Below are 144,179 nucleotides of genomic sequence, written 5' to 3' on the forward strand. Positions count from 1 at the left end.
ATCCTTCTGTTTAAACAGATGTTGTAGACTCCGATGATCGGTGTAGACCTCATAATGGACACCGTACAAATAATGCCGCCAAATCTTCATGGCATGAATAATAGTTGCTAACTTAAGGTCATGGACCGGATTATTCTTCACATGTACCTTTAACTGTCTAGATGCGTAGGCAATCACCCTACCATCTTGCATTAACACTACGCCAAGACCAATACGCTATGCGTCACAATATACAGTATAAGACTATGAACCTGTAGGTAATACCAATACTGGGGCTGTAGTTAAAGCCGTCTTGAGCTTTTGGAAGCTCTCCTCACATTCCTCGGTCCACCTAAACGGAGCACCCTTCTGGGTTAATTTGGTTATAGATGCAGCAATAGAAGAGAAACCCTCTACAAATCGGCGATAATACCCTGCCAAACCAAGGAAACTCCGAATCTCCGTAGCTGAGGACGGTCTGGACCAACTCTACACTGTTTCAATCTTCTTTGGATCTACCTTGATCCCCTCGCACGAAACTATATGGCCCAAAAATCCCATTGAATCAAGCCAGAATTCACACTTTGAAAATTTTGCATATAAATTCTTTTCTCTCAAAGTCTGAAGCACAGTCCCCAGGTGTTGTTCATGATCTTCCCAACTCCAGGAATACACTAGAATGTCGTCAAAAAACACAATGACGAAAGAATCAAGATAGGGCTGAAATACACTATTCATTAAGTGCATAAATGTTGTTGGGGCATTGGTCAGCCCAAAAGACATCACAAGGAACTCGTAATGACCGTACCGAGTCCTGAAAGCAGTCTTCGGGATATTTGGCTCCCAAATCTTCAACTGATGATAGCTTGAACGCAAATCAATATTAGAAAACACTCTGGCACCCTGAAGTTGATCAAATAGGTCATCAATATGTGGCAATGGATACATGTTCTTCACTGTAACCTTGTTCAGCTGGCGGTAATCAATACACATCCGCATAGAACCATCCTTCTTCTTTACAAATAAGACAGGAGCACCCCAAGGCGATACACTGGGCCGAATGAAGCCCTTATCCAGTAATTCCTGTAATTGTTCTTTTAATTCTTTCAAATCTACTGGGGCCATACGATATGGTGGAATAGAAATGGGTTGAGTACCCGATAACAAATCAATACTAAAATCAATATCCCTGTCGGGTGGCATACCCGGGAGATCCGCTGGAAATACATCAGGAAAATCCCTTACTATAGGAATTGACTCCACGGTAGGAGTATCAATACTAACATCTCTCACATAGGCCAGATACGCATCACACCCCTTCTCAACCATTCGTTGAGATTTAAGAAATGAAACAACCCTGCTAGAAACATGATCTGAGGTACCTCTCCACTCTAGCCGCGGTAGACCTGGCATAGCCAACGTCACCGTCTTGGCGTAACAATCAATAATAGCATGATAGGGCGACAACCAGTCCATGCCCAAAATAATAGCGAAATCCACCATACTGAGCAATAATAAATCAACTTTGGTCTCAAAACCACTGATAATAATTAAACACGACCGATACACACGGTCCACAATAATAGATTCACCCACGGGTGTAGATATATAAACAGAAGAACTCAAGGAATCACGTGATATGCCTAAATACGGGGCAAAATAAGATGACACATAAGAATAAGTGGAGCCTGGATCAAATAAGACTGATTGCATCTCTATGATAGACCGGAATAATACCTGTGATAACAGAATCAGATGCAACGGCATCTTTCCTAGCAGGAAGGGCATAATATCTGACCTTGCCTCCCCATCTAGCTCTCGGGCCATACTAAATCTGGTACTAGGGTGAAGACCCTCAATAAATCTGTGAACCCGCTCTCGAACTGTAGCAACTAAGGCTGGTGCATGCCTAGCCAAATCACTGAATCAGACCGCATATTCTGACACGGTCATAGAACCCTGGCGCAACTGCTCAAACTATGCGCGCCATGCATCTCTAAGACTTTGAGGAACATACTCCCTTAAGAACATATCTGAAAATTGAATCCAAGTGAGTGAAGATGCCTCAGCGAGACTATCCAACTCAAATGCCCGCCACCACTGGTAGGCTGCTCCTCTAAACTGGAATGTCATGAAAGAAACCCCACTGGAATCCACAATACCCATAGTACAAAGGATACGGTGACATTCCTCCAGAAAACCCTGAGCATCCTCTGAAGCTAAACCGCTGAAAGTGGGAGGGTGGTACTTCTAGTACCTCTCGAGCTTGAGCTGCTCCCCCTCTGAAACTACTGTCCTAATCTTAGGCCGAACTAGGACAACTGGCTGCACTGGTATAACCTCTGGGGCATGGTCAACTTAGGCCCGTGGCTCTGGAGTACGGGCGGCGGGAGTCTGTGCTCCTCCCCAGGCTTGAGATGTGGCAGGAGCAAGTGGAATTTACCCTGCCTGAGCTACAGTGCCAAACATGCTCAAAACCTGGGCAAGAGTCTCCTGAAGTGCAGGAGTAGTATTAGGCGTCTCAGGTGCCTGCTCTCCAACTGGAGCTACTGGTGGCTCTGGTGCAGCAGCTCGTGCAGGTGCTCTGGCTGCACCACGTGGTCTTCCTCGGCCTCTGCCCCGACCCCGGCCCCTTGAGGCTCCAACAGGAGGCATGGGTGTCTGATCATCGGATCCAGTTATGCGTGTCCTCACCATCTGTGAGAGAATAGAAAGATAATGGTTTAGAACTTTGAATTCAACAATTGCGCATGATTAGGAATCAAAGAAGTAAATATTTTCCTAACATTTCCATAGCCTCTTGAAGATAAGTACAAACGTCTCAGTACCGATCCGCAAGACTCTACTAAACCTACTTGTGACTCATAACACCTATGAACCTAGTGCTCTGATACCAACTTATCACGACCCCAAATTCCCTCTGTAGGAGGTCGTGATGGCACCTAGTCTCTAAGACTAGGTAAGCCTATCAATGTGGAATAATAATAGATATCTGAAATAAATAAACTACAATTCAAATAATTACAACTCCCAAAACCCGGTAGAAATAAGTCACAAGCTTTTAAGAATTTATTCTCTGTCTCTATACATCATAGTCTAAAGCAAATAGGAAGACAACATAATAAGATAGAAGGGGACTCCGGAGTCTGCGGACGTTGGCAGATATACCTAGAAGTCTCCTCGTACAGCTAGTTTACTGATGCCTGGTCTGATAAGAGGTACCTGGATCTGCACAAAAAGATGTGCAGAAGTGTAGTATGAGTACACATCAGCGGTACCCAGTAAGTGTCAAGCCTAACCTCGGTAGAGTAGTGACAAGGTCGGGTCAGGCCCTACTGAAAAATAATTAATGGCATGGTAAAATGTTTAACAATATAATAAAATAATATGACAATGGAAATGAGTAAAATAGCATGTCATCATTTAATTACAACAAATAATGAAAATTAATACCTCGTGGAAACAAAATAGAATTCTTTTCAACTTTAAGAAAATCACAACAATAATCAAAGGCGACTACGACCATAAATCAATATCAACAAGGGCACTCCCGAGGTACCGCCTCGTAGTCCCAAATCATAAATAAATTCACAATATCTCATTTCCTTATATCACCGCGAGAGCCTTTACAATTTATTTTAAAGAAAATATTTTCCCGAAATAACATCCCACGTTTTAGTCATCCTTATCACACCGCATAACTTCTAGTAGTTTTTCCTACTAGCCACGCGTATCAAGCCATCCTTATCTCACCGCATGCGTTTCAACACCCAAACCTTATACCATGGCATGCATATCAATATCACAATATATCACAATTTGCACCTCAAGTGCCCAAATATTTTAATTTGCCAAAATAAATCAACAACAATATTTTTCCATAATAAAGGACTCACGGCTCCATCACAATGAGTACGAAAATGTCACTAAGAATATTCGGGAATAAATAACTCAACAAAATAATATTTCACAATTTTAATACGTTGCTTCAATTCCGAATTTAAAATGTCAAATAATTCATATTAATAATATTTAATTTAAATAAAATCAACATTCAAATAATGCACCGAATAAAAAAAACTAAGTTTCAATTAAACAGGTAAAACAATTAGCAGAAAAAGGTCAAGCAAATTTAAAGTATAAACATTTAATCAATGATAAAGAATATAACAATGTAAAATTATTTAATTGATATGCAACAGCGATCTACACAATTTAAAGACATAATCTTTCATATTCAGCCCGTGTATACACTCGTCACCTCGTGTACACGACTTTCAACATATTAAAATTTATCACTTCAATACCAATCCTAGGGGAAATTTTCCCCACAAAAGGTTAGATAAGTCACTTCCCTCGACTTGCTCCAATTTAACCAAGTAGTATGCATTTTCCTCTATTTTTCGACTCTGATCGACTCATATCTAGTCATAATTAATTCGATACAGTCAACAAAAATTATAGAATCAATTCCATAAGAAAATACTACATTTTTCAATAAAATCCGAAATTAGTTCAAAAATTGCCCGTGAAGCCCACGTCTCGGAATCCGGCGAACTTACAAAATCCGATAACTCATTCAATTACGAGTCCAACCATACTAGTTTCACTCAAATCCAACTCTGAATCGACACCGAAATCTCAAAAATTTATTTTTATGATATTTCTAAACTTTTTGTTAGAATCACTTACCCAAATGTTTTTCCTTGAAAATCTGTCAAAAATCGCTTCTGCTCAAGCTCAAGTTCGTCAAAAATGGAAAATGGGACGAAATCACCAGTTTTATAAACTGTCGAGGCAGCCATCGATCCTGGGTATCGATCATGGCTTTGATCTTTTTGGCCCTCGATCCTGGCCTCGGTTATAGCCCTCGATCATGGGCCTTCGATCACTGGCCTTCGAGCTTGCCTTAGATCATGGCCCTCGAGCCTTGGCCTTCGATCATGGACCTCGAGCCTGAGCCTCGATCATGGCTTCGATCCTGAGCCTCGTCCCAGGCCGTCGATTTCTGGGCTTCGATTTCTGCATTTCCGGCAGAAGAAAATTGCAGCAGCTTTTGCAGTAGCTGTTTAAGTCCAACTTTTAATCTGTTAACCATCCGAAACTCACCCGAGCCCCTCGGGACCTCAACCAATTATACCAACAAGTCATACATCATACGAACTTAGTCGAGTCCGCAAATCACATTCAACAACACTAAAAACACAAATCACACATAGATTCAAGCCTAAAGAACTTTGAAACTTTCAATTTCTACAAACGACGCTGGAACCTATCAGATCAAGTCCGATTGACCTCAAATTTTGCACGCAAGTCATAAATGACATAACGGAGCTATGAAAATTTTTGGAATTGGATTGCCACCCCGATATCAAAAAGTTAACTCCCCGGTCAAACTTCCAAGCTTAAATTCTTATTTTGGCCATTTCAAGCCTAATTTAATTACGGACTTCCAAATACAATTCCGAAAATGCTCCTAAGTCCAAATTCACCATACGGAGTTTTTGGAATCATCAAAATTCCATTCTAGGGTCATTTTCTCAAAATGTTGACCGAAGTCAAACTTAGCATTTTAAGGCTAACTTAAGGAACCAAGTGTTCCGATTTCAACCCGAACACTTCCTAATCCCGAACCAACCATCCCCGCAAGTCATAAATTTATAAAAGCATATACGGGGAGTTTTATTTAGGGGAACGGGGTTCTAAAAGTCAAAATGACTGGTTGGGTCATTACATAGAACCTAATTTCCAACATCCGAAATTTCTTAAAAGACCTAAATCTCGCACCTACACAATGTATAAGTCTGAACCAATTGTATCAAGTCATATCCATAACCCAAGATGTAATTACATAATATACCACACAACTCGCATACTCGTAACAATAATTCTCGATCACAGTAGCTGCTCAAAACAAACCTAATACAGGTAATAAACCTCATATCAAATAAAACCTCATTCAAAACCTTCGTACACTGCCAATGATGAAAGAAACACGTAGAAACTCATAACCACTCATCATATCAACAAGTCATGGAGCTCTCTTACTCGTCAAAGAAGAACTAAAGCCAAATTCATAGCCCACTTCCGATATTATTCTTCCTAATATACTGTAATCAAATCTGATAGTATCCATTCTAGGTCCAATGACCTTACCGCATCAAACACAACTATTCCATTGACACGCCACACCAATACAACCTAAAGTGATAACTGTGCAATCTATGCACCAGCAAGCAACAATTCAAATGTACTCAAACATGGAAAATGACTCAAATGAGAGAACTATCTCGCAACCCTAACAAGTACCACCACAGTCACAATGCTATGAACCCATCATACATAGTAGAACCAAGACATACGGATCTGACACAAAGGATCATATCCCAACATAACGCCGTTTCAATGTGTGACCCCATCCAACACTGGTCCAATGAAATACCTCAAGCCACAATGCTCAAAATCAAAAACCACACAAAATTTGACATCAAGCACACGAAGTGCATGACCATAACCATGGAAAAGTGAATAACACAACATACCACAGCCCGGAAAGACCATAGCCAAGGTGTAATCAACCATTTAACACTCCAATAACCATTTTGCTCGAATTCCGCTACAAGGCCCAAAGAGAACCGCATCATATGTGCATATAACCAATAAATCACAACCCCTCGTAGCATATAAGAGTAGCACATAGAATATATCAGAACACGAACAAGCTCAACTCTAACTGAATGACTCACTCCTCAACACTAACCGTGCTGAGTCAACAAATTCGACCCGGTGTAAAATACACATCCTCATTGGGCCTACCGATGGGACCCCAAATCAACTTCAATCATCTCCAAGTTGATAAATAGCCCTCCAAAAGTCCACAATGACTTAACCATATCATGTACTACCATCCAGCTAACTTTGGCGACATCTTCACAGTTCGCAACCCCGAAACGATCTACGTCTGAGAACTCCCAGTCACCAAATTCATAGAACACATGAATCACCATAGCCGATCCTAACTCCACCACCCGAATGTATAACACATCTCTCATACACGATCATCCCACAAGGAATACTTCTATAATTCGTCCGTGCCACATAGCAAAATTTGAACTTCAACAACCGATCAACCAGGCGAGTACCCCAATATCAATGAAGAATCCGTAAGTCAAAACACAGTGCGCCTTCTAAAATATGCACCCTTCTTAAGAAATACCAAGTGGTAATATCATTCATCTAATCATCTGAAACCGTCCATGTTGTCTAAGAATTCAAGACCTTCCCTTCGAACTGAATTGTGACCTTGTACATGCAAATCTCTATCCCACACAATACACCACATCTATCATGCCATCATATGAAAAGTACGAGAATCTCATTATAAACTTTGAATCACAAGCAGAATACATCCTCAAATAGCTAGAAATCTTCCACTTGATCTCATCCAGAAGAAAATCATAACATGCAACATACTCCTCGTGCCGGTAGAAAATATCCATCTCAAACCGAAGTAGAAATCATCGAGAACTCTTTGAAACCCATTTGCACATAATCAAGCCGTCAGAACTGAATCTCTCTAACTCAACCAAGCCACGCAGGTTGCCAACCCCAAGAGTATTGCCACAAAACACCTGTAGAGACTCACACCATCATAAGTACCTAAAGAATCGATCATATCCATTAACGTGTTGATCCCACCTACTACCAAGTTGTCCTATTTCTCTGAGTTCTTTTCGAATTACCCTCAAGTTGACACTTCTCCTTGCCAGAACACCACGATTCTTACCCAAAGCTCACCACAAGATATCCTAGCATAAAACCATACCTCCCTATGGCCCATAAGTTGTTGTATTCCCTCTTAAGCACCCCCAAAGTACCACAACTGAGACACCCACTCTAAAGAGACCTTCTGCGGATCTAAAATCATTTCCTTCACCTTCGTGATACTAAAATGTAAAATCCATAATGATATAGAAATACCATGAATCCCGACACCATTAATTGCAAATCACATATTCTAGCCATATACAAATCTGGAAAAAATAATTCTCAAATGCCATCAAGAAAAGCAACCCTAAACCATTCCCAAGACTTCCATATGTCCATAAGGTGTAATACATCATGCATCCAGAAATTCCTTACTCAATTCATCTTCGAAATCAGCCTCTGTAAGTCATAACCGATCCACAAGTATGCCTCAAACTGAAACTAGTACAACACTCAACCATGCAATCAAATCGTCGATAGAAGACCCCCATTTGGCTCAAAGCCATAGATCCAAACATTCGATAACTCACCATACTCTATTACTGTCATAATCCCGCATCGAAATTCAACTCAATCCTTCATAAGCTCATGCAACACAAACCACCTAATACCTCAAATCATCTGCTAATCTCGCATTCATCCTCGTGACGGTCAAGTTGACTATCTCAACCGATCCAAACTTAAATTGCAACATATAAAAACCACTGATAGAAATAAACACTGCACACAACATTATAAGGATCACATATTCGTAGACTACCCACAAGAGATAACCCACCTGCTTAGCCTCAACTGGCTTCCCTTTATACCCCTTCATGGCCACGACCACTATGCAATCACTACATCCTCTCAAGTCTGAACTCGTCAACAAGACATGAGAATCTACTTCGTCTCACAAATGAAATAACATGAAAGAATCCCTCAAAATATCCGTAACTCCAGACCGTATAACACATCCACAGAAATAGAGCACTTAATAGTCGTTTTTACATCTCAAGAAAACTCTTCTTTACATATTTCAACCATCTGAACGCTTCCAGCAGTCACATCCTACTTATCATATAGCCATTCAAACACTCACTGAGCCATCAGTCCCACTCATAGCAACACCTCTGGACATAGAAGTCCAAAAGAATATGCCCACACAACTGAAACTACCGAGCCTAAGTTGCGGTCCAACCCCGGCCTCAAGTCCTTTAGACTGGCCCATCACTAAAACACAGAAGACACATCTCGCACCTCATCCATGGAATTCCACAAGCCATCGATGTACAGCTGATACCAAGCGCTCACATGCGTATAAGAGTAAGTGGAAGGAATTTAAAGAGCTACGCTTCAAGCTGTATCAATGTCGCACAATAAGGAAAGAAAGATGGAACGTTTATCCTAAATGCCCTGTATCCTCTCAAATATAGGTATGCACGTCATTATAACGATTCGCAAGACTATACTAGACACTTGCTCATGACTCATAGAACCTATGAACCTAGAGCTCTGATGCCAACTTGTCCCGACCCAAAATCCAACTAGTCATGATGGCACCTAACCCAACCCGCTAGGTAAGCTAATTAGCAATAATCCAATTCAATTAGAGATTCACTTAGAGAAATAATTATAATATAACTGAACTTTTATACAAATAATTCCTAAAGGACTCGTAGTACATATCATGAGCTTCTAAGACTTAGAGTTTACAAAGCTAGTGTAAAATAAATACATCATATGTTCAAAATGTACATAAACAGATTTTGTTTATAAATCTAAAACTACCATGAACAAGAGGAAGCTACAATCGGAACGCAAGTTCATGTTAAAAGCCATCTCCCACCATACACAGCGATATCAGCTCCAAAATTTGCACGCAAGGTGCAGAAGTATAGTATGATTACAACCAACCCCATGTACTCAATAAGTAACAAACCTAACCTTAGGTTAAAAGCAGTGACGAGCTTGGACAACGGTCAGAGTCCAACACCAATAGCCAATAACAACTCATAATAATATAATAAAAGTAGTACATGAAATAACTCAAATATATGATGCTCAGCTCGTTCACAGTTACGGAAATTAGGCATACTTTTCAAGTATAATAGTAAAACCCAAATCTTTCGCTAAAATCACCAAAATATGAGTAAGGAATGTGTGATTTTCCCCCCAAAACATTCAACAACAAATAAGATGTTTCAATCTCAGATAGTATGAGAAAAGTATGTCTCTATGCCTACATGTCAGTGTGCATGTGAAGTCCTAAATGTCACAAAATCGTGTAGCATGAGGAAATGCATATCTATGCATGTATGTCAAGTATACATATCATATGCAATGCATCACAGTGATGAGCTCATGTACTCACACTCTTGGAGTATTCAATCTCACTGTCTCGCACTCCCACTCATCACGCTCAATCACTCAACACACTCAGTCACTCAGGATTGTACAGTACTTGCGCTCACTGCTGATATGTCAGACTCCGGAGGGGCAGATCCTGTCCAAATGCTAATATAAGCCAACATGGCCTGCTTCGGCGTGCAGCCCAATCCATATAATAATAATATATATAAAGCCAATATGGCCTGCTGCAGCGTGCAGCCCGATCCCATCATGAATCAATAAAACTTGTTGCGGCGTTCCGCCCGATCCCATCAATATCACTCACAATCAGGTCCTCGGCCTCAGCTCAGTCATCAATCTCTCCAGTCTCTCAGGATCACAAATCTCATGCCAATCAGCCCAAACAATGATAACATGATGTGACAACAATGACAACAGAAACTGAGATATGATATGCAAATAAATAAATATGACTGAGCATGTAATTGCAATTTAAGCAAATAACTCAACAGCAACAATGACCTCAGTGGGTCCTAAAAGAATAAATATATAGCCTAAACATGATTTCTAACATGGATCACAACTACATTACTCTAGCGCGTAGGAATTTCATGGATAGAAGCAAGATTAGGTAACTACACACTACCACATAATCAACCGAGTCATAATTCACACGGTGCACACCAACACGCCCATCACCTAGGATGTGTGTCACCTCAACACCAACACATAACATGTATATTCAGGGATTCATACCCTCAACATCAAGTTTAGAAGTGTTACTTACCTCGAACAAGCCGAATCCAATCCCTAGCAAGCTAAACAATACTCTAGAAATGCCATCCCGCGCGTACCGACCTTTGAACTGCTCGAAACCTAATCTGTGTGGTGAAAATTGCCTTAAAATTGCTTCAATCCGAGCTCCATAGCTCCAAATATGTTAAAATGGCCGAACCCCCAAAAATAGAGTACTTATAATCATTAGACGAGTCAATGAATCACGATCGTTGAAATATCATTGCGATCGCGAAGAAGAAAAATGCACTGCCCCTGAAATACTCTACGCGATTGCGGAACCAGCTTCGCAATCGCAAAGCACAAAATGTTAACCCTCGAAGAATCTTTACGCGAACGCGGCCCCAAGCACGCGAACGCTATGAATAAGTCATGAAGACCTTCCCATCCTAGCTCTACACAGTGCGACCGCGTAATCACTTGCACTAACGCAATGCTCAAAATCCAGCAACCTATATGAACGCGGACGAATATTCGCGAACACGAAGAAGAAGATACCTAGCGCTAGATTTTCCTCTACACGATCGCACCTCCATCTTCGCGATCGCGAAAAACAGTTGGGGCACTAGACACCAGCAAAAACCAGCAATGCAAATATGAAGAAAAATGGGAAACTCATAACCACTCATCCAACAAGAACTAAAGCCAAATTCTTAGCCCACTTCCGATATTATTCTTCCTAATATACCGTAATCAAATCCGATAGTATCCATTCTAGGTCCAATGACCTTACCACATCAAACATAGCTATTCCATTGACACGCCACACGAATACAAACTAAAGTCACAACCGTGCAATCTATGCACCAGCAAGCAACAATTCAAATGTACTCAAACATGGAAAATGACTCAAATGAGAGAACCGTCTCGCAAGCCTAACAAGTACCACCACAGCCGCAATGCTATAAACCTATCATACATAGTATAACCAAGACATATGGATCTAACACAAAGGATCATATCCCAACATAACTCTACTGCAATGTGTGACCCCATCCAACACTGGTCTTATGAAATACCTCAAGCCGCAATGCTCAAAATCAACAACCACATGCAATTCGACATCAAGTACATGAAGTGCATGACCATAACCATAGAGAAGCGAATAACACAACATACCATGCCCGGAAAGATCATAACCAAGGCGTAATCAACCATTCAATACTCCAATAACTATCTTGCTCGAATTCCGCTACAAGGCCCAAACAGAACCGCATCATATGTGCATATAACCAATAAATCACAATCCCTCATAGCATAGAAGAGTAGAACATAGAATGACTCACCCCTGAACACTAACCGTGTTGAATTAACAAATCCGACTCGATGTAGAATGTGCATCCTTATTGGGCCTACCAATGGGCCGCCAAATCAACTCCAGTCATCCCAAATGGATAAATGGCCCTCCAAAAGTCCACAATGACCTAACCATAGCACGTACTACCATCCAGCTAACTTTGGCCACATCTTCACATTCCGCAACCCCGAAAGAATCTAAGTTTGATAACTCTTAGTCTCCAAATCCATAGAACACATGAATCGCCATAGCCAATCCCAACTCCACCACCTGAATGTCTAACACATCTCTCATGCACGATCATCCCACGAGGAAAACATCTATAATTCGTTCGTGCCACATAGCAAAATTTGAACATTAGCAGTCGATCAACCATGCGAGTACCGCAATACCAATGAAGCATCTATAAGTCAAAACACAGTGTGCCTTCTAAAATGTGCACCCTTCTCAGGCAATACCAAGTGGTAATAACATTCATCTAGTCATCTGAAATCATCCATGTTGTTTAAGAATTCATGACCTTCCCTTCGAACTGAATAGTGACCTTGCACATGCAAATCTCAATCCCACACAACACACAACATTTATTATGCCATCATATGAAAAGTACGAGAATCTCAATATCAACTTTGAATCACAAGTAGAATACATACTCAAATAGCTAGAAACCTTCCTCTTAATCCCATCCAAGAGAAAAACATAACACGCAACATACTCCTCGTGCCTGTAGAAAATATCCATGTCAAACCGAGGTAGAAACCATCGAGAACTCTTCGAAACCTATTTGCACATAATCAAGCCGTTATAACTGAATCTCTCTAACTAACCAAGCCACGCAGGTCGCTGATGTTCGGCTATAATTCCATATTTTAGTACATTATTTACCTTACAGTTTAGGTGATTTAATGCCAAACTATACTTTATTTGCGCGTAATGGAGTCTATTTTATGTGTAGGTACATTGGAGATGAAATTAGAGCAAAAGGAAGATTTAAAGTATAAAGCGTGCTCGAAAATAGTTGGAAAGAAGAAAGAAAGAAGTGAGCAGCGGAAAAATGAAGAAGCTAGCGAAGCGAGCTATGGAGCTCGCGTTAGAGCTGGTGAGGCGAGCCTCTGAACTCGCGTGGGAGCAGGCGACGTGGGGGGTAAGGTGAGGATGAGCGCACTGAATGCCTGGTGCCGCATAGTCTGGGGGCCAGATGCATCTCGCGTTTTACCTCACGAGGCACGGTCTGAGACGAGCCTGATCCGGATTTAGAAGGCTTATTTCATCTCTTTGTTTGACTAGGACTTGGGATATGTCTTTTAGGTATTTTTCTACACATATAAATAGACATTAAACACCACTTTTGAAGGAGCTTTGCAACCGGAGGCAAGAATAGCTCGTGGAACACCTGTTGGTGGATAGAATCATCGATTTCTACATTCCTTCATCTTTACCTTGTAATTTATTTATGCAAAATACTTGGGATATTTTTACTATGAGTATGAGTAGCTAAAATTCTAATATAGGATTTTGATGGAATCTATTGGAGGATGATTTTCCTGTTACGTTATTATAGATTTGCCGTAGTGTTTCTCTATTTTTTTCAACTACGTTTATATTATGGTTGGTTGAAGAGCTCTCAATCGACTGTGCCTATTTAATGTGTATTCTCGGAAAAGAGTGCATATTTAGGTAGTTGTTGAACATCATCACTCCTAACGTATATAAGGGATCAATACGGAGGGTTTAAAGGTGGGATTAGGAATAACGAAATCTTGGTACTATCCGAGTGAGCCGTAACTTAGTGCCAGCTAGCGTAATTCGGAAGAATATATCTAGTAAATTGTGGTAGTTACTCAGGAGAGAATTACGACAATCAGAAAGCACATGATCGGTAGAGAAAACTTAGGCAACTTTATAGGAAATGTAGCGGAAAAGATTCTGACAATAGGGGAAATCAGAACCTTAGATCATTCCAAATCTTGTCTACAACCTGTTCGTAGTTAGTTATTAATTACTGCATTTTCATAACTAAATTTTTTAGCAGTAAACATCTAATTTGTTATTTAAATATTTCTGAAGATTGATTGCGTGAATTTGTGCAAGTCTAGTAGATGTGCTTTATAGGTTAATTCCCTGTGTGATTCGACTTTGGGCTTGTTAACCGGAATATATTTGCAACAACCGATTAGTCCTTTTTATAAGGCACAGTTGGGCGTGATCAAATTTTGGCGTCGTTGCCGGGGAATTAATGGTGTTATTAATTGCAGCTAAAAGAAGTGCTAGAATTCTTAGTGTAGTCAATTTTCTTCATTTTAAACTAAATATATTGAAATTCTAACGTTTGTAGTCTTGGGTGTTACAGGGGCATGCCTAGAAACTCCTCAAGAACTGCTGAATTGTTCGAAGCATTATCATATACTGAGAAAGTTTTCAAGGCACTGAATCGTGCAAACAAGAAGGGGAAACAACAATAGAACTCAACAGAACAAATCGAACTAGACATGGATGACGGAATAAAAAATCCAAACAACAAAAACAATGCAAATGAACCGAACAATCAGGGTGTGGTGCCTCTTGTGCCAGAAACAGTATTGTATGATTGGGCACAACCCACCACCGAAAATCTGGCAACCGCAATTGCAGTCCCTCAGATACAAGCGGAATCATTTCAAATCACAAACGGCATGCTACATTTGTTGTAGAACAAGGGACTGTTCTCAGGGTCTTACATTGAAGATCCTCAGCAGCATCTGAAAACTTTCCTGTCAATATGTGTCACGCAAAGGCAACCTAATGTGACACCGGGAGCAATAAAGTTGTTATTGTTTCCATTCTCGGTGATGGGAGAGACTCAGACTTGGCTTAATTCACTCCCCATAAACTCCATCACTACTTAGGAGGAATTAGTCAAGAAGTTTTTGAACAAGTTCTACCCACCCAATAAGACTGCCAAACGAATTGATGAGATATTGAGCTTCAGGCAGAGACCAATAGAAACACTACAAGAAACGAGGGAGAGGTTCAAGGGTATGCTGGTTAAGTGTCCACATCATGGCATTTCAGATCAGATGTTGGGGCAGAGGTTCTACATAGAATTGGCAGACAGCATAAAGGCCAATGTTGATGCTTCAGCAGGTGGAGCATTTTTGAGCAAATCATTCAGAGAATGCAAGATCCTACTTGATAAAATGGCTCAAAACTCAGGATGGATGACAAGAGACTCTACGATCACTCCTGTCGTTCACTCAGTAGCTTTGGACCCAAATAACTCCATAGCCGAAAATATGGCCACTCTGATGATACAAATGAGTATCCTCACCAAAAAGATCGATGAATCAGGACAGAAGTAGCAAGTACACATAGTTTATGCGACTAATGGGGGCTTATGTACACCATGCATTAACCAACCATATGTATGCTCTTGGAGTGCAGAAAGTGACAACCAGCACTATCAGGAAGATATGAACTATGTGGCAAACTATGGAGGAAAGAGGCAATGTGGTCAGAATTGGGGGCAACAGAATCAGCAATATAGACCAGCACATCAGCAGTACAATAATAGCAGCAATCCTGGAGCTATGCGACCACAGGGTCAAGTTGTGCTGTACCAAAGGCAACAAAGACATAACCAGCAAAATTAGCAGCTAGCTTATCAACAGCCTCAACAACAGCAAATAGTGAGACAAGATGATGGGTTGTCTGAAATTAAAGGAATGTTGCAACAACTGATTGGGTCCAATGGAAAAATGCAAGAGAGAGTGGACGCACATGAATTAACGATAAAAGGTATTGAGATTCAATTAGGACAGATATCAATGGCTCTGAATAATCGCCCCCAAGGGACGTTACCTGCAGACACACAAGTCAATCTAAAAGAGCAGGGCCCAAAATAGCTTATGGCAGTGAGTCTAAGAAATGGTAGAGACCTAGATCTAGAGCAAGAAATTGCTCGCGAAAGCCGACCAAATAAAACACTTGTGCCAGTACCCATTGAGGTAGATGATTCAACAGGGTTAACTGAGGTGCCGATACAACATGCACAAGAGAGCACAAGCAAAGAAAAAGAGGTTGCAAAGGAGATTGAGGTAGCACAAGAAACGACAGTAGAAGTAGTGCCTGAGCAGGATAAAACTCAAATCACATGAAGGAAGCAAACTCCAGCACCATTCCCACATAGATTGGCCAAATATCAGAAGGGTGAGTAGTATAAGAAATTCATGGAGATGTTGAAACAAATCCAGGTGAACATTCCACTGATTGATGCCTTGAAGGAGATGCCTGGGTATGCCAAACTGATGAAGGATTTGATGACTCGCAAGTTAGACTCTCTAGACTTGGCCACTTTTAAACTAACCCAGACCTGTAGTGCTGTCGTGATGAGACCCATAACTGAAAAGTTGTTAGACCCAGTGAGTTTCATAATCCCATGCACAATAGGCAGCTACGCTTTTGCTAAAGTATTGTGTGATTTGGAGGCAAGCATAAACTTGATGCCTACAAAAGGTTAGGCATTAGAAGAGCAAGAGCCACATCCATGTTACTATAGCTAGCCGACCGGACAGTGAAGAGGCCATCAGGTATCCTTGATGATGTACTAGTGTAGGTTGGAAAGTTTGTTTTTTCAACAGATTTTGTCATTCTGGACTACCGGGTTGACGAGGAGATCCCCATAATTTTGGGAAGACCATTCTTGGCCATTGGGAGAGCTCTAATTGATTGTGAAATTGGAGAGCTAAAAAAGAGACTGAATGATGAAGAGATAACATTCAATGTGCAGAAGTCTATGTGGCGACCAAGTGAATTTGCTAACTGCTCTCTGATAGAAGTTGTGGATGTAATTTTGGAGGAGGAAGATGAGACTCTGAACACTAAAGACCCTCTAGCAGCCTGTCTCATGAACTTAGAGGAAGTTAATTGAGAGGACTTGGCAGAGTGGGTGCTGGCTCTTGAAGGCCAAGGGTTCTGGAAAAGAGAGCTCGAATTTGAGTCTTTGCATTTAGAAGAAAGAAAGACTCCTCCAGCTAGCCATCAATCGAAGAGCCATCACAGTTGGAACTGAAACCGCTACGACCTCACCTCAGGTATATTTTATTAGGACCTAACTCAACTTTACATGTTATTATCTCATCTGTTTTGTTAGATGTGCAGGCAGAACAGCTTTTGCAGGTATTAATAGAGTGCAAAACTGCAATTGGTTAGACCATTGCAGACAGTAAAGGGATCAACCTGGCCTTCTGTATGCATAAGATTTTACTGAAGGATGGCCACAAACCTTCCAGAGAACATCAAAGATAGTTGAACCCAACATGAAAGAAGTTATGAAAAAGGATATGATAAAGTGGTTAGATGCGGGAATCATTTTTCCCATCTCCGACGGCAACTGGATTAGTCCAGTTCAATGTATGCCAAAGAAAGGTGGAATGACTGTTGTGCAAAATGAGAAAAACGAGCTGATCTCAACAAGAATAGTCACGGGATGGCGAATTTGTATGGACTACAGAAGATTGAACAAGGCCACCCGAAAAGACCATTTTCCCTTGTTGTTCATTGATCAGATGTTAGATAGATTGGCTGGGAGGTCCCACTTCTGCTTTCTAGATGGATACTCAGGGTATAATCAGATCTTTATTGACCCGGAAGATAGAGAGAAAACATCATTCACCTATCCATATGGCATCTACGCTTTTCGGGGAATGACGTTAGGCCTATACAATGCACCCGCCATATTTCAAAGGTGCATGATGGCCATCTTCACAGATATGGTATAAGACATAATGGAAGTCTTCATGGATGATTTCTCAGTGGTGGGAGACTCATTCGATGACTGCCTTAAGAATCTGAAAAGAGTGCTGAAAATATGTATGGAGACCAATTTGGTGCTCAACTGGGAAAAGTGTCATTTCATAGTACATGAAGGTATAGTCTTGGGGCACCTAGTGTGATAGAAAACTTACCACCACCCACTTCTGTCAATGCAATAAGAAGTTTCGTTGGCCACGCCGGTTTTTACAGACGGTTTATAAAAGATTTCTCCAAAATTGCTAACCACTTGTGTAAACTGCTTGAAAAAGATCAGCCTTTTGTGTTTTCTGACAACTGTAGGGTAGCGTTTGAGGAGTTGAAGAAGGAACTGGTGACTACACCAATCATAGTGGCCCCCGACTGGGGGCAACCTTTGGAGCTGATGTGTGATGCAAGAGACTGATGTGGGAGCAGTTCTTGGACAACGAAAAGATAAAGTCATGCTTCCGATAAACTACGCAAGTAGAACCTTGAGCGGCGCCCAACTGAATTACACAGTGACAAAAAATGAGATGCTAGTTGTGGTGTTCGCATTTGATAAATTCAAGTCATACCCGATAGGCTCAAAGGTAATTGTTTACACTGACCATGCTGGCCTCAGGTACCTAATTGAGAAAAAGGAGTCAAAGATGCGCCTAATTCGATGGGTGCTACTGCTACAATAGTTCGACTTGGAAATCCGGGACCGAAAAGGAATAAAAAACCAAGTTGTTGATCATTTGTCCCGGCTTGAAGGAGCGGAAAAGAAGGTGGAGGTGGAGGAGATCATGGAGACTTTCCCAGATAAACAACTTTTAGCAACGAGCCTCGAGGCTACACCATGATATGCAGATATTGCAAATTACCTAGCAAGCGGTATTGTTCCCTATGACTTGTCTTCTGTGCAAAATAAAAAAAAATTTCGTGATTGTCGCATGTATTTCTAGGATGAACCATATTTGCTTAGGATTTGTCTTGATAACATGATCCGGAGATGCATTCCCAAGATAGATCAAGCTTCTGTTTTGCAGGCATGTCATGCTTCACCGTATGGAGGACATTTTGGAGGTGTTAGGACAGCTGCTAAAGTGTTTGAGTCAGGTTTTTATTGGCCGATATTGTTTAAAGATGCACACTTATGGGTGAAAAGTTGTGATGAGTGCCAACGGACGGGGAATATTTCCCGTCGGCATGAGATGCCCATGAACCCAATTCAAGAGGTGGAAGTATACGATGTATGGGGAATCGACTTTATGGGACCATTTGCCAGCTCATATAATAAGTATATACTTGTAGCGGTGGACTATGTCTCGAAATGGGTAGAAGCCGTGGCACTTCCAACAAATGATGCGAAGATAGTTATTGGTTTCCTGAGAAAACATATCTTCACCAGATTTGGCACTCCAAGAGCTATCATCAGTGATGGGGGCACCCACTTCTACAACCGATCCTTTGCAAAGTTGTTGGAGAAATATGGAGTTCTCCATAAATTTGCTACTCCGCATCACCCACAAAGCAAGTCGAGGTGTCAAATAGAGAAATCAAGAGTGTTTTGACCAAAACTGTAAATGCTACTTGGACTGATTGGGCGAGAAAATTGGATGATGCGCTATGGGCCTACCGTACTGCATTCAAAACTCCGATTGGTATGTCATCGTATAAATTGGTGTTTGGAAAGGCATGTCACTTGCCGGTGGAGTTAGAGCATAAAGCCTTTTGGGCGTTACGACAATTAAATCTAGACTAGGAGGCCGCTGGAACTAGTAGAGTCACAGAGCTTCATGAACTTGACGAATTTTGTTATCATGCTTTTGAGAGTACAAGGTTACATAAGGAAATAATGAAATCGGTGCACGATAAAAACATTCTTGAGCAAAATTTTAAGCCGGGAGACGTGGTATTATTATTCAATTCGAGATTGAGGCTGTTTCCGGAAAAATTGAAGTCAAGATGGTCAGGACCATTTTGTGTGCTAGAGATTCACCCCACCGGAGCCGTAGAGATTGCTTCAGAAGATGGCTCTCGCAAGTTCAGAGTCAATGGTCACAGGTTGAAACATTATTTGGGCATGGATGAGACGAAAGTAGTATCGGTGACTCATTTGCTAGAGCCAACAATATTGAGCGAGCTTTAAGTTGATTGCATGCGTCGTGCCGCGATGTTAAATCAGGCGCTTCATGGGAGGCAACTCATTGTAATGTTGTATTCTTCATGCCGTGACGTTAACTAAGGCGCTCGTTGGGAGGCAACCCAATTTGTAATTGATTTTTAGTAAAGTGAGAATTTTTTTTCTTCTCGTTTGTAGGAACTAACATGTTTCCAGGGAATTTTGGCGGGTCGTGCACTGAACCTCGCGTCGCCTGGTCCCCAGCGAGCTGGGCTAGATGGAATGCCTCGCGTCGCCAGATAGAATTCTCGCATGGGAGCTCGCCTTGCATGGGCTATAACGAGATATATCTCGCATGGAGCCTCACGCCGTATGCCCTAGAGCTCGCGTTGGAGATCGCCTCGCGAGGGGGAAAGCAAGGCAGAATCCTCGCGTCGCCAGGTAAGTGAATTTTTCGGGTTCTTTTAATTTCTTTTCTTTTGTTATTTTAACTCCCTCCCTTAAAAACCTAACCTAAACGCCGAAAACTTCACTGCTCACAAAAATCTCCAACACTCATGCAAAGAAGAAACTGCCAAACCCTCTCCCTCACAAACCCTCCAATATCAATTCAAGGTAAATCCCTCCTCTTAAACACCCAAGATATGATTTCTACCTCCATTCCTTGGCAATTTTGAATTGGGTGAATGCATGTCATTGGATACAAATTTTGGGGTTGTTCTTTATTGTAACAATGTGTTTGTGTGTCCCAACCCCATGAACCCCATAAGTATGGTGTTGTTATTGTGTGAACAAGTGGTAGCATGGAACTCCCAAGCCAATTTGGGAGGGTGAGGCAATCCCTCATCCCTACAAGCACTCCCATGGCACTAGTGCATGCTAAGTGTTTGTCATAATGCCCCAAAGGCATTCTTTGTCCCCATTGGAGCCCGATCTCCGGGATTGTAAGACTAGTGCTATGTAGTCATGCACCACTTTAAAATTTTAAGTGTGGGGTGGCTCACTAGTAGCCCGATGCTTCGAAATTGGAGGAAGCACCCATGTGTCATTGCTTGATTCTCATACTAAGAAAAGATGAGGTGAAGTCTGAGTAACCTCGGAAATTGTTGAAAATCATGTGTTGAACTCTTAAGTGTGGGGTCGTAAAACCATGTTTTGAATTTTGCAATGCGTCCTAAACTGATTAATACACTTGTGTAGATACAAACATGCCTCCAAGGAAGGACACCGGTAAAGGAAAGGCCACATCCACTGCTCCGTCTAAGGCTAAGGCTCCCTCCGCACCTACACCGAAGAAGAGAAAAGGGGGGAAGCTACTTCCAGTCAGGGTGAAGGACTACAAGCCGTGGCAGCTGTAGCAGCCACTCCCTCACAACCTCAAGGACAGTGGGAGTTTGGACTCAAGAGCATACCTCCACATGTTAAGGATTGGTACAAACGTTGTAGGCCGAGACATATACATCCGGAATCTGCAATTCATGAGCTTCGCCTACAAGCCAAGTACCAAGAAATATGGAGATGTATTAATAAGTTAGGGTTGCGTTATGTGTTCAAAAAATCAGGGATATCAATATTAATCTGGTTCGAGAATTTTATGTCGGGTTTGAACCAAAGGATCCTGAGCAGCTGGTGCCCATTCGGGGAAGGTTGATAGATTTTCCAGCCTCAATAATATGCAATTTCTTAGGTGCTCCAGATGTTCCTCAGGAACCCTTGGATAATTTCATCGCCCGTTCTACATATCAAGAACTGCGACATACTCTTTGTGGTGTCAATTCTGTGGCGGCTTGGGTTCGGTACAAGAAAACCAATCGTCATAGAAAATTCCCTAAGAAGAAAATGAGGGCAGAGGCTCAAGTATGGCTGAAATTACTTAATACACGGCTCCTACCTTGCAATCATGACACTCTTATTATCCGTGAGAGGACGTGTGTGCTATATTTCTTCATGACTGGCTAGCGAGTGAATGTGGGCCACTTGATCCGATACCAGATCCTTAGTGAGAACTAGTAAAAGAATTGATCGAATGCCCTTTGCAAATATGTTAACACAGTATTTGAGACAAGAAGAGGTGGAGGAGGAGAAAGCTTTCGATCACACCATTGATCAGCCCCTACGACTAATGGACATTACAAGCGTCCGGGTTAAGGAGGAGAATGTTATGCCATCAATGACAAGTTTCGAGCACAATGCTCACGATGACAGCTTTATGGCCCATTTATATGGGATGATGGACTTGCATCTTCGGATTGGGAGACGTCCCGCTCAATGCTCATGCTCAGCAGCTGGTTGGGCTTGGTAATGGCTACAGACTCCTAGAGGATGAGGATGTCAACACACCTGAGCAGTCTGAGGCTGAGCCGGAGAAGTCGGATGATGATGATGATGATGCTGATGAGGAGGAAGCAGAAGATGAGGAATGGGCAGCCTTCGAGGAGGAAGGCGATGACGAGGTTTGATCAGGGAGTTTTCATACACCCAACTTGTTATTTTTCTTGTTTTGTCTGTGTGAGTATGCACAGAGGGCATTGCATGAAATAAGTATGGGGTGGTAACTTGTAAATATTAGTCTTGTTGTAGTTATTTTTTTTAGTTAGTGTCGTCTTAGCCTTTTAGAAAAAAACAAAAAAACAAGTAGAAAAATTGGACTCTTTCTGACGATGGATCTCCTAGACAGTTTTCTTGAGGGAATTAAGTCTAAAGAAAAAAAAATATTTCTTTGTAGGTAGTGTAGTAATTTCCCCTCGCTTTTTCTTTGTGTCGCAGTTCTTTTCCAAGGGTTTTAGTTAAACCGGGTGTAGTTAGTTTTAATTTTTAGGAGTAGAAACCACTGTGCTATGAATTGAATTGCAGTGATATCTCTTGACTTTGTTATGCCTTGAGAATAGTGAGCACTCTGGTTGTGAAGCTTAGGCTCAGTGTTTGACTCTAGTATAAGTACCTTTAATCGTAGATTCTTAAATTTGCTTAACTGTTTTGACTAGAGTGTCGTGATAAAACCAATCCTGAGTGAGTTATGTGTCATGTCTGTGTGAGGTTTGTATGTATTCTGTGCATTGCAGTTGATGTCTAGAACTTGCCCCGTGTGTGTGCAAAGCAAAATAGTAGTTTTGTTCAGTCTGGGAAGTGATATAGGCATTTTCTTGTTGAGCCAGATATATATAGTTTACCCGCCTAAATATCATATAACGTAGTTAACCCCTTTGAGCCTATAATCTTGTTTCTTTGGTAACCACAGTACAAGCCTTACCCCTTTGTTTGAATTGACCATATATTTGAACCTTGTCACCTCTCATGAGCACTTGAATTGTGATGAATTATGTAAAAGTTAAAGTGTGGGGTGGTGGTTTGGCTTTTGAGTGAAACAAATGGAATAAGGAGAAAGGTGCACCATTTTGAAAATAAAAAAATATATATCAATAAAAGCCACTTGGATTGAAAAAAAAAAAATATATATATATATATATATATATATATATAGTTGTATTGTATGAAAAATAATTCTTGATGGTGGTGCCTAGTGATGTAATTGTGCTTAAAGAAGTATGGGGTAATATACATTGATATGAAGGTGGAGTTTTGGTTTGACATAAGTATGGGCTCGAGTTTTAAAGTATATGTATTAAAGTGCTTAAGGGAGGTGTAGTCACTCATATCCAAACGTATCCTACCCGACCCACAGCCTACATTACAACCAGTTAAAGTCCTACTTGATCCTAGACTGAATGATCTCGATTAGTAGAGTATTACACTACGGGCAAGCCTATGGTGCATCATTTGTGGCATATGACTGTTATTTCTCAGAGCGAGTGAATTCTTCCTATCTTGAGTTCCTACGGTCTTAAAATTTATTGTGTGGAACTAATTTCGTTTGTCGTGTGAGGGCACGTGATTCATGATGGAGAGGTAATGTCGGTGACCTCCATGTTAGAGTAAGTAAGTGAATTATGAATAATGCATGGTATTTATGAGTCAAATCTTGAGGTGAGGGTGTTACACATTTGTGCTTAGTATATTTTAAAGATTCTTGGTGTGACGAGTTAAGGGAATTGCTTAAAAGGTTGTGTCTATAAGTGTAGTTTGATTGCTCGAGGACGAGCAACGTTTAAGTCGCCAACCCCAAGAGTATTGCCATAAAACACCTATAGAGACTCACCACATCATAAGTACCCAAAGAACCGATCATATCCATTACCGTGTTGATCCCACCTACTACCAAGTTGTCCTATTTCTCCGAGTTCTTTCTGAATTACCCTCAAGTTGACACTTCTCCTTACTAGAACACCACGATTCTTACCCAAAGCTCACCACAAGAGATCCTAGCATAAAATCACACCACCCTAAGGCCAATAAGCCGATGTATTCCCTCTTAAGCACCCCAAAGTACCATAACTAAGACACCCACTCTGAAGAGACCTTCTGCGAATCTAAAGCCATTTCCTTCACCTTCCTAATACTAGAATGTAGAATCCATAATGATATAGAAATACCACGAATCCCGACACCATCCAATGCAAATCCCAGATTCTTGCCATATACAAATCCAGAAAAAAAATTCTCAAATGCCACATATGAATCTTAAACTCCTTATAACTTCCTCGAGAGTCATCCACCCTATTCGAATCTCAAATGAACCGCCCAAACGAGCCGAATGATCTGTGCTCCATTAGCACTTCAGCACCCAAAGAAGTAATCCACACATTTAAGCAACCGAGCGAATTCCTTTTCTTAGTACATTACATCCATCAAGAAAAGAAACCCTAAACTATTCCCAAGACTTCCATATGTCCATAAGGTGTAATACATCATGCATCCAGAAATTCCTTACTCAAGTCATCTTCGAAATTAGCCTCTTCAGTCATAACCGATCCACAAGTATGCCTCAAATCGAAACTAGTACAACACTCAATCATGCAATCAAATTATCGATAGCAGATTCCCCCACTTGGCTCGAAGCCATAGATCTAAACATTCGATAACTCACAATACTCATACTCTATTACTGCCATAATCCCGTATCAAAATTCAACTCAATCCTTCATAAGCTCATGTAAAACAAACCACTCAATACCTCAAATCATCAGCTAATCTTGCATTCATCCTCGTGACGGTCAAGTTGACTTTCTCAACCGATCCAAACTCAAATCACAACATATATAACCCACTAATAGAAAGAAACTCTCCACATAACATCATAAGGATCATATATTCGTAGACTACCCCGCAGGAGATAACCCACATGCTTAGCCTCAACTGGCTTCCCTCTATACCCCTTCATGGCCACGACCACTATGCAATCACTGCATCCTCTCGAGTCTGAACTTGTCAACAAGACATGAGAATCTACTTCGTCCCATAAATAAAATTACATAAAATAACCCCTCAAAATCCCCATAACTCCATACCGTATAACACATGCACAGAAATCGAGCACTCAATAGCCCTTTTCACATCTCAAGCAAACTCTTCTCAACATATTTCAACCATCTGAACGCTTCCCGCAGTCATATCCTACTCATCATATAGCCATCCAACCGCTCATCAAACCACCAGTCCTACTCATAGGGACACCACTGGACATAGAAGTCCAAAAGTACATGCTCACACAACTGAAACTACTGAGCCTAAGCAGTGGTCCAAACCCGGCCTCAAGTCCTTTAGACTGGCCCATCACCAAAACACAGAAGACACATCTCGCACCTCATCCATGGAATTCCACAAGCCGTCGATATACAGCTGATACCGAACGCTCACATACGCATACGAGTAAGTGGATGGAATTCAAAAAGATATGCTTCAAGCTGAATCAATGTCGCACGATAAGGAAAGAAAGATGGGAAGTTTATCCTAAATGCCATGTATCCTCTCTAAGATAGGTATGGACGTCATCATACCGATCCGCAAGACTGTACTAGACACTTGCTCATGACTCATAGAACCTATGAACCTAGAACACTCATACCAACTTGTCACGACCCAAAATCCAACTAGTCATGATGGCACCTAACCCAACCCGCTAGGTAAGCTAATTAGCAACAATCCAATTCAATTAGAGATTTACTGAGAGAAATAATGATAATATAACTGAACTTTTATACAAAGAATTCTCAAATGACTGGTAGTACAAATCATGAGCTTCTAAGACATAGAGTTTACAAAGCTAGTGTGAAATAACTACATCATTTGTTTGAAATGTACATAAATAGATTTTTTTATAAATCTAAAGCTACCATGAACAAGAGGAAGCTACAACCGGAATGCAAGTTCATCTTCAAAGATAGCTCCCGCCATACACAACGATATCAGCTCCAAAATCTACACGCAAGGTGCAAAAGTATAGTATGAGTACAACCGACCCCATGTACTCAATAAGTAACAAACCTAGCCTTAGGTTGAAAGCAGTGACGAGCTTGGACAACGGTCAGAGTCCAACACCAATAGCCAACAACAACTCATAACAATATAATAAAAGTAGTACAAAAAATAACTCAAAGATATGATGCTCAGCTCGTTCACAGTTACGGAAAATAGACATGATTTTCAAGTATAACAGTAAAACCCAGATCTTTCACCGAAATCCCAAAAATATGAGTAAGTCAGGAATCTGTGATTTTTCCCCCAAATACTTTCAACAACAGATAAGATGCTTCAATGTGCATGTGAAGTCCTGAATGTCACAAAATCGTGTAGCATGAGGAAATGCATCTCTATGCATGTATGTCATGTATACATGTCAAATGCAATGCATCACAATGATGAACGCACGTACTCACACTCTCGGAGTACTCAATCTCATTGTATCGCACTCCCACTTATCACGCTTAATCACTAAGAAAATTTAGTCACTCAACACTGTACGGTACCTGCGCTCACTGCTGGTATGTCAGACTTCGGAGGGGCGGATCCTTCCCAAGCACTAATATAAGCCAACATGGTATGCTACGGCGTGCAGCCCAATCCCATCAATAATAATAAAACCTATAAGGCATGTTGCGATGTGCATCCTGATCCATAATAATAATAATAATAATAATAATAATAATAATAATAATAATAATAATAATAATAATAATAATATATAAAGCCAATAATAATAATAATAATAATAATAATAATAATAATAATATATAAAGCCAATATGGCATGCTGCGGCGTGTAGCCCGATCCTATCATGAATCAATAAAACATGTTGTGGCGTGCAGCCCGATCCCATCAATATCACTCACAAGCAAGCCCTCGGCCTCAGCTCAGTCACCAATCTCTCTAGTCTCTCGGGCTCACAAATCTCATGCCAATCAGCCCAAAAAATAATAACATGATGTGACAACAATGACAACAGAGACTAAGATATGATATGCAAATGAATGAATATGACTGAGCATGTAATTGTAATTTAAGCAAATAACTCAACAGCAACAATGACCTCAGTGGGTCCCAAAAAAATAAGTATATAGCCTAAACATGATTTCTAATAAGGATCACAACTCCATTACACTAGCACGTAGGAATTTCATGGATAGAAACAAGATTAGGTAACTATACACTACCCTAGAATCAACCGAGTCATAATTCACACGGTACACGCCCACACGCATGTCACTTAGCATGTGCGTCACCTCAACACCAACACATAATATGTATATTCAGGGATTCATACCCTCAGCATCAAGTTTAGAAGTGTTACTTACCTCGAATAAACCGAATCCAATACCGAGCAAGCCAAATAATACTCTAGAAATGTCATCCCGCACATACCGACCTCCGAACGGCTCGAAACCCAATCCATATGGTAAATATCGCCTCAAAAATCGCTTCAATCCGAGATCCATAGCTCCAATTATGTTAAAATAGCCGAACCCCCCAAAAATATAGTACTTATAATCACTGGACGAATCAATCACAACTGCAGAAATATCATCGCGGTCGCGAAGAAGAAAAATGCACTGCCCCTGAAATACTCTACGCGATCACAAAACCAACTTCTTGATCGCGAAACACAAAATGTTCACCCTCGAAGAATCTCTACACGAACGCGGCCCCAAGCGCGAACGCGATGAAGAAATCATGAAGACCTGCCCAGCCTAGCTTTACACTAAGCGACCGTGTAACTACTTGCACGAACGCGATACGCAAGCTCCAGCAACCTACGCGAACGTGGACGAATATTCGCAAACGCGAAGAAGAAGATACCCAACTCCAAATTTTTCTCTACGCGATCGCACCTCCATCTTCATGATCGCGAAGAACGGTGGGGCACCAGACACAAGCAGAAACCAGCAATGCAAATATGAAGAACAATGGTCTGAAATTGATCTGAAACACGTCTGAGCCCCTCGAAACCCCGTCCGAACATGCCAACAAGTACCATAATATAACACGGACCTACTCGAGGCCTCAAATCACTCGTAACAACATCAAAACCATGAATCGCGCATCAAATCGAACTTAATGAACTTTGAATCTTTCAACTTCTAAAACTCATGTCGAACCTTATCAAACCAACTCGGAATGAACTCAAATTTTGCACATAAGTCCTAAATGATATAACGAAACTATTCCAATTCTCGGAACTACAATCCGACCCCGATATCACCAAAGTCAACTCCCGCTCAAGCTTATGAACATTCTAAATCTTAAAATTGCCAACTTTTGCCAATTAGTGCTGAAACCTTCTAGAAACATCTAAATGCAAATCCGGGCATACGCCCTCAAGTCCAAAATACCATCCGGGCCTAACGGAATCATCAAAACTTCGATCTGAGGTCAAATGCTCAAAAGTCAAACTTGGTCATCTCTTCCAACTAAGGCTTCAAACATGAAATTCATTCTTCCAAACTAATTCTGAAACACGTGAAAACCAAAATCGACGATTCACGCAAGTCATAATACATTATATGAAGCTACTCAAGACTTAAAACGTCTTAACGGAATGTAAATACTCAAAATAAATAGTCGGGTCGTTACAGTAGGCTTGGAGTGGCTCACTAAATTGTTTAATATTATTTTCAGGATGAAGAATGTGCCCGAATAATGGAGGTGGATTACGATGGTTCCATTGTACATGAACAAGGGTGATATCAAAAATTGAAATAGATATAGGGGTATAAAGCTGTTGAGTCACACTATGAGGGTTGGGAGAGGGTGGTGGAGGCCCGAGTGAGGTGGTGCATATCTATTTTCGAGAACCATTTCGAATTCATGTCGGGGCATTCGACTATGGAAGCGATTCATCTAGTGAGGAGATTAGTGGAACAATATAGGGAAAGGAAGAAGGACTTGCATATGGTATTCATTGACCTTGAGAAAGCATATGATAAAGCTCCAAGGGAGGTTCTATGGAGGTGTTTGGAGGCTAGCGGCATTCCGGTAGTGTACACTAAGGTGATTAAGGATATGTATGACTCGGAGCATTTTCCTGTTGTGATGGGGCTGCACCAGGTATCGGCTCTTAATCCATTTTTATTTGCCTTGGCGATGGATGTGCTGACGCGACACATCCAAGGGAGGTGACTTGGTACATGCTATTTGCCGATGATATAGTGTTGATTGACGAAACGCGAGGCAGAGTTAACGCGAGGTTGGAAGTTTGGAGACAGACCTTGGAGTCTAAAGGTTTCAAGTTGGGCAGGTCCAAAATAGAATACTTGGAGTGTAAATTCAGTGACGGGACCCATGAAACAGACGTGGATGTAAAGATTGATGTCTAAGTTATCCCCAAGAGAGATAGTTTCAAGTATCTCGGGTCTATTATCCATGGTAACGTGGAGATTGACGACGATGTCACACATAGCATCGGAGCGGGATGGATGAAATAGAGGCTCGCATCCGATATTTTATGTGATAAGAATATGCCGCCAAGACTTAAGGTTAAATTTTATAGAGTGTGGTTCGACCGACTATACTGTATGCTGCTAAGTGTTGGCTAGTCAAGAACTCTTATGTGCAGAAGATGAAAGTAGCAGAAATGAAGATGTTAAGATGGATGTGTGGGTGTACCAGGAGAGATAAGATTAGGAATGAAGCTATCCGGGACAAAGTGGGTGTGGCCTTCATGAAGGACAAGATACGGGAGTTGAGGCTGAGATAGTTCGGACCCATTAAGAGGTGAAGCATTGATGCTCCCGTTAGGAGGTGTGAGAGGTTGGCCATGACGATTGACGGGTTTGAGAAAAGGTTGTGGTAAGCCTAAGAAGTACTAGGGAGAGGTGATTATACAGGATATGGCACTGCTTCAGCTCACTGAGGACATGACCCTTGATAGGAGGGTGTGGAGGTCGAAGATTAGGGTAGAAAGTTAGTAATTAGTTGGAAGTTTCTTATTTGCTCACTGATAGTCTTAGTAGCATGCATATCGCTTCATATTCTTAGATCTTTATTGTGTTATGTGGTTTTGTTCGCCCCAGGTATTGTATTCTCTGTTGTTATTATTTGGTACTACTTATCCTTTATCTCCTTCTTTCTCTTCTCTCTTTTCTAGCTTCCCCCCTTCTTCTTCTTCTTCTTCTTCTTCTTCTTCTTCTTCTTACCCTTTTCGAGTCAAGGGTCTATTGAAAATAGCCTCTCTACCTTCATTAGGTAGGGGTAAGGTCTGCATACAAACTACCCTCCCTAGACCCCACCTGATGGGAATATACTGGGTCTGTTGTTGTTGTTGTTGTTATTGTTGTTTATATCCAACCCAAGGCTTAAGGTCCAAGATCACTATATTTAATGTTTTGTTATTTATAGTTTAATATATAAAGTATATATTTAAATTTATTCAGTTCGATTTGATAAAGTGCTTTTAAAATATAAAAAAATAAAACATACTCTAATTATTCGGTACGATTATAGAATTACTATCGAAAAGTATAATTTTATTGGAGAAACTTAATATTCAGTTCGGTAGAATCAGTTAGGTCGAGTTACTCCATTTTCAAAGAACCATTAAAACTCGTAAGAACCATCTTGACTTTGAATAAAAGTATTCATCGTTTTTGTTTTCAATTTTGAAATTAAGTTATTTGCTTTCCTGATATCCTTTCTTCCGATTTAGAAAGTTTTTCAAAAGATGAAATATATAGATGGCATCTTTTAAGTTATCCACAACGATCATTGAAGCACTTTAACTTTTCAAGTGATTAGACAGACACCTATAATCGGAAAAATGTGCCTCATAAACACTTGAGTCTAACTAACCCTATGTGTGAGTCACCTTTGCCAATAGCGTGTCAAATAAAATAATTTTAAAACGAGACGTATAATTTAATTTGACACATGTAATTAATAAAAAAGAAATACATATAAAGAGAATCTTTTTTCCTACTTTTTACTAGACCAGTCCTCCCCTCCCCCTTTTCTTCTTTCCTTTCCTTTCCCCCCTAATTTGCTGATGCTTCTTCTATTTCTTGACTAGAGATCGAACTCCTCACCCATATTTTCTTCTTCTTTTTCATTGTGATTTTTTTGATTGATTGTTACCCAAGCATAAAATTTATAAATAGTTGAATTGTGTGTTGAATTCAAGCGGATGGATGGAGGTGTTAAGGGTGTGTTATGAGGAAGAAAGGGTCATTGGGCGGCTTAGGGTGGTGGAATCGTGGAGCCCAAATAAATAAAATAAATTCTTAAAAAAAAAGAAAAACACAATATTAAAGGCTATCACGCACTCAATCTAAAGTGAGACACACCTGATTTGTCATGTTAGTGAGAGATGTGTACAAGACACAACTGCGTGAACGAAAGATGTCTATTTGATCACTTGAAAAGTTTAAATGTTTAAATGATCGTTATGGATAACTTAAATAGGCCATCATTTCAAAATAAAGAGAATATGAAAAGGAAAAATTACCAATTATATTAGCTTATAAGTAAGTTAATACAAAAATTAGCCAATTCATAAAATATTATCAATATTAATCAATTAGCTGTTTGTAGCCAAAAAATATTATTTTTTTGCTTTCTTTTAAGTGGTGTTGTTGGAATAGATTGGATAAATTTTAAAGGAGTTTAAATCTCAGTTTTGAAATAATTTGGTAGAGTTTTGAGGTAGTTTGAATTAAAAATTCGAAGTAGAAGATGAATATGGAAAAAGATGATATGTGTATCACACTTTGTATCATTTGTGTATCACATATGTATCATTTTTGTATCAAATGTGTATCACATGTATATCTATGTATACAGAGGAAGATTCAAGTTTTAAACTTTATGGGTTCAGAGTTGTAATTCTACCACATCTCATCTAATTTAATAGGTTCAAAATTTATTATTAGTATATATTTAATAATTTTTTAGATAAAAATACAGAGTATGAGCGAAAGGCTATGGGTTCAACATGGGTTGAACCCATAGCATCTACACTTGTTCAAAGATAATGGCTTATTTGAATGAAAAATAATTAGTCAACATACTTCATTTAATTGTGTATAGTATTACAAATTCAATGGCCATTGATGTAATATTTGCAATATAGTCCCTTAAATTTTGAATTAATGTGGTTTAAGAGTGGGTTGTTCTAGTGGTGAGCAACCTCCACTTTCAACCAAGAGGTTGTGAGTTCGAGTCACCCCAAGAGCAAGGTGGGAAGTTCTTGGAGGGAGGGAGCCGAGGGTCTATCGGAAACAGACTCTCTATCCCAGGGTAGAGATAAGGTCTGCGTACACACTACCCTCCCCAGACCTCATTAGTGGGATTATACTGGGTTGTGGTTGTGGTTGTGGTTGTAGATTCAATATATATTTTTCAGAAAAAACGTATTACGAATAAACAGTATTATACTTCAAATGAAAGAAAACAAAAAATAAAAATTATGAGATATAGAAAACTAGACCCTAAACCGAGAGCAAGTAGAGACATGACGTTCAATATATATTTTCAGAAAAAAATGTTCAAGTGAATCTCAGTCTCAAGCCCATAATATTCTCAAACGAAATATGTGGTATTATGAGTTGTAATATTCAAACTCCATATTGGAGATAGAAGAAGATGAATTTTAAGGAGTGTTAAGTATTTTGAAGGTGAATAATGCTAATTAAGAAATTGCGCACATGATTTAAATAGAAATTGTTAGGCAAGCCCTGTGTTACTTTTAATGTGCTTAGCATACAATCTAATGTGAAGGCTGCATAGAGTTTCGTTTGACCAAGCAATATGTTGTCCATTCTGACAACTATGTTAGTTATCTAAATCCGGAATGAGAAAATGTCATTCCTAATTGTATTTTAGTAATCGTTTGTTAGCTCTATAAATAAATAGCTTAACAGGAAGGATGATAACATCCTCAAATCAGCGCATTCAGAGAAACATGGCCTTTTACAAATCAAGTATCCTTTCTCTCCTCCTATTATCTGGTAAGGCTTCTTTGATATATATATATTTGAGATACATCAAGCCAAAATGTCATTTTATATCTTTACTTTGTGTGCTTTAATTTATAGGTATATTTCTGTTGGGAATTAATGAGGTGAAATATGTAAATGCCAAGTCATGTCTCCAGTTTTGTGATAATGAAGTGGCATACATGACTTGTCCCTCTTCAGGAGATGAGCAAATTAGTCCAGTATGTGTCAACTGTTGCACAGCAGATGAAGGTTGTAAACTTTTCCGCACTGATGGATCTTTAATTTGTACTGGAACCCAAGATTAACTGTACATACTCATATCATATGTGTGCAATAAGGCCTGAGTTTATGATTACTCAGGTGATTTCTAATGTGCAATTATGTTTGCATCCTTTGTCTAAGCTTGTAAAGATATGAATAAATTATAAGTACTATTGGCTTTTTTCCAGCACAATACTATCATAATATCTAGCAACACAGGATGAAAGAACTCAGACCTCTTCATTTGTTGCTCTATCTGTTTTTACTGTAAAGTTTTCGCACATGCAGGAAGACGACAGTAGTTGTGCTCGTTTTTCTCCTCCTTTTTTGAATAGTATTAGGACTTACAACTTTTCCTCCACCAGCGTGGGCAAAATAGCAGAGTAAGTATTATAACAGACTAGAATCTGCGGCTATACATAAGGAAGGATACTCAAATATATACACGTGATCTGGTCATTCACTATCTACCTACAGGGCTCTAATTCAAACTGGATCAGCTTTCTGGAAAATCTCTTCAAAACAATATAGAAATAAAAAAGAAAAGAATGGGCACAAGGAGATCTACTCCATCACGGGGACAGCCTGCAATCACGGCATCAATACATGCATCAATATATAACCTAAAAACAGAATAATTCCTACGCTAATAGTGTACACCATCCCCCACCCCACTACCAAACAAAAAAAGGAAGAAAAGCGGAGGAGAATTTGCAAAATATTTCATGAAAAGACAGTTGCGTGTGCAGTTCTATATAGTTTGTATCCATAATAGAAACAGAAATCTATTTCAGTTTCTCACTTGATAGGATGCAATTGTCGTCCAATGGCTAAAACTCACTTTTCAAGGGAAATGATAAATGCAATTCCATCTTGCGAAGAAAGCAAAAAATACTACCTAGTATGACGTTTGAAAATAAATGTCATCACAGGAATAAACAAAAGAAGGCTGAAAATGAAAGATACTCACTAGAATTTCCTAATGTCTCTGATGTTGGTAATGCCGGCAACGCCATCTCTGCAAATTCAAGCAATTCATCAAGACATTTATTTGCCGTAAAGATAATTAATATGGAGCTATATGCCAAAAGTAGCTTCAGTTTGGCAGAAAGAGAATTTAATGTGAAGTTAAGTCAATTACCGGGAGCACATAGAGAAAAAGATGTGCCGGTCAATGATGAAGGCCATGGAGCAGCAATATTGTCATTTAAATCGCAAGTAAAGCTGAAACCTGTTGAGTTGTCATACACCAGATCCGCTGGATAACTTCGAAGTAAGCACCCTGCTAATTAATTCAAATGACATAATAAGTGCAACCTACACCAAGCAAACCTAAGATGCATTCCACAAGGCAAAAAGCAACACTGACAAAATACTGGCATTGTTGCACTTATTTTTTCAGTCAAACACAGCTATGAATTTCAGTTTGCTTACCAACAACTGCGGATGCATGCATAAAATTCCAGCTATCCCTAAGCTAGAGGATAATCTTTCAAGTGCTCACTTCTCATGAGTAGTATGCATGCAAATTGTGGAATGAAATAGGTGAATCGGGGTGTAGCGAAATTGCCAAGCTTAAAATCAGTGACAACCTACTAAAAATGGCAGAACTTTATTAGAGCAGATGGCACTGGTGCTGCTTTTGTTAGGATTATTTAACTTTTCTTTGTATTTCTACACCCTAAACAATGTAAGGAATGCAAGACAATTCCTTGCATTCATGCTCTTACAAATCGTCATCGAGCAACTATGTTTGATGGTCCCATCCCATTAAATCAGCAGCTAATCAATTGAAAATAACCCAATGACACCTTTATATATTCGTGAGGGTGCACACCGTTGCAAGACTGCAGTGTTTTGAATAGCGTGCGACGACAAATAGCGACGAGGATCCGCTTTACTAAGGCGAGAGGCGAGCAGCAAAGCGCTCGCCTTTTTTATGTGAAGCGACAATTTATACAAAAAAATAAAATATTATATACATAACTAAAAACTCATTAGTAATAATATATTAATAAATATATCAATTCAAAAATTAAAAACTCAATAGAAGAACTGAAGAAGCTCTTTGACTCTGTTCTGTTGACTGCAGCACCTTTTTGCTCGATAAAAAAAGAGCAAAACAGAAAAAAAAAAAAAAAAAAAAAAGAACAAGAAAAAAAAAGGAAGAAAAAACAGAGCTTTTCTCATAATCTATTATGTTGAGTGCAGCAGCAGTGATCAAAAACAGAGCCAAAAAAAAAAAAGAGAAGAAGAAAAAGGAAGAAAAACAGAGCAAAACAGACTATCTGTTGCAGCGGCGATCAAAAACAGAGCCCAAAAACAAAAGAAAGAAGAAAAAGGAAAAAAGAAAGAAAGGAGAAAGAAGAAAGAAGAAAGAAAAAAATTGGATAGAGTAGAGATGAAACTCGAAGAAAGAAGAAAGGAGAACAAGAAAGAAGAAAAGAGATGAAGTGAAGCATACCTCATGAAGAAACTTGAAGAAGAAAGGAAATCGCGGGACAGCTGTAAGTCTGTTGTCGACTTGAAGGAGAAAAGAGTAAAGAAATCGCGACCCCTAATTTTTTGTTTTAATCGCAGATCGCTACTGCTGCCTTCTTCTTTTCTTTTTTGCAAAAGGCGACGCTACAGGTCGCCACACGCTACAGAGGCAGAGGCGCTCGCCTCTTTGAAAACGCTACGCTATAGAGTAAAATGGCGATGGAAGCTCGTATCGCCTCGCCTCACGCTATTAGCACTGAGGCGAGCGCTATTTACAACCATGTGCAAGAGAGTTAAGTAACTTAATTATCAAAGGCGAATAGTCACTTTATTATGACCAGTAAGCTAGCTGTAGGGAACCTGCTCTAAGGTATCATGATACTTGACCGGGGGGGGTGAGTCTTTTTGATATCGGGGTCAGAATCCGATTCTGAAAATTGAAATACCTCTGTTATATCATTTATGACTTGTGTGCAAAATTTGAGGTCAATCGGACTTGATTTGATAAGTTCCGGTGTCGTTTATAGAAATTTGAAATTTCAAAGTTCATTAGGCTTAAATTGGAGTATGATTCGTAGTTTTAGCGTTGTTTGAGGTGATTTGAAGGCTCGACTAACTTCGTATGATGTTTTGGGACTTGTTGGTGCATTTGGTTAGGGTCTCGTGGGCCCCGAGTGAGTTCCGGGATGATTTCGAATCATTTTTCCTTGTTTTGCAACTGCTAGAACTGGTGTCTGGTATTGTTCTTCGCGAACGCGAAGGGTCTCACGCATTCGCGAAGAAGGATTTTGGGCTGTTGGGATTTGCCCATCGCGAACGCGATGAAGGAGACACGAACACGAAGAAGAGGCCGGGGAAGCCTACGCGAACGCGAAGAGGAAAGGGAGTTGGGGCCTGCCTGGCTTTAAGCCTTCGCGAACGCAGCTCGTGTCTCGCGAACGCGAATGGCAGAGGTCGGAAGGCAACGCGAACGCGATGAGGAGATCGCGAATGCGAAGAAGGAATCTTGGCAGCACATTTATGTGTTTCGAGAGCGCGAAGCTATGGTCGCGAACACGATGAAGGCATTTCTGGGCAGAATTAAAAGTTCCAAAACGGGGATTTTGAGTTCATAACACAAAATCAAATTTGGAGCTCGGTGGAAGGTGATTTTTGGATAGATTCTTGCATGGGTATTTGGGGTAAGTACTTCTTATCCAGTTTTGATTAATTTTCATGATTATGCCTTCGAATCCATCATTTAATGGGTGAATTAAGTTAAAAAATTTAGAAACTCCTCTTGGTTTAATTTGAATATTGAGGGTCGAGTTGAGGTCAGATTCTCGTAAAATTGATATGGTTAGACTCGTGGTTGAATGCGCTTTCGGATTTTGTAACTTTTGTCGAGTTCCGAGACGTGGATCCCACGGGCTATATTTGAGCTAAATTTCGATTTTTTATGAAAAATTAGCATTTTTTTATGGAATTAATTCCAATAAATTTTATTGACTGAATCGAATTATTTGTGGCTAGATTCGAGGCTTTTGGAGGCCAATTCATGAGGCAAAGCTTAGCGGAATAAGAATTACACGGTTTGAGGTAAGTAAGAGTTCTAAATTTGGTACCGAGGGTATGAAACCCCAGATTATGTGTTATGTGACTGGTTTTAAGGTGACGCACATGCTAGGTGACGAGCGTGTGGGCGTGCACCGTAGGAATTGTGAATTGGTCAAATTCCTTGGATCTGTGTAGTTGAATAATCTGTTGATACAAGTACATTCTCTATGTGTTAGAGAAAATTGAGTTGAGATTCGTATTAAAAATCATGCTTAGACATATGTTGTTATTATTGGTACCCACTGGGGTCATTTATGTGGATCAATTATATGTTCAAATTGTAATTTCACACTCGGTCATGTTCATTCATTTCATATCATACCTCAGTCTCTGTTGCTATTTATTAATACATCATATTATCATTTTTGGGCTGATTTTCATGATATCTTGAGCCCGAGAGACTGGAGAGGTTGATGACAGAGTGAGGTTGAGGGCCTAATTGTGAGGATATTTATAGATCGGGCTGCACGCTGCAACATGTTTCATTGATTTATGCCATGATTGGCTTGATATAGCGCTTGGACTGAAAGAGCCCCTCCGGAGTCTGTACACACCCCCATGAGCACAGGTACCTACTGAGTGCGAGTGCCGAGTGCTGAGTGATTGTGAGGAATGAGTGACTGTGAGGAAAGAGTGACTGTGAGGTTGGAGTGAAGGGGAGGACTGAGTGACTGTTACTCTGAGTGGATGCATTGATTCCATTATTGTTGCATTTCAGCTATCATTATCACTGTTTTTGGAAAAACTTTGAAAGACATTATTTATGTTTCAGTCAAATTTGATATGAAATTACTGTGGAGTTTTAAATGTTGAACATGAAAGCATACTTACCTTTTCATGTTGGAAATTACTGTATTTTGACTTAGCTGTGAAGCTCGTCACTACTTTCAGTTCTTTATTTATTATTGTTACCCACTGAGTTGATTGTTACACCCTGCACTTCGTGTGCAGATCTAACTGATCCCGAAAACCGCAGGTGTTGATTCTTTCGCACAGTTGATTTTTCAGAGATTCTGAGGTAGCTGTTGTGTTTCGCAGACCTTGTCTCTCCTTCCCTGTCTCCTTGTTTTCTGTATTTGGTCTCAGACTATTATAGACCATGTTTTTCAGACTTGAAATATATAGATGCTCATGTACTCAGTGACACCAGGTTTTGGGAGTGTATTTATATCAGTATGTATGGGGTTTTCTATTAAATTTAGATATTATGTTTCCAATCTTAAAAGAAATTGTAGTTTTCTTTGAGGTTGTTGGCTTGCCTAGTATTGAGATAGGCGCCATCACGACAGGTTAGGATTTTGGGTCGTGACAAGTTGGTATCAGAGCCTAGGTTACATAGGTCTCACGAGTCATTAGCAGGTTTAGTAGAGTCTTGCGGATCGGTACAGAGACATCTGTACTTATCTTCGAGAGGCTGCTGAACCCTTAGGAAAATTTCACTTTCTTGTATTCTATCGTGCCGAATTGATTCAGCTTGAAATATAATTCTTTGAATTCCTTCCACGCATTCGTGTGCGCATGTGAGCGCTCAGTATCAGCTCTGTATCGCTGGCTTATGATTCCATGAATGAGGTTCGAGATGAGTATTTTATATTTTGTTGTTGGGCCAGTCTGGAGGATTTGAGGCTGGAGTTAGACCGCAGCTTAAGCTCGGTAGTTTCGGTTGTGAGAACCGGTGCAATTGGACTTATGCGTTCGGTAGTATTCCTATTAGTGAAATTTGTGGCTCGATGAGCGGTTGAATGACTATATGATAAGTATGATGTGACTGTGGGATGTGTTCAGATGGGTTAAATGAGACAAATAAATTTCACTTGTGACTCAAGAGTTTGTTATTGGGTACTTGATTCCTATTTTGATGTGACGTACAGTTTTGAGTTGTGAGTGCATTGAGGGATCTGTCATGTTGTTTAATTGTGGAGAGAAGTAGATTTTCATGTCGTGTTGTTGCGTTCAAACTGAGAAATATTAAGTGATTCTGTGGTAATTGTGGCTACGAAAGGGTATAGCAATATGCCAATTTGAGGCTAAGCTGGTGGGTTATCTCCAGCGAAGTAATCTACGTAGGTGTGTTCCTTATAATATTGAGTGGAGAGTTTCTTTTCTACCAGCTAGGCGTATGTGTTGAGATTTGAATTTGAATCCTGTTGAGAAAGTTGACTTGACTGTCACGAGAATAAATGCGAACTTTGCGGATGATTGAGGTATTTTATGGTGAGTGTTGCGTAAGCTTGAGAAGAATTTTCATAGAACTGACTGCAGTATTATGGCAGTAATAAAGTATGATATTGTGAGTTATGGAGTATTGGGGGAGCCTGCTATTGACAATTCAATTTCATGGATATATGTTAAATTTTAGTTTTGTTCTGAGGCATACTTGTGGGTTAGTTATGACTTGCAAAGGTGGAGATCGAGGATGACTCGGGTAAGGAAATTTCTGGATACGGGTTACATTTCACTTTATGAAAATATATAAATTATGGAATGATTAAGTTATTATTTTGAAGGATGTAGTTCGCACGAAGTATGAATTTGATTGGTCGTGTTAAGGCAAGGTTACTTCTTTGACTGTTGATTGTGCTAAAAGAGCATGTGTCTTTCGGCCAGTTTGGGCAGAGCAAATTAGATTTGAGCAGAGTGGATGACTCTCGAGAGGGTTCTAATGGATTCAAAATGTATATGTGGCAATTAAAAAAAAAATTGAATTTATATATCACTAGAATCGGTTACTTACACTGGATGGTATCGGGACGTGCGATAATTCTGTTTGACTATGGATTCTATATTTCAGTATAAGAAAGGAAAGAGGAATAATTTTAAATTCACATTAGGTCCTTAAGAGTGGATGTCTCGGTTGTGGTATTTATAGAGGTGCTTTAGAAGAATACAGTGGCTTATGGGACTTAGTGCGGTGCGGTTTTATGTTGGGATGTCTTGTAGTGAGCTTTGGGTATGGATCGTAGTGTTCTGACAAGGAAAAGTGTCAACTTGAGGGTAATTCAGAAGAAACTCGAAGAAAATAGGACAACTGGGTAGTAGGCTAGACCAGTATGGTAATGGTATGTTCGGTTCTTTTGGGATAATTATGATGTGGTGAGACTTTACAGATGTTTCGGTGGCAATATTCTTGGGTTTGGTGACTTGCGTGGCTTGGTCGAGTTAGAGGAATTCAGTTTTGATAGCTTGGTTATGTGAAAATGGATTTGAAAGTATTCTTGATGGTTTCTACCATGGTTTGAACTAGATATTTTCTACCAGTGTGGGAGACATGTTGTGCACTGTGAATTCCTGATGGACGAGAGAAAATGGAAGGTTTCTAATTGACCGGGTATGTAATATGTTGGTAACTCAGAGTTAATAAGGAGATTCTCATGCTTTTCACATGATGGCATAATAGATGAGGTGTGTTGTACGAGATTAAGACTTACATGTACAAGGTGGCAATTCATCCTGGAAAGCAAGACCACGAATTATGGACAGAATGGTCAATTTCAGATGTTTAGACGGATATTATAACTACTCGGTAATCCCTGAGAAGGGTGTGCATTTCAAAAGGGGCATTGTGTTTTGACTTTCGAATGTCATCGGTATTACGATACCCACCTGGTTAATAGACTGTTGATATTCCAATTATTGCTATATGGCACGGGAGGAAATGTGGAAGTATTCCTCATGGGATGATCGTGCGTGAAAGATGTGTTAGTCATTCGAGTACTGGAGTTGGGACTAGTCACGGTGATTCCTGTGTTCTATGAATGTGGAGATTGGGGGTTCTCATTAGCATATTGTTTCAGGGTTGCGGACTGTTTGAGGTGAGTATTTTATTTTAACTCAGTGGAGGCACTAGTTGCCTTTGTGATGACGACGCACTACGAGTGTGTGTGTGTGTGTGTGTATATATATATATATATATATATATATATATATATATATATATATGTGTGTGTGTGTGTGTGTGTGTGTGTGTGTGTGTGTGTGTGTGTGTGTGAGAGGTTTGAGCCCATGTGCGGGCATCGGGGCAAGTATTGAGACTCGGAAAAATGTTTAGACAATGATATGCCTAGAATTGATGGTTAAGCGTAAAGTTATGACGTTTCTCTTATTCGTACCTTTGTTGAGAACTATCCAGGCTATACTTGAGGTTACAAAGAGGCTAACTCCTTGAATAAACTGGGTAGTTACTATTTTTGCATTCACTTGCCGATTTGAGTTGTGATAACGCACTTTGCACATGTCTACTCTATGGCATGTTATTTATACCAGTCCAGGAGCATGTGAATTTTATTTCATTTATCATAAACATGTGTACTTATTTGATTTATCCTATATGATATGCTTGGACTGGAGGCATGTGACCATGCCAGGCGGATTATGTTATTGGCACGTGAGTTGTCCGTGTGGATCCATATACCAATATTATTGGCACGTGAGTTATCTGTGCGGGTCCGGATATTGATACGATAGCACATGAGTTGTCCGTATGGGTTGATCTTAATGTGAGCTCTAGGAGAGCTGGTTACCGTTATTAGATTCGTGTGTCTTGGTTTTACCATGTATTGTGAGCTCATAGCATGTCGGTTGTAGAAGTGCTTGTTGAACTTGCGAAACGGTTCTCTTCTTTGAAACATTTTCCATTTTTGGGTACATGGATTGCGCAGTTTGCGGTTTGAATTAGATTGGTGTGGCATATTTGTGGGATAGTTGTGTTTAATAATTGTCACGACCCAAACCGATGGGCCGCGACGGGCACCCGGTACCTTACTCAATCGAGTACCAACGTAACGTATCTTTCTTATTACATCATCATATATAAACTCAAAACATAGGCCGACAAGGCCGTACAATCTTTTACGTACACTACATATGTCTATAAGCCTCTAAGAGTACATAATTGTCATAAAGGTTGGGACAGAGCCCCGTCATACCAAATCATACACATCTAAATCATACTGACCAAACAAGCAATTCCGGAGTAAATAGAGTGCACCAATATCTTCTGCTGAGCTGATCACCTACTTTTCGGATCCTCGACCTGTCTATCGAGACCTGCGGGCATGAAACGCAGGGTCCCCAGGCAAAAGGGACGTCAGTATAAATAATGTACCGAGTATGTAAGGAATAAAAATCAATAAATAATAGACATGAGAGAAACATGAAGTAAAAGACTCGACATGTACGTCTGCATAGTTTTGTGAATCATTTCATTTTTATAACGTCATGCATATGCATATAAATGTTATACCATGCACAGGGTTCATAACATCATCAAGCCTCTTAGGGTATCCCATCCTATCATTTCGGCCACTGTAGTCAAATCATCAACGTATACCAGCTGATCAGGTGGTGGTGCGTATATAATGCCATAACCTTTTCCCATATCCCATATACATATAATATACATATATACGCGTATATAACGCCATCTGTTCATGGGTCAATGTATATATATATAAATGCATGAAATGCACAAGAAATACGTTAATAATATTTTCTCAGAATGTCATAAAAATAATATGCCTTAAGAAATACGTTAATAAAATTTTCTCGGAATGTCATAAAAATAATATGCATGTCGGATAAATTTTATCAAATACGTATTTTTTCTGAGACCCATAAACAGAAGATATAATAATAATTCACATGGAAAAATCAAGAATATAGACACCCCTAATAGTTCTATGAATAGAGTCGTTTATGGAAACTGTGCGTTTGCTCGTTTCTTTCAGTATCATTTGGGTCATGCCAAAAGAAAGAAGGGATAGCCTTAACATACCTGAGTCAATTCTCTTGATAATCCTCTAATACATGTTAATTGCGACAAAACACGGAACAAGTCATATGAAAAGCTCGAAGCAATCATGTTGCTATGCAAAGAAAATCTTAACTAAAACCTTTCCTTAAGAACTTAGCAACAACGTTGCTATTTGGAAAGTGAATTAACGTTGGTGCTTGAATTATAAAGTTTCTATATAAAGCTTGGATTGTAAAGTTTCTGTGTAAAGCTTGAATTGTAAAGTTTCTATGTAACGTTGGTGCTTGAATTGTAAAGAACTTAGAATGGATCTCTTTCCTTAAATGAGTAAGGTGACTCACGTTCAAGACTTTCCCACCTCTCTTACTCTTTCCACCTCTTTTAATGACTTAAGAGTCATTTGGTTAAAGAGTGGCTTGCTGCCACGTTGGTCTTTCCCATCATTATCCAAACAATTCATTAATTAAGTGGGTAATATCTCATTACCCAATAATTAACCAATTACCCGCATAATTAAGAATTGTCTCAATTTACTTAAAATACTACTTACTTTTAACACACCTTATATACCTTATTATCATGGCCATGTGGTACCTTGTATGGTATTAGTCCATAAATACCGGGTATTTTAGCTCGGGTCGTACTTTATCCAAAATGTCAAACTTCGACGAAATTTATTTTCTCCGATTTGCTTACCCTCTCACCTTCACGAATTTACTCGTTACTTGTTTGAAATAGCATAATGCTTATAATTTCAAAATAATCACATTCCCGAACTTACGTCGATTAATTTACGACGAAGCTTTAACGTACGAAAATGCCAGATGTAATATCTCATTTTCGAGCTTTTAAAAATTTATTTATGGTGTACTTTCACGTATGAAAATATGGGGTATAACAATAATATATGGTCATTGGGCATAGAATGGGTACTATTAGGTTTGATTATGGTATATTTGGGAGGATAACAATGAAAGTCGGCTTAGAAGGTGACTATGGTTCTGGTTGGGACAAGATAACTCCATGACTTGTTGATCTGATAAGGGGTTATGAGATTCCACGTGTTTCTTTTATTATCAGCAGTGTACAAAAGTTTTGGAATGAGGTTTTGTGGGATGTGGGGTTTAATATAGTACTTGGTTAGTTTGGAGTAGTTACCGAGATTGGAAATGGTGCTGTGAGTAGGCGAGTTGTGTGATATATCATGTGATTACATCGTGAGTTATGGCTATGTCTTGATATAATTTGTTCGGACTTATACAGTGTGTGGATGTGAGATTCGGGTCTTGAAAAGAATTATAGATATTAGAAATGAGGCTCCAAGGTTTTTGGGCTAAGGTTAAATTGATTCAGGAGCGGCTTCGCACGGCACAGTCTAGACAGAAGAGTTATGCCGACCAAAAGGTCCGTGATGTTGCTTACATGGTTGGTGAAGAGTTTCTGCTCAAGATTTCACCCATGAAGGGTGTGTTGAGGTTCGGAAAGAAGGGCAAGTTCAGCCCTCGATATATTGGGCTTTTTGAGATACTTAAGAAGATTGGAGAGGTGGCTTATGAACTTGCTTTGCCACTTAGTCTATTAGGTGTTCATCCAGTGTTCCATGTGTCCATGCTCCGAAAGTATGTCGGGGATCCGTCTCATATTTTGGATTTCAGTACAGTGCACCTGGACGGTAATTTGACTTATGATGTGGAGCCGGTGGCTATTTTAGACCGGCAGGTTTGAAAGCTGAGGTCAAAGAATATAGCATCAGTGAAGGTACAATGGAGAGGCCAGCCAGCCAAAGAATCTACTTGGGAGATTTAGCGGGAGATGCAGAGCAAATATCCACACCTATTTGAGGCTCCAGGTATAATTCTAAACTCGTTCGAGGACGAACGTTTGTTTAAGATGGGGAGAATGTAACGACTCAGCTGGTCGTTTTGAGTCTTATTACCTTGTTTACCCATTTACTACTCAAGTTATGCTTTACGGTTATTTTATGAATTATCGGGCTAGTTGGTTCGGGTCCGGAAGGATTTCGGAGTGAAATGAGATACTTAGTCTCATAATTAAAAACTTAAGTTAAAAAAGTTGACCGGATATTGAATTATATATAAATGACCTCAAAATTAAATTTTAATTATTCGAATAGCTCTGTATGGTGATTTTTGGACTTAGGAGCGTGTCCGAAAAATTATTTGGAGGTCCGTAGTGGAATTAGGCTTCAAATGGCGAAAGTCAAATTTTTTTGGGAAGTTTGACTGGGGGTTGACTTTTTGATATCGGGGTCAGAATCTGATTCTGAAAATTAAAATACCTTTGTTATATTATTTATGACTTGTGTGCAAAATTTGAGGTCAATCGGAGTTCCAGGACGGTTTCGGATCATTTTTCCTTGTTTTGCAACTGCTAGAACTGGTGTCTGGTATTGTTCTTCGCGAACGCGTCGCGTTCGCGAAGAAGTATTTTGGGCTGCTGGGATTTGCCCATCGCAAACACGATGAAGGAGACGCGAACGCGAAGAAGAGGCTGGGGAAGCCTACGCGAACGCGAGTGGGCGGACGCAAACGCGAAAAGGAAAGGGAGTTGGGGCCTTCCTGGCATTAAGCCTTCGCGAACGCGCCTCGTGTCTCGCGAACGCGAAGGGCAGAGGTCGGAAGGCATCGCGAACGCGATGAGGAGAACGTGAACGCGAAAAAGGAATCTTGGCAGCACATTTTTGTGCATCGCGAACGCGATGAAGGCATTTTTGGGCAGAATTAAAAGTTCGAAAATGGGGGTTTTGAGTTCATAACACAAAATCAAATTGGGAGCTCGGTGGAAGGCAATTTTTGGAGAGATTCTTGCGTGGGTGTTTGGGGTAAGTGATTCTTATCCAGTTTTGATTAATTTCCATGATTATGCCTTCGAATCCATCATTTAATGGGTGAATTAATTTGAAAATTTTAGAAAACCCTCTTGATTTAATTTGAAGATTTGAGGGTCGAGTTGAGGTTGGATTCTGGTAAAAACTGGTATGGTTAGACTCATGGTTGAATGGGCTTTCGAATTTTGTAACTTTTGTCGAGTTCCGAGACGTGGGCCTAATGGGAGATTTTTGAGCTAAATTTCGGATTTTTATGGAAAATTAGCATTTTCTTATAAAATTAATTTCAATAAATTTTATTGACTGAATTGAATTATTTGTGGCTAGATTCGAGACGTTTGGAGGTCATTTCACGGGGCAAAATCTTAGCGTAATAAGAATTACACGATTTGAGGTAAGTAGCAGTTCTAAATTTGGTCCTGAAGATATGAAACCCCGGATTATGTGTTATGTGATTGGTTTTGAGGTAACGCACATGCTAGGTGACGAGCGTGTGGGCGTGCACCGTAAGAATTGTGACTTGTTCAAATTCCATGGATCTGTGTAGTTGAATAATCTGTTGATACCAGTACATTCTCTATGTGTTAGAGAAATTGGGCTGAGACTCGTATTAAAAAGCATGCTTAGACATATGTTGTTATTATTGGTACCCACTGGGGTCATTTCTATGGATGAATTATATGTTCAAATTGTAATTTCACACTCAGTCATATTCATTCATTTCATATCATACCTCAGAGTCTGTTGCTATTTATTAATACATCATATTATTATTTTTGGGCTGATTTTCATGATATCTTGAGCCCGAGAGACTGGCGAGGTTGATGACAGAGTGAGGCCGAGGGCCTAATTGTGAGGATATTTATGGATCGGGTTGCACGCCGTAGCATGTTTCATTGATTTATGCCATGATTGGCTTGATATAGAGCTCGGGCTGAAAGAGCCCCTCCGGAGTCAGTACATACCCCCATGAGCGTAGGTACCTACTGAGTGCGAGTGCTGAGTGATTGTGAGGAATGAGTGATTGTGAGGAAAGAGTGACGGTGAGGTTGGAGTGAATGGGAGGACTGAGTGACTGTTACTCTGAGAGGATGCATTGATTCCATTATTGCTGCATTTCAGCTGTCATTATCATTGTTTTTGGAAAAACTTTGAAAGACATTATTTATGTTTCAGTCAAATCTGATATGAAATTACTGTGGAGTTTTAAATATTGAACTTGAAAGCATGTTTACCTTTTCATGTTGGAAATTACTATATTTGGACTTAGCTGTGAAGCTCGTCACTACTTTCAGTTCTTTATTTATTATTGTTACTTACTGAGTTGGTTGTACTCATACTACACCCTGCACTTCGTGTGCAGATCCAGGTGATCCCGAACACCACGGGTATTGATTCTTTCGCACAGTTGATTTTTCGGAGATTCAGAGGTAGCTGTCGTGTTTCGCAGACCTTGTCTCTCCTTCCTTGTCTCTTTGTTTACTGTATTTGGTATCAGACTATTATAGATCGTGTTTTCCAGACTTGAAATGTATAGATGCTCGTGTACTCAGTGACTCCAGGTTTTGAGAGTGTATTTATATTAGTATGAATGGGGTTTTCTATTAAGTTTATATATTATGTTTCCAATCTTAAAAGAAATTATAGTTTTCTTTGAGGTTGTTGGCTTGCCTAGTATTGAGATAGGCGCCATCACGACAGGTTAGAATTTTGGGTCGTGACAAAAGAAAATCGTTGGACTGTTGTAGGTCTACTTTCGACTTGAAGGAAAAAGAATAAAGAAATCGCGAGCCCTAATTTTTTGTTTTAATCGCAGATCGCTGTTGTTGCCTTCTTCTTTTCTTTTTTGCAAAAGGCAACGCCACAGGTCGCCACACGCTACAGAGGCAGAGGTGTTCGCCTTTTTGAAAACACTATGCTATAGAGTAAAATGGTGATGGAAGCTTGCATCGTCTCGCCTCACGCAATTAGTGCTGAGGCGAGCGCTATTTACAACCCTGTGCAAGAGAGTTAAGTAGCTTAGTTATCAAAGGCAAATACTCACTTTATTATGACCAGTAAGCTAGCTGTAGGGAACCTGCTCTAAGGTATCATGATACTTGTACGGTACCATAGAGCAATTATTCATATTCTCGTCACTAAGGGTTGAAAGTTTAGATTCAGTTTATCGAGAAAATGGAAAAAGAAACTCATTTCAACTGACGGTCCAACAGTATTAAATGTATACTAATGTTAGATAATATTAAATGTATACTAAAATGAATTTCTTTTTCGTCTTGTATCTAATATTGTTGATCACGCTTAAAACTGTGGAAGGAAATCTTTGCGTGTAATTCTTGGAGAAAGAATCCTTATTTATTTGAGTTTTCAATTTTTGTATGTGCTTGGCTAGTTTTGGTAAATCTATATTTAATGGCTAGAAGTTGGTAAGTTATGAGTCCTTATTTGGGACATTTCCGTAAGATTCTCAAAATTAACACCAACGAAACTAAAGTTTAGAGAGATGTAAAAGTCTTAAAAATCTATTAATAAGTCTATCTATCCAACCGGACATGTTGTGATAAGGTTAACTTGGTTTCTATTATACCTTTGGTCAAAGTTAGGAAAACTACCCCGCTATGAGTCTTGACTTTTTATGTGTCAACATGGTTATCACTTATTCAAAGATAATGGCTTATTTGAATGAAAAATAATTAGTCAACATACTTCATTTAATTGTGTATAGTATTACAAATTCAATGGCCATTGATGTAATATTTGCAATATAGTCCCTTAAATTTTGAATTAATGTGGTTTAAGAGTTGGTTGTTCTACTGGTGAGCACCCTCCACTTCCAACCAAGAGGTTGTGAGTTCGAGTCACTCCAAGAGCAAGGTGGGAAGTTCTTGGAGGGAGGGAGCCGAGGGTCTATCGGAAACAGCCTCTCTACCCCAGGGTAGGGATAAGGTCTGCGTACACACTACCCTCCCCAGACCCCATTAGTGGGATTATACTGGGTTGTGGTTGTGGTTGTGGTTGGTTGTGGTTGTGGTTGTGGTAATATTCAATATATATTTTTCAGAAAAAACGTATTACGAATAAACAGTATAATACTTCAAATGAAAGAAAACAAAAAATAAAAATTATGAGATATAGAAAACTAGACCCTAAACCGATAGCAAGTAAAGACATGACGTTCAATATATATTTTCAGAAAAAAAATGTTCAAGTGAATCTCAGTCTCAAGCCCACAATGTTCTCAAACGAAATATGTGATATTATGGCTCAAAATGTGAGTTGTAATATTCAAACTCCATATTGGAGATAGAAGAAGAGGAATTTTAAGGAGTGTTAAGTATTTTAAAGGTGAATAATGCTAATTAAGAAATTGCGCACATGATTTAAATAGAAATTGTTAGGCAAGCCCTGTGTTACTTTTAATGTGCTTAGCATACAATCTAATGTGAAGGCTGCATAGAGTTTCGTTTGACCAAGCAATATGTTGTCCATTCTGACAACTATGTTAGTTATCTAAATCCGGAATGAGAAAATGTCATTCCTAATTGTATTTTAGTAATCGTTTGTTAGCTCTATAAATAAATAGCTTAACAGGAAGGATGATAACATCCTCAAATCAGCGCATTCAGAGAAACATGGCCTTTTACAAATCAAGTATCCTTTCTCTCCTCCTATTATCTGGTAAGGCTTCTTTGATATATATATATTTGAGATACATCAAGCCAAAATGTCATTTTATATCTTTACTTTGTGTGCTTTAATTTATAGGTATATTTCTGTTGGGAATTAATGAGGTGAAATATGTAAATGCCAAGTCATGTCTCCAGTTTTGTGATAATGAAGTGGCATACATGACTTGTCCCTCTTCAGGAGATGAGCAAATTAGTCCAGTATGTGTCAACTGTTGCACAGCAGATGAAGGTTGTAAACTTTTCCGCACTGATGGATCTTTAATTTGTACTGGAACCCAAGATTAACTGTACATACTCATATCATATGTGTGCAATAAGGCCTGAGTTTATGATTACTCAGGTGATTTCTAATGTGCAATTATGTTTGCATCCTTTGTCTAAGATTGTAAAGATATGAATAAATTATAAGTACTATTGGCTTTTTTCCAGCACAATACTATCATAATATCTAGCAACACAGGATGAAAGAACTCAGACCTCTTCATTTGTTGCTCTATCTGTTTTTACTGTAAAGTTTTCGCACATGCAGGAAGACGACAGTAGTTGTGCTCGTTTTTCTCCTCCTTTTTTGAATAGTATTAGGACTTACAACTTTTCCTCCACCAGCGTGGGCAAAATAGCAGAGTAAGTATTATAACAGACTAGAATCTGCGGCTATACATAAGGAAGGATACTCAAATATATACACGTGATCTGGTCATTCACTATCTACCTACAGGGCTCTAATTCAAACTGGATCAGCTTTCTGGAAAATCTCTTCAAAACAATATAGAAATAAAAAAGAAAAGAATGGGCACAAGGAGATCTACTCCATCACGGGGACAGCCTGCAATCACGGCATCAATACATGCATCAATATATAACCTAAAAACAGAATAATTCCTACGCTAATAGTGTACACCATCCCCCACCCCACTACCAAACAAAAAAAGGAAGAAAAGCGGAGGAGAATTTGCAAAATATTTCATGAAAAGACAGTTGCGTGTGCAGTTCTATATAGTTTGTATCCATAATAGAAACAGAAATCTATTTCAGTTTCTCACTTGATAGGATGCAATTGTCGTCCAATGGCTAAAACTCACTTTTCAAGGGAAATGATAAATGCAATTCCATCTTGCGAAGAAAGCAAAAAATACTACCTAGTATGACGTTTGAAAATAAATGTCATCACAGGAATAAACAAAAGAAGGCTGAAAATGAAAGATACTCACTAGAATTTCCTAATGTCTCTGATGTTGGTAATGCCGGCAACGCCATCTCTGCAAATTCAAGCAATTCATCAAGACATTTATTTGCCGTAAAGATAATTAATATGGAGCTATATGCCAAAAGTAGCTTCAGTTTGGCAGAAAGAGAATTTAATGTGAAGTTAAGTCAATTACCGGGAGCACATAGAGAAAAAGATGTGCCGGTCAATGATGAAGGCCATGGAGCAGCAATATTGTCATTTAAATCGCAAGTAAAGCTGAAACCTGTTGAGTTGTCATACACCAGATCCGCTGGATAACTTCGAAGTAAGCACCCTGCTAATTAATTCAAATGACATAATAAGTGCAACCTACACCAAGCAAACCTAAGATGCATTCCACAAGGCAAAAAGCAACACTGACAAAATACTGGCATTGTTGCACTTATTTTTTCAGTCAAACACAGCTATGAATTTCAGTTTGCTTACCAACAACTGCGGATGCATGCATAAAATTCCAGCTATCCCTAAGCTAGAGGATAATCTTTCAAGTGCTCACTTCTCATGAGTAGTATGCATGCAAATTGTGGAATGAAATAGGTGAATCGGGGTGTAGCGAAATTGCCAAGCTTAAAATCAGTGACAACCTACTAAAAATGGCAGAACTTTATTAGAGCAGATGGCACTGGTGCTGCTTTTGTTAGGATTATTTAACTTTTCTTTGTATTTCTACACCCTAAACAATGTAAGGAATGCAAGACAATTCCTTGCATTCATGCTCTTACAAATCGTCATCGAGCAACTATGTTTGATGGTCCCATCCCATTAAATCAGCAGCTAATCAATTGAAAATAACCCAATGACACCTTTATATATTCGTGAGGGTGCACACCGTTGCAAGACTGCAGTGTTTTGAATAGCGTGCGACGACAAATAGCGACGAGGATCCGCTTTACTAAGGCGAGAGGCGAGCAGCAAAGCGCTCGCCTTTTTTATGTGAAGCGACAATTTATACAAAAAAATAAAATATTATATACATAACTAAAAACTCATTAGTAATAATATATTAATAAATATATCAATTCAAAAATTAAAAACTCAATAGAAGAACTGAAGAAGCTCTTTGACTCTGTTCTGTTGACTGCAGCACCTTTTTGCTCGATAAAAAAAGAGCAAAACAGAAAGGAAAAAAAAAAAAAAAAAAAAAGAACAAGAAAAAAAAAGGAAGAAAAAACAGAGCTTTTCTCATAATCTATTATGTTGAGTGCAGCAGCAGTGATCAAAAACAGAGCCAAAAAAAAAAAAGAGAAGAAGAAAAAGGAAGAAAAACAGAGCAAAACAGACTATCTGTTGCAGCGGCGATCAAAAACAGAGCCCAAAAACAAAAGAAAGAAGAAAAAGGAAAAAAGAAAGAAAGGAGAAAGAAGAAAGAAGAAAGAAAAAAATTGGATAGAGTAGAGATGAAACTCGAAGAAAGAAGAAAGGAGAACAAGAAAGAAGAAAAGAGATGAAGTGAAGCATACCTCATGAAGAAACTTGAAGAAGAAAGGAAATCGCGGGACAGCTGTAAGTCTGTTGTCGACTTGAAGGAGAAAAGAGTAAAGAAATCACGACCCCTAATTTTTTGTTTTAATCGCAGATCGCTACTGCTGCCTTCTTCTTTTCTTTGTTGCAAAAGGCGACGCTACAGGTCGCCACACGCTACAGAGGCAGAGGCGCTCGCCTCTTTGAAAACGCTACGCTATAGAGTAAAATGGCGATGGAAGCTCGTATCGCCTCGCCTCACGCTATCAGCACTGAGGCGAGCGCTATTTACAACCATGTGCAAGAGAGTTAAGTAACTTAATTATCAAAGGCGAATAGTCACTTTATTATGACCAGTAAGCTAGCTGTAGGGAACCTGCTCTAAGGTATCATGATACTTGACCGGGGGGGTGAGTCTTTTTGATATCGGGGTCAGAATCCGATTCTGAAAATTGGAATACCTCTGTTATATCATTTATGACTTGTGTGCAAAATTTGAGGTCAATCGGACTTGATTTGATAAGTTCCGGTGTCGTTTATAGAAATTTGAAATTTCAAAGTTCATTAGGCTTAAATTGGAGTATGATTCGTAGTTTTAGCGTTGTTTGAGGTGATTTGAAGGCTCGACTAACTTCGTATGATGTTTTGGGACTTGTTGGTGCATTTGGTTAGGGTCTCGTGGGCCCCGAGTGAGTTCCGGGATGATTTCGAATCATTTTTCCTTGTTTTGCAACTGCTAGAACTGGTGTCTGGTATTGTTCTTCGCGAACGCGAAGGGTCTCACGCATTCGCGAAGAAGGATTTTGGGCTGTTGGGATTTGCCCATCGCGAACGCGATGAAGGAGACGCGAACACGAAGAAGAGGCCGGGGAAGCCTACGCGAACGCGAAGAGGAAAGGGAGTTGGGGCCTGCCTGGCTTTAAGCCTTCGCGAACGCAGCTCGTGTCTCGCGAACGCGAATGGCAGAGGTCGGAAGGTAACGCGAACGCGATGAGGAGATCGCGAATGCGAAGAAGGAATCTTGGCAGCACATTTATGTGTTTCGAGAGCGCGAAGCTATGGTCGCGAACACGATGAAGGCATTTCTGGGCAGAATTAAAAGTTCCAAAACGGGGATTTTGAGTTCATAACACAAAATCAAATTTGGAGCTCGGTGGAAGGTGATTTTTGGATAGATTCTTGCATGGGTATTTGGGGTAAGTACTTCTTATCCAGTTTTGATTAATTTTCATGATTATGCCTTCGAATCCATCATTTAATGGGTGAATTAAGTTGAAAAATTTAGAAACTCCTCTTGGTTTAATTTGAATATTGAGGGTCGAGTTGAGGTCAGATTCTCGTAAAATTGATATGGTTAGACTCGTGGTTGAATGCGCTTTCGGATTTTGTAACTTTTGTCGAGTTCCGAGACGTGGATCCCACGGGCTATATTTGAGCTAAATTTCGATTTTTTATGAAAAATTAGCATTTTTTTATGGAATTAATTCCAATAAATTTTATTGACTGAATCGAATTATTTGTGGCTAGATTCGAGGCTTTTGGAGGCCAATTCATGAGGCAAAGGCTTAGCGGAATAAGAATTACACGGTTTGAGGTAAGTAAGAGTTCTAAATTTGGTACCGAGGGTATGAAACCCCAGATTATGTGTTATGTGACTGGTTTTAAGGTGACGCACATGCTAGGTGATGAGCGTGTGGGCGTGCACCGTAGGAATTGTGAATTGGTCAAATTCCTTGGATCTGTGTAGTTGAATAATCTGTTGATACAAGTACATTCTCTATGTGTTAGAGAAAATTGAGTTGAGATTCGTATTAAAAATCATGCTTAGACATATGTTGTTATTATTGGTACCCACTGGGGTCATTTATGTGGATCAATTATATGTTCAAATTGTAATTTCACACTCGGTCATGTTCATTCATTTCATATCATACCTCAGTCTCTGTTGCTATTTATTAATACATCATATTATCATTTTTGGGCTGATTTTCATGATATCTTGAGCCCGAGAGACTGGAGAGGTTGATGACAGAGTGAGGTTGAGGGCCTAATTGTGAGGATATTTATAGATCGGGCTGCACGCTGCAACATGTTTCATTGATTTATGCCATGATTGGCTTGATATAGCGCTTGGGCTGAAAGAGCCCCTCCGGAGTCTGTACACACCCCCATGAGCACAGGTACCTACTGAGTGCGAGTGCCGAGTGCTGAGTGATTGTGAGGAATGAGTGACTGTGAGGAAAGAGTGACTGTGAGGTTGGAGTGAAGGGGAGGACTGAGTGACTGTTACTCTGAGTGGATGCATTGATTCCATTATTGTTGCATTTCAGCTGTCATTATCACTGTTTTTGGAAAAACTTTGAAAGACATTATTTATGTTTCAGTCAAATTTGATATGAAATTACTGTGGAGTTTTAAATGTTGAACATGAAAGCATACTTACCTTTTCATGTTGGAAATTACTGTATTTTGACTTAGCTGTGAAGCTCGTCACTACTTTCAGTTCTTTATTTATTATTGTTACCCACTGAGTTGATTGTTACACCCTGCACTTCGTGTGCAGATCTAACTGATCCCGAAAACCGCAGGTGTTGATTCTTTCGCACAGTTGATTTTTCAGAGATTCTGAGGTAGCTGTCGTGTTTCGCAGACCTTGTCTCTCCTTCCCTGTCTCCTTGTTTTCTGTATTTGGTCTCAGACTATTATAGACCATGTTTTCCAGACTTGAAATATATAGATGCTCATGTACTCAGTGACACCAGGTTTTGGGAGTGTATTTATATCAGTATGTATGGGGTTTTCTATTAAATTTAGATATTATGTTTCCAATCTTAAAAGAAATTGTAGTTTTCTTTGAGGTTGTTGGCTTGCCTAGTATTGAGATAGGCGCCATCACGACAGGTTAGGATTTTGGGTCGTGACAAGTTGGTATCAGAGCCTAGGTTACATAGGTCTCACGAGTCATTAGCAGGTTTAGTAGAGTCTTGCGGATCGGTACAGAGACATCTGTACTTATCTTCGAGAGGCTGCCGAACCCTTAGGAAAATTTCACTTTCTTGTATTCTATCGTGCCGAATTGATTCAGCTTGAAATATAATTCTTTGAATTCCTTCCACGCATTCGTGTGCGCATGTGAGCGCTCAGTATCAGCTCTGTATCGCTGGCTTATGATTCCATGAATGAGGTTCGAGATGAGTATTTTATATTTTGTTGTTGGGCCAGTCTGGAGGATTTGAGGCTGGAGTTAGACCGCAGCTTAAGCTCGGTAGTTTCGGTTGTGAGAACCGGTGCAATTGGACTTATGTGTTCGGTAGTATTCCTATTAGTGAAATTTGTGGCTCGATGAGCGGTTGAATGACTATATGATAAGTATGATATGACTGTGGGATGTGTTCAGATGGGTTAAATGAGACAAATAAATTTCACTTGTGACTCAAGAGTTTGTTATTGGGTACTTGATTCCTATTTTGATGTGACGTACAGTTTTGAGTTGTGAGTGCATTGAGGGATCTGTCATGTTGTTTAATTGTGGAGAGAAGTAGATTTTCATGTCGTGTTGTTGCGTTCAAACTGAGAAATATTAAGTGATTCTGTGGTAATTGTGGCTACGAAAGGGTATAGCAATATGCCAATTTGAGGCTAAGCTGGTGGGTTATCTCCAGCGAAGTAATCTACGTAGGTGTGTTCCTTATAATGTTGAGTGGAGAGTTTCTTTTCTACCAGCTAGGCGTATGTGTTGAGATTTGAATTTGAATCCTGTTGAGAAAGTTGACTTGACTGTCACGAGAATAAATGCGAACTTTGCGGATGATTGAGGTATTTTATGGTGAGTGTTGCGTAAGCTTGAGAAGAATTTTCATAGAACTGACTGCAGTATTATGGCAGTAATAAAGTATGATATTGTGAGTTATGGAGTATTGGGGGAGCCTGCTATTGAAAATCAATTTCATGGATATATGTTAAATTTTAGTTTTGTTCTGAGGCATACTTGTGGGTTAGTTATGACTTGCAAAGGTGGAGATCGAGGATGACTCGGGTAAGGAAATTTCTGGATACGGGTTACATTTCACTTTATGAAAATATATAAATTATGGAATGATTAAGTTATTATTTTGAAGGATGTAGTTCGCACGAAGTATGAATTTGATTGGTCGTGTTAAGGCAAGGTTACTTCTTTGAGTGTTGATTGTGCTAAAAGAGCACGTGTCTTTCGGCCAGTTTGGGCAGAGCAAATTAGATTTGAGCAGAGTGGATGACTCTCGAGAGGGTTCTAATGGATTCAAAATGTATATGTGGCAATTAAAAAAAAATTGAATTTATATATCACTAGAATCGGTTACTTACACTGGATGGTATCGGGACGTGCGATAATTCTGTTTGACTATGGATTCTATATTTCAGTATAAGAAAGGAAAGAGGAACAATTTTAAATTCACATTAGGTCCTTAAGAGTGGATGTCTCGGTTGTGGTATTTATGGAGGTGCTTTAGAAGAATACAGTGGCTTATGGGACTTAGTGCGGTGCGGTTTTATGTTGGGATGTCTTGTAGTGAGCTTTGGGTATGGATCGTAGTGTTCTGACAAGGAAAAGTGTCAACTTGAGGGTAATTCAGAAGAAACTCGAAGAAAATAGGACAACTGGGTAGTAGGCTAGACCAGTATGGTAATGGTATGTTCGGTTCTTTTGGGATAATTATGATGTGGTGAGACTTTACAGATGTTTCGGTGGCAATATTCTTGGGTTTGGTGACTTGCGTGGCTTGGTCGAGTTAGAGGAATTCAGTTTTGATAGCTTGGTTATGTGGAAATGGATTTGAAAGTATTCTTGATGGTTTCTACCATGGTTTGAACTAGATATTTTCTACCAGTGTGGGAGACATGTTGTGCACTGTGAATTCCTGATGGACGAGAGAAAATGGAAGGTTTCTAATTGACCGGGTATGTAATATGTTGGTAACTCAGAGTTAATAAGGAGATTCTCATGCTTTTCACATGATGGCATAATAGATGAGGTGTGTTGTACGAGATTAAGACTTACATGTACAAGGTGGCAATTCATCCTGGAAAGCAAGACCACGAATTATGGACAGAATGGTCAATTTCAGATGTTTAGACGGATATTATAACTACTCGGTAATCCCTGAGAAGGGTGTGCATTTCAAAAGGGGCATTGTGTTTTGACTTTCGAATGTCATCGGTATTACGATACCCACCTGGTTAATAGACTGTTGATATTCCAATTATTGCTATATGGCACGGGAGGAAATGTGGAAGTATTCCTCATGGGATGATCGTGCGTGAAAGATGTGTTAGTCATTCGAGTACTGGAGTTGGGACTAGTCACGGTGATTCCTGTGTTCTATGAATGTGGAGATTGGGGGTTCTCATTAGCATATTGTTTCAGGGTTGCGGACTGTTTGAGGTGAGTATTTTATTTTAACTCAGTGGAGGCACTAGTTGCCTTTGTGATGACGACGCACTACGAGTGTGTGTGTGTGTGTTTATATATATATATATATATGTGTGTGTGTGTGTGTGTGTGTGTGTGTGTGTGTGTGTGTGTGTGTGTGTGTGTGTGTGAGAGGTTTGAGCCCATGTGCGGGCATCGGGGCAAGTATTGAGACTCGGAAAAATGTTTAGACTATGATATGCCTAGAGTTGATGGTTAAGCGTAAAGTTATGACGTTTCTCTTATTCGTACCTTTGTTGAGAACTATCCAGGCTATACTTGAGGTTACAAAGAGGCTAACTCCTTGAATAAACTGGGTAGTTACTATTTTTGCATTCACTTGCCGATTTGAGTTGTGATAACGCACTTTGCACATGTCTACTCTATGGCATGTTATTTATACCAGTCCAGGAGCATGTGAATTTTATTTCATTTATCATAAACATGTGTACTTATTTGATTTATCCTATATGATATGCTTGGACTGGAGGCATGTGACCATGCCAGGCGGATTATGTTATTGGCACGTGAGTTGTCCGTGTGGATCCATATACCAATATTATTGGCACGTGAGTTATCTGTGCGGGTCCGGATATTGATACGATAGCACATGAGTTGTCCGTACGGGTTGATCTTAATGTGAGCTCTAGGAGAGCTGGTTACCGTTATTAGATTCGTGTGTCTTGGTTTTACCATGTATTGTGAGCTCATAGCATGTCGGTTGTAGAAGTGCTTGTTGAACTTGCGAAACGGTTCTCTTCTTTGAAACATTTTCCATTTTTGGGTACATGGATTGCGCAGTTTGCGGTTTGAATTAGATTGGTGTGGCATATTTGTGGGATAGTTGTGTTTAATAATTGTCACGACCCAAACCGATGGGCCGCGACGGGCACCCGGTACCTTACTCAATCGAGTACCAACGTAACGTATCTTTCTTATTACATCATCATATATAAACTCAAAACATAGGCCGACAAGGCCGTACAATCTTTTACGTACACTACATATGTCTATAAGCCTCTAAGAGTACATAATTGTCATAAAGGTTGGGACAGAGCCCCGTCATACCAAATCATACACATCTAAATCATACTGACCAAACAAGCAATTCCGGAGTAAATAGAGTGCACCAATATCTTCTGCTGAGCTGATCACCTACTTGGAGGATTCTCGACCTGTCTATCGAGACCTGCGGGCATGAAACGCAGGGTCCCCAGGCAAAAGGGACGTCAGTATAAATAATGTACCGAGTATGTAAGGAATAAAAATCAATAAATAATAGACATGAGAGAAACATGAAGTAAAAGACTCGACATGTACGTCTGCATAGTTCTGTGAATCATTTCATTTTTATAACGTCATGCATATGCATATAAATGTTATACCATGCACAGGGTTCATAACATCATCAAGCCTCTTAGGGTATCCCATCCTATCATTTCGGCCACTGTAGTCAAATCATCAACGTATACCAGCTGATCAGGTGGTGGTGCGTATATAATGCCATAACCTTTTCCCATATCCCATATACATATAATATACATATATACGCGTATATAACGCCATCTGTTCATGGGTCAATGTATATATATATAAATGCATGAAATGCACAAGAAATACGTTAATAATATTTTCTCAGAATGTCATAAAAATAATATGCCTTAAGAAATACGTTAATAAAATTTTCTCGGAATGTCATAAAAATAATATGCATGTCGGATAAATTTTATCAAATACGTATTTTTTCTGAGACCCATAAACAGAAGATATAATAATAATTCACATGGAAAAATCAAGAATATAGACACCCCTAATAGTTCTATGAATAGAGTCGTTTATGGAAACTGTGCGTTTGCTCGTTTCTTTCAGTATCATTTGGGTCATGCCAAAAGAAAGAAGGGATAGCCTTAACATACCTGAGTCAATTCTCTTGATAATCCTCTAATACATGTTAATTGCGACAAAACACGGAACAAGTCATATGAAAAGCTCGAAGCAATCATGTTGCTATGCAAAGAAAATCTTAACTAAAACCTTTCCTTAAGAACTTAGCAACAACGTTGCTATTTGGAAAGTGAATTAACGTTGGTGCTTGAATTATAAAGTTTCTATATAAAGCTTGGATTGTAAAGTTTCTGTGTAAAGCTTGAATTGTAAAGTTTCTATGTAACGTTGGTGCTTGAATTGTAAAGAACTTAGAATGGATCTCTTTCCTTAAATGAGTAAGGTGACTCACGTTCAAGACTTTCCCACCTCTCTTACTCTTTCCGCCTCTTTTAATGACTTAAGAGTCATTTGGTTAAAGAGTGGCTTGCTGCCACGTTGGTCTTTCCCATCATTATCCAAATAATTCATTAATTAAGTGGGTTATATCTCATTACCCAATAATTAACCAATTACCCGCATAATTAAGAATTGTCTCAATTTACTTAAAATACTACTTACTTTTAACACACCTTATATACCTTATTATCATGGCCATGTGGTACCTTGTATGGTATTAGTCCATAAATACCGGGTATTTTAGCTCGGGTCGTACTTTATCCAAAATGTCAAACTTCGACGAAATTTATTTTCTCCGATTTGCTTACCCTCTCACCTTCACGAATTTACTCGTTACTTGTTTGAAATAGCATAATGCTTATAATTTCAAAATAATCACATTTCCGAACTTACGTCGATTAATTTACGACGAAGCTTTAACGTACGAAAATGCGAGATGTAATATCTCATTTTCGAGCTTTTAAAAATTTATTTATGGTGTACTTTCACGTATGAAAATATGGGGTATAACAATAATATATGGTCATTGGGCATAGAATGGGTACTATTAGGTTTGATTATGGTATATTTGGGAGGATAACAATGAAAGTCGGCTTAGAAGGTGACTATGGTTCTGGTTGGGACAAGATAACTCCATGACTTGTTGATCTGATAAGGGGTTATGAGATTCCACGTGTTTCTTTTATTATCAGCAGTGTACAAAAGTTTTGGAATGAGGTTTTGTGGGATGTGGGGTTTAATATAGTACTTGGTTAGTTTGGAGTAGTTACCGAGATTGGAAATGGTGCTGTGAGTAGGCGAGTTGTGTGATATATCATGTGATTACATCGTGAGTTATGGCTATGTCTTGATATAATTTGTTCGGACTTATACAGTGTGTGGATGTGAGATTCGGGTCTTGAAAAGAATTATAGATATTAGAAATGAGGCTCCAAGGTTTTTGGGCTAAGGTTAAATTGATTCAGGAGCGGCTTCGCACGGCACAGTCTAGACAGAAGAGTTATGCCGACCAAAAGGTCCGTGATGTTGCTTACATGGTTGGTGAAAAGTTTCTGCTCAAGATTTCACACATGAAGGGTGTGTTGAGGTTCGGAAAGAAGGGCAAGTTGAGCCCTCGATATATTGGGCTTTTTGAGATACTTAAGAAGATTGGAGAGGTGGCTTATGAACTTGCTTTGCCACTTAGTCTATTAGGTGTTCATCCAGTGTTCCATGTGTCCATGCTCCGAAAGTATGTCGGGGATCCGTCTCATATTTTGGATTTCAGTACAGTGCACCTGGACGGTAATTTGACTTATGATGTGGAGCCGGTGGCTATTTTAGACCGGCAGGTTTGAAAGCTGAGGTCAAAGAATATAGCATCAGTGAAGGTACAATGGAGAGGCCAGCCAGCCAAAGAATCTACTTGGGAGATTTAGCGGGAGATGCAGAGCAAATATCCACACCTATTTGAGGCTCCAGGTATAATTCTAAACTCGTTCGAGGACGAACGTTTGTTTAAGATGGGGAGAATGTAACGACTCAGCTGGTCGTTTTGAGTCTTATTACCTTGTTTACCCATTTACTACTCAAGTTATGCTTTACGGTTATTTTATGAATTATCGGGCTAGTTGGTTCGGGTCCGGAAGGATTTCGGAGTGAAATGAGATACTTAGTCTCATAATTAAAAACTTAAGTTAAAAAAGTTGACCGGATATTGAATTATATATAAATGACCTCAAAATTAAATTTTAATTATTCGAATAGCTCTGTATGGTGATTTTTGGACTTAGGAGCGTGTCCGAAAAATTATTTGGAGGTCCGTAGTGGAATTAGGCTTCAAATGGCGAAAGTCAAATTTTTTTGGGAAGTTTGACTGGGGGTTGACTTTTTGATATCGGGGTCAGAATCTGATTTTGAAAATTGGAATACCTTTGTTATGTCATTTATGACTTGTTTGAGGTGATTTGAAGGCTCAACTAAGTTCGTATGATGTTTTAGGACTTGTTGGTGTATTTGGTTGGGGTCCCGGGGGCCCCGGGTGAGTTCCGGGAGGATTTCGGATCATTTTTCCTTGTTTTGCAACTGTTAGAACTGGTGTCTGGTATTGTTCTTCGCGAACGTGAAGGGTCTCACGCGTTCGCGAAGAAGGATTTTGGGTTGTTGGGATTTGCCATCGCGAACGCGAAGAAGAGGCTGGGGAAGCCTATGCGAACGCGAGTGAGCGGACGTGAAGAGGAAAGGGAGTTGGGGCCTGCCTGGCATTAAGCCTTCGCGAATGCGGCTCGTGTCTCGCGAACGCGAAGGGTAGAGGTCGGAAGGGTAGAGGTCGGAACGTGCTGCTTTTGTTAGGATTATTTAACTTTTCTTTGTATTTCTACACCCTAAACAATGTAAGGAATGCAAGACAATTCCTTGCATTCATGCTCTTACAAATCGTCATCGAGCAACTATGTTTGATGGTCCCATCCCATTAAATCAGCAGCTAATCAATTGAAAATAACCCAATGACACCTTTATATATTCGTGAGGGTGCACACCGTTGCAAGACTGCAGTGTTTTGAATAGCGTGCAGCGACAAATAGCGACGAGGGTCCGCTTCACTGAGGCTACGCGCTCGCCTCTTTGATGTGAAGCGACAATTTATACAAAAAAATAAAATATTATATATATAACTAAAAACTCAATAGCAATAATATATTAATAAATATATCAATTCAAAAATTAAAAACTCAATAGATAGTCATAGTAGATTCATAAACTAAAAGTCTAAAACAAGTAACATCTATTCTCAGACTGAAGAATGAAGAAGAGAAGAAGAACTGAAGAAGCTCTCTGACTCTGTTCTGTTGACTGCAGCACCTTTTTGCTCGATAAAAAACAGAGCCAAAAAAAAAAAAAAAAAGAGAACAAGAAAAAAAAGGAAGAAAAAACAGAGCTTTTCTCAGACTCTATTCTGTTGAGTGCAGCAGCAGTGATCAAAAGCAGAGCCAAAAAAAAAAAAAAAAGAGAAGAAGAAAAAGGAAGAAAAAACAGAGCAAAACAGACTGTCTGTTGCAGCAGCAGCGATCAAAAACAGAGCCCAAAAACAAAAGAAAGAAGAAAAAGGAAGAAAGAAAGAAAGGAGAAAGAAGAAAGAAAGAAAAAAATTGGATAGAGCAGAGCAGAAACTCGAAGAAAGAAGAAAGGAGAACAAGAAAGAAGAAAAGAGATGAAGAGAAAGCATACCTGATGAAGAAACTTGAAGAAGAAAGGAAATCGCGGGACTGTTGTAGGTCTGCTGTCGACTTGAAGGAGAAAGAGTAAAGAAATCGCGAGCCCTAATTTTTTGTTTTAATCGCAGATCGCTGCTGCTGCTGCCTTCTTTTCTTTTTTGCAAAAGGCGACGCCGCTACAGGTCGCCACAAGCTACAGAGGCAGAGGCGCTTGCCTCTTTGAAAACGCTACGCTATAGAGTAAAATGGCGATGGAAGCTCGCATCGCCTCATGCTATTAGCGCTGAGGCGAGCGCTATTTACAACCCTGTGCAAGAGAGTTAAGTAGCTTAATTATCAAAGGCGAATGCTCACTTTATTATGACCAGTAAGCTAGCTGTAGGGAACCTGCTCTAAGGTATCATGATACTTGTACAATACCATAGAGCAATTATTCATATTCTCGTCACTAAGAGTAAGGGCTGAAAGTTTAGATTCGGTTTATCGAGAAAATGGAAAAAGAAACTCATTTCAACTGACAGTCCAACAGTACTAAACGTATGCTAATGTTAGATAAAACAATAGTTGCAGGGCTGTGGGAAGAGGTAATAACTATCGTCGGCATGAGATACAGAAGGCCCATAATATCTTTATTTTAAAAAAGAAAAATATTATGATGGTGGTACCCAGGCCAGCTTGCGCGCACCTCAACTATTCCACCGAGTACCTGCTACTTCCCACCAACACAAGTACTGGGTAATTAGCCCATACAATCTTTATTACACCATTATGGCAGATGGAAAGACGGAGTCCTACAACAGTAACAAAACTGCAATTTCTCAATCTATCTAAAAGTTCCAAGTTCTTTAGGAGCTTATATTGGTTGAAATCACTGATATGTATAATAGCATAACTAGTTCAGAGTTTCTAAAAGAAATAACAACTTATATCCAAATATCTTCGTATGAAAATTTATAAAATTGAGTGTTTTATGCTAAAGAAAGAAAAACGGGCAAATATTTATTAACAGCAAATCAGAGAATGAAAAAGCATACAAAATAATAGAGTTAGTACCTTCTTGCCCATATGCTGCTCCATTGCAATCAGACGCCAATCACAAAGAAAGCGAACATCAGATAAAAACAATAGAAATCAACAAGCGATTAAAAAACAAAATTAAAAAATGAACAATCACCTTGAAGACTAAAGTCTTTCAAGTCAACATCACAAAGCTCATAAACATTTGTCATGACCCCTGCCTTCTGTAACATAGAACCAAATGCCGCAGCACACATAATTGCTTGCTGATTTGTAATCAACATCTGCTTCTGCATCCCAGCAATATAGGCATTTAATGAGCTACAACATGAAGGACTAGGAGCGGCTAAATTTCTGCAGGCATTGATCACTTCTAACGGTTGCTTGAATTCCAGGGGACACGCTGCAAACCAAAAGAAAACTGATTAAAAATATGCCCCTAACCACACCTGATATATGCTAGAATGAATGGTACAATTCTACTGGTGTGAGCCAACCCGAACTAGATTTGGTTTGAGGCATGTTTGTTATGGTTGTTGTTGTAGAAGGTATGGTACACAGGTACAAATTGATTTAAGAAAATATTCGAGTTTAGACTTTTGATAAACGTGGATAATCCACAAACTGTTTATTCTCATTTGGTGTAAGAAAGACATGAATATACAACAAGTGGATGACTTCTTAGCTCTGATCTCAAGCATAATCCCATTTTTTTTGATAAGGTAACAATTTGTATATTAATATAAAGACTACACTGAAATTGTGAAGTCACCCAATATTACAGTGTGAGTGTCCATACAAAACTAAACAAAAAGGACATTGTTTACCCTTGTTCTTCTTACAATGAATCTAGGGCATCTAAAATGGATTCATGATCCTCCAAAATTTTCCCTTTACACCAAAAATAAAAAAGAGCTACACATTTCATCTTTATCTTCTGAATGTTGTTGAACTTTTCTTCAAAGCATCTTTGGTTTCTCTCTTCCCATACTGTCCACCATATACAAGTTGGGACAATTCTCCATCTCTCTTTGTCTCTCGGAAGTGCTCCCTCTTTATTCCAGCTAGCTAGAATATCAAGGATTCTTCCCGGCATTGCCCATGGGATTCCCCTTAGACTAATGAAAATCCTCCATATCTGAATAGTGAACTTGCAATGCAAAAAAAAGATGGTTGATTGTCTTTGCCTGATCCCCACATAAGTAGCCCCTAGAGCACAATTGGAATCCTCTTTTTGTTAGGTTGTCTTGTGTTAGGACTGCATTTTTTGCCAATAACCATGTGAAGCAAGCGACCTTGTATGGAATTTTGACTTTCCATATCATCTTCCATGGCCAACATCCGATTTGATTGTTAGAAATGTTGTATTCTTTGTATGCACTCCTAACTGAGAACTTTTCCTGCCCATTCCCTTGCCACATGATAAGGTCTTGGCTTGCATTGGTTCCATTGAACTGCTCCAATACCCTATAGAACTCAGTGAATTTGTCAATCTCCTAATCGTTTAACATTCTCCTGAAGGTGAGGTTCCATCCCTGGGCTGTCCAAACCTCTGCTAAAGCTGCTTCTTGTTGCTGATTCAGTTCATGAATGTCAGGGAAGAGACTCTTCAAGGTTCTTTGTCCTAGCCAGTTATCATTCCACAAGGATACTTTACTTCCACTTCCTACTTTGAACTTTGATTTGTTGATCACTTTTGGCCAAAGGTTTCTAATTGATCTCCATAAGCTGACACCATATGGACTTCTCACTGGCTTGGTTGTCCAGTTACCTTCTCTTCCATACTTCTCCCTAATGACCTCTATCCACAATGTTTGGTCTTCTACCGCAAGTTTCCATAGCCATTTCATTAATAGACATTGGTTCTGCACTTTCAAATTTTTGATTCCTAGGACCCCAGTCCTTTTGCTGGTAGTCAGATCATTCCACTTCACCAGATGAAACTTCTTTTTCTCACTGTTGCCTTCCCACAGAAAGTTCCTTCTCATAGCATCAATTCTTTTCACTACATATACTGGAGCTGGAAATAAGGACATCATGTATGTAGGCATGGCATCAAGCACTGAGTTGATCAGAGTCCATCTTCCCCCCATGGACAGGTATTGATTTTTCCAGTTTGCTAGTTTCTTCTCACATTTCTCCAGCACATTATTCCATATGCCTTTTGCCTTACTTTTTGCACCCAAAGGCATCCCCAGATATATAGTTGGCAGCTCCCCTACTTTCCCACCCAGCATGTTGGCCAAGCTTTGGATTTCTGGCACCTCATTAACTCTCATTAACTAGGTAGATGAAACTTTTCTGCTAGTTAATGTGTAGCCCAGATATTGCTTCAAATAGAATGAAAATCACCCTCAGTATCTTTACCTGTTCTCTTCTTCAGTGTATAGATTTTTATAGAAACTGATGATTTCCCTTTTAATATCTCCTGGACTTTGAAAGGTTTCCCCTTCCACCATCAACTGGTCAATATGGTTGTATCTCCTATGGGCATTTGTTGTTCTGTGGAAAAATTGTGTTTCTATCTCCCTCTTTCAACCACAGGGCCCTGGATCTCTGCCTCCAAGCTATTTCCTCTCGGTTTGCAATCTCCTCAAGTTCCATGGACAGAGCTGTTTTAGATAGAATTTCCCTATCATTCAAACCCCTTTGTTCATGTACCTTCTCCAAGTCTGCCAGTTGAATGAGAATGCTTGATTTTTGCTTGGCTAGATTACCTTCAACTGATTTACTCCATTCCTTAAGTTTTGCTTTTAAGAATTTGAGTTTAAAGGCCAAAATAAAGTCAGGTCTTCCTAGGCAAGTGAAAGACTTCCACCACTCTTCCATTCTGCTTATGAACCCTTTAGTTTGAAGCCACCAATTCTCAAAATTGAAATATGCCTTGAGTGGTTCCCAGGAGCCTGATTGAAGCATTAAAGGGAGTGATCTGAACTCACTGTCTGCATCAATTGTTGCTTTATATTGGTGAAATTATCATTCCAATCACATGAGAACAAGAATCTGTCCAATCTGGCTGCTGCTATATGTTTATCTCCCTTCCTCCATGTGTACTCTCCACATGCTAGTTGCATATCTACCAGCTCCATGTCTTTTATAAAGCTAGAGAAGTCTATCATTGCTCTTGATATTCTGGAACAATTTCTGTTCTCTGAAGGGTATCTCCCTGTGTTGAAATCTCCACAGACCACCCAAGGCCCCTCAAAGAGACCTCTTATCCCTACCAACTCCCACCAGACTTCCTCTTTTTCCTCTCGTTTGGAGCATACACTACTGATATGTGAAATGAATACTCTTGTGTCTTTCCTGAGAATTTGCAAGTGATAGTATGGGCTCCAATACCAACCACCTCCCCCTCTCATTCTTTACCATCCCACATAACTATAACTCCCCCTCTTGTCCCACTAGCTTCCAATTGAGCATATCTTACCCATCTACTGCCCCATAACTCCCTCACTAATTCCTTGATATCCCCCTCTAATTTTGATTCTTGTAGACACACTATCCCTGCCTTCCAACTGAGTAACAAACTTTTAATCAGTCTCCTTTTCCTCACTCTATTCAACCCTCTCACATTCCATGATAAGATATTTACAATCATTAATTAATTGCCCAAGTTATTTCTGAAGTTACTCCCTAGTTCCAAGGCTTTTAATTCCTTGGCTCCCTTTCTCTTTGGTGTCTGAATGGGTTGTGACACTTATTTCCCTCTGTTGATCTGCCTCATGTTATCTACTTTCATAAATAGCTCCATTGTTTCACGCTCACACCCACTGAAGTCCACCCCAAATTCCTTGCTCAATTTAATAATATTTTGATGTACCCATATGGATACCTCGAAATCCAGGTCATTCTCTTCCTCTAGGGTCTGTTGGTTGAGTGGTTCGACATCTTCAATTGCCCAGCCCATGGTTCTGTCAATTTCTGCTACATGCATGATCATTCTGTTATAACTTTCAGAGTTCTCGTCTTCCTTATCTTCCTCTGTAATGGATGTACTGTTGTTCTCCTGTAGACGGATGCACTGAAATTCTTCTTCACTGTCTTCTTCCTTTTTCTCTTTCTCCTCTTATTCAGAATTTTGTTCGTAGCAGTGTGCGCTTCCTTTAGTATTTTCCGTCAAGGCAGAGTTTTGTTTCTCATTAACTGGGCTAAATTGTAGAGCTTTTAATTCTTCATTAAATGGGTCAGGTCTATAATTTGGGCTTGGCTTGTAGTAATATTTCTCTTCAGAAATAACTTGGGCCAAAGAGTCTGGGCCCAAACTCTTTTTCAACACAGCCTCTTTATTTGTTGTATGCCCCTCACGTGACTGGTCACATGACCTTTTAAAGTCACAGACTTTGGAACTTCCCACGTGCCCCTTTTGAAGTTTAAAACCTCGAGCCCCACCCCCTGAAATTAGGTCAAACTCTTTTACCCACGGGTTAGAGCCCTTCCCTTTTACCCGTTGGTCACACCACTCGTCTTCTTCCTTCTCCCCCTCAGTCGACCTCACCGGTGCCTCACACCATACCGGAATCTCGAAGACATTTCCTTCACTTTCAATTTTCACTGTTTTAGGCGTCGACGACCCATCCCCTCTCACTTTGATTCTCACCCATTTCAGATGGTTCTTGAGCTTTGTTTCCTCCTCTGTCTCTAGCCATCCTCCACAGACTTCCCCCACTTCTTTGAATACTTTAGGAGACCATAGATGTAAGGGAAGCCCTAATAACCTAATCCATGTCTGATTTATTACTTTGCTTTTAGGGATCGTTCACACCATAGGGTTCCACCATTGGAGCTTTATTTTCTCTTTCTTCCAGTACCATTCACTCTTCAGCACATTTTTAGCAGCAATTTTCGAAGGGAATTCGAACAGGAATCTATTCTGGCCCATTTCATAGATGTTAATCCCATTAGCTTGTATCCAGATCTTTGATGTCCATCTTCGAACTTCTGATAGCGTTATCATTTCTGAATCTCCTTCTGATATGACTCCCACCAGACTTCTGCCTAGAACCTCATTGTGTTTTTGGCCTCCTGTTATATGAATTATACCACCATCTTGTTGAATTACTGCTTCATTTATATCTATGTTGGCCCATTTATGGTTCCTGACAGTGCTTGAATACATCAATCCCTCTTCAATCACCCTAAGAGCATTGAATGCATTCCTTCTTTCCCCACCATTAATGAACCTCTCAATCTTTGTTGCTATTTCGGACCATCCTGAATTAAAGTTCACTTCTGGAACAATGATGACTGATCTCCCCCTGCTGTGGACCCTGATTATGGAAATGTAGCGACCATATTTGTTGAAATTTCTTGCACAGAAGGTCTCTGAGTACCGGTCTCTACTTTTCCATATTTTGACAAAATTACCTTTCTCCTTTGACATTTCTTTCAGATTCTCGCATAACCACAGCATTGTCTTTTTACTGAAGACGGTCCTTCTTATAAAGCTTCTTCCTCTTTCAGTCCATTCGAACCATTCATCGGCTTTGGTTGAACGTCTTTCTATTTCATAAGACTTGAATCCCATTGAGAAGTAAATGATATTCTCCTTCATTATTGAACAATGCTCAGAGGATTAACTAAATCTCAAGGAATTAAAGTTATAAAACTCAATGAACACGTAAGGCGATCACTGAAATTTAGGAATTAAGGGAATATGGAAGGAATCCGGTCACGAAGGATGCCGGAGGGGAACTCTGCTAACCTAGAAAGTAGGAGAGAGAGGGAATTTTGGGAGCTGTGCTTGGGAGCATAATTTCCAGTTAGGACCATATACGACTCTAATCCATCGAAGGTAGCTGCTTCTTCATTTCATATTATTTGAGCTTAATTCTAAGGAAAAAACTGGATAATTTCATATGGAGGAGAAAAATTTGGCAAAATAGGGCCAACTTGTGGCAAATAGAAAAAATCCAAAATAAAGCTATGTTCTAAACAGACAAGGAAATATAGCTCCTAACTTCTGAATCTCAGATGTTAACAATTCAAGGAATTGCAATTTTCTTTTCCTTTTTTTTTAATTTCTTTTTTTTGGGGGTTGTTGGGGGGTTTAACTTTAAGGATGCGCAAAGTGTCACGTTTTCTTGTAAGTAGCCGAAAATGGCATATCTCTACAGAGTAAGTGAAACTTGGAAGCCAAGCGCGCAAAAGGAAAACCACTTTTATTCAAAAGTTATAACAGGATCAGATTGTAATTGAGCCTTTTGCAAGACACTGTAATACAAACCATAAGAATTAAGAAGGACAAATATAAGCACTTGCTTATATAAGTTGTACGGCTAACTAGAATTACGTAGGTGAATCTTTTACTTCTCCAGTTACAAGGAATGTACCTTTTTTCAGTGGTAGAAAGGAATCAAGTTGTTTATATACATGGTAAAAAGGAATTTAGTACTTATATTTTAGTCACCAGTAGCTTTTTCTTTCTTTCTTTTTTCTTTGGGGAGAGATGGGGGAGCTGATGTTAATTCAGTCATCTTCACCTCGATGAATTTTGCTAATCTCTATGTCCTTCACAGTTAATATGGAAAATATACATTTGTTTTATCAGTCATTGTTGCGATTTTCAAGCCACAATTTTAGTTCGAATAGGAAAGGATGAAAGCACTGCTCTAACAAGTCACAAGTAAGATACCAGATCTTACTAAACAAAGATCATTCTTGAGCCCTCGAAAGCTAGGTCCTATAGGCTCCTAAAGCAACATCCTAACCAGGATCAGCATGAAAGACTGAAGATTTGATTTTCATCCCAAAAGAAAAAGGGCAGAAGATTTGATCCTCAAACGCTAACATGCAAGGTTAACATTACAATCATCTAATCTGTATAGTAAATCATTTCCAGAAACAAAACTAAAGGCAATTCACATTATTCAATGGTAGGCTAACATGTATGATGATGCAACAATTAAAAATTTCTTTAAAAAAAGAGAGCCATTCAGAAACATTAACCATGCGTCAAAACCATGAATTAAGCCAAAGCTTTAACCTTGCCGTTAAGTGCAATAACATTTGCCGTAACATTCTCATAAAGACCACAAGTTTGAGTTGTTCAAATGCTTTCATGACCACAACTACATCATTCCAGCCTGTGTAATATATTTCAAATCACATATATTCAATTACAACATAAAAGTATTACTTGGTTCAGTTTTGGATACACAATTACATTTAGATGTGTGGCAGGGGCATACAATATACTTGAGGCAAACTTGCTCCACTAACAATTAGAAGTCATGGGCTGTTATTTTAACCCCTATGGCGATAGAAAAATTTCTACTGAATGCGTCTCAGTTGGAGTAGCCAAAAATCAAACATCCTAACCCCGTGTTGACAAAAATATAAATATGAGATTAGAGTCAGGTTCACCATAATAATTTTGGAGGAACTCTAGCATAGTCAAATAGAACAGAACGAGAAACATGAGTTCTTCTAGAAGAACAAAAATCTCACAAACACGTTCAGGGCCAGATGTGTCAAAAACTAACCTTTGTTAACTTTGCAGGAAGATAACAACCGAAATGCAGAATTGGTATCATCAATTCGTAGTTTTCTTGCAATCCATGAATAGACCACTCCTTTACAGTCATTAAGTGTATCAATTTCACTAGGCACTCCAACTATGTTCTTACCACCAAGACTTGTCTTTATTCCTGAGATCTGAAGCGCGGCCTCAGAAATAGCATGCTGGCAAACAGGCCTACAGCATTCTTTAAGAGTATCAACTGTGCTGCAAGCCTCCAACAACTTGCTTGTATTCACTGTTTTCTCGAAAGTGCCAAGGTCCTTCACAGGGCAAGACCCACCAGTTAGATTTGATGACTTCACAGAGCATAGGCCAGGAATTGAGCTGTTTGCTCCTTTACTAGCTAATATACTGATGATATCTCTAAAGCAATCATCAGCTACCGCACTTTGTAAAACTAAAGTATCAGAATGGTTGCTGTAAAATCCCTGGAATATGTGGAGTAAGCTATTGAACTGTGGACAGCATATTACATTTCCTACAACTGTTGACAAAGATCGAGTACAATCAGATGCTGTCTTATCTGTGATGCTTGAAATAACAGAGAAATTTACAGGGCATCTTCCAGTCAAGACAGGGTCATATGTCTTCGGAAACGAAGGGTACATTGGTGGCAATGGCTTCACTGGGAAAGGATAACGAGGTATGACAGCAGGCGGTATCTCAATTGGTTCAAAGATTCCACTTTTGGGAGGGCTAGCCAGTTCAGGTGTGGAAGAAGTTTCGCCTGTTTTATGTGGCACATGTAGAGCCGCTACATTCTGATAGCTGGCCAACCAGATAGCAACGACTAGCAGCAGATGGCTCAACAAACCTGCAATCAGATGTAACAAGTAAGGGCCTGGATAGAATACAAATGCACATGCATAAGCAGGAGTTGGGCAATATTAAGTTGCATCTTGGAAGTGGTCATTTCATGCAATTAATTTAAGTAAAACTACCCTTGAAATTTTACCGATAAAAAAAAAAAACTACCCTTGAAATTTTGACAGAACTTCAGCATTATAAAGATCTTTCAGTGACACAAAGAAACCACAAGGCAAAACCAACTACAACATGGCATCTTGCTCATCTTCATTCAGAAGGAATAATATAATGGCCACTACCAGGAAGAAAATGAGAATAGGCTACCAAAAATCAGTACAACCTCTCAACAACTGCCAGCTAAATTATGTCTGCTAAAATACTTTGTAACAACAGCTTGGATGCCATTCTTTAGGGGACAAAACAGAAAGCCACCAAGAACACGAGTACATTTACAACAGATGGCACATAGTTAAAGTCCAAAATTCTCTTCCCATGTCTCTAATAAGATAAAGTCTAGCATATTAATTTTCACAAGTCCAGTACTGTACCCTTGAGACGAGTGGCGGTCATCGCACAAGCCATGCCTCTGCTAACCCTCCGGCAACATGGAGACACACAATCGATACCTTTATGTTGCTGATGGTACGACAATTGAGCTGGTCACATAAATATTATGACGTACCAGTACCTATGATAGATTCAGCCACCGAGTTAATTGAGAGATTAAGGCAACACCCAAATAATCTGAAATTGCCTTAGATAGTGTATGGCATACATATTTGTAAATAACTTTTATCTTATTTGTAAAGAAAGAGGTACAACAATATAATAGCAGCATTATTTTGATAACACCGGTATTCGGACCAGCTTGTGCACCTCAACTAATTTCACGGGGTACCTACTACCTCCCACCAACACAAATATTGGATAACTCTATCTATCAAGGCTTGGACAAATGAGAAGAAACCATCTAGTGTTTTGCCTCCGCTGAAATTTGAACCAGAGACCTCATGATTCTCAATCTACTTCATTGACCACTAGGTCACACCTTCAGGTGCAATAATTTAATAGGGCTATAATAGTTCCAAATGCCTCTTTTTCTCTTTCAAGAAACATAAGCAAACCAATGTTCTTCAATATCATCACAAATAAGTGCCAAGGAACTTCACTACAAAATAAATGCAGAATCTCATGACCATGTCATAAGTTACACTCGTCTCTAGATGCCATGGGAAAAAAAGCGGACTGAAATCTCTTCAAATATCAAACTATTGTTTTCACCTAATCCCATTATTATGATTTTCCAAATTCGGAGAAATATGGAAGTTTAGGTCCACTATTTCCCCGGACTTTCTATAACCTGAAAGTTCTACCACATAATTGAAACTTTACAACAAAACATATACAGATAAAAGTTACAATCAGAAATTTCATGATTCATCCAACTCTTTCCCCCCAATTTCTAGTATCACTTGATTTCCATCCTAACAGAACTATCCTAGTCCATTGATTACATGACTAGAGTCGGATCCAGAATTTGAACATTATGAGTTCGAGATTGGAATTCTACTACAACTCATTCGCTTTATTGTGTTCGAAATCTATTATTTATACTTATTTCTTGGTATAATTATTATACACTGACGTTCTAAATAATATTTACACATCTAGCCACTTAAAAACCAGCTACTACCTGTGTATACAACTTAAATCCATATTTCTTTTCCTATTTCTTTATTTATTTAAAAAAATATGTTCATTTCTTCTATAGGGAAAGAATACTCCTTTTTAGTAAAAAGAAATGCCAATTAAAAAATTCAAAATTAAAATGATTTAGGAGTTAATTTTCCTATAGAAAAAAATGCCCTCTAAAATAAAGACAAAAAACAATTACAAACTCAAGAACTAAACAAACAGGAAGTTAAAATGCGGCTCAAAATACCTAAGATCCAGAGCTACCAAAAGCTTACAAATACACTAAAAATTTAACTAACTGCATAGTTATATATGGATATATAACAGAAATAGATTTGAAAAAAAAAAACAGAAATAGAAAAAATAATGAACCAATACCTGAAGTTAAAATTTAGTAGAGACCAGAAATTCTCCACATCATTTGTCATTAAATGAATGGTTGGATCCAAAGAATTGTAGACTAAGAGACTCAATAAATCGACAAATGGTTTGATTCAGAGTATCTATCCATTAAAGGGTAAGTAGTAAATGGGTTTGCCAAATAGAAAGAACCCTAGAATCAGAGGAAGAAAGAGTAGTTGCAGCAGGCAGGTGTTCAGGAAGGGGTATGGGGATGTTAACTTTCCTGTTTTCTTTATTTTAGAGGTGCCCTTTTAGGGGAAATCACCTGTTTTCTTTATGTTTCCATTTTCTTGTTTTCCTCGCAGTGCAAAAATTATTACTCACTTTGTTTTAATGACGTATTTTGACTTGTAATAAAGTATTTGTGGTGCTAAAAGTTTAAGAAGCAAAAGCTTAGTAAGGCAATGATATTTGTGTGGTTATAAAAGCATTTCATTAAGGATAAATTGGATAAAATAAAAGGTTTAAAGTTAAATTATTTCTAAATAAAGAAATGTGTCATTCTTTTTTGAAACGGACTAATAAGAAAAATGTGCCATTTGAATTGAAACGGATGAAATACCAATATTAGCCAATTAGCTATTTATAGCCAAAAATAAATAAATTTTTACTTTTTTGAGTGGGTGTTATTGGAATAGATTGGATAAATCTTAAGGAGTTTAAATCTCAGTTTTTGGATGATTTAAAATAGTTTTGAGGTGGTTTGAATTGAAATTTTGAAATAGAAAATGAACATGGAAAATGATGATATGTGTATCACACTGTGTATCATTTGTGTATCGCATATGTATCATATTTGTATCAAATGTATATCACATGCATATCCATGTATACATGTGTGAGAGATACATGTGTGATAGATGATTGATACATGTATCGCAGAAGAATTTTTTGAACTCGATTTTATCTACGAATTTTGATAACAAATCACCCTCAATCTTCCTCAAATTTTGTATATTGACTCATCTATATATTTTTAATGAATTTTAACCATACCCATTGAAAAAAGTCTATTTTTGCTTAAATTTTTTGGAATCTTGCATATATATATTTTTTTGTATTTCATCACCTTGTTTGTTACCTCGTCTATGAAATTTCCTTTCCATCTTGCATCTAATATTGCTGATCACACTTAAAAATATGGAAGGAGATCTTTGTGTGTGATTCTTCGAGAGAACGAATCCTTATTTATTTGAGTTTTTAATTTTTATATGTACTTGGCTAGTTTTGGTAAGTCTATGATTAATGGCTAGAGATTGGTAAGTTAAGACTTATTTGGGACATTTCCGTAAGATTCTTTTTTTTATTCGGAAAAATGCCAAAAAATACTCGTAACGTAATAAAAATGGCCCAAAAACCCTCACATTTTTAGCCCATTTTCAGTATGTTAGAGGTATTTTAGGCTATAAATGTCCCTAACATTTTTTGGGTTCCAATTTAACCTATATATCTAATAGATCTGACTTGGTTGATTTTTGGTCTTTAACTTTACCACCTAGTATTTTTCTTAGCTTGTCATGTGTATTATTTGTGTCAAATCAAAATACATATGCATCTTTATAAAATAATAAAAGATCCTAACTTGTTCTAATAACCTACCACCAAATTCATAAAAATAGTACGGGCTAGCCAGTTTTCAGATTGGTAATTCAAAAATAGCCACCGTTTGCAAAGTCATTAAAAAATAATCATTATTTTGCTGCAACACGGACCGGTCCAGCATAATATACTGGAGATTGGTGCACATGTGTATGAACTTCCAGCATATTATGTTGGAACTCCAACACGTGAAAAGTTCCAGCATAATATACTGGAGATTGGAGCACATGTGTATGAACTTCCAACATATTATGTTGGGCCGGTATATTATACTGTAATTCCAGTATATTATGCTGGAATATTTTTCGAATTTTGAACAGTATTTTCGTTCAGATTTATCTTTACATGAAAAGTGACTAAATTTTGATTATTTTTGAAATTGTGACTATTTTTCAATTACCACTTATAAATCTGACTATTTTTGAATTTCTCCCCCCAAATCCTTACCAGGCCCATTATCCAGTTAATTCAAACCAACAACCCCCTTCTTCTTCCTCAATATAAGTGATACTAGGGTTCTGCAACTCTATTTTTTTATTCTTCAATCAAGCAAATTTTCGTCTTCCTCTTCTTTCTTCGATTTTGTTTATCATACTTACATTTTTATGCAAAAATATATTTACTTAAGTAGATAACACGGAAGAACAATTCACTCACAACCTGATTTTTATGCTTTGCAAATTACCACAAAGCAAGGAAGCAAAAAATTTGAATTGAGCAAATAGAGTCATGTAATGTTTGAGTAAAGACCTATTTTTCCAGCAAATGAATCAAATCCTACAAACTGACCAACTAAAATTTGAATATTTTTCAAAGGCTGCCAACAATCACACTATATATAATTAATACTTTTCTCAAAGATTACCCTTCAAGTGCTCTTTCACTTGTAGAAGCTATAAAAACTCAATTCCATAATATATTTTTCTTTTAAAAGAATTCATACCTTAGAATCTTGTGAACATTGTATTTTTCTGATGTGCATAAGCTAAAAGAGTCATTCATGCCAAAAGAGCACTTAACAGTCGTGCTATAGAATCTTAATAGCCCATTTCCATTGTCTAAGCAACAAGATTTCTCCAAGAGTTAATTAATTTGTTGGCTTTGATTTCTACCAATTCGCGATATTCTTTAAATTGGTCTAGTATTTTCTACATGTTGTGAACCTTCAAAATTCTCTCAATTATATCGGGGTTATTATCAGACTTTGACAAGTGACAAGTTAGTTCTGCATATCATTCCAACTATCTTCCTTACAGAATCTCCTTTAACAAGTTCAGAGACTGCAAAAATAAATAGGATATCATCTTGATGCAGAACAAGTTAGGATCGTTGAATATTTTAAAAGATACACAGTGGGTTTTGATTAATACAAAGAGTACACATGGCAGGCTAAGAAAATACTTTGTGGCGAAGTTAAAGTCTACAAATTGACTAGGTCAAGTGCGTTAGCCATATAGGTAAATTTGAGCCCAAAGAAAACATTAAGAATATTTATAGCCTAAAAGGTTAAAAAAGAATATTTTGAGTCATTCCAATAAGTTAGGATAATTTTGGCCATTTTCTATTTTTCATTTGGGTTTTGATTCTTCAACGGATATATGGATGTATTAATCCCACTTTCTTGTCCAACTTTAGGGGTGTGTTTGGTATGAAGGAAAATATTTTCCAAAAAATATTTTTTATTTTCCCATATTTGGTTGGTTTAAATATTTTGGAAAATATTTTCCTTATGAACTCATTTTCCTCAAATTGGAGGAAAATATTTTCCTTTTCAAGAGAAGGGAAAACATTTTCCAAAACTCCTTCTCAACCTTCCCCACCCTCACCAACCCACCCCACACCCCCACACCCACACCCTCTCTTACCCACCCCATCCCCTCTCTCAGAAAAAGCTTTTATTTTTTCAAATTTCATTTTTTTTCTTACCACCCACCCTACTAACCCCTCCCCTCTGCAAAAAGTAATTTCAAATTTTTATTTTTTCATTTTTCTGCACCACCCACCCCCACTCTGATTTTTCGTTTTTTTGCCCCCGCACAAAAAAAGTTTTTTTTTTACTTTTTTTTTTTTTGTAATTTCAAATTTTTGTTTTTTTATTTTTCTGCACCCCCTCTTCCCTCCCACCCTCCCCTCCCCTAGGTTTTTTTTATATATATTTTCACTTTTAGTTTTTTCATCTTTCGGTTTACATGTTCAAAATTTTACCACGGTTGACTTTACTGTATTGAATATTTTTGGTTTTCTATTAATGATTTAAAAGTCAACTATTCCCGCCATTTTAATTCATGTGTCGTAGTTTGACTGGGTACAGAGGTTAAGAAAAGTATGAAGACTTTTAAAATCTTGTAGTCTTAAACTAAAATATATATAATATACTAAAATATCCTTAAATCTTGTGATCTTAAATATGTCATGTAGTATGTTGGAGTTAAGGAGTTACTTAATATAAAAAGAGGCGTTCTTTTGAAACAAACTAAAATGAAAAATAAGATACATAAAATAAAATGGAGAAAGTAAAAAAGTAAAATTTAATTAAAATAATTTTAAATAGAGTAACACAAATAGTAAGGATCTATATATATAGTTATAGTCCAACTTGTAGCGCCAATCGAGACTAACTGAGCTTAGTCAAGTTCAACTGAACATGCTCTAAGCCAAAGACCGGGCCGAGTCTAGACGAGTTGAGCCGAGTCCAGCAAGCGTTTGTTGCAATTTATCTGAGCCAAGTTGTAACAAACTAATAATAAAGATTAACACAATTCAAACTCAAATATGTGATAGATGTATTTCAATAACTTACAAACTAAAATTACAAAGGATATTAAAAACTAAAAGAAAGATTACTAAGAACGAACGTAAAAAGGACACAATAAGTATAATAGGGATGAGAAGACACAAATTCAAAAATATAGGGAGAGACCAGAAGAAGGGAGGTGAGAAAATATAAGAACATTCAAAGTACTCAAGCCTAACTCTAAAATGCAATAAATAAATTATGTATCTCATGATTCTCTTGGTTCCCTACATACACTGTGCACCTACTCCATTTTCAGCCTCGGTCCCACCCGTAATTTGCTAAAATTTCAAACGTGTCCTCTTGGCTATTTTGGTTCATACCAATACCTGCGACCTTAATAATTATATTGTCCTCGAGGTTAAAGTTGAGAAAGACTGATTCTATCGCAATAAACCTAGTGTCTAACCTCTTTTCTTGAACGTGAATTAAAAATTCTAATCCCTACCTGGGTTGAAAGGAAGCTAAGACAAATCTAGAATAATTCGTAACATATTGTTGTCTACATAGTCTAGTTATTAAGTATGTCCTTCAAAAGCCACATATTCCAACAAAGTTCCATTCTTGATGGTATTCCAAATAACATATTTCTTCTCTACTGACGAGTCAATCCATTTAGCAGAATAACCACCCCAAATATTTGAAACAATCTCGATACTGGCAGCACTAGTGTATCACATATGGAGGGTGAGGAATGGTACCCATTGGGATCAAAGAGTACCTAGACCTCACGTGATTGTTAATACTATTAAGGAGGAATGCAAATGAAAGATACATGAGATACTAGGTAGGAGATCATTAACACAAAATTAAAGAGCATGAATAGAAAGTCTACTTTAAATAGAAGCAATAGTACAATTGGTACAATTGATATGATGTAGTCATAGTAGATCAAATATGTTGTTAAGTGGAGTAAGGAAAAGAGGAGGTATTCAATTGTAAAGTTTTGTGCTAGTGATCAATAAAATTCTTGTTTCCACCAAAATATTTGAAACAACATGCTTACTCTAACATTGTTCATCTGTAATGACCCGAGTGATTATATTTAGTATTTTAGCCCATTTTTCCATATTTGATGCTTTACATATGCGTACTTATGGTTGTGTGACTTGCGAGGATGATTGGTTTCGATTTCAGGGAGGTTTTGGATTGAATTAGGACACTTAGTCCCTTGGTTAGATGCTTAAGTTGTAAGAGTTGACCGAAATTTGACTTTTTGTATAGACAACTCCAAAATGGTATTTGATGGTGTCAATAGCTTTGTATGGTGATTTTGGACTTAGGTTTATGTCTGGATTTGGATTTGGAGGTTCCTAGGTCATTTTGACTTGAATTGGCAAAAGTTAGAAGGTTGATAGGTTTGATTGAGAGTTGACTTTGTTAGTATCGGGTTCGCATTTTGGTTCTGCGAGTTGGTATACGTCCATTGTATCATTTGAGACTTACATGCAAAATTTGAGGTCATTCTGAGTTGATTTGTTATGGTTCGACACGAGAATTGGAAGTTGGAAGTTCATTAGTTTCTTAGGTTTGAATTGAGGTGTAATTCGTGGTTTTGATGTTGGTTTGTGTGATTTGAAGCCTCGAGTAGGTTCGGGTTATATTTTGAGATTGGTTGGTATGTTTGGATGGGGTCCCGAGGGGCTCTAGTGTTATTCGGATCATTTTGGACTATGCTGACTTTGCTGAAGAATTGTTGAATTATACTATTTTCGCATATGCGATGGGTCTCGTCGCAAGTGCGAGACCGCAGAAGTGGTTAGGGTGGTCGCATATGTGGTGCTTGGTTAGGTCCGCAGGTGCGGACTATGGAGCACAGGTGCACAGGCGCAAGTGCGTAGGATCTACCGCAAAAGCGGAGCTACAAATGTGGCTTGGTGTCTGTAGAAGAGGCTGGTCGGGAGGTTAAGTGGCTTCCACATCTGCGATGGATATTCCGTAGATACGGTATAGCAGATTCAACACTGTGGACCGTAAATGCGGTTTAGATGGGGCAGACTTTATAATTCGAAGGGTTTTGTCATTTTCTCTTCTTTTTTTTTTTGGAGTTGTTGAGCTCAGGTGGGAGCAATTTTTGGAAGGCTTTTCATCAGAATTGAAGGAATAAATAATCCTTACTTGATTTTGGTGTTAGATATTAATTACCCATAGACTATTATACCTAATTTGTATGAACTAAAGGTGAAATTTGTGGGTTTTTGGACTATGATTTTGGAGAGTGAGATTTGATGATTTGAGGGTCGATTTGATATTGGAATTAGATAAAACACATATATCTGGACTCGTATCAGAATGGATGTTCGGAATTGGTGAGTTTTATCGGGTTATGGGATGCGGGCCTGGGGTTGACCTTTTGGGTTGACTTTGCATAATTGATTCAAGATCTTAGCTTTATCATTTAGAATTATTTCCTATAGCTTTTATTGATGATATTAAGTTATTTTGGCTAGATTTGAACCGTTCTGAGGTTTATTCATGCGGGAAGGGTTTTTTAGAGTACCGATTTAGCTTGCTTGAGGTAAGTAACGTACCTAAACTTGTTATGGGTGGCACACATGTGTGGGGTTGAGCCCATGTGCGTGCACCAGGGTATTTTTCATGCTCGAAGTAATGTTTAGGCTATGATATGCCTTGGATTGATTGCTAAGCTTTATGCTATGATGATTCTTATATTTGTAACCTTGTTGTGAGCTATTTGAGCCATGTTTGAGTTTACAAAGAGGTTAATCTCCTGATTGAACCTGATAATTTCTACTTTCATGATATATTTGCCTGATTTAAGCTATGATAACATACTTTGCACATACATACACCTTAACATGTCACTTATACCAGTCTAGGAGTATGAAATTTAATGTTCATTGATCATGTACATGTATTTTTATATATGCTTTCTGTGTGATATGGATTGGGCTGGTAGCACGTGACCGCGCCGTGCAAATTGTGATATTGAGCATGTCCCCACGCTAGGTGGATTATGATATTGAGTATGTGACCATGCCAAGCGAGTTGTGATATTGAGCATGTGACCACATCGGTCGAATTGGGATATTGAGCACGTGAGTTGTCCATGCAACATGTGAGTTATCCATGCGGATCCAAGATATTGTTGTTATTGGCACGTGATCAGTGTAGTTGATATTATTAGCACGCGAGTTGTCCGTGCAACATGCAGATATAGATCTATCCCCCTAGGGTCATCCTCTCATGTTCCTTCTTGATAGTGTACACGCGGTTTGTGGAAAGCTGATTAGTGGTTTGGTTTGGTTATTGAGATTCTGAGAAAAAAACTGGCCAGTGTTTGATTTGGTTATTGCATTTCATCTTTACTTGCAATTTCCTTGGTTGTTTACCTGATTTATTTGCATATCTTCTTTATATGCTGGATTGTTGATTGAGCAGAGTATGATAAGTTATTATGTGTGCCAAGATGATTTCTATCTGTAATTCATGACTTGATCATATTATTATTCTGTACTTGTTGGAAATATGAATTGTACAGGTGATTAGCAAGTATCATTTATAATTCTTGCTTCTATTACCTCGCCGAGGATAGTTATGATACTTGCTGAGTACATGGGGTCGGTTGTACTCATACTACACTTTGCATTTAATTGTGAAGATCCGGGTATTGGACCGAGCCACCAGTAGCTGAGTTGCTGAGTATTCTTCAGAGAGACGCGGTAGAGCTGCATCTTGACCGCAGTCTTGGCGTCTCTTTTCATTTTGTACTGTTGTCTTTCATTTAAACAATATTGTTATTTGGCATTTCAGACTTGTCTTTCCATTTTAGAGCTCATGACTCAGTATTTACCAGTTCTAGAGAATTTATTATGTATCGACACTATTATGTTATATCGATGGCTTTAGACTTGTATTATTTTCATTATTTCTATTATTATGATTCGTTATTGTTTTGTTCGGCTTGCCTAGCAAGTGCATTAGATGCTATCATGATCGTTTGGTGGGTTTAGATCGTGACATCATCATCTCCAATTAGGTGCCTATTATGGTCTATAGATTTAATGTAATCTTCTCAGTTCCTGATAACCCAACGATGAGGGATATATCACGTTTTGTTTTTCAATTTGCAATCGGTTTGTTAAAAGGGAATTAGACTTTTAGGGTATGGATAGTGCATTACACTAAACAAGCCATGCTTCATTTATCTTACATACTATGGGCCAATAATGATTATTTTCCTCTTAGTAAGTTTGACGTTTATGCTACTAGACAAAGTTATATAATGAATGTAACGACTACATGAGAACTTCCCAGCATTGTAAATTGTTAAATCGGGAGTACAAAAATTCTCTAACTCTTTACGAGTGGTTCGGAGGCACAATTTGTGCATGAATAAGGAGTGATAGGCTCGAACATTTCAATTTTACAACCATTAATAAGTCTGCAAAATGGCTTCCAAATGCATCTACGATATCATTGAACACAAACTTCACTAATGTATGCATCTCCAATCTTTCATTTCATTTTTCAACAGACAATGCTAACAACAGAGTAAGAGATTTTAATCTCCAAGTCAATAAATTTGCCTTTGTTGCCAACTCTATTAGGTGGGAGGAAAGTCGCATTTATAAATATAAAAGCAAGTACATCTAAAATATTATAATGACTCGGCCGGTTATTTTGTGTATTTGAGCCCTATTCTCCTTTTTGATGTTTCTCAAGTGTTGTTTGTTGTTTTTGTAACTTGAGGAGAGGATTGATTTGGTTTTGGGAAGGTTTAGAAGCACTTTGGAATAATTAGTCTCATTTTGGAAGCTTAAGTTATAAGAGTTGACCAAGGTTTGACTTCTGAATAAATGCCCTCGGACTAGTGATTTGATGGTTTCAATAGTTTCGTATGGTGATTTTCGACTTGGGTGTATGTTCGAATTTGGATTTGGAGGTTCCTAGAAGGTTTTGGCTCTATTTCCCGAAAGTCAGCAATTTGAAGGTTTGGAGAGTTTATAGGTTTGACCGGAGGTATACTTTGATTTTATCGGGATTCGATTGATGTTTTGGGACTTTGAATAGGTTCATTTAGTTTATTATAACTTTCATGCAAAGTTTGGTTGGAATTCGGAATATTTAGGCACGATTTGGATGAGTTTGGCGAAGTTAGAAAGTTTGGAAGTTAAGAATGAATTTTGATCGTCGATTTCTTGATTCTGATATTAGTTATGGTGTTTTGAGCATTTGGATAAGTCTGGATGAGATATATAGACTTGTTGTTATAATTAAATGGGGTCTTGGGGGGCTCGGATGTGTTTCGGAGTGATTTCAGACCATTTCCATTCGATTGAAGTTGACGGTTTTCTAGTGTAGGATGGTGCTTCGCGATCGCGGAGCTGAGTCTCGTGATCGCGGAGAAGAGAGGCTGGAAGGTGAGCTTTTTCTCATTGCATTCGCTATATGGGGTTTGCGTTTACGTAGTGGCCTAGGAAGGAACATCGCAATCGTGTGGGTGCGATCGCGTTCGTCATGTTGTGGAGTCGGGCGGAAAGATTGCCTTCGCGTGGACATTTCCGCATTTGTGTAGAGGTGATGGCTTGGTTGAGGAATATTGGTCATCGTGTTTGCCAAGAGGAGCTCGCATTCATCAGGGGGTGGTAGATTAACTTTCGCGATGGCGGGGATATAGACGCCATCGCGGAGTATTTTTAGGGGCAACCGAATTTTTGTGCTTCACAATCACGAAACTTTGGACCGTAATTGCGAAAGGTATGCTTGGGCAGTCCAGTTAAGTGATTTATTTCGAGATTTTTTCCGTTCTCTCATATTTTGAATCCTAAACTTCGTGAGGTAGAGATCTTGAAGAGCAATTTTACTACTACATTGGAGGTAAGAAATTTTCACTTGGATTTAGTTTTATATCTTGATTCCCCAAATATTTCTACACCTAAAGCTTGGAATTTTAAAGTGAAATTTGGGATTTTTATCCACAATTTAAGAGGGTATATTTTGGGGATTTGAGGGTCGATTTGGACTTAATTTTGAAATTTAATCACATATTTGGACTCGTGGGATTATGGGTTATTGGGATCTACCCCTTAACTCAGGTTTTGACCATGCGATCCCGAGTTGACTTTTGTTGACTTTTGGAGATTTGATTAATGATTGAGGTTTTATTATTTGGAGTTGATTCCTATGGCTTTGTTTGACGTTGTTGAGTTACTTTTTACTAGATTGGGGGTCATTTGGAGGTCGATTTGCGAGGAAAAATTATTTTGAAGGGTTGAGGTCGATACGAGTGGTGGTAAGTCTCTTGCCTATCCTTGTAAGAGAGAATTCTCCCAATAGGTAATCTATTTTCTAAATGTTGCTTGATTTAGGAGCGACGTATATGCAAGGTGACAAAAGTATATACGTAGCTAGATTATGACCGTATCCGGTAGAGTTAGACTTATGATTATGCTTTGTTTGGACTATATGAACTTATTATCCATGTTTTATTGATTATATGACTATGTGATAATTTATAACTATGATTTAGGAGCATGCTTAAGGTTATAACTTGTTGATATGAGTATAAAGGATTATTTTACCATGTTGAGCTTTATTATAAATCCATAGTCATACATTTGTCTTATTTGCTCCATGATTTGGTGGTTATATGACTTAATTGACTCATGTTAAATAATATGAGTAAACTACGCATGCTTAATAGCTTATTGAGCCATTGTGATAAATTGACTTACATGATTATCCATAGTCATCTTCTAGCCATATGAGCTTTTATCCGCATTCTTTGTTGTTATTATCTGGTGCTTTTTTATTATATTGTTTTGCACACATATGCATGAGTGGAGAGTTGATTATCGTGAAAAGTTGAGGATTTTGGCACTACATACACTTTGAGCGGATATTAATTATTGGTTATTGATCATTAATTGTAAAATAATCAACTCTATATGGATCCATCCCTCTAAAATCAGGTGATTATCCATGTTATCTTGGGCCTTGTGAGCGTAGACAGCTAGAATTTTTGGTGCTTGGTTGGGCATGTAGCTTATGTCAAGCTAATGAATTTATGTTGTGAGATGTTGATAAAGAAGTCCTGAGCATGCTTATAAATATTTTGACTCATACAGTAGTGTGATATAAATGTTGTTGATATGTATCATTTCTTGATGTGAGGATCAAGGTGTTGATATCTTAATTGATTTCCTTATCTGGCGTGCCTAAATTTTGTATGAATTGTATTTTTTAAGATTTTGTAATCATTTGATGATACCATGCTTTATTCCGTATATTATTTATGCTTTCACCTAATTGTTGGGCTGTTTGTGAGTGTCAATGTTGATCCCTCGCCACTACTTATTTGAGGCTAGATTTGATACTTATGAGGTATCGTGATTTTGTTACTATACATTTACACATTTTGTGCAAGTTCTGAGGTTGGTATTGGTGGTGTACATCCGACTATGTAGGAGATCTAGAGGAGACTTTGTGGTGAGCTGCTTTACTTGACCGATTCACAGCACATGGAGTCTCCCTCCCTACTTATCCATTCAGTCTATCTATTACTTCCAGACAAGACATTGTTACTTAGTTTACACTTTTATTCTAGTTAGATGCTTGTGATAGTTGTGACACCGGGTTTTGGGCTTTGTAGATAGTCATGATTGTGTTTAGGTCATGTCTAAGATATTTACATTTTTGCTATTGGTTTTGAGACTCCTTCCGCTTTCTTATTATATTATGATTCTGTTAAAGATTTAGCTAATCTGCTTTAATTATGATTGATTGAGTCTTGGCTTGCCTAGCAAGCGGGTTAGGCGCCATCATAACCTTTGGTGGTATTTTGGGTTGTGACATGTTGGTATAAGAGTTATAGGTTCTAAGAGTCTCATAAATCACAAGTATGCCCAGTAGAGTCTTGTAGATCGGTACAAAGACGTCAGTATCTATCTGCGAGAGGCTATTGGGGTTTAGAAAAATTTCCTTTTCTTGATTCGACATTGTGCGTTGATTATTGTCTTAGTCTAGATCTTTATCTTATATTCTCTTACGAATGGTGAGATCACGCGCTTCAACTACGACAGTTGGTGCTGAGGAGGCAGCACCACCGGGGGGGGGGGTCATACCCCTACCACTCGTACTCTAGAGCAACCTAATGCAGCTAGACCTAAGATTTTGTTTGCCGTGTCTGCTGATGAGTAGAGGAGATTATAGAGGTTTCAAAGGTTACATACTCCTCACTTTGATGGTGATACTTTAGAGTATGCCCAGGATTTTCTATATCGGTTCCATCAGATGCTTTGCAATTTGGTCCTGGTAGAGTTCAAAAGAGTGGACTTCACTACATTTCAGCTGAGAGGAGTTGCTAGGAGATGGTGGCAGACTTATGAGCTGGGCATGCCAACTAGTTCGTCTCATCTTACATGGACTCAAATTTTGCATCTATATCTTGCTCACCAGGAGGGATAAGTTGAGAGGCCAGTTTGAGCACCTTCAACAAGATCATATGTTAGTGACTAAGTATGAAGCGAGATTCATAGAGTTGTCTTGCCATGCAGCCTTTTGATCCCTACCAAGGCAGAGAAGGTGAGGCGATTTATTGAGGATTGGCCTATGGCATCAGGGTTACTATGTCTTGAGAGTCAAAGATGGGGACTATTTTCCATCAGGTCATAGAGATAGCTCGGAAGATTAAGTGTATTCGCAACCAGGGATGAAAGGGCATGATGAGGGACAAAAGACCTCGTTGTTCTGGTGGTTTTAGTGGTACCTCATATGGAGGAAGAGGTTATTTTTATAGAGGCCATCATGGTAGGCCAGCCATTTAACACAACATAGATCCCGTGGTGTAGTGGCTCAATCATCTTTCAACACTCCAGTTCTGTCATCCTTTAGTGTTCTTTTAGCAAGCTCATAATGTGTTCCATCTATTCACGGTTCCATCAGTGGGTATTCAAGTCATCAGGGGCAGTATCAGTCTCAACAACCTCATTCAACTATGGGTTATTATGAGTGAGGAGAGTTCGGCAATATGAGAAAGTACTACCCCTTACTTGTTAGAGGCACAACTCATCAGAGTTCTCAATTAATGTTTCTGCATCGGTTACATCACCGCTACCCAGTCAGTTAGAGGGGGAGGGCATGCAGTGAGAGGTCTCCCTAGAGGGGGAGGCCAGGTTGGTGGAGGCTCAGACTAGTGGAGGTCCATGCCTTGGATGATGTGATCATATGTATAGTTTCGGTATGTCATAAAGATTCTTCTGTGTTGCTTGATCCCGGGTCTACTTATTCTTATGTTTTATCATATTTTACTCCATATTTGGATATGCCTCATGATTTTCTTGATATTCTTATTCATATGTCTATACTTGTTGGAGATTCTATTATGATGGACTATGTGTATTGGTCTTGTGTGGTTGCTATTGGAGGTTATGAGATTATGGTTGATCTTCTGTTACTTAATATTGTCAATTTCGAGGTGATTTTGGGTATGGATCGGTTATCTCTGTACCATACTATTATTAATTATCACGCTTAGGCTGTGACGTTGGATATGCGGGGGTTGCCGAGATTAGAATGAAGGGTCTCTCTTGGTCACACTCCTATGAGTGATTTGCTTTCTGAAGTCTCAATAGATGGTTGAGAAGGGGTATTTTGGCGTATTTGGCCTACTTTAAGGATGTTAGTGTTGATACTTCTACTGTTGAGTCAGTTCCAGTAGCAAGGGAGTTTCCAGATGTGTTTCCCGCAGACCTATCAAGCAGGCCATCTGATAGGAATATTGACTTTGGTATTAATTTGGTGTCGAGCACTCAACCCATATCTATTCCACCATACCGTATGGCTTCAACTGAGTTGAAGGAGTTGAAGGAATAGTTTCAAGAGGTGCTGGATAAGGGGTTCATTAGGCTGAGTGTTTCTCGTTGAGGTGCGCCAGTGTTATTTGTGAAGAAGAATGATGGTTCTATAAGGATGTGTATTGATTACAAGCAGTTGAACAAGGTCACTATTAAAGAACAAGTATCCATTGCCTCGCATTGATTATTTGTTTGATTAACTTTAGGGTTCCAAGGTGTTCTCGAAGAATGACTTGATATCAGGTTATCGTTAGTTAGGGCTTCAGACATTTCTAAGACGGCTTTCAGGGCTTGTTATGGGCATTATGAGTTTTTGGTGATGTCTTTTAGTTTGACTAATGCCCTAGCAGTTTTCATGCATTTGATGAAGAGTGTGTTCCAACCATATTTGGATTCTTTTGTTATTGTGTTTATTGATGATATCTTGGATTATTCCTGTGATGCTGAGGAGCACGAGCGACATTTGAGGATTGTGCTTTAGATTCTAAGAGAAAAGAAGTTATATGCTAAGTTCTCCAAGTGTGAGTTTTGTTGGACTCAGTGGCAGTCTTGGACCACATGGTGTCTAGTGATGGGATCAAGATGGATCCGAAAAATATTGAGGCAGTTCAGGGTTAACTCAGACCTTCTACCACTATAGAGATCAGGATTTTCCTAGGTTTGTCTAGCTACTATCGTTGTTTTGTGGAAGGGTTCTCATCTATTGTTGCTCCATTGACAAAGTTGACTTAGAAGGCCCTCCGCTCAGGTAGTTTGACATGTGTGAGGAGAGCTTTCAGAAGCTCAAGACTTCTTTGACTACAACTCCAGTTTTCGTATTTCCCTTAGGATCGAGGATATATACTGTCTATTGTGACACTTTTCATATTGGCCTTAGGTTTGTGTTGGTGAAGGACAGTAAGGTAATTTCCTATGCGTTGCGCCAATTGAAGCCCCATAAGAATAACTATATGGTGCATGATTTGGAGTTAGTTGCTATTGTGTACGCACTCAAGATTTGGAGACATTAGTTATATGTCGTGTCTTGTGAGGTTTACACTGATCATCAGAGTCTTTAACATCTATTCAAGCAAAAGGATTTGAATTTGAGGCAGCAGAGGTGGTTGGAGTAGTTGAAGGATTATGATATTACTATTTTGTATCATCCAAGAAAGGCTAATATGGTAGTAGATGCTTTGAGTAGGACGACATAGAGTATGTGAAGTTTGACATTTATTCTAGCTTTGGAGAGGCCTTTGGCTATGAGAGTTTTTTCTTGTGTTGTTATGCAGTCGTCCTTGATTAAGCGCATTAAGGCTCATTAGTATGATGATCCCTATTTTCTTGTCCTTAAGGACACGATGTTGCGAGGTTATGCTGAGGAGGTGGTTAATGGTGATGATGGTGTATTGTGACTTCAAGGTCGGATTTGTGTTCCTAATGTGGATGGCTTGAGGGAGTTGATTATTTAAGAGGTTCATAGTTCGTTGTATTCTATTCACCCAGGTGCTATGAAGATGTATCATAATTTTAAGTAGCATTATTGGTGGCAGAGGATGAAGAAAGACATTATTGGACATGTTTTGTGGTGTTTGACTTGTCAGTAGGTTAAGGGTGAGCATCAGAAACCAAGTGGTTTGACTCAGAGATTGGTAAATCAGAATGGAAGTGGGAGCACATTAGTATGGACTTTTTGGTAGGATTGCCATGGACCTTGAGGAGATTTGACGTTTTTTGGATTGTTGTGGATAGACTGACCAAGTCTGCGCATTTCATTCCGGCCATGACTTCTTACCCTTTAAAGAAGTTGGCTTATATCTACGTCAGAGAGATTGTCTTCTTGCATAGTGCTTATTTCTATCATCTCGGATTGGGGTGCTCCGTTTACATTGTATTATTTGAGAGATGTTCAACATGAGGTTGGCATGTAAGTGGAGTTGAGCACTGCATTTTACCCTCAGACAAATGGGCATTCCGAGTGGACCATTCAAATCTTGGAGGATATGTTAAGGGCCTGTGTTATTGATTGTAGTGGCCAATGGGATCAGTTTCTACCATCAGCGGAGTTTGCTTACAATAACAACTACCAGTATAATATCAAAATGGCTCTGTATAGGGCAATATATGGGGGTGTTGTCATTCTCTGGTTGGTTGGTTTAAGCATGGTGAGGCTAGGTTGTTGGGCATAGATTTGGTTCGTGATTATTTGGATAAGGTGAAGTTGATTCAGGAGCAGCTTCATATAGCGCAGTCCAGGTAGAAGAGTTATGCTGATAGGAAGGTTCATCATGCGGCTTTCATGGAGTGTGAGAAGGTTCTTCTTAGGATTTCACCTATGAATGGCGTAATGAGATTTGGGAAGAAGGTCAAGTTGAGTCCTCAGTATATTGGTCTATTTGAGATTTTGGAGATAGTTGGTGAGGTGGCTTACAAACTTGCTTTGCCACCCAGCTTGTTGGTAGTTCATCCGGTGTTTCATGGTTCCATGCTTCAGAAGTATTATGAAGACAAGTCACATGTGTTTGATTTCATTTTAGTGCAATTGTATGAGAATATGGCTTATGAAGAAGAGCCGTTGGCTATTTTGGAATGGAGGTTCGGAGGTTGAGGTCAAAAGATATTACATAAGTGAAGGTTCAGTGGAGAGGTCAACTGGTCAAGGAGGCGACTTTGGAAACCGAGCATGATATGTGGAGTAGATATCCTCGTTTTTTGTCATTCCAGGTATGATTCAAATCCCGTTCGAGGATGAATGTTTGTTTAAGAGGGGAAGAATGTAACGAACCAACCGGTCATTTTGTGTATTTGAGCCTCGTTCCCATATTTGATGCTTCGTATATGTGTGTTTGTTGTTTTGTGACTTGTGGGGAGGGCTGATTTTGCTTCAGGAAGGTTTCAGAGCGATTTGAAATAGTTAGTCTCATTTTGGAAGCTTTGTAAGAATTGACCAAGGCCTGACTTTTGAGTAAACGCCCTTAGATTGGTGATGTGATGGTTCCAATAGGTTTGTATGGTGATTTTGGACTTGGGTGTATGTTCGAATTTGGATTTGGAGGTTCTTAGAAGGTTTTTGCTTTATTTGCCAAAAGTCAGCAATCTAAAGGTTTGGAGAGTTTATAGGTTTAATTGGGAGTTGACTTTGACGTTATTGTAACACTCCCTAAATCTGAATTAGTTGTGGATGCATTAAATGAGTATTAATGTGACATTTTAACATGTGAAGTCCTATCGGGATGAGTATGGGTGGAAACCGTTGTTTTGGAATCAAGACCGATAGTGAGGTGCATAAAATTTGATAGAATCAACTAAGTTTATGGGAGGTCCGTCTTATAGCCTTAGACAGTGCAAGGCCATGAAAACCCACGGCCATAGACAATGCAAGTCCATGAAAACTCACGGCCATAGACATTGCAAGGCACTGTCCAGGGCATTAACCTCAGCGCCCCTGACAGTGCAAGGTACTGTAGTTTTGGCGCCTCTGATGGCGCCTTGCATAGTTATTTTGGCGCCTCTGACGATAACCCGTGCCGGCGATTTTTATCCGAGCTACTTTTATTTCCTCCTCAAGTTTTGGGACGCGTACACTTATTTAAACCCTACCTCGTTCCCTACAACCCCAAACACGTAAGTTTTCTCAAGAAAGGGAAGCTCTCAAGAACCCAACTTCCCCAAGGTCCCACCATCATCCAAGTTGAGTTCTAACTATGATTCTAAGTTAATTTCAATTCTCCAACACCTTATTAACATTGGAAAATCCTTCAAATCATTAGATATTCGATCGAGGTATCATTGTTGAGAAAAGAAACCCTAGAACTCGAATGCAAGAGGATTGAACTTCAAAAAGGTAATGCGTCTACTCCCTAATTATTTATAACTATGAATTGATGAGTTTTTGGGAGAATAGTAGATGGGTTTGATAAAGGGAATTAAATGAACTATGCTAGGGTTTTGGGTTGTTGACTTATGATTATTGTAAATATTTGGTTGATGAGAAATGGTGTTAGTTACATCTATTTGGGATTGTAGAATCACCTAGAAGTAGTAGAATGAGAACTTGGTGAAGAAAATACCAATTACTAAGGGTTATGAGGCTTTACGCCCATAAGGTGTTTGATAAAATGCATAAGTGACTAAAACATGAGCATTAGTGTTTATATTGGCTCCTCTAGATATTTATTGACGTAGATTATCGTTGAAAGAAGCGCCGAACATTGTGATATGCTAAAAAGGACCAAAGTCAAGGTATGTGAGGCTAACTCTCTATGTTTGGGAATGTTAATGATTCTCCCTACCCTACGTTTCTTTTACGATGTCACTAATTGCCTCAGAAATATATAGTTAAGCCTAGTTCCTTGAATAGTTTCAGAACTTCTATTCTCTAGCTTCATAACTCATTCATGACTTTCATTATGAATGTTCTGAGCTTAGTGCGTAATAAATATAGACTTGGGTTTGATGCCCATGAGTGTCAGTCTAGATTACTCAGCATGTCATAAACAGTTGAAGTTTCAGTTTTCATAATCAGTTCATGAATACATGTCTCAGTCTAGTCTTATTCAGTAATCCAGTATCATGTAACTCAGTGTGATTCAGTATTTCAGTATCATGTATTGCAGTATGATTCTCAGTTCCCGATTATAAATTCCTGAATGTTGAACACCTGTATTTGGGCCTGAGGCTTCAATTAATGCTTTATGCATCTTTGGGCCTGAGGTCGCAATTAATGCTTTATGCATCTTTGGGCCTGAGGCCGCAGTTTATGGTTTATGCCTCTTTGGGCATGAGGCTGCATTTATGTATACATATACTTGGGCTCGAGGCTGCAGCTTGTGCACATATATATTGGGCCTGAGGCCGCAGTTGTTACACCCTATATTTTCGTACGTAAAAATGCGTCGTAAGAAAACTAATGTAGGACCAAAAATGAGATAATATTTAAAAGTATATAAATTAATTTAATCATGTTACCTCTGAGGTTACAAATATTGAAGATCATGAACAACAAGTACAAAGAGGGTTGGACAGTTCAGAAGCTAAAGCAATTAAATAAAATAATGTTTCGTCGAAAGTCGAAAAGTTGGGAATGTTATAACATGTACCTTTGGGGTAAGACTAGGGTGATTAAGATGATAAGGAGATTATGTTATGATTTATATTAGTCGTATGACATCCGTGTGTTATGTTTTGAAGTCAAGCGAGTTGTGGAACAAAAGTCGATGAAAGTCATCAAAAGTTACATTCATAAGTTTTACTGAAACTTTGGGTCAAATGTAACTACAATTTTCTCCCAATATACTTAGAGTTATGGGGTGTTCCACAAATCAAATTAAAGATCTATGAGTCTATTTTCCAATGCATTAAACCGTTTGTCAATACGACATCGGAGTAGTGAGATATGGGCATTTTTTCGATACTGCACAAGCTGCTAGGTGACAAGTAGGTGTGTCACCTACTTGCTTAAATGAAAGCCCAAAAATGGGCCATTTCGGGTCATCCAAAGAGGCCTTTTAAAGGCCTATTTGCTTCATATATTAGACTTAAAATAGAGCATAATAACCAGACATAAGCTCTGCAAAGAATCCTCCCAAATATTTTCCACAAACCCTAATTGATTTTCTCTCCCTTTCAAGTTCTAATTGGAGGTAAAACCTAGAGTTTGAAGAACCAAGATAGGAGCTGAGTTATCCAACAAATAAGGTGAGTTTACTGCTCTCTTTCATCCAGTTTTTCTTTTATAAATTCATGGTAAGTCATTCTATACTTGTGAGAACTCAAGGGACGGTGATCGAAAGCCGTGAGTTCGAGTTATTCACTTGTAGCGGACTGTTTTGTGTTGCTATTGGGCTGCGTGTTTTACTACTATTTTGTGGAGTTTTGGAGGAGGAAGGGGGTGTAGAAACACCATATAAATGTAGGGTGGTTGGCTGGTCGTTCGTCATAACATTTTCGGGTCGTTTGACACTACTACGGTGGTCGTTTTGTATATGAAGAGATTGGGGTGTGTTGGGCTATTTTGTAGTATTTGATGGTGTATATAGGGCTGGAAAATGATGTATATATGTTGTTATTGTTCTGTTCTTGTATTGTTGGTATTATCTTGAATTTGGAGGAAGTAAGGATTATAGGGGAGATGCTGCCCGTTTTAATACAAAATAAGTTTGTCGTTCGTTGTGCGATAGTTGTACCTTTCGTAACTTAACGATAGTATTATTATCATTCTTGTAGATTAAGGTGTGAAGAGGTGAGTTCAACTTGGTGATTGGAAAGATTGTGATAAGGTATGTTAAGGCTAAGCCCTTCCTTCATTTTGGCATGATCTCGTAGCTACATGTGTTAATAATGAGACATAAAGAGAAGTTCGTATTCATGAATTTATTCACATTATTCTAGTCTCATAAGTTACAATATTATTCCTTATCGAGACTTCATATTCAGTTTAGTTTTGTCTTTATTCAGTCAAGAGAGCAGAGGGTCTATATATATATATATATACAGTATTACACTATTTTCACCACCATCGAGCTATAATCGGTGGGCAGGCCCCTATTGGGCAACCTCTGATCAGATGGTAAGTTATATATACCGAGCCTACTGTGGCCGAGCGCCTATGAGCGAGCCCAGGATGGCCGAGATACAGAGCCCAGTATGGCCGAGCGCCTATGAGCGAGCCTACTACGGCCGAGCATTTACACGTACCGAGCCTTATAGGGCCGGACATTTATTTTACTTACTATATTGAAGGAGTTTAGTCACTATCAGCAGGTAAGTATATCTCCAGATCATCTTTGACTCCCAGTTACTTCCAGTTATTATATTATCAGTTCAGTTTCGATTTTCAGTTATGTTATTGCCTTACATACTCTGGTACATTATTTCGTACTGACGTTCCTTTGCCGGGGACGCTGCATTTCATGCATGCAGGTTCAGATAGACAGACGAGTAGACCTCCTCAGTAGGTGTTTCCAGAGTTTAGCCTGATCGGTAAGCTCCACATCCTTCGGAGTTATCGGGTCTAGGTTTTTGTGTGCATCTTATGTATGTATTTATATATATAATATGGGTAGGTCGGGGCCCTGTTCCGATCACAATATATCTATCAGTAGAGGCTTGTAGACATATCCTGTTGGTTAGTGCAGTATGTTGGGTTTGTAGGCCTGGTATGTATATTTGATGGTTTGTCAGCTGTAGTAGCTATGACGGCCTTGTCGGCATAGCTTTATATTAATGTTTAGTTAGCGCTAGTTTCTATTCAGTTTTATATTTTGCTTCGTAAATTGTCTTGCAAGGTGGCCCTATGGCCAAAGTATGAAATTATATGTTCAGAGTCCCTTAGTCGCAATTTGGTACGCCAGGTTAGGTGAGGCACCGGGTGCTTGTCTCGCTCCTAGGTTCGGGGCGTGACAAACTTTGTATCAGAGCAGTTCTGTCCTAGGGAGTCTACAAGCCGTGTCTAGTAGGGTCTTGTTTATAGATGTGTTGTGCACCACATTATATAAGCAGGGAACTACAGGGCATTTAGGAGTTGGTTACCCTTCTTTGAAATCTAAATCGTGCCATAGAACTGAGTTATAGGAAATTTGAATTAAACTTATGTGTTGGTGTTTGCATGCACAGATGACGGTGACTAGGAAGACTACGGCTAGCCAGAGGAGAGATACAACAGCAGGTGAGGGGACCAGCAGGGTACCCCCAAGTAGATGGGGCCCAGTCTGGTGCTCAAGGTGAGACCCCTACTCAGCCATTACCGGCTCCTCCACCAACTACGGAGATTCCTAGGGAAACCGCACATCCAGTTCCCCCTCCACTTCCATCAGATCAGGACTTGAGGAGTGCGGTGCATTTGTTGACACAGTTGGTAGCTACCCAGCAACAGGCTAGGGCATCAGCTAGTGCAGGAACTTCTGAGGGGTCTGGGAGTTCAAGGGTCCGAGAGTTTATTGCTTTGAGTCCCCCAGAGTTCACGGGGACAGATCAGAGGGAGGACCCGCAGGATTTCATAGATCAGCTTCACAGGATCTTTCGTGTTATGCATGCCACGGAGAAAGAGGCAGTTGAGCTAGCAGCTTTTCGACTCCGAGATATAGCCATCCTTTGGTACGAGGGATGGGAGAGGTCCAGGGGACGTGATGCACCTCCAGCTATTTGGGAGAATTTTTCAGATGCCTTCCTTGACCAGTACTTACCACGGGAGATCCGACAGGCTCGAGTCGATCAGTTTCTAGCCCTCAAGCAGGGTAATATGAGTGTTCGAGAGTATAGTCTCCGTTTTGACTCATTGGCCAGATATGCACCATCCATAGTTGCTACTATGCGGGACAGGATTCACAGGTTTATAGCAGGGTTAGCCCCAGAGTTAACCGAGGCATGTGCCACCGCTGCATTGCAGGATAGTATGGATATCTCCCGGATTCAGGCATTCGCCCAGAATATAGAAAGGGGTAGGCGTCGGCAGCAGGGTACAGAGAGGGCTGAGCAAGGGCAACGTAAGAGGATGAGATTTCCCAGGTCTCAGGAGCAATCTCAGGGTAGTTATAGGACCCAGTACTTCGGACGGCCACCTAGGCCTCCGCCACCTCAGTTATAGGGTTACAGGTATGACCGCTATACTCAGTCAGGACCAGGTGAGAGCTCACGGGCGTCGGGTTTGCAGCGACAGCGAGGATCTGCGCAGACATGGTCATTTCCTCCACGGTGTGACATCTGTGGTAGAGGACACTTGGGCCAATGCGGAGCAGGTTCTGATGCTTGTTATACATGTGGGCGTCCGGGGCATATGATGCGAGATTGCCCAAATAGAGATTCGGGGGGAATGGCACAACCAGCGAGTTCAACAACAGGATCATCTATGTCCGTGCATCCTTCAGGGCGCGAGTCTCAGTATTCGGCTGGTAAAGGTCGGGGCAGAGGTAGAAGTTCTAGTTCAAGTGGTAATCAGAATCGTATCTATGCTTTAGCGGGTCGACAGGACCAGGAGTCTTCACCAGACGTTGTGATAGGTATATTAACCATTTGCTCTCATGATGCTTATGCTTTGATAGACCCAGGATCTACTTTATCGTATATTACCCCATTTGTCGCGAGGAAGTTTGGTATAGTGCCTGAAATACTAAGTGATCCTTTTGCGGTATCTACACCGGTCGGAGAATCGATTATTGCTAGACGGGTTTACCGAGGTTGTACGGTGACAATTTGTAGTCGTCAGACCTCAGCTGACCTAGTTGAGCTAGAGATGATGGATTTTGATGCTATCATGGGCATGGACTGGTTGGCAGCTTGCTATGCCACAGTTGATTGCCGAGCAAAGGCAGCCAGATTTCATTTTCCGGGTGAGCCAGTCCTTGAATGGGTAGGTAATACACCAACACCCAGAGGTAGGTTTATTTCCTATCTGAAGGCGAGGAAAATGATCGCAAAAGGGTGCATTTATCATATTGTGCGAGTTAGAGATGCAGATGCTGAGATACCTATACTTCAGTCTATTCCCGTAGTCAAAGAGTATGCAGATGTGTTTCCAGATGAGCTTCCAGGTATTCCTCCAGAGCGAGAGATTGATTTTAGCATCGATTTGCTTCCAGGAACTCAACCAATATCCGTCCCTCCGTATAGAATGGCACCTGGCGAATTGAAGGAGTTGAAGGAGCAGTTAAAAGATTTGTTGGAGAAAGGTTACATCAGGCCCAGTACCTCACCTTGGGGTGCACCAGTACTATTTGTGCGAAAGAAAGACGGCTCGCTGAGGATGTGTATCGATTATAGGCAGCTGAACAAGGTAACTATTAAGAATAAGTATCCACTTCCAAGGATCGATGACTTGTTTGATCAGTTGCAGGGGGCTAGATGCTTTTCAAAGATAGATTTGAGGTCGGGGTACCACCAGGTCAGAGTTCGGGAAAAAGATATTCCGAAGACAGCCTTCAGGACCCGATATGGCCACTTCGAGTTCCTTGTCATGTCCTTCGGGTTGACTAATGCACCCGCTGTATTTATGGACTTGATGAATAGCCTATTCCGGCCATTTTTAGATCTGTTCGTGATAGTATTTATTGATGATATTCTAGTTTATTCCCGTTCAGAGGATGAGCATGCGGACCACCTGCGAGCGGTACTCCAAACCCTCCGTGATCGTAAGTTGTATGCTAAGTTTTCTAAATGTGAGTTCTGGTTGAAGTCTGTAGCATTCTTGGGGAATATTGTATCAGATGAAGGGATAAAGGTGGACACTCAGAAGATTGAGGCCGTGAAATCTTGGCCTAGACCTACCACTCCGATAGAGGTTCGTAGCTTTCTAGGCTTAGCAGGATACTATCGGAGGTTCGTAGAGGGTTTTTCTTCCCTTTCGGCACCATTGACGAAGTTGACACAGAAAGAAACTAAGTTTCAATGGACAGAGGCTTGTGAGCGGAGTTTCCAAGAGCTTAAGAACAGGTTGACCTCAGCTCCAGTTCTAACACTTCCAGAGGGTCTAGAGGGTTATGCCGTGTATTGTGATGCATCAGGTGTCGGGTTAGGATGTGTCCTGATGCAACATGGGAAGGTAATTGCGTATGCTTCAAGGCAGTTGAGGAAGCACGAGAGGAATTATCCGACCCACGACCTCGAGTTAGCTGCGGTTGTCCATGCACTTAAGATATGGCGGCATTATTTAGATGGTGTTCATGTTGATGTATTTACTGATCATAAAAGCCTACAATATATCTTCAAGCAGAAAGAGTTGAATTTGCGACAGAGGCGATGGCTTGAGTTATTGAAAGATTACGATGTTAACATTCTCTACCATCCAGGGAAAGCTAATGTTGTAGCAGATGCATTAAGTCGCCGATCTATGGGTAGCTTAGCACATGTAGAGCCCGAGAAAAGACAATTAGCTAGAGAGATTCATCAATTGTCTTCGTTGGGGGTTCGGTTAGTAGATTCTGAGGATGGTGGAGTTGTACTCCAAAACACTACAAAATCATCCCTCATAGCGGAAGTCAAGGAAAGGCAGTACGAGGACCCAGAGTTGGTCGAGCTGAGAGAGCGAGTTCCGCAGCAGAAGAAGCCACTGTTAGAGCTAAAGGGAGATGGGGTTCTCAGATATAGGGGTCGTTTGTGTGTTCCAGATGTAGCAGGGCTACGAGACAGGATTATGTCAGAGGCACATTATTCATGGTATTCCATCCATCCTGGGTCGACGAAGATGTATCATGACATTAAGGATGTGTACTGGTGGAACGATATGAAGAAGAACATTGCTGAGTTTGTCGCCCAATGTACTAGTTGCCAGCAAGTGAAGGTACAACACCAGAAGCCTGGAGGGCTAATGCAGTTTATAGAGATCCTGACATGGAAATGGGAGGCGATAAACATGGACTTTATCACGGTTTACCTCGTTCTAATCATAAGTTCGATTCCATATGGGTGATAGTCGATAGGCTCACGAAATCAGCTCACTTCCTACCGGTCAGATCTACATATACAGCAGAAGATTATGCAAAGTTATATATTAAGGAGATAGTGCGGCTACACGGAGTACCGGTTTCTATTATATCTGACCGTGGGGCTCAGTTTACAGCACATTTTTGGAGGTCATTTCAGAGAGGTCTAGGGACTCAGGTGAATCTCAGCACAGCTTTTCATCCACAGACTGATGGACAAGCCGAGCGCATAATTCAGACGCTCGAGGATATGTTACAAGTATGTGTGTTGGATTTTAAAAGAAGTTGGGATGAACATCTACCTCTTATCGAGTTTGCATATAATAACAGTTACCACTCCAGTATCCAGATGGCTCCGTACGAGGCTTTGTATGGGCGTAAGTGCAGATCTCCTATAGGGTGGTTTGATGTTGGAGAATCTAGGTTACATGGGCCAGACCTGGTTCAGCAGGCCATAGAGAAAGTAAAGCTTATCCGGGAGCGACTGTTGACAGCTCAGATTCGTCAGAAATCATATTCTGACGTGCGGCGACGAGACTTAGAGTTCAGGATTAACGACTGGGTATTCTTAAAAGTATCACCTATGAAGGGCGTGATGAGGTTTGGCAAGAAAGGCAAGCTTAGCCCACGGTATATTGGGCCTTATAGGATCATTCGGAGAGTGGGCCAAGTAGCTTATGAGTTAGAGTTGCCCTCAGAATTGGAGTTTGTCCATCCGGTTTTTCACGTATCTATGCTACGGAAGTGCATTGGCGATCCTACCCGAGTGGTGCCCACGGATGATGTACAGATTATAGAGGACTTGTCATACGAGGAAATTCCAGTTGCCATCCTAGACCGACAAACCCGCAATCTACAAAATAAGGAGGTAGCTTCCGTAAAGGTTTTATGGAGGAGCAAGAATGTAGAAGAGATGACATGGGAATCGGAGGAAGAAATGAAGTCTAAATACCCCCACCTATTTCAAACTGAAGATATGGCTCGAGATGGGATGCTACAACACAGCTCTATTCAGGCTAGCAGGTCATCAGGTAAGCTTTTATTTTTCACTTTCAATATTTATGATTTACGGTCGGTGAGGCAAATTGCTGCTATTTATAAAGATTGGCCATGTGTGGCATGCATAGTATGTTTTCTGGCTGCGTGCAAGTTTGGTTTTAACCTAGTGTACGAAGGATACTTTGGCAAAATTTTCCAAAGTCTCTAAGAGTAAACATTCGAGGACGAATGTTCCCAAGGGGGAGTGATGTTACACCCTATATTTTCGTACGTAAAAATGCGTCGTAAGAAAACTAATGTAGGACCAAAAATGAGATAATATTTAAAAGTATATAAAGTAAGTTAATCATATTACCTCTGAGGTTACAAATATTGAAGATCATGAACAACAAGTACAAAGAGGGTTGGACAGTTCAGAAGCTAAAGCAATTAAATAAAACAATGTTTCGTCGAAAGTCGACAAGTTGGGAATGTTATAACATGTACCTTTGGGGTGAGACTAGGGTGATTAACATGATAAGGAGATTATGTTATGATTTATATTAGTCGTATGACATCCGTGTGTTATGTTTTGAAGTCAAGCGAGTTGTGGAACAAAAGTCGATGAAAGTCATCACAAGTTACATTCATAAGTTTTACTGAAACTTTGGGTCAAATGTAACTGCAATTTTCTCCCAATATACTTAGAGTTATGGGGTGTTCCACCCATCAAATTAAAGATCTATGAGTCTATTTTCCAACGCATTAAACCATTTGTCAATACGACATCGGAGTAGTGAGATATGGGCATTTTTTCGATACTGCGCAAGCTGCTAGGTGACAAGTAGGTGTGTCACCTACTTGCTTAAATGAAAGCCCAAAAATGGGCCATTTCGGGTCGTCCAAAGAGGCATTTTAAAGGCCTATTTTCTTCATATATTAGACTTAAAATAGAGCATAATAACCAGACATAAGCTCTGCAAAGAATCCTCCCAAATATTTCCCACAAACCCTAATTGATTTTCTCTCCCTTTCAAGTTCTAATTGGAGGTAAAACCTAGAGTTTGAAGAACCAAGATAGGAGCTGAGTTATCCAACAAATAAGGTGAGTTTACTGCTCTCTTTAATCCAGTTTTTCTTCTATAAATTCATGGTAAGTCGTTCTATACTTGTGAGAACTCACGGGACGGTGATCGGAAGCCGTGAGATCCAGTTTTTCTTCTATAAATTCATGGTAAGTCGTTCTATACTTGTGAGAACTCACGGGACGGTGATCGGAAGCCGTGAGTTCGAGTTATTCACTTGTAGCGGACTGTTTTGTGTTGCTGTTGGGCTGCGTGTTTTACTACTATTTTGTGGGGTTTTGGAGGAGGAAGGGGGTGTAGAAACACCATATAAATGTAGGGTGGTTGGCTGGTCGTTCGTCATAACATTTTCGGGTCGTTTGACACTACTACGGTGGTCGTTTTGTATATGAAGAGATTGGGGTGTGTTGGGCTATTTTGTAGTATTTGATGGTGTATATAGGGCTGGAAAATGATGTATATATGTTGTTATTGTTCTGTTCTTGTATTGTTGGTGTTATCTTGAATTTGGAGGAAGTAAGGATTATAGGGGAGATGTTGCCCGTTTTAATACAAAATAAGTTTGTCGTTCGTTGTGCGATAGTTGTACCTTTCGTAACTTAACGATAGTATTATTATCATTCTTGTAGATTAAGGTGCAAAGAGGTGAGTTCAACATGGTGATTGGAAAGATTGTGATAAGGTATGTTAAGGCTAAGCCCTTCCTTCATTTTGGCATGATCTCGTAGCTACATGTGTTAATAATGAGACATAAAGAGAAGTTCGTATTCATGAATTTATTCACATTATTCTAGTCTCATAGGTTACAATATTATTCCTTATCGAGACTTCATATTCAGTTTAGTTTTGTCTTTATTCAGTCAAGAGAGCAGAGGGTCTATATATATATATACAGTATTACACTATTTTCACCACCATCGAGCTATAATCGGTGGGCAGGCCCCTATTGGGCAACCTCTGATCAGATGGTAAGTTATATATACCGAGCCTACTGTGGCCGAGCGCCTATGAGCGAGCCCAGGATGGCCGAGATACAGAGCCCAGTATGGCCGAGCGCCTATGAGCGAGCCTACTACGGCCGAGCATTTACACGTACCGAGCCTTATAGGGCCGGACATTTATTTTACTTACTATATTGAAGGAGTTTAGTCACTATCAGCAGGTAAGTATATCTCCAGATCATCTTTGACTCCCAGTTACTTCCAGTTATTATATTATCAGTTCAGTTTCGATTTTCAGTTATGTTATTGCCTTACATACTCGGTACATTATTTCGTACTGACGTTCCCTTTTCCGGGGACGCTGCATTTCATGCATGCAGGTTCAGATAGACAGACGAGTAGACCTCCTCAGTAGGTGTTTCCAGAGTTTAGCCTGATCGGTAAGCTCCACATCCTTCGGAGTTATCGGGTCTAGGTTTTTGTGTGCATCTTATGTATGTATTTATATATATAATATGGGTAGGTCGGGGCCCTGTTCCGATCACAATATATCTATCAGTAGAGGCTTGTAGACATATCCTGTTGGTTAGTGCAGTATGTTGGGTTTGTAGGCCTGGTATGTATATTTGATGGTTTGTCAGCTGTAGTAGCTATGACGGCCTTGTCGGCCTAGCTTTATATTAATGTTTAGTTAGCGCTAGTTTCTATTCAGTTTTATATTTTGCTTCGTAAATTGTCTTGCAAGGTGGCCCTATGGCCAAAGTATGACATTATATGTTCAGAGTCCCTTAGTCGCAATTTGGTACGCCAGGTTAGGTGAGGCACCAGGTGCTTGTCTCGCTCCTAGGTTCGGGGCATGGCAAACTTTGTATCAGAGCAGTTCTGTCCTAGGGAGTCTACAAGCCGTGTCTAGTAGGGTTTTGTTTATAGATGTGTTGTGCACCACATTATATAAGCAGGGAACTACAGGGCATTTAGGAGTTGGTTACCCTTCTTTGAAATCTAAATCATGCCATAGAACTGAGTTATAGGAAATTTGAATTAAACTTATGTGTTGGTATTTGCATGCACAGATGACGGTGACTAGGAAGACTACGGCTAGCCAGAGGAGAGATACAACAGCAGGTGAGGGGACCAGCAGGGTACCCCCAGTAGATGGGGCCCAGTCTGGTGCTCAAGGTGAGACCCCTACTCAGCCATTACCGGCTCCTCCACCAACTACGGAGATTCCTAGGGAAACCGCACATCCAGTTCCCCTTCCACTTCCATCAGATCAGGACTTGAGGAGTGCGGTGCATTTGTTGACACAGTTGGTAGCTACCCAGCAACAGGCTAGGGCATCAGCTAGTGCAGGAACCTATGAGGGGTCTGGGAGTTCAAGGGTCCGAGAGTTTATTGCTTTGAGTCCGCCAGAGTTCACGGGGACAGATCAGAGGGAGGACCCGCAGGATTTCATAGATCAGCTTCACAGGATCTTTTGTGTTATGCATGCCACGGAGAAAGAGGCAGTTGAGCTAGCAGCTTTTCGACTCCGAGATATAGCCATCCTTTGGTACGAGGGATGGGAGAGGTCCAGGGGACGGGATGCACCTCCAGCTATTTGGGAGAATTTTTCAGATGCCTTCCTTGACCAGTACTTACCACGGGAGATCCGACATGCTCGAGTCGATCAGTTTCTAGCCCTCAAGCAGGGTAATATGAGTGTTCGAGAGTATAGTCTCCATTTTGACTCATTGGCCAGATATGCACCATCCATAGTTGCTACTATGCGGGACAGGATTCACAGGTTTATAGCAGGGTTAGCCCCAGAGTTAACCGAGGCATGTGCCACCGCTGCATTGCAGGATAGTATGGATATCTCCCGGATTCAGGCATTCGCCCAGAATATAGAAAGGGGTAGGCGTCGGCAGCAGGGTACAGAGAGGGCTGAGCAAGGGCAACGTAAGAGGATGAGATTTCCCAGGTCTCAGGAGCAATCTCAGGGTAGTTATAGGACCCAGTACTTCGGACGGCCACCTAGGCCTCCGCCACCTCAGTTACAGGGTTACAGGTATAACCGCTATACTCAGTCAGGACCAGGTGAGAGCTCACGGGCGTCGGGTTTGCAGCGACAGTGAGGTTCTGCGCAGACATGGCCATTTATATATATATACACACACACACACACACTATACTATATATACATAGTATATAAGTCATATTCGATAGTATACATCTTAAGATATATATAATATATATAGTAAGATATATATATATATTATAGTATAGTATAGTATATACTATATATACAACTTAAGATATATAAGGTATATTCGATATATATATATATACTATACTATATATACATCTTAAGATATACTATATATACATGTATATCTACTATACTATACTATATATATATATCTAGTATATCTAGTATACTATGTATATATAGTATATCTTAAGATGTAATACCATTTAAACAGGATCAAGTGGCGGGCAGTAATCCGCCATGCCTTCTCAATTAAATTAAAACAGAAATCACCGTTTGACCGGAAACTGGACTTGTTTCACACCTCACATCTGGCTTTTATATACCTGGAAGGTTTCCACCAGTTAAAGATTTCTATTTTAACATATTTGAGAATTCTTAATCTAGCTAATTCAGTACCCTTATATTTAAAGACTGGCGGTAATCCGCACAATCAGTAAGGATAAGAATTGAAATATACTTGAATTTTATATATAGTTTAATGACTGTATGGAAGGTTAAAAACCTTTACTCAAGCAAGGGGTCTGTCATAATATAATACATACTTTTATTGAGCCCATGTGTCTAGCAGTTCTAACCGTGAAAGAAGATGCCCTTTTAACTCCTTTATCGGGCTGAGGTTCACGGCTGGCTAGACGGAGCCACTAAGGCAAAGCCAATAAGAGCAGTGTTATATCAGACTGTACCAACCATCTTGACACCAAGTCAAAACTCTATATATAAAACTCATTTATATTTTAATAGATGCTGTCGCTTTCATAGTGTATATAGGAGAGAAGTTAGATACTCAACATAGATATGAAGTCTCTTAGCCGGACATCGTCACGGCCAGAGAGGAGAGACTAGAAGAAAATCTAAACTAAGAAAGACAGAAGTATGTACCTTATGGCCAAGAAGCAAGGCCCTGAAGATGAAGAACTGAAAACTTTTATTTATTTGTTCTTCTATTACAATCTACAAACTTCAAACTAACTCTTTACTTACACTTAGAGAGAGAGAGAGAGAGAGTTCTAGAGAGAGGGAGTCTTAACGTCTGCCTCCTAAGAATGAACGAATGACTTCTATAAATAGAAAAAGAAAAGGAATCTATGAACAGTAAAAGTGGGTCCCCGTGGGTCCCTGTAACAGTGTTTCTACTGTTGAAACAGTGTATTTACTGTTGATGAACAGTGTATCTACTGTTCGAGTGGGTCCGGCGGCTTCACTATGCTGTAGGTCCGGCGGCTTCACTGTTTGAGTGAGGTCCAGCTGTTTCACTGTGCTGGTTTCTTTTTCGCTTTTTTCAATTTGCGGATGAATTCTTCTGTATCACGTAAGTCTTCTTCAGATAATATCCTTTCTGCTTCAATGGGCTGAGAATCTTCAGCAATATCATCGTTGCTTGTTTCACTTTGCATTGACGTGTCTGACTTTTCATATTGATTAATGGAAGACAGTAAATTTCTTTTAACCTCTTCCAAGTAACTGTTAATCATCTCTGTTTTATCTCCTTCTTGAAAGGAGATCCTTCTGGCAATATGCCTTACTGAACTGTCATCAATTACCTCTTTCTGAGGTTTACTGGAATATTCTTGGATCTTTATCTCGATTGAATCCAAGAGCTCTTGACCATATAAGGTCTTTGTTTTGGGATCCTTCTTCATTAACTTGTCCCAAAAATTATTGTAAAAAGTCCTATATAAGCAGGGGACTTGTTCTTCAGTGAATCCGACTTCTGGATTCCATTTGTGTATCCAAGGGATAGAAAATTCCAGAAAGAAATATATTTGGTTAATTTTTTCTGGGTAGCAGATATGATCTGCGTGATATAAATCGTTAATAAAAGGAGAAATTTTTATCCATTCTTTGTATAACATGAGAAATGGATCTGGTAAAATCTTTATTGTTGGACCGTGGTATGACCACCAGTTTAGAAACCAATTAGGAACAGTTGTTGCAAATATCTTTGCACATACTTTTATAAACCAAGTATGTTTGTGTCTATCATTATTGTAGTATAATACTTTATCAAAAGCTTGGATATAATCCCAATAAGTAAAATTCATTTTATTTTTGTTAAGGCTTATCTGCCTTTCCTTCATTGTGGATATACCCCAGTCTTCAACAGATATAATCTGTTTAATTATAATCTTCGAGAAGTTATAAACGTTCTCGTCTGTGCTATACCCAGAAAAGTGCTGAAAATCTGCACTTCCAGTACTGGTCAGTATCGTTTCATAGTAGGAACGGGTTTTGTATGACTCACCCGGATAATATAACCCATTTATCAAATACCTTTGGAATATCTTCCATGGTTCTTCTTTTCTCTGAATGTCAGAATTTTCTAAGAGAAATATCATTTCTCTTTTTGGCACTTTCTCGTATGACTTGATATCATCATTGTCATCTTTAGTAATGGAAGCAAAAGTATTACTTTGCTTAACAGAAGTATCTTTCTGTTTTTGAGCAATCAAATATGCCTGCAAATGTGCGTATAACGGACTATCTTCTGGAATATCTTCCAGATGGACGGATGGTCCAATCGATGATTCTTCTCTGAGAGATATCCTCTCATTGACTAAACTCCTTCTTCCCATTTGTATAACTGGGGAGTTTGATGAGGATCCGTATGACGATCCCGAAGGTGATGACCTTCCTTTGGACTGTGGGGATGATCTTCCCCAACCTCTACCTCTTCCCCTACCCCAGGGGGTTCCATCCTGTAAATATTCACGAGATAAGAAATCTGGCAGAGAATTATCAATTCCCTTTTTATATTGTATTTCAAAATCAAAAGGGGCTAATTGAGCTTGCCATCTTGCAAATATCATTTTTGAGGCATCATGTTTAAAATCTTTATTAAACATATATTTAACAGATTGTGCGTCAGTTTTTATCAAAAACTTTTGATTGTATAAGTCGTCCTGAAATTTTAAAACACATTTTACTATGGTTAACATTTCATGTGCCACAGTAGCGTATTTTCTCTGGGCTTCAGACCATTTACCAGAGTAAAATCTAATCAGATATTCATGTTTATCATTGGGATTTATCTGTTTTAATATCCCTCCATAACCAATATTAGACGCATCAGTCTCTATAATTTTTTGCCATGTAGGATTAGCAAGGGTTAAGCAAGGTAAAGATTTAACACGTTGTTTAATATTTTTTACCAAAGTAGTGTGACTATCAGTCCAAGGGCTTTTATAATTCTTTTTTAACCTATCATATAAGGGGGCTAAATCACGTGACAGATCTTTATAAAAAGGTGAAATATAATTTAAACTTCCCAAAAATCTTTGTAACTGAGTTCTATCAGTAATAACATCGGGAAATTTTGAGGCAAAATCAATCGATCGTTGAATAGGAGTAATCTTCCCCTGACAAATATAATGTCCTAGGAATCGAATGTTAGTTTGAAATAAGCTCATTTTTTGTTTTGAGATTACCAAACCATTTTGTATAACAATTCTTTTGAAAATATCTAAATGCTTAATATGCATTTCAAGTGTTTTGGAAAATACCAAAATGTCATCGATATATACAATGACGAAGTCTAGATAAGGGTTGAAAATATCATTCATAATATTTTGGAATTCTGAAGGGGCATTTTTTAAACTAAAAGGCATAACATTCCATTCATATTGCCCAAATGGAACATTAAAAGCAGTTCTATAAGTATGCTCTTTAAATATTTGAATCTGCCAATAACCAGATTTTAAATCAAATTTTGAAAATATATTGGCGTCATATAATCTAGACAATAAATCTCTTTTATTAGGAATAGGATACCTAACCCATTTCAAATATTTATTCAAGGGCTTATAATTAATGACTAATCTAGGAACACCACGTTCCTTTTCAGCTGCGTTATTAACATAAAAAGCTGTACAAGACCAAGGAGATTTTGAGGGTTTTATCAAACCCTTTGATAGCAGACTATCAATCTCTTTTTTGTAAAATTCTACCAATTCTGCATTCATCTGACAAGGTCGAGATTTAGTAGGAATATCATCCTCAGTGAAATTATCTTCATATGGAAGAGTAACAATATGCTTTTTTCGATTCCAAAAAGCACTAGGATGCTCAGCACAAATATCAATAGCAATCTGCTCGGAAATCAATTTGATTTTTTTCTGTACTTTAGTAGAATTCAGAGTATCAAATATATTCATACTAAACATTTCTAATTGTAAAGAATCAACATGTTTTTGCTTCATATCAATTAAAGCATTAATATCTCTAGTTACTGGATCTGTAACAAAAGTATAACTTATCTCTTTATCCTTATAAGTAGCAGTAAAACCTTTCGAGTCTATGCTAGTAAAAGGATAAACGGCGTTAATAAACGGTGTTCCAAGTATAATTGGAGGGTATAACTGGTTTTTTACCAAGAAAAAGAAGTGAGGAATACAGACTTTATTCTGACAAATACCCGTATTAGGAAGTTTATACTTTATATCTAAAGCATGTCTGGATGCAGATCTAACCATATGAGTAGTTTTTTGAAAATATTTCGTAGGTACTAAACCTTCTTGAATGCAGCTAACATCTGCTCCACTATCAATCATGGCAATGTTTGTAATTGAGAAACTATTATCAATGAGAATAGTACATTTGATGTACCATTTATGAGCAGTAATAATTTGCATCATTCCTAAAAACATATCATGTTTAGGATTAAAATTAATAGGTTTTTCTTCAATATCATTTTCAAAAATACCTTTGTTTTTATCATTAGATTTCTCAGCTGGAGAATTGATTTTCTCAATCTGAGTAATCCTATGATCACAAATCATTTGATTTTGTTTAAGAGATTTGATCTCTCGTTTTAAGTTTTCAACTTCAATTTTTAAATCATCGAAAGAAGAATCTCTTGCTGGAGTTGCATTTTTGTTTAACAAACGGTTATTAACCTCTAGTAAGGAATAAGGCGGGGAATATTCAAATTCTTTTTCAAAAGGTTTTGCAAAACCAGAACTTGAATTAGAACTTGAACTAGCAGCCAAATTAATAATTTTTTCACGAAGTTTTTCATCATTAACTTCTTTTAAAAGTTCTATTACATTTTCAGAAGTAATAGTTTTCATGTTTAGGTCTTGAAACTGTGATTGTAATTTATAAAATTCATCATCACAAGTACATGTATCACCTTTGCAAGTTGTACAAGTATTATCAATATTTTTATCACTATCAGATAAATCAAGCAAATCAATTTCAGCTTCGGATTCTGATTCAGAATAATAATCAGATTCCGATCCAGAAGTGTATAACAAACTATAAACCTTATCACGTAGTTCATCTTCTAGTCCTAAGGTTTTCAGCTTTTGAAGCTTACAATTTGGAGCTATATGGCCAAATTTACCACACTTATAACACTTAATGTCAGCAAGATCTCGCTTAGACCTATTTTTGGTAAATCTAGTAGACTTGCGATGTGCTTTCTTGGCTTCTCGTTCTTCTTTGGATCTATATCTAGATCTCTTTTTCCTATAAGGACTGTCTTGGTTGGGGTATCTATGATACTTATGTTTCTTTTTCCTATGAGTAGAAGTCTCGGGTAAACCGAACTGGGCGCAAAAGTCCCCTAACTGGTTTCTTTCTTTAAGCTTATCCATCTTAAGTTGTCTGGACAATCTTAATTCATTGCACAGGTTTAATCCTTCCTGTGTGCAAATTCCTATTAATTTACCATAGGTATAGTCTGCGTAAGGAATTTCTCCATAACTACCTCTTAAAACCTTTCTAACTCTTTCGGCAAATAAAGAGGGAAGGCCATCTATGAACTTAGCTTTCCAATGTTCAAACTTATTTTCTGGTAGTTCCATCACTCTACTCATAAAGGTGTCTTTATACCACCTAAACTCACTTAAAGTCTTACATCTAAGGCTATTAAGGAGAGTACGAACAGTTTCATTTTGGTTGGTAAATCTACCATTGAAGTGTTCTAATATAGTAAGAATAAGGGTATAAACGGCATCTTCTCTATTTGCCACTAGGGCCATGCCTAAGTTATCAAGTCCTTCGTCAACGGCTTTAGCGTTAATAACCATTGCCCCTTTCGTCGACAGACAAATAATTGTCCCACCAACCACGAAGTTGGCCAGTAAAACCTGCAACAATCATTCTGCAAATATTCCTATCTGTATTTTTTACACTTTTACAGATAGTTGCATACATAAGCATTCTATGTACTAGAATAGTTAACTGCCTATCAGTCAAACCATCAAGATTCCATTCGTAAATTTCGGAACCACTGTAAGACGTATTAGTCTGATTCCAATCACGTTCCTCTATTAAAACATCTTGAGGAGTAGGACGATTGTAATAATAAGTCTGCATTCTAGGTTTATCAGCATATCTGCTATCTGCAAACTTACTATTCTTTTTGGGGTAACTTCTGAGTTTATTAAACTCTGACAAAACATCCTTTTTATAGTCAAAAGTAGAATCTAATTTATCAGCAAAATCATTTGATAAATCAATGGGTTTGATATTCAAACCGGATAACTTTTTATCAAGAAGTTCTTCTAAGTCTCCAAAAGATTTAAATTTAAAATCCTGAATATCAGGAGGTCTTTGAATATGAGTAACAACAATCTGAGGTTCTGATTTGCTTCCTGAAGAAGAGGCAATATCAGTCAAAGTCTTTTTCGTATTCATCTCCTTAATCAAGACTGTTAAATTATCAAGTTTTTTATTAAGAAAACTAACGTTTTCACCCAAAACTTTAACATATAAACTCAAATAATTATTTTGAGAAATTAATTTATTAATTTCTGCGATGCTGACTGCAGCAACATCTTCATCAATAAATTTTTGAAATGCAGTAAAAGTAATACCTGTATTATTAGGTAAAACAAAAGATGATTGAGGAGGGTAAATGGCTTTAGTAATATTGCCACTCCCGTCTTTATAAGATCTTTCCAAAACTTTTATAAAAAGTGGTAAATATGTGGTTATAAACCAAGGAACAAAATACATAATTTGATTATGTAAAGCACAAGTTTCATAAAACTCTTGTGAAATATTGTTTAAATCTTCCTTACTATAAGTATCAAAAAACCAAGTTTTAAACTGGTTCCATTTATCAGTAAAAAATTCTTTTTGAATATAACCTCTAGCTTGTGACCCTGGACTAAAATCAATTTGGTGTGGAATCATTAAGAATCATTGGGGTCAAAATCCATTTCGGACGCAGAAGGAATATCCTTATCAGAAATATTATCACTATCCTGAACAATATTTGTTTTGGGGTTAATCTTAACCCTTTCAACAGGTTTATCACCTACTTTAGTAGAAATTGTGTGTAAAGATGCAGCACGATTTCTAGCTGGTCCATAGACTGGTTCAACAGGAGAAATGTGTTGAATATCAGGCAACAGTCTACGACTAGTAAAGGAATGTCTGTTATAACTAGAACTAATAGTAGGCAACAGTCTATTATTAGAAAATGACTGTCTACTATAAGTGGAACTATTATCGTCAAACTGAATGCAAATCCTACCATCCGGATTTTGAGTAATATGAGAATACTCAGTATTACTAACAGTATCAGTTATCTGACTGGGGGATATAACCGAATCCAAAGTCCATGTGGTTGGAAAATTAATTTCTTCCCACTTAATAGGTCTTCTCATGGTGACCTTAGACTTTTCAAAATTCGTTTCCACTAGAATAGTCTGATCAGATGTATCATATAATTTACATCTGGGGTTTAACGTAGATAGTAATTTAAAATATATTCTATACGATAAACATATCAGTTCAGAACCAGGCGCATAATTATAACCATGCGTTTTCACATTTAATGTTAATGCATCAAGTATATTAACATCAGATAAAGATAATTGCAAATTGGGTTGAGTATTAAAATATACTGGGCCAGAGGCGACAGTAGATTCAATAGAACCCAACAGAGACATTTTTGGCTGCTCTCAGAGATGCCAGAAATTTGAATTTTAGACAGTCTCTGATGGGTTCTATTGAATCTACTGTCGCCTATGGCCCAGTATATTTTAATACTCAACCCAATTTGCAATTATCTTTATCTGATGTTAATATACTTGATGCATTAACATTAAATGTGAAAACGCATGGTTATAATTATGCGCCTGGTTCTGAACTGATATGTTTATCGTATAGAATATATTTTAAATTACTATCTACGTTAAACCCCAGATGTAAATTATATGATACATCTGATCAGACTATTCTAGTGGAAACGAATTTTGCAAAGTCTAAGGTCACCACGAGAAGACCTATTAAGTGGGAAGAAATTAATTTTCCAACCACATGGACTTTGGATTCGGTTATATCCCCCAGTCAGATAACTGATACTGTTAGTAATACTGAGTATTCTCATATTACTCAAAATCCGGATGGTAGGATTTGCATTCAGTTTGACGATAATAGTTCCACTTATAGTAGACAGTCATTTTCTAATAATAGACTGTTGCCTACTATTAGTTCTAGTTATAACAGACATTCCTTTACTAGTCGTAGACTGTTGCCTGATATTCAACACATTTCTCCTGTTGAACCAGTCTATGGACCAGCTAGAAATCGTGCTGCATCTTTACACACAATTTCTACTAAAGTAGGTGATAAACCTGTTGAAAGGGTTAAGATTAACCCCAAAACAAATATTGTTCAGGATAGTGATAATATTTCTGATAAGGATATTCCTTCTGCGTCCGAAATGGATTTTGACCCCAATGATTCTTAATGATTCCACACCAAATTGATTTTAGTCCAGGGTCACAAGCTAGAGGTTATATTCAAAAAGAATTTTTTACTGATAAATGGAACCAGTTTAAAACTTGGTTTTTTGATACTTATAGTAAGGAAGATTTAAACAATATTTCACAAGAGTTTTATGAAACTTGTGCTTTACATAATCAAATTATGTATTTTGTTCCTTGGTTTATAACCACATATTTACCACTTTTTATAAAAGTTTTGGAAAGATCTTATAAAGACGGGAGTGGCAATATTACTAAAGCCATTTACCCTCCTCAATCATCTTTTGTTTTACCTAATAATACAGGTATTACTTTTACTGCATTTCAAAAATTTATTGATGAAGATGTTGCTGCAGTCAGCATCGCAGAAATTAATAAATTAATTTCTCAAAATAATTATTTGAGTTTATATGTTAAAGTTTTGGGTGAAAACGTTAGTTTTCTTAATAAAAAACTTGATAATTTAACAGTCTTGATTAAGGAGATGAATACGAAAAAGACTTTGACTGATATTGCCTCTTCTTCAGGAAGCAAATCAGAACCTCAGATTGTTGTTACTCATATTCAAAGACCTCCTGATATTCAGGATTTTAAATTTAAATCTTTTGGAGACTTAGAAGAACTTCTTGATAAAAAGTTATCCGGTTTGAATATCAAACCCATTGATTTATCAAATGATTTTGCTGATAAATTAGATTCTACTTTTGACTATAAAAAGAATGTTTTGTCAGAGTTTAATAAACTCAGAAGTTACCCCAAAAAGAATAGTAAGTTTGCAGATAGCAGATATGCTGATAAACCTAGAATGCAGACTTATTATTACAATCGTCCTACTCCTCAAGATGTTTTAATAGAGGAACGTGATTGGAATCAGACTAATACGTCTTACAGTGGTTCCGAAATTTACGAATGGAATCTTGATGGTTTGACTGATAGGCAGTTAACTATTCTAGTACATAGAATGCTTATGTATGCAACTATCTGTAAAAGTGTAAAAAATACAGATAGGAATATTTGCAGAATGATTGTTGCAGGTTTTACTGGCCAACTTCATGGCTGGTGGGACAATTATTTGTCTGTCGACGAAAGGGCAATGGTTATTAACGCTAAAGCCGTTGACGAAGGACTTGATAACTTAGGCATGGCCCTAGTGGCAAATAGAGAAGATGCCGTTTATACCCTTATTCTTACTATATTAGAACACTTCAATGGTAGATTTACCAACCAAAATGAAACTGTTCGTACTCTCCTTAATAGCCTTAGATGTAAGACTTTAAGTGAGTTTAGGTGGTATAAAGACACCTTTATGAAATTAAAACAGAAATCACCGTTTGACCGGGAACTGGACTTGTTTCACACCTCACATCTGGCTTTTATATGCCTGGAAGGTTTCCACCAGTTAAAGATTTCTATTTTAACATATTTGAGAATTCTTAATCTAGCTAATTCAGTACCCTTATATTTAAAGACTGGCGGTAATCCGCACAATCAGTAAGGATAAGAATTGAAATATACTTGAATTTTATATATAGTTTAATGACTGTATGGAAGGTTAAAAACCTTTACTCAAGCAAGGGGTCTGTCATAATATAATACATACTTTTATTGAGCCCATGTGTCTAGCAGTTCTAACCGTGAAAGAAGATGCCCTTTTAACTCCTTTATCGGGCTGAGGTTCACGGCTGGCTAGACGGAGCCACTAAGGCAAAGCCAATAAGAGCAGTGTTATATCAGACTGTACCAACCATCTTGACACCAAGTCAAAACTCTATATATAAAACTCATTTATATTTTAATAGATGCCGTCGCTTTCATAGTGTATATAGGAGAGAAGTTAGATACTCAACATAGATATGAAGTCTCTTAGCCGGACATCGTCACGGCCAGAGAGGAGAGACTAGAAGAAAATCTAAACTAAGAAAGACAGAAGTATGTACCTTGTGGCCAAGAAGCAAGGCCCTGAAGATGAAGAACTGAAAACTTTTATTTATTTGTTCTTCTATTACAATCTACAAACTTCAAACTAACTCTTTACTTACACTTAGAGAGAGAGAGAGAGTTCTAGAGAGAGGGAGTCTTAACGTCTGCCTCCTAAGAATGAACGAATGACTTCTATAAATAGAAAAAGAAAAGGAATCTATGAACAGTAAAAGTGGGTCCCCGTGGGTCCCTGTAACAGTGTTTCTACTGTTGAAACAGTGTATTTACTGTTGATGAACAGTGTATCTACTGTTCGAGTGGGTCCGGCGGCTTCACTATGCTGTAGGTCCGGCGGCTTCACTGTTTGAGTGAGGTCCAGCTGTTTCACTGTGCTGGTTTCTTTTTCGCTTTTTTCAATTTGCGGATGAATTCTTCTGTATCACGTAAGTCTTCTTCAGATAATATCCTTTCTGCTTCAATGGGCTGAGAATCTTCAGCAATATCATCGTTGCTTGTTTCACTTTGCATTGACGTGTCTGACTTTTCATATTGATTAATGGAAGACAGTAAATTTCTTTTAACCTCTTCCAAGTAACTGTTAATCATCTCTGTTTTATCTCCTTCTTGAAAGGAGATCCTTCTGGCAATATGCCTCACTGAACTGTCATCAATTACCTCTTTCTGAGGTTTACTGGAATATTCTTGGATCTTCATCTCGATTGAATCCAAGAGCTCTTGACCATATAAGGTCTTTGTTTTGGGATCCTTCTTCATTAACTTGTCCCAAAAATTGTTGTAAAAAGTCCTATATAAGCAGGGGACTTGTTCTTCAGTGAATCCGACTTCTGGATTCCATTTGTGTATCCAAGGGATAGAAAATTCCAGAAAGAAATATATTTGGTTAATTTTTTCTGGGTAGCAGATATGATCTGCGTGATATAAATCGTTAATAAAAGGAGAAATTTTTATCCATTCTTTGTATAACATGAGAAATGGATCTGGTAAAATCTTTATTGTTGGACCGTGGTATGACCACCAGTTTAGAAACCAATTAGGAACAGTTGTTGCAAATATCTTTGCACATACTTTTATAAACCAAGTATGTTTGTGTCTATCATTATTGTAGTATAATACTTTATCAAAAGCTTGGATATAATCCCAATAAGTAAAATTCATTTTATTTTTGTTAAGGCTTATCTGCCTTTCCTTCATTGTGGATATACCCCAGTCTTCAACAGATATAATCTGTTTAATTATAATCTTCGAGAAGTTATAAACGTTCTCGTCTGTGCTATACCCAGAAAAGTGCTGAAAATCTGCACTTCCAGTACTGGTCAGTATCGTTTCATAGTAGGAACGGGTTTTGTATGACTCACCCGGATAATATAACCCATTTATCAAATACCTTTGGAATATCTTCCATGGTTCTTCTTTTCTCTGAATGTCAGAATTTTCTAAGAGAAATATCATTTCTCTTTTTGGCACTTTCTCGTATGACTTGATATCATCATTGTCATCTTTAGTAATGGAAGCAAAAGTATTACTTTGCTTAACAGAAGTATCTTTCTGTTTTTGAGCAGTCAAATATGCCTGCAAATGTGCGTATAACGGACTATCTTCTGGAATATCTTCCAGATGGACGGATGGTCCAATCGATGATTCTTCTCTGAGAGATATCCTCTCATTGACTAAACTCCTTCTTCCCATTTGTATAACTGGGGAGTTTGATGAGGATCCGTATGACGATCCCGAAGGTGATGACCTTCCTTTGGACTGTGGGGATGATCTTCCCCAACCTCTACCTCTTCCCCTACCCCAGGGGGTTCCATCCTGTAAATATTCACGAGATAAGAAATCTGGCAGAGAATTATCAATTCCCTTTTTATATTGTATTTCAAAATCAAAAGGGGCTAATTGAGCTTGCCATCTTGCAAATATCATTTTTGAGGCATCATGTTTAAAATCTTTATTAAACATATATTTAACAGATTGTGCGTCAGTTTTTATCAAAAACTTTTGATTGTATAAGTCGTCCTGAAATTTTAAAACACATTTTACTATGGTTAACATTTCATGTGCCACAGTAGCGTATTTTCTCTGGGCTTCAGACCATTTACCAGAGTAAAATCTAATCAGATATTCATGTTTATCATTGGGATTTATCTGTTTTAATATCCCTCCATAACCAATATTAGACGCATCAGTCTCTATAATTTTTTGCCATGTAGGATTAGCAAGGGTTAAGCAAGGTAAAGATTTAACACGTTGTTTAATATTTTTTACCAAAGTAGTGTGACTATCAGTCCAAGGGCTTTTATAATTCTTTTTTAACCTATCATATAAGGGGGCTAAATCACGTGACAGATCTTTATAAAAAGGTGAAATATAATTTAAACTTCCCAAAAATCTTTGTAACTGAGTTCTATCAGTAATAACATCGGGAAATTTTGAGGCAAAATCAATCGATCGTTGAATAGGAGTAATCTTCCCCTGACAAATATAATGTCCTAGGAATCGAATGTTAGTTTGAAATAAGCTCATTTTTTGTTTTGAGATTACCAAACCATTTTGTATAACAATTCTTTTGAAAATATCTAAATGCTTAATATGCATTTCAAGTGTTTTGGAAAATACCAAAATGTCATCGATATATACAATGACGAAGTCTAGATAAGGGTTGAAAATATCATTCATAATTTTTTGGAATTCTGAAGGGGCATTTTTTAAACCAAAAGGCATAACATTCCATTCATATTGCCCAAATGGAACATTAAAAGCAGTTCTATAAGTATGCTCTTTAAATATTTGAATCTGCCAATAACCAGATTTTAAATCAAATTTTGAAAATATATTGGCGTCATATAATCTAGACAATAAATCTCTTTTATTAGGAATAGGATACCTAACCCATTTCAAATATTTATTCAAGGGCTTATAATTAATGACTAATCTAGGAACACCACGTTCCTTTTCAGCTGCGTTATTAACATAAAAAGCTGTACAAGACCAAGGAGATTTTGAGGGTTTTATCAAACCCTTTGATAGCAGACTATCAATCTCTTTTTTGTAAAATTCTACCAATTCTGCATTCATCTGACAAGGTCGAGATTTAGTAGGAATATCATCCTCAGTGAAATTATCTTCATATGGAAGAGTAACAATATGCTTTTTTCGATTCCAAAAAGCACTAGGATGCTCAGCACAAATATCAATAGCAATCTGCTCGGAAATCAATTTGATTTTTTCCTGTACTTTAGTAGAATTCAGAGTATCAAATATATTCATACTAAACATTTCTAATTGTAAAGAATCAACATGTTTTTGCTTCATATCAATTAAAGCATTAATATCTCTAGTTACTGGATCTGTAACAAAAGTATAACTTATCTCTTTATCCTTATAAGTAGCAGTAAAACCTTTCGAGTCTATGCTAGTAAAAGGATAAACGGCGTTAATAAACGGTGTTCCAAGTATAATTGGAGGGTATAACTGGTTTTTTACCAAGAAAAAGAAGTGAGGAATACAGACTTTATTCTGACAAATACCCGTATTAGGAAGTTTATACTTTATATCTAAAGCATGTCTGGATGCAGATCTAACCATATGAGTAGTTTTTTGAAAATATTTTGTAGGTACTAAACCTTCTTGAATGCAGCTAACATCTGCTCCACTATCAATCATGGCAATGTTTGTAATTGAGAAACTATTATCAATGAGAATAGTACATTTGATGTACCATTTATGAGCAGTAATAATTTGCATCATTCCTAAAAACATATCATGTTTAGGATTAAAATTAATAGGTTTTTCTTCAATATCATTTTCAAAAATACCTTTGTTTTTATCATTAGATTTCTCAGCTGGAGAATTGATTTTCTCAATCTGAGTAATCCTATGATCACAAATCATTTGATTTTGTTTAAGAGATTTGATCTCTCGTTTTAAGTTTTCAACTTCAATTTTTAAATCATCGAAAGAAGAATCTCTTGCTGGAGTTGCATTTTTGTTTAACAAACGGTTATTAACCTCTAGTAAGGAATAAGGCGGGGAATATTCAAATTCTTTTTCAAAAGGTTTTGCAAAACCAGAACTTGAATTAGAACTTGAACTAGCAGCCAAATTAATAATTTTTTCACGAAGTTTTTCATCATTAACTTCTTTTAAAAGTTCTATTACATTATCAGAAGTAATAGTTTTCATGTTTAGGTCTTGAAACTGTGATTGTAATTTATAAAATTCATCATCACAAGTACATGTATCACCTTTGCAAGTTGTACAAGTATTATCAATATTTTTATCACTATCAGATAAATCAAGCAAATCAATTTCAGCTTCGGATTCTGATTCAGAATAATAATCAGATTCCGATCCAGAAGTGTATAACAAACTATAAACCTTATCACGTAGTTCATCTTCTAGTCCTAAGGTTTTCAGCTTTTGAAGCTTACAATTTGGAGCTATATGGCCAAATTTACCACACTTATAACACTTAATGTCAGCAAGATCTCGCTTAGACCTATTTTTGGTAAATCTAGTAGACTTGCGATGTGCTTTCTTGGCTTCTCGTTCTTCTTTGGATCTATATCTAGATCTCTTTTTCCTATAAGGACTGTCTTGGTTGGGGTATCTATGATACTTATGTTTCTTTTTCCTATGAGTAGAAGTCTCGGGTAAACCGAACTGGGCGCAAAAGTCCCCTAACTGGTTTCTTTCTTTAAGCTTATCCATCTTAAGTTGTCTGGACAATCTTAATTCATTGCACAGGTTTAATCCTTCCTGTGTGCAAATTCCTATTAATTTACCATAGGTATAGTCTGCGTAAGGAATTTCTCCATAACTACCTCTTAAAACCTTTCTAACTCTTTCGGCAAATAAAGAGGGAAGGCCATCTATGAACTTAGCTTTCCAATGTTCAAACTTATTTTCTGGTAGTTCCATCACTCTACTCATAAAGGTGTCTTTATACCACCTAAACTCACTTAAAGTCTTACATATATACAACTTAAGATATATAAGGTATATTCGATATATTCGATATATAAGCTATATTCGATTTATATACTATATATACATCTTAAGATATACTATATATACATGTATATCTACTATACTATACTATATATATATCTAGTATATCTAGTATACTATGTATATATAGTATATCTTAAGATGTATATATAGTATAGTATAGTATATATATAAGCTTATATATATATATGTATATCGAATATAGCTTATATATTTTATGAGATGTATATATAGTATAGACTATAGTATAGTATAAATATAAGTATATATATATATATATACATCTTACTATATATAAGCTATATTCGATTTATATACTATATATACATCTTAAGATATACTATATATACATGTATATCTACTATACTATACTATATATATATCTAGTATATCTAGTATACTATGTATATATAGTATATCTTAAGATGTATATATAGTATAGTATAGTATATATATAAGCTTATATATATATGTATATCGAATATAGCTTATATTTTTTATGAGATGTATATATAGTATAGACTAGAGTATAGTATAAATATAAGTATATATATATATATACATGGTATATAAGCCATATTCGATAGTATACATCTTAAGATATACTATATATACATGTATATCTACTATACTATACTATATATATCTAGTATATCTAGTATACTAGACTATAGTATAGTATAAATATAAGTGTATATATATATATATATATATATATATATATATATGTATATGTATATCGAATATAGCTTATATAGTATATATATACTATACTATACTATACTATACTATATATACATAGTATATAAGCCATATTCGATAGTATACATCTTAAGATATACTATATATACATGTATATCTACTATACTATACTATATATATCTAGTATATCTAGTATACTTAGTATATCTTAAGATGTATATATAGTATAGTATAGTATATATATAAGCTTATATATATATGTATATCGAATATAGCTTATATATCTTATGAGATATATATATAGTATAGACTATAGTATAGTATAAATATAAGCTTATATATATATGTATATCGAATATAGCTTATATATCTTATGAGATGTATATATAGTATATACTATAGTATAGTATAAATATAAGCTTTATATATATATATATATATATATATATATATATGTATATCGAATATAGCTTATATATCTTAAGTTGTATATATAGTATATTATATACTATACTATACTATATTATACTATATGTATAGCTTAAGATATATAAAAAGACAAAAATATTGTAAAGAGATATTCAAATCAATGCGTTATATATTTATTATAGCATTAAAAATTATGGCAATATCTTTCTTAGTCTTCCTCCCCCTATGGAATGAGCACAACAAGGTGCTAATACCACCATTGAGAAGAAAAAGAAACTAATCAAGATGTGCCAAAATACAAGTTACATATTAATTTACATGGTATCTCTTACAAATTTCATAAATCCTTCAAGGTCCGGAGGAATTTCCGTTGGTGGTGGCGGAAATGAAGCTTGGTCATCACCGCTTCCAGGCGAAGCATCATCCTCCGCAAGTTCAGCTAGCATTTCTTCGTAAGCTTCGTCTACCTCTGGTTGTGATTCAGCAAGTCCAAAATTTCTTCTTTCTGAATGGATCCAATCTCTAAAATGTACTGATTTTTCCAAGCTCTCCCTCATAGACACTCTATAATCACCGAGTTGAAGTCTTGCTTGACTGAAAGCGCTCTCTGATGCCACTGTTGAAGCTTGAATAGTTAAAATATTTCGGTCCATCCTTGAAAGAATCGGAAAGTGTTTTTCTTTGTCCTTCCACCATTCCAAAATATTAAAGGAGCCGTCGGGATTCACTTTCTCAATTCCCTGTGACAAATAAACTTCAAGCTCATTTATTTGTGAAAAATCACTAGTACTAGAACTTTGAGAACCCCTGAACCCTGCCCAAGCACTAAATGCTCTTACTCCCGCAGTTCTTTTAGATGACTGAGAACTAGAAGAAGAAGGAGTTGGAATATTTGGTCTAGCATGATCTAATGCAACTTGATAAGCATTATAAATAGTTTGAACATTTATTTTAATTGAGGCTATTGCGTTCGGAAGTTTAGACAACTCCTCATCTTCAAGTGCTAAACCATTATAAACAGTTTCATACCAAAATTGAGGACCTCCTAATTTCATAGTAGGATTTAACAATGCAGCAATACCATAAATAGGGGGAATAGGGAAAAAATATTTTTTAAACTTTTTTCTCATGGAATTAATAGCAAGTTGATAAATTTCCCCACCCTCTGAAAAATAATCAAACAAATTTGCAAGTTCTGCAATATAAACTAAACAGTTAGAAATAGTAGGATAATATTGCCCAGAAAATTTATTTGTAGCAATATGAAATTTTTCTAAAAAATCTACAAGCATTTTAACATTAGCCCAATCCGCATTTGTAAGGTGCTCATCATCATCACTTACATGAGCATTAAACGTTGAGTTTATGGGGTTTCTATATTCATATGCAACAACTAAACTTTCATACATGTAATTCCATCTAGTTGGACAAGGTTTAGGAACCTTTCTTTCTCTTAGGCCAAATTCATCGCATCTTTTAAAATATTCTCTAAGTCTACTTCTACGGTTTGAATAAAAAAGCCAATTAAGAGCCATTTTAACCTTTTCAATTTCAACATTTAAAATTCTCATACCATCACCCACAATTAAATGGTAAATATGACAAATACATCTAACATGAAAAATATTACTAAATACAGGACTTAGTGTAGTGGTAAGCAAGGCTACAATATTTGTGTTACTAGTAGCATTATCCATTGAAACTGACATTATTTTATCACTAATGCAAAAATATCTACAAATATTCGCAATCGTGCTAGAAATAAACTGCCCTGTGTGACGTGAATTAATTATTCTATAAGCAATAATGCGCTTTTGCATTATCCAATGCTCATCAATCCAATAACTGGTAACAGTAAGGTAATCACAGTCATTACCACTTCTACCAATATCAGTTGTAATAGCAAGACGACAATTTATATGAGTAAATAAATAGCGGAAATATTGTTCATATTCTTGTTTATATTTATAAATATCACTCTTTACGGTTGTGCGAGGAAAACCTTTATAAGTAGGATTATAAACTTTTCTAATATAATGCACAAAGTGGGGGTTAGAAGGAAAACTATAGGGTAAGCACATAACAATAACCATTTTTGCCAATTCTTCCCGATCTTTTTTTGGATCATAATATAAAATACCACCGGTAACAGTGTTAATTCCCGGTTGAAATTGATTTGACCCGGTACTAAGGTCAGCCTGACTAGGTGCACTTGTCCCCTCAGCCAAAGCTTTCATACGAAAATATCTAGCTTTATCTTGAGGGTGTAGCAATATGTGTCTAGTCAAACTTCCCGTCACCCCCCCTCCCCCGACTTCCAACATATTGAAAAACTAACTCTTTGCCACAAGTTTTACACTTAGCCCTATTTTTTTCTCTTAGTTGAGTAAAAAATTGCCAAACAAGAGATGTTTCTGCCCGTTTAGAAGGTTGTCTAGAAAAAGTAGGGGCACTAATAGGAGGGTCAGACGGGGGATCATCTGGATTATTATTAGTTGGGTTAACTTCAGGAGCAGGACTAGTGGGTGTATCGTCATCCGGTTGCGTTTCATCAAAATCTATTTCTTCATCATCATTTTCATCAATAGTTGGATTACCATAAAGAGCATTCATATATTCATGGTTTAATTGTTCGCCGGGTGCAATATTTTGGCAAAATTGACTCTCGGTAAATTGTAATAAACTATTAGCGCTATCAAGAATAGGAAGTGTAGGACGGGTAACAGGTTTGGGTCGGGGAGCCGGGAAAAGTCGAGGAGGAACAGATTGGCCACTAGATTCACCACTCTTCGATTTTTCCTTATTTTTACTAAACATATTTTTTAAGGAATAAGCCATCTTAATTAATCAAGCAAAGTAAATAAAACAAACAAAATTATAATATTAAAACTTAAGAGTTGGAACGAGTTTACCGAATTGACGAATAACTTGTTGGAAATTGATTATCGTTGAAGACTTCAATTCACCAACTTCACAATTGTTTCACAAATTGTAACAATAAAGTAAGCAATAGTAGCAATTATAGAAGTACATTAGAGAGAGATTGTGATAGATTGATGATTTTGTAAGAAAAAATGAAGTAATGATGGGGTATTTATAGTTGAAAATAGGGAAAAAGTGTAATTATAAAAAGTTTGGGATTAAAACAAAGTTGTTGGGGGGGGGTGGGGGGGAGTTAAATGGCTATTTTATAAATAGCCAACGGCTATTTTTGACAGCCCAACGACTATTTTTTTTTTAATTTTTTTTTAAAAAAAATAGCCGTTAGGACCGTTTGGCCCGCTAAGGGACCGGGCCGGTCCCGGGCCCTGGCGGGCCAAACAGTCCCGGGCATGACGGGCCCAAATCATAGGACCGGCCCACGAGACCGGACCAGGACCGCTAAAATCGGACCAAACGGTCCTGGCCCGTTTAGCCATTTGGCCCGCGGTCCCGGGCCTGCACCGGCCCACTTGCCAGCCTTAGTTTGTATTGTTGTTGTTGTTCCAGAGATTGGAATAGGTCTATTTTGTCATTTGGAACTTGTATCCAAAGTTTGGGTTCATTCCGAATTGGTTAGGCTTGAATTAGATGCTTGGTTTGAAGTTGGAAGTTATGAACCTAAGAGATTAATTTTGAGCAACAATTCTTGGTTTTGATGTTAAGTACGGTGTTTGTAGTCTTTGGATAGGTTTAGATTATGTATTAGAACTTGTTGGTACGATTGGATGGGGTCTTGAGGGGCTCGAGAGTGTTTCAGATGGAGATCATTTGGGAGAAGTTGGTAGTATTAGTTCTGGTGTGTGGCAACTGCGGAACTTTGGTGCACGTGCGAGATCGCAGGTGTATCGAGGAGTCCGTAGAAGCATAATTGGGCTTGGGCAGGGGAATTTATAGATACAGAGGTCTGTGCGCAAATGCGCTTGTGCATATGTGAAGTTATGTCCGCAAGAGAGGATCTACAAAAGTGCATGTTAGACCGTAAGTGTGAGTGGTCGGGATTTTTGTGAAACTCGTAGAAGGGATTCTTTTGTCGCAGAAGCGACGTTGCAGAAGCAGTATAATTAGTTGCAGATGCGAAACCAGTGGGCAGAATATTATAATCAAGGGTTTGGTTTCATTTTTTTTTATATTTTTAGATTGGGAGCTCGGATTGAGGCGATATTTGATGCGATTTTTATCCACTTGGATTGGTAAGTGTTCTTAACTCAGATTTGATTATTATTCGTTATTATATCCTTGATTTGGCTTTTGGTTGATGTTTTGGGGGGGGGGGGTTGTAAGAAATTTTGGAGAATGAATAATTGAGATTTTCCCGATGCGGAGTCAGCTTTGGATGAAGCTTGTATATGTGGACTCGTGTTGGAATGGGTGATCAAGATTTGTGACTTTTGTCGGGTTCCGGGATGCGAGCCCAAGTTGACCTTTTAGTTGACTTTGTGTATTTGATTAAAGATCGAGCCTTTATGCTCTGTTATTGTTCCCTTTATCATTATTTGACACCATGGTATGTTATTTGATTAGATTCGAGCCATTCAGAGGTCGATTCATGAGGGAATGCTTTTTTGGAGTATTAATTTGGCTTATTTGAGGTAAGTATCTTGCCTAAGTTTGGTTTGAGAGTAATCTCGTTGCCTATGTTATTTGATATATATGTTGGGGGTGATGCACGTATGAGGTGACAAGCGTATATGCTACATCGTGGTTATCCATGATTCCAACAGACTTTAGGCTATTATGTGCCTTGTTTTTCTATCATGCCTCCTTGTTACCATATTTTCTCTACTTGTATGAATACATGAGCTATTATTCATGCTAGATATCATGTCTAGGCTATATGCTTATCCATTTGAGACATGATAGAGTTGTTTTGCTAGGTTGAGATATTTGCCTTGATTGCGGTCATATTTCTTTCCAGTCATGATATTATATCCGTGTGCAATATGACCATCTCCGTATGCTTTTTATATGTTATCTCACATGTTGTTAATGTCCTTACTTGTGTGACACAAGTTTGAGCAAATTTGTGGCACATTGGTATAATTCGTGCGTATATTGATTTTGATACTGATATATGTTGGCATATGGTGATTTGAGCGGATTAATGACTGAACTTAGGTTATAGAGCCGTGCTAATATTGATAGTGAGGTGACATGTACGTCGTACCTCATATTGGGCTGAGTGGTATTGATAGTGAGGTGTTGTGTATGCCAAGCCATTTAGGCTGAGTTATGATGATCGTTGACTTTTGATCCGATCAGTGCTTGGGCTAGGATCCTCCCATCCGGCGTCAGGTGATAACCCATGCTACTTTGGGCCCAATGAGTGCAGGCACTTGATACGTGCTTGGTGAGGGTCTTATGTCAGGCACCCGTACGATGTTGAGTGTGTGTGTGTGATGTGTGTGTGTGATGATGGAAGGGTACTTGTGCCAGGTACTATACATGTGTTGTGATTTGGTATTTTTGATGATTAAACTGCGATGTCATGGATTTTTTGCATGTATACTTGTCAAATTTGTTTGATGATTAAACTGCGATGTCATGGATTTTTGGCATGTATACTTGTCGTATAGGCATAGATTTGTATTTCCTTCCTCATGCCAATTGGTACTTGATATCTCTATTTGATGCTTAGAACTTGGAATCACATTTAAATTGATAAAGCCATGTCTAAGTGATTTTTATGAAAAGATTTATGTCTTAACTGTTATACTTGAAAAGTATGCTTATTTATCCTCTTATTATGAAAAGGTTTAACTTTTATTACTTGAGCTATTTTTCCTTTTGTCGTCGTTATACTGTTATTGTTGTTGTTGGCTATTGAAAATGAATACTGGACTTTGCCAAGCTCGTCCCTGCTTTCTGCTCGAGGTTAGGGTTTTTACTTATAGAGTAAATGAGGTCGGTTGTACTCATACTACACTCTGAACTTTATGTGCAAAAAACCCTAAATCCTCTTCAGCTTCTAAGCAGTAACCTCAAAGGAGAAGCCATGGCGAGAATAAAGGTTCATGAGCTGAGGGGCAAGTCGAAGACAGAGCTGTTGGCTCAGTTGAAGGATCTGAAGGCTAAACTTGCCCTTCTCCGTGTTGCTAAATTCACCGGTGGTGCCCCTAACAAGCTATCCAAAATAAAGGTTGTAAGGTTGTCGATTGCACAGGTTTTAACTGTGATCTCACAAAAGCAAAAGTCAGTTCTTCGGGAAGCTTACAAGAACAAAAAGTACTTGCCTCTTGACCTTTACCCCAAGAAAACAAGGGTAGTCCACAGACGTTTGACTAAGCACCGGGCATCCTTGAAGACAGAGAGAGAGAGAAGAAGAAGGAGATGTATTTCCCCATAAGAAAATAAGCTATCAAAGTGCCACACCCCAAAATCGGGGAGCGCGACCGGCGCTCAACCGAGTGAACCCGGCCGAGCAAGCCTATTAGATTTCCTTCTACCCAAACTTATCCATGAATGGAGATAATAGATGTTTTCCATAATTAGACAAAAAGGTGTTCATGTCTACAATACCAATTCATTACCAATAATTTCATCATTTTTAAAGTCTCAAATGGACAAGTAATGCCACCACAACATAACATAGTTTGACTTTCCCAGCACCAATACACAACCTACACTATGTTTATGGAGCCTCTAAAATACCAAAGAGTACAATGATTGTGCCGGCAACAAGAATCCGGCTATACCTCAAAACACGATAACACATACGAAACAAAATATGCACAACCCCGGAATGAGATGGGGCTCACCAAGTCAGCTGGGAAGAATGAGCACTGCTATCACTGGTTAGTATCCTCCGCTGTGGAACCACCTGCATCCATTAAAGATGCAGTGCCCCGGGCAAAAGGGACGTTAGTACATGTCGAATAGTACTAGTATGAAAACCAAACACCAATTTAAGAATTCAGAAATATAGTATGAATATGATGAATCAAGGCGACAATAAAATAACATAGATAGCCGTTTAAACCAAAGCAAGCTTACCAAAAGCTGTCATTAACATTTATAGAATTTAAGATGAGATCCTCTGTAACCATTTTCACACAAAGCGGCCCCGCCGCCTCAGACCAATGTATGCGGGTGGAGGTGTAAACACAATACCAAAACTCTACTCAAGCAGCCCTACTGCCTCACCCCAATGTATGCGGGTGGAGGTATAACCACATTATCAAAAACCTACACAAAGCGGTTATGCCGCCTCACCCCAATACATGCGGGTGGAAATGCATCAACGATACCAATACCTACACAAAGCAACCATACCGCCTCACCCCCTGTGGGTGGTGGTGCAACAACAATACCAAAATCATACACAAAGCGGCTCTTTCGCCTCACCCCAATATATACGGGGGGAGGTGTAACCCCAATCACAATCTCTACGCAATACCAAAATCATACACAAAGAGGCTCTTCCGTCTCACCCTAATATATGTGGGTAGAGGTGTAACCCCAATCACAATCTCTATGCAATTTGGTATAATAGTTTTCCACATAAATCCATAGTTTGGAACATATCCTCAATTTATAATACAATATGATAAGAGGATTTGAAACACGAATCGAATATTTATCTTTGTCACAAAACATATTCGGAATACTCAACTTATAATAAATATCTTGGAACTTACAAGGATATTGGGGTTCCAATTCTTAAAGAAGAGTTTAGCCAACATACCTCAATGGAGCTTCCTTAAACTCTAAAATATTCTGGAATTTATTAGCAACTTCAATCTATTTTAGAAATATAACAAATTGAACCAAAATTAGGAAGATGCTCACGGTTCTAGCTCATTTAGGCATTTTATCAAACACTAGGTGTGCATTAAGGTTTCAAGGTCCTTTTATGGAGGATTCCATCATCCCACAACCCAATCTTTATCATTTTTAGCTCAACAATCTTCCTACACCCTTTGATAACACATGCATGTAAAATAAATAACTCTCATGCCCAAAAATTATCTTGCTAATTACCCATTTCTAGACAAAATTCGAGATTGAGGGTTAGGGTGTAGAATCTTACCTCTAGGATGAAGACCTAGTGAGTTTCCTTTCTTAATCTTCCAAAATTTGAGCAAGAATTGAAGAGCAATTATTGAGGAACACTTTCTCACTCTAGGGCACTCTCTCTCACTCTAAAATATCAGATTTTAGCTCAAAAATGGCCCAAAGCGTGTATTCAATGAAGTAGGGTCGGGTCTTAAAAACCTAATAATGAAGCTCTGGAACAAGGTCTGCGATCACATAATCGATATGCGGACCGCATTTCAGCCGCATAATTAGTGTCCAGAACTGGCCAAAAATCTGTCTGGGTCTGCGGTCACTATGCGGTCCGCAGACCTGTTCTGCGGTCGCATAATGTACCGCAGAACGGTTCTGCAGTCGCATTGTGCACCGCAGAACCTCCCTCCGAAAAATCCCAAAGCGGGATATGCGACAAGAGTGCGGCCCGCAAAGTGGTTATGTGATCGCATAATGACCGCAAAATTGACATCAAAATGACCCAGAAAACTGACTCACTCTGCGACCATTCTGCGGTCCGCAGATTGGTTCTGTGGTTGCAGAATAGGCCGCAGAAATGCCTACTTCTGCCCAACATTTTCTTCAACTCCCCAGCGCTCTATTTAATCCAAAAAGTCCAAACTGCGGCTCGCAAGCTCGCCGCGAAGAATTTCTACTATTATTAACCTTTACGCTTTCCCCTGCATCACAGAACCCCGGTTTTTTGGAAAAATTTCATTGGGCCTTACTCAAAGTTTAGGATAGGATCTACTTCTGCTGAGATTTTTGTTTTTTGTATCAAAATTACTTGTCGAACTTATCAACAATACAAATTTTGTTTTGCTTTGTTTCATCTAGTGCTTTTGACATTTGATTCATGACCAATATGGAGCTTCATTTGTTCTAAATGTTGGTAGTGTTGACTATTTTATGTTGAATAGCATGTTTATTATTAGTGATTCAATGCCATTGAAATTTTCTTATCAAAAAAAAAAAATTATGTGCTGATCCAGGTGCTTCTGATAGTAGTGATTGCTAGAGGGTAGCTTCTGTTCCTATTGGAGACTCTGAGGTAGCATTGTTGTTTCATTCATAGGCCTTGAAGTCCCTTTTCCTAGTCCCTGTTATTACTCTAAGTCATTCAGATAATATTGTATTTTAATCAGATCTTGTACTTACTACTCTATGGAGCACATGTACTCGATGACACCAGGTTTTGGGATGGTTTTCAGTTGTACAGTTATTTATATTATTCCTCATTTGATAATATTTAATACTATTATTTAGGTTTATTTACACATATTGGTTGTTTACTTGCCTAGCAAGCGGTCTTAGGTGCCATCACGACTCCGATTGGATTTTGGGTCATGATAAGTTAAGAGATGGATTGATCGCCGATTCTTGGTTTTGATGTTAGTTGTGGTGTTTTGAGCATTTGGATAAGTTTGGATTAGGTATATGGACTTGTTGGTATGATTGGACGGAGTCCCGAGGACTCGGGTGTGTTTCATGGTGGTTTTGCACCATTTCCCTTTGATTTGCTGCTGCTGGTTTTTGGTGCAGGATAGTGCTTCGCAATCGCGGAGAAGAGAGGTTGGCATGTGAGCTTTTGCTCATCGCATTAGTGTTCGCGTAGTGGCCTGGTAGGAGCATCATAATCGCGTGAGTGCAATCGCGTTCATGATGTTGTGGAGTCAGGAAGGAAGACTGCCTTCGCATTCGCTAAGATGTTTCTGCGTTTGCATAGAGTCGGGGCCTGGCTAGGGAATGTTGGTCTTTGCGTTCGCCAAGAGGAGCTCGCGTTTGCGTAGGGGTGGCACATTAGTTTTTGCAATTGCGGGGGTACAGACATGATCGCATAGAGTATTTTTAAGGGCAACCGAATTTTTGTGCTTCACGATGGTGAAGCTTTTGACCGTGATTGCAAAGTGTCACGACCCAATCTAACCCCTGTCGTGATGGCGCCTATCGTTGTACTAGGCAAGCCGACTCATTCTAAAACAAACCGATATTTTTCATTTCAAGGATAATTCCAAGGACATTTAGTTTAAAAATCTTTGTAAAGGAGTTCAAATCAAACAAAAGTGCGGAAAAGAAAAGCCTGACATCGGGGTGTCACTAGTCATGAGCATCTACTATAATCTGTCTAACAATATCAAGGCTAACTCAGCCTGGAAAATAGCTAAATACAACTAGAGGAAGATAAGAGGGAGAAGAGTAGGGGTTGCGATCGCCAAATAACTACCTTTCTATCTCCTAGAAAATCTGCACCAAAATAATCAACAACCGTTTGTACCTTGTGTGCAGATCCCAGTAAGTAACAACAATATATAAAGACTGAGCAGTAGTGACGAGCAATAAAACATATAACGTTCATATCATGAAATCTCAGTAAAATACCTCATGCTTTTAAAATCAGGATTTGAATCAAAATATCTCGTCTAAACCCAGTTCCAGTTAAAAATCATTTAAGGATATTTTTCAACAGTTTTCAAACAGATGAAAAATGCAAAGGTGAGCAAAAATGATGAAATCATAAATAGCCCCTCGGGCAAAGCATCACTCATATACAGCCCCTCGGGCAAACCTCACAATCACTCTTGCCACTCGGGCATACCTCACAATAACTCATGTCTCCTAGTCACTCAGCACTCGGCACTCGCACTCAGTAGGTACCTGCGCTCACTGGGTGTGTGTACAGACTCCTGAGGGGCTCCTTTAGCCCAAGCGCTATATCAAGCCAAATCATGGCATAAATCACTCAGGCCCTCGGTCTATATCAAACATGATGCGGCGTGCAGCCCGATCCCATAAATATCCTCACAAATCAGGCCCTCGGCCTCACTCAGTCATAAACCTCTCAAGCCACTTGGGCATTTCAGTAAAAACAGGGCATTCGGCCCAAAACAACATTTATATGCATCAAAATAGAGTCATAAAACTGAGTTATGCAGTAAACAAGTATAACCATGACTGAGTATAGATTTTTAATCGAAAACACTGAGAGGATAGTAAGAAAAGGCCCCTAAGGGTCCAAACAGCACTGGCACAAGGCCCAAACATGGCATTCAACCCAATTTACAGAAACTTTTTCTAAAACATATAAGTATCATATAATTTCCACAAAATATGCAACTTTACAATTGCTACGGGACAGACCAAGTCACAATCCCCAACAGTGTACGCCCACACGCCCGTCACCTAGCATGTGCGTCACCTCAAAATAGTAGATTGATACAAATATCAGGGGTTTCATACCCTCAGAACTAGATTTAAAATCGTTACTTACCTCAAACCGATCAAATCTCTACCCTGCAATGCTCTTGCCTCTGGAATCGGCCTCTAAATGCTCCGAATCTATTCAAAATCAGTACAATACTATCTATATGCGCTAATGGAATGAATCCCAAAAGAAAAGCTAGAAAATTAGACCAAAACCAGAAATTGGCTCAAACCCGCCCCCAGGCCCACGTCTTGAAATCTGACAAAATTTACAAAACTAAAAATCCCATTTACTCACGAGTCTAACCATACCAAATTCATCAAAATCCGACATCGTTTGTTCCTTCAAATCCTTAAATTACTTCTCCAAAAATCCTAAGCCCTAACCCCTCATTTTCACTAATTACATGATTAAACAACGGGAAATCACCATATGTACGAGTATTAGGGCTCAAGTAACTTACCTCAATGAAAACCCCCTTGATTCCCTCTTCAAATCTCTCCCAAAAGCTCCAAAACCGAATAGAAATGGTGAAGAATGCACCAAAATTTGCAAAGTGTGCAATATGTACCTTCTGCCTAGGCTTCTCGCACCTACGGCCTTTTACTCGCACCCGTGCGACCGCACCTGCGGTCCCAATAACTGCACCTGTGCAAGTCACTTAACGCCCAGGTTCTGCATCTGTGGCAAACCTGTCGCACCTGCGTTTGCGCACCTGCTCGTGGTGCGCCGTATCTGCGAAGCCAGCCTTCTTCCTTCCTTCCGCATCTGCACCCCAGGTCTCGCACCTGCGGGCTCGCAGATGCAATAGCCTTCTTACACATATGCATCCTGCCTAGCCCAGCATTGCCCGCACCTGCAAACCCCCATGCATACCAGCGGCACCGCACCTGCGATCCTTCCTTCCGCAGGTGCGGAAATAGCAGAAGCAGCAGCTTCAGCTGCATCTTCCAATTTCGACAAATCTGTTAACCACTCGGAATCACCCCGAGGCCCTCGAGTCCTCAACCAAAAATACCAACAAGTTATATATCAACATACAAACTTCATCGAACCTTCGAATCACTCAAAACAACATCCAAATACCAAATTACCCTCGGATTCAAGCCTAAGAACTTCTAAATTTTCAAATTCGGCAACCGATGGCGAAACCAACCAAACCACGCCCGAATGACCTCAAATTTTGTACACACATCGCAAATGACACTACGAACCTACTCAAACTTCCGAAATTCCATTCCGACCCCGATATCAAATTTTCCACTGCCGACTGAAATCGCCAAATCTTCTAATTTCGCCAATTCAAGCCTAATTCTACCACGAACCTCCAAATCACATTCCGAATGCACTATTAAGTCCAAAATCACATAACGGAGTTAACGGAACCATCAAAATTCAAATATGAGATCGTTTATACATAGATCAACATCCGGTTGACTTTTTCAGGTTAGGTTTCTACTTAAGAGACAAAATGTCTCAATTCACTCTGAAATCACTCCGGTCCCGAACCAACTAACTCGATATAACATAATATAGCTGAATAACACAAAAAGTAGTTGAAATGGGGAAAACAGGGCTATAACTCTCACAACGACCGGCCGGGTCGTTACATCCTCCCTCTCTTAAACAACCGTTCGTCCTAGAACGGGTCTAGAAACATAGCTGGAGTCTCGAATAGGCGTAGATATCTGCTCCGCATCTCCCGATCGGTCTCCCAGGTGGCCTCCTCCACAGGCTGACCTCTCCACTGCACCTTCACCGAAGCTATATCCTTTGACCTCAACTTCTGAATTTGCGGATCCAAAATGGCCACCGGCTCCACATCAAAAGTCATATCACCCTCCAACTGAACCGTGCTGAAGTCCAAAACATGGGATGGATCAACAACATACTTCCAGAGCATGGAAACATGAAACACTGTATGCACACTCGACAAGCTGGGTGGCAAGGCAAGCTTATAAGCCACCTCCCCTATCCTCTGAAGCACCTCAAAAGGCCCAATGAATCGGGGGCTAAACTTGCCTGCTTCCCAAACCTCATAGCACCCTTCATGGGTGATACCTTCAGCAAAACCTTCTCCTCAACCATAAAAGACACATCACGGACCTTCCTATCCGCATAGCTCTTCTGCCTAGACTACGCTGTGCGAAGCCGCTCTTGAATCAATTTCACCTTATCTAATGCACCCTGGACCAAGTCTGTACCTAAGAGACTAGCCTCACCTGGATCAAACCATCCTACCAGAGATCTATACCTCCTCCCATATAAAGCCTCGTACGGAGCCATCTAAATACTCGACTGATAACTGTTGTTATATGCAAACTCCGTGAGTGGCAGAAACTGGTCCCATGAACCCTCAAAGTCAATGACACAAGCGCGCAACATGTCCTCCAATATCTGAATAGTGCGCTCGGATTGCCCGTCTGTCTGAGGGTTAAAAGTTGTGCTCAACTCAACCTGGGTACCCAACTCTCGCTGCACTGCCCTCCAAAACTGTGAGGTAAACTGAGTGCCCCTATCTGAAATGATGGAAACTGGGACACCATGCTGGCGAACAATCTCTAGGATGTAAATCTCAGCCAACCACTCTGAAGTATAAGTAGTACCAATAGGAACGAAGTGCGCGGACTTGGTCAGCCTATCCACAATAACCCAAATAGCATCGAACTTCCTCGAAGTCCGTGGAAGCCCAACTACAAAGTCCATGGTGATACACTCCCACTTCCACTCTGGGATCTCTAATCTCTGAAGTAAGCCACCCGGTCTTTGATGCTCATACTTAACCTGCTAACAGTTGAGACACCGAGCCACAAACCCAACTATATCTTTCTTCATCCGCCTCCACCAATAGTGTTGCCTCAAATCCTGGTACATCTTCGCGGCACCCGGATGGATGGAGTACCGCGAGCTGTGGGCCTCCTCAAGAATCAACTCTCGAAGCCCATCTATATTAGGCACACATATCCGGCCCTGCATCCTCAACACGCCATCATCACCATTGGTCACATCCCTAGCATCACCTCTCCGAACCCTGTCCTGAAGAATGAGTAAGTGAGGGTCATCATACTAACGCTCCCTGATACAGTCATAAAGAGAAGACTTAGAGACCACGCAAGCCAATACCCGACTAGGCTCCGAAATATCCAATCTGACAAGCTGGCCTGCTAAGGCCTGAACATCCAATGCTAAAGGTCTCTCTGCTGCTGAAAGATATGCTAAACTCCCCAAACTCTCTGCCCGGTGACTCAAGCATCGGCCACCACATTGGCCTTCCCCGGATGGTACAAAATAGTGATATCATAGTCCTTAAGAAGCTCCAACCATCTTCGCTGACGCAAATTAAGATTCTTCTATTTCAACAGATACTACAAACTCTGATGATCAGTATAGATCTCACAATGAACCCCATACAAATAATGGCGCCAAATCTTCGAGGCATGAATAATAGCTGCTAACTCAAGATCATGGACATGATAGTTCTTCTCATGGGTTTTCAACTGGCGTGAGGCGTAGTCAATCACCCTACCCTCCTGTATCAGAACACATCCAATGCCTATCCTCGAGGCATCACAATATAAAGTGTAGGAACCTAAAGCTAATGGCAGAACTAACACTAGAGTTGTGGTCAAGGCGGTCTTGAGCTTCTAAAAGCTCTCCTCACACTCGTCTGACCACCTGAATGGAGCACCCTTTTGGGTCAATTTGGTTAAGGGCGATGCGATAGACGAGAAACCCTAAACAAACCGACGGTAATAACCAGCCAAACCGAGAAAGCTCTGAATCTCTGAAGCTGAGGACGGTCTAGGCCAACTCTAAACCGCCTCTATCTTCTTCGGATCAACCTGAATAACCTCACTGGATACCACATGTCACAAGAATGCTACTGAACTGAGCCAAAACTCACACTTGGAGAACTTTGCATAAAGTTTCTCCTCCTTCAATCTCTGTAATACAATCCTCAAATGCTGAGCATGCTCCTCCTGGCTACGAGAATACACCAGGATGTCATCAATGAATATAACAAAGAATGAGTCCAAATAGGGTTGGAATACATTGTTCATCAAATGCATGCATGCTGCTGGGGTATTGGTCAGCCCAAAAGACATCACTAAGAACTCATAATGGCCATATCGAGTCCTGAAAGCTGTCTTAAGAATATCTAAATCCCGAATCTTCAGCTGGTGAAAACCGGACCTCAAATCAATCTTAGAGAACACCCTCGCTCCCTGAAGCTGGTCGAATAAATCATTAATACGAGGCAAGGGATACTTGTTCTTGACTGTGACCTTGTTCAACTGCCTGTAATCAATACACATTCTCATGGAACCATCCTTCTTCTTCACAAATAGAACCGGTGCACCCCAAGGTGACACACTAGGCTGAATAAACCCCTTATCAATGAGTTCCTAAAGCTGTTCTTTCAATTCCTTCAACTCTGCCGGTTCCATACGATACGATATAATAGAAATGGGCTGAGTGCCTGGCACCAAATCAATACCGAAGTCAATATCCCTGTCAGGCGGCATGCCCGACAAGTCTGCAGGAAACATATTCGAAAAATCACGTACCACCGGAAGAGAATCAATGACAGGAGTCTCTGCACTAACATCCCTCACAAAAGCCAAATAGGATAAGCAACCCTTCTCAACCATGCGCTGAGCCTTCAAATATGAAATCACACTACTTGGTACATAATCTACAGAACCGCTCCACTCAACCCTCGAAATTCCCGGCATAGCTAACATCACCGTCTTAGTGTAAAAATCTAGAACATCATGACATGGAGATAACCAATCCATACCTAATATCACATCAAAGTCGACCATACTGAGCAACAAAAGGTCCACTTAGGTGTCCAGACCCCCCAATAGTCACCACGCATGAACGATATACTCGGTCCACGATAATAATATCGCCCACAGGAGTAGATACATGATCAGATGAAACTAAAGACTCACGAGGAAAATCCAGAAAATGGGCAAAATACGAGGAAACATATGAATACGTGGAACTAGGGTCAAATAATACCGAGGCATCTCTATGACAAACTAAGACAATACTTGTAATCACAGCATCTGAAGCAATAGCATCTGGTCTGGCAGGGAGGGCATAGAAACGGGCCTGGCCACCCCCTGATCTGCCTCCCCCTAGCTGACTGACCTTCACCCCGAGCTGACTGGGCGGGTGGTGAGGTAACTGGTGCTGAAGTCGGAGACTGACTCCTTTGCTGAGATAGACCTCCATGACGATGAGGACAATGCCTCCACATATGCCCAAACTCCCCACACTCAAAACAACTCCCTAGTGCTGGTGGCGGGAACTGAAGGGAACCCCTAGCACTAGGATAACTGGTAGAAGAACATGGCATGGAAGAGCCCTGAACAGGTGGAGCACGGGATGAACTCTGAGCTGTAAGGGCACTAAGTGATGAGTGGCCCTGATGAGAACTGTGAGAACCATGTACAGATGATGCACCACAGTGAAATGGCCGAGATGACTGAGCCTGCCTGTAATGACGACCTCTACCAGGCTGAAACTGAACCCCAAAAGGAGTACCGCTAAATCCACCCTAACCACGAGGCCTCTTGGCCTCCCTCTCAACCCTCTCCTGACCGCGAACCATCTCAATCTGCCGAGCAATGTCGACAACCTCATCAAAAGTAGCACCTGAAACCCTCTCTCTGGTCATGAGCAACTGTAGCTGATAAGTGAGACCATCAATAAACCTCATGATCTTCTCCCTGTCCGTGGGAACCAACCAGATAGCATGACGGCCCAACTCAGAGAACCATATCTCATACTATGTCACAGATATATTACCCTGTCGAAGCCGCTCAAACTATCTGCGCAGCTCCTCTATGCAGGATCGAGACAGGAACTTCTCCAAAAAGACCACGGAGAACTGCTGCCAAGTAAGGGGTGCTGCGCCAATAGGCCTACGCCTCTCGTAAGTCTCCCACCATCTGAGTGCAGCCCCGAAAAACTGAAAAGTAGTGAAGGAGACCCCACAAGTCTCCAGAATACTAGAAGTACAGAGTATCCTCTCACACATGTCCAAAAAGTCCTGAGCATCCTCTCTCTCTGTGCTACTGAAAGGTGGTGGCTGGAGTCTCCCAAACCTTTCCAACCTACGCTGATCATCCTCAGGCATAACAGGAACCACATAATCCTGAGCAACCGCAACTGGCTGGGCTGGTGGTACCCCCTGTGTCTGGAGTCCCTGAACAACCTGCTCGGGTTATGCGAGCAACGGGAGTCTAAGTGCCTGTGCCTCCCCCGGCCTGAGAAGTGGATGCGGCCGTCGATATAGAGACCGCTTGAGCAAGGCCAGTACACGCTGTCATAATTTGAGCTAGGGCCTCCTGAAGGCCAGGAATCACAATAGGCACAGGTGGTGCCTGAGCTGGTGCATCAACAACTGGAATCTGGTACTGAGATGGGACAACTGGTGGATCTGTAGGTACTGCCCTAGTTGCGGTATGGGTTGCACCTCTGCCCCTACCATGGCCTCTACCGCGGCCTCGGCTTCTCGCAGCCCTCGCTGTTGGTACTATTGGCTGGCCCTCCTGACCGGTAGTACGAGTCCTCACCATCTGTGAGAGAATGAAACAACAAATGTTTAATTACTAGAATCAACAGATTCGCACGACAAGAATTCAACAATGTGGAATCTTCCTAAAGGTTCTGCAGCCTCTCGAAGATAAGTACAGCCGTCTCCGTACCGATCTGCAAGACTCTACTAAACTCGCTTATGACTCGTGAGACCTATGTAACCTAGGTACTGATACCAATCTGTCACGACCCAAACTAACCCTGTCGTGATGGCGCCTATCGTGGTACTAGGCAAGCCGACTCATTCTAAAACAAATCGATATTTTTCATTTCAAGGATAATTCCAAGGCTATTTAGTTTTAAAACCTTTGTAAAGGAGTTCAAATCAAACAAAAGTGCGGAAAAGAAAAGCCCGACATCGGGGTGTCACTAGTCATGAGCATCTAATACAATCTTTCTAACAATATCAAGGCTAAATTAGTCTGGAAAATAGCTAAATACAACTAGAGAAAGATAAGAGGGAGAAGATCAGGGGCTGCGATCACCAAATAGCTACCTTGCTATCTCCGAAAAAATCTGCAACCAGAATAATCAACAATCGCTAACGTGTCCAGCTACACCTGGATCCACATACAAGGTGCAGGGAGTAACATGAGTACGCCAACTCAGTAAGTAACAAAAATAAATAAATATTGAGCAGTAGTGACGAGCATTAAAGAATATAACATTTATATCATGAAATCTCAGTAAAATACCTCATGCTTTTAAAATTAGGATTTGCATCAAAATATCTCATCTAAATCGAGTTCCAGTTAAAAATCATTTAAGGATATTTTTCAAAAGTTTTCAAACAGAGGAAAAATGCAAAGGTGAGCAAAAATGATGAAATCATAAACAGCCCCTCGGGCAAAGCATCACTCATATACAGCCCCTCGGGCAAACCTCACAATCACTCTTGCCACTCGGGCATACCTCACAATCACTCATGCCTCCTAGTCACTCAGCACTCGGCACTCGGTACTCGCACTCAGTAGGTACCTACGCTCACTGGGTGTGTGTACAGACTCCGGAGGGACTCCTTCAGCCCAAGCACTATATCAAGCCAAATCATGGCATAAATCACTTAAGCCCTCGGCCTATATCAAACATGATGCGGCGTGCAGCCCGATCCTATAAATATCCTCACAAATCAGGCCCTCGGCCTCACTCAGTCATAAACCTCTCAAGCCACTCGGGCATTTCAGTAAAAACAGGGCATTCAGCCCAAAACAACATTTATATACATCAAAATAGAGTCATAAAACTGAGTTATGCAGTAAACAAGTATAACCATGACTGAGTATAGATTTTTAATCGAAAACAGTGAAAGGATAGTAAGAAAAGGCCCCTAAGGGTCCAAACAGCACTGGCACAAGGTCCAAACATGGCATTCAGCCCAATTTACAAAAACTCTTTCTAAAACATATAAGTATCATATAATTTCCACAAAATATGCAACTTTACAGTTGCTACGGGATGGATCAAGTCACAATCCCCAACAGTGCACGCCCACACGCCCGTCATCTAAGCATGTGCGTCACCTCAAAATAGTAGAATGATACAAAAATCTGGGATTTCATACCTTTAGGACTAGATTTAAAATCGTTACTTACCTCAAACCGGTCAAATAACTACCCCGCAATGCTCTTGCCTCTGGACTCGGCCTCCAAATACTCGGAATCTATTCAAAATCAGTACAATACCATCAATACGTGCTAATGGAATGAATCCCACAAGAAATGCTAGAAAATTAGACCAAAACCCGAAATTGGCTCAAACCCGGCCCCCGGGCCAACGTCTCAAAATCCGCCAAAAATTTACAAAACTAGAAAGCCCATTCACTCACGAGTCTAACCATACCAAATTCATCAAAATCCGACATCGTTTGGTCCTTCAAATCCTTAAATTACCTCTCCAAAAATCCCAAGCCCTAACCCCTCATTTTCACTAATTACATGATTAAACAACGGAAAATCACCATATGTATGAGTATTAGGGCTCAAGTAACTTACCTCAATGAAAATCCCCTTGATTCCCTCTTCAAATCTCTCCCAAAAGCTCCAACACCGAATAGAAATGGTGAAGAATGCACCAAAATTCGCGAAGTGAGCAATGTATACATTCTGCCCAGGATTCTCGCACCCGCGCGACCGCACCTGCGGTCCCAACAACCGAACCTGCGCAAATCACTTAACGCCCAGGTTCTGAATCTGCGGCAAACTTGTCGCACCTGCACGTGGTGTGCCGCATCTGCGAAGCCATCCTTCTTCCTTCCTTCTGCATCTGCGCCCCAGGTCTCGCACTTGCGGGCTCGCAGATGTGATAGCCTTCTCGCACTTACGCATCCTGCCTAGCCCAGCATTGCCCGCACCTGCGAACCCCCATGCACACCAGCAGTCCCGCACCTGCGATCCTTCCTTCCGCAGGTGCGGAAATAGCAGAAGCAGCAGCTTCAGCTGCAGCGGCCCTGCACCTGCGATCCTTCCTTCCATAGGTGCGGAAATAGCAGAAGCAGCAGCTTCAGCTGCATCTTCCAACTTCGACAAATCCGTTAATCACTCGAAATCACCCCGAGGACCTCGGGACCTCAACCAAAAATACCAACAAGTTATACATCAACATACAAACTTAGTCGAACCTTCGAATCACTCAAAAAAACATCAAAACACCAAATTACCCTCAGATTCAAGCCTAAGAACTTCTAAATTTCCAAATTCGGCAACCGATGTCGAAACCAACCAAATCACGTCCGATTGACCTCAAATTTTGTACACACGTCGCAAATGACACTATGAACCTACTCAAACTTCCGAAATTCCATTCCGACCCCAATATCAAATTTTCCACTGCCGACCGAAATCGCCAAATTTTCCAATTTCGCCAATTCAAGCCTAATTCTATCACGGACCTCCAAATCACATTCCGGACGCACTCCTAAGTCCAAAGTTACCTAACGGAGCTAACAGAACCATCAGAATTCAAATATGAGATTGTTTACACATAGGTCAACATTCGATTAACTTTTCCAACTTAAGTTTCTACTTAAGAGACTAAGCGTCTCAATTCACTCTGAAACCACTCCGGTCCCAAACCAACTAACCTGATATAACATAATATAGCTGAATAACACAAAAAAGTAGAAATGGGAAAAAATGGGCTATAACTCTCGAAACGACCGGCCGGGTCGTTACACAAAGTGTATGCTGGGCAGACCACTTAAGTGATTTATTCCGAAATTTTGCTCATTCTCTCATATTTTGAATCCTAGACTTCGAGTAGTGGAGATTATGAAGAATAATTTTACTACTACATTGGAGATAAGGAATTTTCATTTGGATTTAGCTATATATATATCTTAATTTCTCATGGATTTCTACACCTAAAACTTGAAATTCTAAAGCGAAATTTAGGATTTTTGTCTATAACTTAAGATGGTGTATTTCGGGGGGATTTGAGTGTCGATTTGGACTCTATTTTGGAATCTAATAACATATTTAGACTCACGAGGTTATGAGTAGTCGGGATCTACCCCTTGACTTGAGTTTGATCATGTCAGCCTAGGTTGACTTCTGTTGACTTTTGGGGATTTGATTAACAATTGAAGGTTTGTTGTTAAAGTTGATTCCTATAACTTTATTTGACGTT

The 144,179-nt window shown here is 39.0% G+C and overlaps 2 protein-coding genes, 3 long non-coding RNA genes and 1 other non-coding gene across 10 annotated transcripts; 3 read left to right on the forward strand and 3 right to left on the reverse strand.

Moving 5' to 3' along the window:
* Nucleotides 1-15,108: 15,108 nt before the first annotated feature.
* On the reverse strand, nt 15,109-15,215 carry LOC117276900 (small nucleolar RNA R71). The gene has a single exon (XR_004507167.1). It is a non-coding gene; the product is annotated as a small nucleolar RNA R71 (small nucleolar RNA).
* A 17,947-nt stretch (nt 15,216-33,162) lies between these two features.
* LOC104103577 (uncharacterized) lies at nt 33,163-33,666 on the forward strand. Its single transcript, XR_011412878.1, has 2 exons — nt 33,163-33,376; nt 33,464-33,666. It is a non-coding gene; the product is annotated as an uncharacterized lncRNA (long non-coding RNA).
* Nucleotides 33,667-33,849: 183 nt separating this feature from the next.
* On the reverse strand, nt 33,850-42,698 carry LOC104103579 (uncharacterized). 2 transcript variants are annotated; one of them, XR_011412879.1, is made up of 4 exons: nt 42,660-42,698; nt 34,770-34,910; nt 34,599-34,646; nt 33,850-34,213 (listed from the first exon to the last, which is right to left on the reverse strand). It is a non-coding gene; the product is annotated as an uncharacterized lncRNA (long non-coding RNA). The 2 variants fall into 2 exon arrangements; XR_687933.4 differs by lacking the exon at nt 42,660-42,698 and having other exon boundaries at nt 34,770-35,786.
* Nucleotides 42,699-49,757: 7,059 nt separating this feature from the next.
* Nucleotides 49,758-50,273, forward strand: LOC104102906 (uncharacterized). The gene is made up of 2 exons (XR_011413072.1): nt 49,758-49,983; nt 50,071-50,273. It is a non-coding gene; the product is annotated as an uncharacterized lncRNA (long non-coding RNA).
* A 183-nt stretch (nt 50,274-50,456) lies between these two features.
* LOC104094569 (uncharacterized GPI-anchored protein At1g61900-like) lies at nt 50,457-75,356 on the reverse strand. 4 transcript variants are annotated; one of them, XR_011413071.1, is made up of 9 exons: nt 75,050-75,356; nt 73,525-73,664; nt 72,132-72,983; nt 64,805-65,050; nt 64,684-64,698; nt 59,251-59,341; nt 51,377-51,517; nt 51,206-51,253; nt 50,457-50,820 (listed from the first exon to the last, which is right to left on the reverse strand). XR_011413071.1 is itself a non-coding variant. In XM_070192188.1 (8 exons), the coding sequence occupies exons 2-8, from the start codon at nt 73,556-73,558 to the stop codon at nt 50,753-50,755; spliced, it is 1,407 nt and encodes a 468-aa protein (XP_070048289.1). In that variant the 5' UTR covers nt 73,559-73,664; nt 75,050-75,354; the 3' UTR covers nt 50,457-50,752. The 4 variants fall into 4 exon arrangements, 3 of the variants coding, with proteins under 3 accessions (XP_070048289.1, XP_070048290.1, XP_070048292.1); XM_070192188.1 differs by lacking the exon at nt 59,251-59,341 and having other exon boundaries at nt 51,377-51,520; nt 75,050-75,354; XM_070192189.1 differs by lacking the exon at nt 59,251-59,341 and having other exon boundaries at nt 75,050-75,352.
* A 53,304-nt stretch (nt 75,357-128,660) lies between these two features.
* Nucleotides 128,661-129,072, forward strand: LOC104115755 (large ribosomal subunit protein uL29-like). The gene has a single exon (XM_018777533.3). The coding sequence runs from the start codon at nt 128,709-128,711 to the stop codon at nt 129,057-129,059; it is 351 nt and encodes a 116-aa protein (XP_018633049.1). The 5' UTR covers nt 128,661-128,708; the 3' UTR covers nt 129,060-129,072.
* The last annotated feature ends 15,107 nt before the right edge of the window (nt 129,073-144,179 follow it).

This window comes from Nicotiana tomentosiformis, chromosome 12 (assembly GCF_000390325.3).
Source record: "Nicotiana tomentosiformis chromosome 12, ASM39032v3, whole genome shotgun sequence".
NCBI lineage: Eukaryota > Viridiplantae > Streptophyta > Magnoliopsida > Solanales > Solanaceae > Nicotiana > Nicotiana tomentosiformis.

Coding starts and splice junctions, on each gene's coding strand:
- LOC104115755 (XM_018777533.3), top strand. CDS start 128,709: ATGGCGAGAATAAAGGTTCATGAGCTGAGGGGCAAGTCGAAGACAGAG.
- LOC104094569 (XM_070192188.1), bottom strand. CDS start 73,558: ATGGCTTGTGCGATGACCGCCACTCGTCTCAAGG. Junction 65,051..72,131: donor TTCCTGCAAAGTTAACAAAG/GTTAGTTTTTGA, acceptor TTTGGTTTGCAG/CGTGTCCCCTGGAATTCAAG. Junction 51,254..51,376: donor TTTTTCTCTATGTGCTCCCG/GTAATTGACTTA, acceptor TTGAATTTGCAG/AGATGGCGTTGCCGGCATTA.